At 45.6% G+C, this 144,179-nt stretch overlaps 3 protein-coding genes across 3 annotated transcripts; all 3 read right to left on the bottom strand.

Moving 5' to 3' along the window:
• Nucleotides 1-3,554: 3,554 nt before the first annotated feature.
• On the bottom strand, nucleotides 3,555-112,973 carry LOC141106850 (uncharacterized). Its single transcript, XM_073597779.1, has 18 exons — nucleotides 112,938-112,973; nucleotides 111,737-111,854; nucleotides 111,523-111,620; nucleotides 111,206-111,433; nucleotides 110,919-111,125; nucleotides 110,662-110,794; nucleotides 107,613-109,606; nucleotides 81,947-82,072; nucleotides 81,393-81,527; nucleotides 81,181-81,304; nucleotides 80,967-81,064; nucleotides 80,668-80,877; nucleotides 80,383-80,589; nucleotides 80,125-80,257; nucleotides 77,863-79,037; nucleotides 51,997-52,486; nucleotides 27,987-28,609; nucleotides 3,555-5,189 (listed from the first exon to the last, which is right to left on the bottom strand). The coding sequence occupies exons 1-18, from the start codon at nucleotides 112,971-112,973 to the stop codon at nucleotides 4,017-4,019; spliced, it is 7,308 nt and encodes a 2,435-aa protein (XP_073453880.1). The 3' UTR covers nucleotides 3,555-4,016.
• On the bottom strand, nucleotides 5,720-17,003 carry LOC141104907 (uncharacterized). The gene is made up of 6 exons (XM_073594711.1): nucleotides 16,899-17,003; nucleotides 7,469-7,658; nucleotides 7,255-7,352; nucleotides 6,968-7,174; nucleotides 6,651-6,878; nucleotides 5,720-6,527 (listed from the first exon to the last, which is right to left on the bottom strand). Exons 2-6 carry the CDS (start codon nucleotides 7,500-7,502, stop codon nucleotides 6,324-6,326), a joined length of 771 nt encoding a protein of 256 aa, XP_073450812.1. The 5' UTR covers nucleotides 7,503-7,658; nucleotides 16,899-17,003; the 3' UTR covers nucleotides 5,720-6,323.
• LOC141104915 (uncharacterized) lies at nucleotides 29,632-41,103 on the bottom strand. Its single transcript, XM_073594719.1, has 6 exons — nucleotides 41,022-41,103; nucleotides 31,497-31,686; nucleotides 31,283-31,380; nucleotides 30,996-31,202; nucleotides 30,679-30,906; nucleotides 29,632-30,555 (listed from the first exon to the last, which is right to left on the bottom strand). Exons 2-6 carry the CDS (start codon nucleotides 31,528-31,530, stop codon nucleotides 30,352-30,354), a joined length of 771 nt encoding a protein of 256 aa, XP_073450820.1. The 5' UTR covers nucleotides 31,531-31,686; nucleotides 41,022-41,103; the 3' UTR covers nucleotides 29,632-30,351.
• Nucleotides 112,974-144,179: the final 31,206 nt, after the last annotated feature.

Below are 144,179 nucleotides of genomic sequence, written 5' to 3' on the forward strand. Positions count from 1 at the left end.
ATTCCTTCAAAGTGTACAAAGGGAAGGACACCCAGCTGCAGCCCCCTAATTGCCCGGACTACTTGGGAACCAGCGGGAAAGTTGTTTGGGACCTCATATACCCCCTACTCGACAAAGGATACCACCTGTATGTAGACAACTTCTACACTTCTCTGCCCCTGTTCCACAACCTTCATCGGAAGAAGACACCAGCATGTGGCACCGTAAAAAAAAATCGGAAGGGCTTTCCTCAAAGTCTTGTTAATAAGAAGTTGAGAAAAGGAGAAACGGCAAGTCTGCGTAACAAAGAGATTCTGGCAGTGAATTGGAGGGACAGAAGGGATGTGTATATGTTGTCTTCCATCCACAATAACACCTATGTGGAAATCCCCAGAAGGAATGGCCCCATCCAGAAACCCACATGCATCCATCAATACAATTCGTTTATGGGGGGAGTCGACTTCAACAATCAAATGTTGGAACCATACCTTGCCACAAGAAGGACATACCATTGGTACAAAAAAGTATTGATTTATTTTTTTCAATTGGCCATATACAACTCCTATATCATTTACCGCAACTCCACCCAAAGTATTGATTTATTTTTTTCAATTGGCCATATACAACTCCTATATCATTTACTGCAACTCCACCCAAAGCCCCCAACCCTTCCTTGGCTACCAGGAGGAAATTTACACTGCCCTTATATTCCCAAACGGCCCACCAGAAAACATCCGATCAGATGTTGTTAGTCGACTCTCCGAACGCCACTTTCCAGATAAACTCCCTCCCAAACCAACAGGCCAAAGACGTCAAAAAAGATGTAAGGTGTGTACCAGAGCAGGAGTCAGAAGAGACACATCTTATTATTGTGCACAATGTCCTTCCCAACCAGGCCTCTGTATAGGTGAATGTTTCCGCCGTTACCATACTTCACTAAATTATTAGTGAAGTATGGTAAACGTAATCCTCAGTTCCTGCCTTCACACACCTTATGCCACTGCCTGCTCTGTAACTGACCCTGGCTTGTTATTTGACCATGCTTCTGCCTGCCGATTTTGTACATACCGCTGCCTGATCTGGAACTGACCCTGGACTGTTATTCGACCACGCTTCTGCCTGACGATTCTGTACATACCTTTGCCTGATATGGAACTGACCCTGGACTGTTATTCGACCATGCTTCTGCCTAACGATTCTGTGCATACCTCTGCCTGATATGGAACTGACCCTGGACTGTTATTCGACCATGCTTCTGCCTAACGATTCTGTACATACCTTTTCCTGATCTGGAACTGACCTTGGACTGTTTGACCAAGCCTCTTGCCTGCCTCTTGGACTGATCTTGTACCCTGCAACTGGACTAGTGGGATTCAACACAGGGGTCTCACATATGTGAGGGGCTCCAGAATAGATTTTCTGGATGAAGAAAACAATTTTCTTTGTTTTCTCATTCCTAGATTAGGGTCTGGAGACTCGGAGGCTTCAAAGAGATTTGGGTGGGAGAAGCCTCTACCCCTGTCCCCATTCTGTCCTGAACGAGGCCCTACTTCTGCCTGCTGCCTGTAGGACTTACTGCCGTCATGCCTCTGTTTGTCGCACTGACCACAGCACATGGACCTTGTTCCTGCCTACTACCAAGACCAATATTTTGGCACTGCTGACAATCTCTGCCTGCACTGACCCTGCACTGCACTGACCTATGGACAGTATCCATGCCTGCTGCCTGTACTGACTATGGACAGTATTTCTGCCTGCTGCCTGAAAAATTGTGTTCGCTGTTGCTGACCAAGTCCCTGCCTGCTGCCTGGATCAGTGCTATCCTCCTGTGGACAACTGTACTACTAAAACCACAGGTAATCTTTTGTTTCTCTTTGCTCAGCATAATGTATTTTGGGGTGTAATTCTTGGTATGTGCATGCTATGTGTCCCTGGAACACCTGATGGCGTTCCTTGCATGTTGGATCTCTGTATGTGGCCAGGCTGTGTAAAGGTCTCACACATGTGGTATTGCCATACTCAGAAGGAGTGGCAGAATGTATTTTGGGGTGTCATTTTTTGCTATTTAAATGCCATGTGTTGGAAATATCTTATAAACGGACAACTTTGTGTAAAAAAAAAATGCGTTTTAATTTTTTCCCACATTTTCCAAAAACTTCTGGAAAAAAATGAACCGTTCAAAAGACTCATTATGCCTCATAGATTATACGTTGGGGTGTTAGCTGTCCCAAATGGGGGTCATTTTGTGGGCGTTTCCGTTCTCCTGGTGCTCCAGGGCCTTCAAAAGTGTAATAGGTGGGTGAGAAATGAGATGTGTAATTTATGCTCGTAGATCGCCTGAAGGTGCTACTTCCCTGGCGGGCCTCTGTATGTGGTCAGGCTGTGTAAAAGTCTCACACATGTGGTATCAGTATACTCAGGAGGAATAGCAGAATGTATTTTGGGGTGTCATTTTTGCTATGTAAATGCTATGTGTTGGAAATATCTTATAAACGGACAACTTTGTGTAAAAAAAAAAAAATGCATTTTCATTTTTTTCCACATTTTCCAAAAACTTCTGGAAAAAAATGAACCGTTCAAAAGACTCATTATGCCTCATAGATTATACGTTGGAGTGTTAGATTTCCAAAATGGGGTCATTTCCATTGTCCTGGTGCTCTAGGGCCTTCAAAAGTGTAATAGGTAGTCAACAAGTTAGATGGGTAATTTATGCTCCTTGAACACCTGATGATGCTCCCTGCATGTTGGGCCTCTGTATGTGGCCAGTTAGCGAAAAAGTCCCACACATGTGGTATTGTAATACTCAGGAGGAGTAGCCGAATGTATTTTGGGGTGTCATTTGTGGTATGCACATTCCATGTGAGAGAAATAAGCTATTACAATGACAATTTTCTGAAAAAAATTTAAAAATAAAAAAGAAACCTTAATTTGCAAAGAATTGTGGGAAAAAATAACAACTTCAAATAACTCACCATACCTTTTACTAAATACCCTGGAATGTCTACTTTCCAAAAAGGGGTCATTTGGGGGGCATTTGTACTTTCCTGGCTTGTTAGGGTCTCAAGAAATGAGATAGGCCTCAGTACATCAGGTCTGATCAGATGTGATCATTTTTTTATGATTTGCACCATAGCTTGTAGACGCTATAAATTTTACACAGACCAAATAATATCCACTAATTTGGGTTATTTTTACCAAAGATATGTAGCAGTATAAATTGTGGCCAGCATTTATGAATAAAAATTGCTAATTTGCAAAATTTTATCACAGAAACGAAGAAAAAAGCATTTTTTTCAAAATTTTCGGTCTTTTTTCATTTATAGCGCAAAAATTAAAAAACCCAGAGGTGATCAAATACCACCAAATGAAAGCTCTATTTGTATGAAAAAAAGGACAAAAAAATCATTTGGGTACAGTGTTGCATGACTGAGTAATTGTCATTCAAAGTGTGAGAGCACTGAAAGCTGACAATTGGTCTGGGCAGGAGGGGGGTTTAGGTGCCCAGTAAGCAAGTAGTTAAAGGAATTGGACATTTTTAATGTTTCACTTTAAGCATTTAAAAAGAAAATCGCTGCTCCTGGCTGAATGTAAATTTTATTTGTGATAAAATATGATTTCCAGGGCAGTGCAAAATACAAAACAATTCTATACAGAACTTACACATTTCCTTTACACATTCATTCTACAAAGTGTTTAGAAACAGACCTGTAAATGTTTGTGAAATCTTCCACCACAAAATGTACTCAGCCAATGAGAGGTAATGACTCCATTTTTATTTTTCTCCCGCTATCAATGGCCAACACGGTACAACACTTCATCCATGTCTTTGGTGATCTCTGATCTCCTTATCAAGTGTTTCCTCCATGATGAAGATCAGCCATGGAGTATATCTGAGGTGTATATCAGGGTGTGCTTCTTCCCCACATGTCCATCAACATTCATATACAAGACATTTCCCACACTCACTAATACACCTCGAGGGTTGTGTGGGACCCCTGATGTACAGGAAGACAGGACTTCAGTGAGGAACAATTCCCTCACTCAGGACAGGAAAGTGGCTTCTCCCCCGTGTGTGATCTCTGATGTCTGGAAAGATGGGACTTCTGTGAAAAACATTTCCCACACTCAGGACAGGAATATGGCTTCTCCCCCATGTGAGATTTCTGATGATAGGAGAGACTGAACATAGCTGAAAAACATTTCCCGCACTCAGGACAAGAATACGGCTTCTCCCCCGTGTGCAATCTCTGATGTGTGGAAAGACTGGACTTCACCGAAAAACATTCCCCGCACTCAGGACAGGAATACGGCTTCTCCCCCGTGTGCACTCTCTGATGATTAGAAAGACGGGACTTCTGTGAAAAACATTTCCCGCACTCAGGACAGGAATACGGCTTCTCCCCCGTGTGCAATTTCTGATGATGGGAAAGATGGGACTTCTGTGAAAAACATTTCCTGCACTCAGGACAGGAATACGGCTTCTCCCCCGTGTGAGATCTCTGATGCTTGGAAAGACTGGACTTCACTGAAAAACATTTCCCGCACTCAGGACAGGAATATGGTTTTTCCCCCGTGTGCAATCTCTGATGCTTGGAAAGACTGGACTTCACTGAAAAACATTTCCCGCACTCAGGACAGGAATACGGCTTCTCCCCCGTGTGCAATCTGAGATGTCTGGTAAGACTGGACATCGCTGAAAAACATTTCCCGCACTCAGGACAGGAATAACGCTTCTCCTCCGTGTGCAATCTCTGATGATAGGAAAGACTGAACATCGCTGAAAAACATTTCCCGCACTCAGGACAGGAATACGGCTTCTCCCCCGTGTGCAATCTCATATGTGTGGTAAGACTGGACTTCCGTGAAAAACATTTCCCACACTCAGGACAGGGAAACCTTTTATTTGTTGGATTATCCCTCACAGTCTGAGGTTCCTCAGGATAAGAGGAATACGATGGTCCGGCACCGTCCCGCACAGTCTGAGGTTCCTCAGGATAAGAGGAATACGATGGTCCGGCACCGTCCCTCACAGTCTGAGGTTCCTCAGGATAAGAGGAATACGATGGTCCATCTACACTGTGTGGTGCCGGATGGACATTTGAGGTAGTCGGGTTTTCTCCTGGACTATACTGTGTGATGTCCTCATCTTCTACTTTACAGTCTGGAGACAAAGTGAGACAATCCTCTGAGGTTTTCCTCATCTCCCGTCCATCTACTAAAATAGAGATACAAAGATTATTACTAGACATGAGCAGATTGGTTCCCCTAAACCAGGACTCCGCCCACATCAGGCAGCTTTGTCTCTGAGGATCTTACAATTCCCCCCTCAAGGTAACTAGTAAATGGGTCCTCTGATCTCCTACCAGATAATTTCTTTATTCATGGACCTTAGTCAGAGAGTGAGGAAACAACGAGAACTGTCTTTTATAGGAGTGACAGTGATGAGGGGATTATAGGACGAGTGTCCCCTCCCCCTCTATCACTCATTGCCATCTTCCCAACACAAGAAGTCCTGCACTTCCTTATTTAGTCCATGATTTAGTCATGAATAACAGCGGGGCTGAGACCCACCAGAGGTCAGAGAGTGAGGATGGGGGGAGAACAACCAAGATGAAGACTGGACTGATCCTGAAGACCACCATCATTGGGTTATTGACTCCTCCCTCATTATCACTTTCTGTTTAAGGTTCCAAAGTTGGAGGATGTTATCACATTATTATCAACATGTAAAAGTCTGTGCTCCAATCAAATCATCAGATATAAAATGTCCAGCTGGTAGGAAATGGGTGTAACAAAAGAGAATACATATTATGTGTATATATAAGCAGTGGGTAGAGGGGAGAGAGCAGAAGTCAGGAGTATGTAATGTACAACATAGAGTATATAGTGCAGGGGTCAGGACTTATAATATTGGTGGCTTAATGTTTATTTGAGACAAGTTGCAGAGGTCCCACACCGCTGCCTCCCATCTCCTGAGACTGCACTCAGTGACTTGGGTCTGAGACTATACAGACATATCCCTCCACCCGGCACAGACAGCAAATAACAGAAAAGGTATTCCCGGGAGAATTACTCTGTCAGAGGTCTTGCTAGACCCAGGACTTGAGGCAGAAGACCCAGGATACATACTCCAGGTGCCTAGGCTGAGCAACACCTATGGAGAAAATCTAAATTTTACTGCCAGCTGAACCCCAGAATCTCCATAAATCCAGTCTAGATACATAAATTGTGTCTGCAGCACAGAGAAGGAAGATTATCCGAGAGAAATACAGGAATACAGGACGGGGAACACAGCTCAGGAAAGTGACCAGGGGATTACAGGCTGATATCACCCAGTCCCCGCCCTACTCTGGACCAATCAGTGAGCAGTATGGGTGGAGGAATGGATTTAGTGTTAATGACCCACCTATGCTGATCTCTGTAGGAGTGTCCTCCTCTATAAATGTCCCCGTTATTCCATCCTCCTCCATAGACTGCTGATCATCCCTCACATACCTCTCTTCTTCTTCTGATTTAACCTCAAATTCTATATCAATTGGATCTCCACTCTAAATCAAGAAAATGAGAGAAAATATCATCTATAAAATAGAAGATTTATTATTGTGACATCATATAAAAAAAACACACATCCTCTCCAGAAGTCCATGTTCTAGATGCTCCGATCCACCAACCTTGTAACAGTGAGGGATGCTGTGATCTTCCTGTGTGGAATCCCGGGAATACAGAGGACGGGGACATCTCTCTGGTGGGTTTCTGTAGCTGGATGACTCTTCCATGGTGTCCTGGTACAGATCCTTGTAAACTTTTAGAGACTCAGACTCCTCTATCACCCCAACCTCATAATCCTCCTCTTTTATCTCTTTTTTAACCTCGACTTTAGAATCTCTCAGATTTCCACTCTGAATATATAATAAAAATGACATCAATGGTAACAATGCAGATAATGTACAGATCCTAATGATACTATCAGTGATTGTTCCTCATCTACCTGATGATAGTGAGAGATGGTGTGATCTTCCTGTGTGGAATCCCGGGAATACAGAGGACGGGAACATCTCTCTGGTGGGTTCCTGATATTAGGTGGCTCCATCATATCCCTGTGTCCTTCTGAAAAGTTTTTCATCAATCCATACTCCTCATCCTCCTCTTTATACTCTTCTTTAACATTAATATTATCATCCCCAAGGTTTCCACTCTGAAAATATAAAAAAATATTCATTGCAACAAACATGCTTGTGTATAAATCATAACTACCAATAATTGTCAATCATCTACCTGATGATGGTGAGGGATGGTGTGATCTTCCTGTGTAGAATCCCAGGAATACAGAGGACGGGGACATCTCTCTGGTGGGTTCCCATTACTGGATCCATCTGTAGGAAACACACACACTGACTGAATACATTGTTTCTATGTGTTTATCAGATGATGGGGGATCTAGGTGGATCCTCCGTACTGCTCTCTCCTTTACAATAAAGTCTCCTCTTACCCGGTGATGTGAGGGGCGGCTGATTGTCCATCATGATGTCCTTCCGAGCTCCGCTCACCTCTCCTGTCAGCAGCTCGATGATCTCTCTGGTGACTTCTAGAATCTTCTTTTTATTTCTCTATTCTATCAGGGAGGGAGGTGGAGGCAATGTGATGGTCAGATGATCTCCAGACTTCACAGGAGGAAAACTCTAGATTTGAACACAAATAGTAAAATCAAATGACATTCCCAGAATCCTCCTCACCTCACTGGTCAGGTCTCTTTTTATTTAAACCCCACTTCATGCTGAGGTTTCTGATATTACATACAATGCAGGTTCAACAGCCCTACTTGGAAAGTGAGGAGGCCAGGGGTCGGCCCACATCCTAAGAGCATTAGAAAAAAAAAGTCGGATAGAGAGATATTAGGAGGAGGCGCTATGAGGTCAGTGTGATGTCATAGGATTCTCTGACGCTGATTGGAGGGGCATTGGGAGGAGGGAGCTGTGGGGGGTGCTCTGTGAGGTTTCTGTACACAGAATCATTTCTCCTGGGTGCGCCCCTCCTCTCCTAAACTGGAAGATGATTTTTGTCTTTGGGCTTTGTCAGGACACATCATATTCCTGTGATCTACGTGTACTCTGGAGATTTTACTGATCACATTTTAGGATGAATATCTGAGACTGGGATCATTATGGGAAAATAAATTACGGACATTTACTGAAAATTAAATTTTTCTTTTTTTCTTCTTATTTGCATCTCATAAAATAAATACATATTCCAATCCCTCCTAAATAAACCGCCCAACCCCCACCACTAATAAAATTACTATAATCCGCTTGTCAGGAGTGTGTTTTGCTCCTACTCCTAATTCCTGCATCCAGGTTTTGGCTGTGATGCATTCTTCTGTCTGTCTGTCCCACCTGTAAGGTAATTGATGTGGTCAGTCTCTGGGTGGAGACCCAACCTGATTTAAGCCAGCCAAGCCTGCAGTCTCATGCTTGTGATATTGCGTTTGTAACATGTGCTCCAAGCTCTCTGTTTGTCTGCCCTACTCTGGTGTTGGAATTCCCTCGTTGATGACCTTGGTTCAGATATCGACTACTTTCTGAACTCTGTTTGCCTTTTGACTGTGGATTTGACCCTGACTATTCTGAACCTTGCCTGCCTTGTACCTGGACTATCGTTGGAACCACTCTGTCTGTCTGCCAACCTGCAAATACCTGGTTGCTGTGCTCAGTTTGTTCCTGCTCAGGCGTGGTGGCCAGGCACTATAGCATTCTGTAAATCCTGGGGGGCAACTGAGTACAGGTAGGCCTGCTTGCCTTATGGAAAAGGGGGCTTCTATAGGTGAAGAACACAGAAGCCAGCTATAGTGTCTGACCACCTGCGTTAGGGGTAAGCGTGACATTGTTAGTATAGATGTAGAAAATGTACAATAGACGGATGAGATGAGAAGGTCACTGGTGGAAAAGGTGACACATCTCCAAAATGAAGGAAATGTTTAAGCCCTGTAAGTGGGGGGGGGGATGTTCTGACCCTGAAGGGGTTCATCTACTGTACATTTCCACAATATTAATGACTGGGGGGCACATGTCTGGGGTTCTTTCTATAAGTGAATTTTTGATTTAAGTGGGCGTCCTTTGGCTCTGCACAAAGAGATTGCAAAAAGCGAGAATATACAGCAAACTACTTTGATAAAACACCAAACAGGGGGCGCATGCTCAGCGCTGAGCGAGATGGACGCCTGACACAGTAGCTCCGCACACCGCGGGACATGATTGGCTCACAGAGGGCTATAAATGGCCTTACACCCGACACTTCTAACACCCCTCGAGGCACAAAGACACAGTGCATGCCGTTGTTGAAGAAAAAATCCCGGGGCCCGCTCAGAATTCTCTAACCCACTATCTCCTCTGCACCAGGGAACAATACAGCATGTCCCAAAATGGCGCCGTGGCCCGAGCACATTCTCCTGCTCCAGCGGCCCCCTCTGTGCCTTCTGTTCCTGGCTCACCTTCGGATCCTGGCAGTGAGTACACCTCTTCTCTATCTAAAGCTGACCTAGATGCTAGCCTAGAAAAGATGTATAATAGACTGGCAACAAAGTTCCAAACAGAAACGCACAAGACCTCCCATGCACTGTCACAGGAGATTGCAGCTCTGGGTACTAGAACTGACATGCTGGAAACTAAACACGATGAACTGGCCCTGGCTTATAATGAGCTCAGTCCAGAGCATGAAATGTTAACAACGTTAACAACAGCATTTGATCAAATCAGGTTGAAGATCTGGACAACAGGAATAGATGCAATAATCTGCAATTGCGAGGTATTCCAGAGTCGGTAACAGATTTGATTCACACTGTCATCAGGCTGTTCAAGTCTCTCCTTCCAAAATGTGAATCTGCGGCCTTTAGGTGTGGCAGGTTTCACAGGGCCCTCAGACCAAAACCTCCAGCAGACAAACTGCCGCGTGACATAATCCTTTGTATGAAGGATTTCCTGACGAAAGAAGACATTTTAAGGGCTGCTAGAAACACCCTACGCATCGCCCTTGATGATTACACTGTTCAGAACTATCCGGATATCTCACTAGCCACATTGGACAGACACAGGGGCATGAAGGAGGTCACTGTAACACTTTAAGCAGCCCGGATCCGATACATATTTCCCATTTAAATTGGTGGGTTCCTCATAATGGCTCCACTTATGCTGCCACCACAGTTCTGGAGGGTCAGGAGATCCTGGTGAAATTGGGCCACATGGAAGCTGAAGCGGTGCCCTGCCATCCCTTGACCCCCCCAGGCAATCTCAAATCTGGCACATGCCACCTACCAGACACGACAGAAGGAGAATTCGATATGATAACGCTTAACCGGGGACATAGCTAACTTCATCGCATCAATACAGCTATCTCTACGATCTGCCCCGTTGGATTCAGCGACGACGCACCCTCAGTCTCAAGGCACCCACTTTGTCAGGAGCCTGTCCCTTGGTGCTGCTGCATGACATCCCCACCCAGCAACTTTACCACTTTTTAAATCTTTTTTTTACAGCTAGGTTCCTCACACTGGTCCCCTCTTTTGGTTTGGGCACAAGATCAGTGGTGCTGCTGGGTTCGAGACTTGGTTGTCTCGGTTGTAACATTCTATTTTCAGGATACAAAAATGTTCCTGATCCTGTTCATTTTTTGTTCATTTTCTTTTTTTTTTTTGGACTCTTTTTTTTCTCAGGTTTGAATCCTCAACTGATTATAGTCATTCTTGTCCTGACAGGCGTTTTTGGAGTAGGTGAGGTCATAAGGCCTCTATCCGCTGTTTTAAATGTTCCTCTATGGTCTGCAATCTGTTACAAATGCAGTATTGGGGCTTTGTGGAGTTAGGTTCCATATTTGATAGTAGCCTACAAGCCTATTCTTCACTCATTCAGCTGAACGCCCCCCCTAATCTTAGTAATGGCGATTAATTGCATCTCGCATAACGTCAAAGGCTTCAACTCTCCCTATTAAGAGGAGTAAAGCCTTCTCCCACTATAAGCGACTTAATGCTAAAATTCTACTGATTCAAGAGACACACTTCTCGCAAAACTCCCATCCCAAGTTCTTTCATAGAACTTTCCCACAAGCTTTCTACACACTTCATTCATCGAAGAGTAGGGGTGCTGCCATATTTTTACACGCCTCCTTTCCTATGGATGTGCGTCAGATTTACAAAGATAAGGAAAGTCGCTATGTTATAATAAAGGGAGGATATTCATAACCGGGAGCTTACCATAGCTAGTGTTTATGCCCCCAACGAATCCTCTGCCTCCTTCTTCACATCCTTTTTTGATATTTTAGCAAAATATCAATCCCCCCCATATGATTATAGGGGGAGATTTTATCATGGTAGCGAACCCCACACTAGACAGGGTGCACGGCCTCCACTGGTTCCAGGGCTTTCCCTAAATCCATTTCCCGTAAACTCCTGGAATTCCAACTAGTGGACACATGGTGGGTACACACAACATAGGAGCAAAAGAATATACGTTCTACTCTCATCCGCACAACAGTTACGCAAGACTAGACTATATTCTCTCCACTCCTATTATCCTTGCTATCTCTCAGACAGCCTCCATTTATAACTGTGCATGGTCTGACCACCACATAACCTCCTTCACCACAGAATTTATTAAACTAGCCCCTACACCATTTATGCGGAGACTCAATGAGGCACTTCTTTCTGACTTGGCGGGTGAATCTGAGGTTTCTCAATCTATAGATACCTACTTTGCCCTAAACGCCCTCCCTGGGACCCCCATTTCTACAGTGTGGGTCGCTCATAAGGCAGTTGCTGCGGGGTAAACTTATCAGTTTAGCTACTGCCCACAATAAAACTAATAAGAAAAAAATAGTACAGCTCTCTGCGGAGCTGGACAGTTTATATAAAAATTCCGCAGCCCTGACTTTAGTCTACCAGACTGTCCATCGAGCAAAAAACGCCTTGAATTTGACTCGCTACTCTCAGCTAAAGTGGAGAAGGGCCCTGCGATGGTCCAAGGCAAGATGTCTATTGCACAGTAATGCCCTGTCTGAAAATGGTGACGTAAAACGCGTACGTCGGGACTATAAACGGGGCAGTAGCCAATAGCTTTCGTCTCTTAATTTATTCTGAGCATGGGTGGCACTTTGTGCATCGGATTTGTCTACATTTTGTTGTCGGAAAATTTTATAGCCTGCTCTCAAACTTTGTGTGTCGGAAATTCAGACGGAAAAAGTCCGATGGAGCCCACACACGATCGGAATTTCCAACAAAACAATCCGATCGCACTTTTTTCCTGTCGGAAAATCCGACCGTGTGTACAGGGCATTACACCGCCTCAACCATGTTCGCTAGGAAACTGAACCAGCCTTTCCACCCTCCGCACGTTTATAAATTGACTACCCCTTCGGGCATAATTACATCTCACCCTCAAGAAGTCTTAAAAATTTTTACTCAACATTACTTGGACCCCCCCAGTCTGGACCATCAGATGAGGTGTAAGAGTCCAGGGCTTACTAAGTATGCACCAATTGCGCGTTGCCACAAGAGGAAATCCGTTCCAACTGAGCATGCGCTAAAGACGCCTCAGCGCGCCAACCCGCACCTGCGCAGAAGACCTGATGAAAAACGGCAGGAATATGCCCAGGAAGCGGACAGGAAGTGACCTCAACCTGATGGAAAAAGGTGGGAAAATGCCCAGGAGGCGCCCAGGAAGTTACCTCAAACTTCCCTATATAAGCCCAGCCCAGACACTGTCAAATTGCTGGATTATCTTCAGTCCCCCCCTTGTTCCTGTGCTAGTGTGTGATCTGTCTGAACTTGTTGTGACCTGGAAACCTATTTGACTACTCTTGATTCCTGCTTGCCATTGACCTCGGATTTGTACCTTGACCATTCTACTTCTTTAATACACTCATATGCAGCCAATCACCTGTTTGTTAACTTCCCGCCTCCCTCCCTGCAACTCCTGCGTTACACGCTGTGCCTCCCTCCGATCTGTCTGTGTAAGATCAACCAGCAACTATGTAATACAATACGACCTCAGGAAGACGACAGATTTGTCGAAACGGCGCAGGGAGGAGCGGCGTGCTGACGTCACCACCACACCACGCTGAACCCGGAAGGAACAGGCAGCAGCTGAAGCCGGCCGGCGCTTATTTGATTCTAGAGGCGAATTTTAACTGCACACATTATACCATCTGCCGCGTACGGGCATCATTTGCTGAGGTTGTGGGGAGACCTGTATATTCCCTGTGCCGTTTATGACTGCCATAATAGCAGTCATTGGGATCTGGTAAGCGCATCTGATATTCCACCTTGGGTGTGAAGAGTCATAGAGGATTCCCCATCTGCATCTTCCCCTCCTTCTGCACTTTTGTGGCACTTTTCCATCACGGATCCCCCCCTTTTTTGTTGTTTTACGTATTCTGGACTTTATATTTATTTTTGGGATGTTTTCACTGAATATATTACCATATTCACTTTTGGCAATTAATCATTACTAATTTCCTGGTTATCAGTATATGAATTTGCTTTTACTAATGTGTTTATTCACTTTTGATTGTTTGTTTACTGCATATGAGTGTATTAATTTTGCTTCTATCTCCACGTATACTCACTTTAATATTTATTCATTCATTTAGTGGTTTGTTCAATCCTATCCTATTCACTTTTGAGTGATTTTGTTTCAGATTACATTTTAGCGCCGCATCTTTGTTTAACTTTTTATGATGAGATTTGGAGACTAGATCTTGGTGCAGGCTGCTTTCGTTGTCACAACATATTTGTTTGATCATAAACCCAGAGCGCAGCTTTTAACTTGGTTTTTCTATCATTCTACTTCTTTGCCCCTTTTGTACTCAGCTGCCAGATTGGAACTGACCCCGGCTTGGTTCTTGACCATTTTTCTTCTGATTAACCCTTTTATACTTCGTTGCCAAACTGGACTTGACCTTGGCTCGGATCTCGGACAAAGGCTTGCACAGTGCTCCACACCCCTGGCACCCGTGCCACTCGGTGTCCACCAAGTCTCTGTCTACATCTCCAGAGGCTTCAAGGACCCGAGGTGCAAGGGAGGCCTCCCCACTACTTCGGTCTCATCTCAGGTACATGGCACGCGTGACATGAGGCTTTGTTCTGGTTTAACTCTATCCCAATCCCGACTCTCACAATTAGACAAACTTAATTCACCTATTTCCCAATCAGAAGTGCTGAATGTCATCAAGGCACTAAAGACAGGTTCTTCCCCCGGGCCTGATGGTTTTTCTACCATATATTATAAAAAAATTTGCCTCCCAACTGTCTCCCAGGCTGGTTCGACTTTTTAACTTTGTCCTACAAGATAACAGCTTTCCGGAGGAAATGCTGTTAGCAAACATGTCGCTCATCCCTAAGCAGAATAAGGACCACACTCACCCCCAGAATTTTAGGCCCATATCGGTTATCAGTGACCTGAAAATTTTCAGTAGGATCTTAGCCGATAGACTCGCAGGAGTGATTTCCTCACTAATTTCCCCTTACCAGTCAGGGTTTATCCCCCACCACCTTATAACAGACAATATCCGCCTAGCCACAGATATTGTTCAGGATGCAAACCTTTTCTCCATGAAACTGTTCACGTTAAGTTTAGACATTCGTAAAGCTTTTGACAGTGTGTCTTGGAGCTATGCGTTTCTCCTACTAAAGCGCTATGGATTTCAGGGTGATTTCCTACAGGCTCTATATCAAAACCCCAGCAGGCGTGTCAAAATCCCCGGATGTAGCTCAGTTTTTCCGGCTTGGTAGGAGTGCCCACTGTCCCCACTCATTTTCGCTCTGGCTATTGAGCCCCTAGCCATTGCCATACTGCAGCGCCCAGATATTCCGGGCTACAACAAAGCTTCCTTTACTTATAAATTCTGCATGTATGCGGATGATGTGCTTTGTGTGTCAGAAAATCCGAAGGAAAATGTCCGATGGAGCCCACACACGGTCGGAATTTCCGACAACACGCTCCAATCAGACATTTTCATCCATCGGAAAATCCGACCGTGTGTACGGGGCATTAGGCAAACAGCGATTAAATTATTTTATGTTTGGGAAAGATCTACCCACAGACTTCCACATCTTGTTTCCGAGGATGTGCTCTTCCAGGTTTTTTTTTTGCACGTGTTCTGGGAATGTGAAGCTCTGCAACCTACTTGGAGGGCAACTATGGAGCTAATGGATAAGCTGGCGGGGAGGCACATGGCTCTGACACATACTCACTGTCTACTATTTGAAAAAATCCCTGATATCCCGAAACCCCCTAATGAAACTATTACACACTATTTGTATTGCGCTGCATTGGGCAATCGCCCTTAACTGGAAGTCGAACACAGTCCCATTCTCACAAGTTATCTCTCGAGTTGATCAAATAATGTAATCTGAAAAAAATATTTCACACACTGCATGACTCCATCCCTATGTATGACGCTAAATGGAACCCTTGGTTCACTTTTCATCTACAAGAATTACCTGAGTTATGGTTTTCTTTTTATTTCTGTTGTTTTTGACTTTTCTGGTTGCAGTCTTGTTTGACATACCATATATAGCTGATAAGAACATATAGCATTAAGATTGTCATGTTTAACCTTGAATACTTATCTATTTGGACGATCATTGTCTAACTCTGTAACCCAAATTATTTTTCAATAAGTAGTTTTATATCCCATGCCATTTTGTACTGCAAACTTCCTTTTCTCAATAAAAAAATGCTTAGTAATAAAAAAAAAAAAAAAAACACCAAACAGACTGCAGGTGACCTTGTTTCCCTATCTAGCTCTCCTTCCTCTCTATAACATGTGCTTTCTATCAATCCTTCTAATTTACTAACAGACATATCAGCCTGGATGTCACAACACTTCCTCAAACTCAATCTATCCAAAACCGAGCTCATAATATTTCCTCCCCCACGTGCGCCTTCCCCCTGACTTCTCTGTCAAGATCGATGGCACAACCATCAACATGTCCCCACAAGCCAGGGTGCTAGGTGCAATCCTGGACTCTAAACTCTCCTTTCAGCCCCACATCCAATCAATGTCCAATCAATGTCCAAAGCTTTCCGCGTCAACCTCCGCAACATCTCCAAATTACGTCCCTTCCTAACCAATGACCTCACAAAGCTACTGATTCAATCCCGGGTTATCTCTTGCCTTGACTACTGCAAGTCCCTCCTCACCAAATTGCCTTTATATAGGCTATCCCCCCTTCAGCCCATCATGAATTCTGTTGCCAGACTCATCCACCTTACCAACCATTCAATGTCTGCTGCTCCTCTCTGCCAATCTTCTGCTTACCCAAAAAATTAAATTCAAAATACTAACAACTTAGAAAGTCACCCAGAACTCGGCCCCCAACTATATGACTAACCTAGTCTCACAATACCAACCAAATCATTCTCTTCGATCCTCCCAAAACCTCCTGTTCTCTAGCTCCCTCATCACTTCCTCCTATGCTCATTTTCAGGACTTCTACCGAGCCTCTCCCATCCTTTGGAACTCCCTATCCCAATTTGTCTGACTATCTCCTACTCTGTCCACTTTAAGACGATCCCTGAAAACCCTTCTCCTATGAGAAGCCTATCCTGCCCCCACCTAACAACTGGACTTTTATTTTCTCCATCAGCCCATCTCCCACAGTTATTAACTTTTGTATCACTTGACCCTCCCTCTTAGATTGTAAGCTCTAAGGATCAGGGCCCTCTGATTCCTCCTGTATTATATTGTATTGTAACTGTACTGTTTGTCCTCATGTTGTGCAAACTGTGGGTGCGATATAAATCCTGTATAATAATAATAATATATGTGTATCATCATCTGCTGGAGATAAAAGACATCACAGTGACTATGGAGGAAGAGGACGGACATGATGGGGGGTTACTGGGTGTAAATAGAAAATAATATCTTATTACCTCTTCTGCTGCCAATTTCAGCAACGTCACCTCTACGTCGTATCACAAGGAGCTTTCTTCCTGTACCTGACATCATTTCCTGTCTTCCATAGAGACTTCCTGTCTGGGTAGAAGTGAGATCACCACCTTGTGGAGCTCAGAGGAACTTCAGCCCTGAGAAACGCCTCGTAGTGTGAACACGGCCTTGTGCTGTGTGTGTATGTACTGTATATCCTTATAGATGTGTAGTGCTCCCCCCACAGAGAGCGATGATATTAACCGGTTCTTTCCCATACAGTACAGAGGCCCCCCAGTCACACAAGCAACAGTCCATTCACTCCGACTCCAATAAACAGTCTCAGGGTTTGTTTTTTTGTAAAGTATTGCTTGTAGAATCTGTAAAAGGAGAGATATTGGGACAGAGGCATAATAGGGGGTCATAATTGTGACCTGGCCCCATGCTTCAGGGGGTCCGTGTGGCTTCCCTGTCATATTTGTCTACACTTGGATAGGAGGGGGGGGGGGTAGATTTGCACCTCATCCCTTTAAACCCGAACACATATTAACTACACAGGTTCTGTGGCTGGTTAAGGTGGTAATTAAACTCATTTGTTGCCTTATCTGCATTTAATTAGCCTCAGAACCTGGGTAATTCATATGAGTTCGGGTTTGAAGGGATGAGGTGGCAACCCTAAGGGGGGGCGGCATACACAGGAATCTTCACACGGCATACACAGGAACTCATATGAGTGTTTCGTTTGCACATTTTGTGATCACCATCATTCTGCTTTTTGTTTTTTTTTAGGTTTTGTTACTTCATATCTTGTGACATTCTGCTTCTATATTTATGACTCATAACATTGTCATTTATAGGATTTAAACCTTGTTTTATTTTTTCACTTGGTTTACTGGATCGCTTTTGTCATTTTCCCTGTTTTGAGGTTTAGGGACTTTGCTTTAGTTTTCTACTTACACTTTTCACCACTACTGATTGTTATTTTATTCAATTTTTTTTCTTTCATTTTTGGATTTACATATTCAGCACCGCACCCACCCCACGTTTTACACTGATTTGAATTTTGTATTTAGGACTTTCGGTGCTGGCAGCTTCATACATACACAATTTTTCACTTTTCATAATTATTTTATTTTCAAGTGCAGCGTTAACCATTCGATTTTTCCACTACCATTACACACTCCTGTCCCCTGCATTCTGTACATTACACACTCCTGTCCCCTACATTCTGTACATTACACACTCCTGTCCCCTGCATTCTGTGCATTACACACACCTGTCCCCTACATTCTGTACATTACACACTCCTGTCCCCTACATTCTGTACATTACACACTCCTGTCCCCTGCATTCTGTGCATTACACACTCCTATCCCCTGCCATTTGTGCATTACACACTCCTGTCCTCTACATTCTATGCATTACAACTCCTGTCCCCTGCATTCTGTGCATTACACACACCTGTCCCCTGCATTCTGTATATTACACATTCCTGTCCTCTACATTCTGTACATTACACACTCCTGTTCTCTACATTCTATGCATTACACACTCCTGTCCCCTGCATTCTGTGCATTACACACTCCTGTCCCCTGCATTATGTGCATTACACACTCCTGTCCTTTGCATTCTGTACATTACACACTCCTGTCCCCTGCATTCTGTACACTACACACTCCTGTCCCCTACATTCTGTACATTACTCACTCCTGTCCCCTGCATTCTGTACATTCCACACTCCTGTCCCCTGCATTCTGTACATTATACACTCCTGTCCCCAGCATTCGGTACATTACACACTCCTGTCCCCTTCATTCTGTGCATTACACACTCCTGTCCCCTGCATTCTGTGCATTACACACTCTTGTCCCCTGCATTTTGTACATTACACACTCCTTTCCCCTGCATTCTGTACATTACACACTCCTGTCCCCTGCGTTCTGTGCATTACACACTCCTGTCCCCTGCGTTCTGTACATTTCACACTCCTGTCCCCTGCATTCGGTACATTACACACTCCTGTCCCCTTCATTCTGTGCATTACACACTCCTGTCCCCTGCATTCTGTGCATTACACACTCCTGTCCCCTGCGTTCTGTACATTTCACACTCCTGTTCCCTGCATTTGGTACATTACACACTCCTGTCCCCTTCATTCTGTGCATTACACACTCCTGTCCCCTGCGTTCTGTACATTTCACACTCCTGTCCCCTGCATTCGGTACATTACACACTCCTGTCCCCTTCATTCTGTGCATTACACACTCCTGTCCCCTGCATTCTGTGCATTACACACTCTTGTCCCCTGCGTTCTGTACATTACACACTCCTGTCCCCTGAATTTGGTACATTACACACTCCTGTCCCCTTCATTCTGTGCATTACACACTCCTGTCCCCTGCATTCTGTGCATTACACACTCTTGTCCCCTGCGTTCTGTACATTTCACACTCCTGTCCCCTGAATTTGGTACATTACACACTCCTGTCCCCTTCATTCTGTGCATTACATACTCCTGTCCCCTGCATTCTGTGCATTACACACTCCTGTCCCCTGCGTTCTGTACATTACACACTCCTGTCCCCTGCATTCTGTACATTACACACTCCTGTCCCCTGCGTTCTGTACATTACACACTCCTGTCCCCTGCATTCTGTACATTACACACACCTGTCCCCTGCATTCTGTACATTACACACACCTGTCCCCTGCATTCTGTACTTTACACACTCTTGTCCCCTGCATTCTGTGCATTACACACTCCTATCCCCTGCCATCTGTGCATTACACACTCCTGTTCTCTACATTCTATGCATTACACACTCCTGTCCCCTGCATTCTGTACATTACACACTCCTGTCCCCTGCATTCTGTACACTACACACTCCTGTACCCTACATTCTGTACATTACTCACTCCTGTCCCCTGCATACTGTACATTACACACTCCTGTCCCCTGCATTCTGTACATTTCACACTCCTGTCCCCTGCATTCTGTTGATTACACACTCTTGTCCCCTGCATTCTGTACATTACACACTCCTGTCCCCTTCATTCTGTACATTACACACTCCTGTCCCCTTCATTCTGTACATTACACACTCCTGTCCCCTGCATTCTGTTGATTACACACTCCTGTCCTCTACATTCTGTACATTACACACTTCTGTCCCCTGCATTCTGTACATTACACACTCCTGTCCCCTGCATTCTGTACATTACACACTCCTGTCTGACACTAAATAGTGCAAGAGTATGGTGGAATATCCAAGACAGTGGCAGAAAACTAACACTGCACATCACCCTAAACACACCATCCCCACCGTGAAACATGGTGCTGGCAGCTTCATGTGGTGGGGATGCTTTTCTTCAGGAGGGACAGGGAAGCTGGTCAGAGTTGATGGGAAGATGGATGGAGCCAAATAGAGGGCAATCTTAGAAGAAAAATTTGACAGACCTAGCCGGGACAGAGGCTTTTGGAGAGGACTGAATGCAGGCCTCTTGCCTTTCGACTATGGGCCCTGGATTTTAAGGGAACAATACTCTTTGTGAGGTGTATGCCTGGGGACCCTGAACTAATGTTACTTTGGATTCAAGTCCATGTCCCCCCAAAACACAAAACTCTGGGAACCCCGTATGTGCCATATTATAAATAGTATTGTGGGGATATCTATTTATATCACGCCCAGCCGTATGCCAGAGAACTGAACAGTGGTGTAGGTTTGTGTTTGGAGTACGAGAAACCCATAAAAATCTCACCTTGACTTACATCTCCGAAAACCATATAAATACATGTTTATGGAATAAAGGATTCAACATTGGCAGCCTTTCTTATTTTCCTGTATAAATTGTATTAGTATTAAAAGTTGATATTATTATACATTTATTTCGAATGTTTTTGAAGAATACCTTCATTCTGGGCCTAACCTCCCACCTCATAAATGGTATCAGATGACTTTGACCTGAACACGTCCTTATACCACCATGTTGGCAATGTGCAGTGAGTCTCTTTAAACATGTTGTCTCATGCTGTTGTGTACCGTTTGTTGTGCTAGTTTGGGGTGGGGCTGTATTCCACTGTTCTATTGTGTTTGTCTGCCTTGGATCACAGGATGTGTATCTCTATGGAGGGAGGGGGGATTCCTCCAGCAGCCCCCTGCTGATAAGACTGTGTACTGATGAGAAGTTTAAACACACCTGACCTGTGTGTCCATTGTCATTGGACAGTTTAACCCGTCCTCTTTTCCAAGGGTGGGGGGGAAAGAGTCTCTGAGTTATTTTATCTGTTGTGTCCGTGTGTGAAAAAAATGAGTTGATTCCTGGTTGACCCTCAAGACAGAACATCTTGTCTCGTATTTGGGGGGGAGAGTTATTCATATGGGTTTCTTGTTCGGCTGATCGGAGTGTTCAGTAGCTGCCTTGGTGTTCAGGAAGGGAATGTCCTAAACGACTTTAACCCCTTATATACTCGGGGTGTCATTACAAAAACCTGTAAGAGTCTGCAAAAAACTTGAAACTGGGGCGGAGGTTCACCTTCCAGCAGGAAACGACCCGAAACATCCAGCCAGAGCTACAATGGAATGGTTTAGATCAAAGCATATTCATGTGTTAGAATGGCCCAATCACAGTCCAGACCTAAATCACATTGAGAATCTGTGACAAGACTTGAAAATTGCTGTTCACAGACGCTCTCCATTCAATCTGACAAATATTTTGCAAAGAAGAATGTGCAGAAATGTCCCTCTCTAGATGTGCAAAGCTGGTAGAGAAGTCCCCAAAAAGACTTGCAGCTGTAATTGCAGAGAAAGGGGGTTCTACAAAGTATTGACTCCGGGGGGCGCCATACAAATGTACCCCCCCCACACTTTTCACATATTTATTTGTATAATTTATCATTTTCCTTCCACTTCACAATTATGTGCCACTTTGTGTTGGTCTATCACATAAAATCCCAATAAAATACATTTACGTTTTTGGTTGTGACATTAAAAAATGTGGGAGATTTCAAGGGGTATGAATACTTTTTCAAGGAGCTGTAGCAGATCCTTAGAGAAGCCTGCGTGCTGTTTTTTTTTTGGATAGAAGTTGCATGGAAATGTAATTTGCAGCAATTTTAAACTTTTTTCCTTCATAAAGGTCGGCGTTGCTGCAGCACTTTCTGTACATGACAGAGATATCCCCCTTCACAGGAAGGATTAGGACCCCCCAGACATGTTATTTAACCGCTTCAGATCCGGGCCATTGCCAAATGACGGCAACAGCGTGGATCTGAAATACCGGGACTACGTCTATTGACGTCGTCCCCTTTCCGCTTTCCCAGCGCGCTCTCATGAGCCCGCCTCGGGGAAAATCTGTGTTGGCCGTGTCCCTTGGACACAGCCAATCACAGATCGCTGTACACGGCCAATCACGTAAGCGGCCGTTCACAACGCGATCGCCGCCTCCAATGAGAGATGATCTGAAATGTAAACAATTGAGATCATCTCTCATTGCCGGCTCTCTCTCCTTACACAGAGACAGCGTGTGAGGAGAGAGAGCTTCTGTGAGTAGTTTTATAAAGTCTAATAGCGAAGTGTGCCCAAAAAGTGCCCAACATTGCCCATAGTGACATCAATATAGTGCCATCTGTGCCCACCTGTGCACATCAGTGCCCACTTGTGCCATCAGTGCATCATCAGTGCCCGTCTGTGCCCATCAGTGCCCATCTGTGCCCATCTGCAATCAGTGCACATCTGTGCAATCAGTGCGCATCTGTGCCAACTCATCAGTGCCCATCTGTGCCACCTCATCAGTGCCCATCTGTACCAATCAGTGCCCATCTGTGTCGCTTCAGTGCACATCTGTGCCACCTTATCAGTGCCCATCTGTGCTGCCTTATCAGTGCCCATCTGTGCCGCCTCATCAGTGGCCATCTGTGCCACCTCACCAGTGCCACATCAGTGCATATCTGTGCCCACCTGTGCCGCCTCATTAGTGTAAATCTGTGCAATCAGTGCACATCTGTGCTGCTTCCTCAGTGCCCATCTGTGCTGCCTCAGTGCCCATCTGTGCCGCCTCATCAGTGCCCATCTTTGCGATCAGTGCCCATCTGTGCCGCCTCATCAGTGCCCATCTGTGCGATCAGTGCCCATCTGTGTCGTCTCATCAGTGCCCATCTGTGCGATCAGTGCCCATCTGTGCCGCCTCATCAGTGCCCATCTGTGCGATCAGTGCCCATCTGTGCCGCCTCATCAGTGCACATCTGTGCCATCAATCAGTGCCACCTCATCAGTGCAGGCTTAGCACACAGCTGTGCAATCTCATAACCACCAGCAGCCATGTCCAAAAAAAGCTTTTCCGCCGAGGAGGCATACCAAATTCTTTCCACGGCCGATGAGAGCAACGGGGAGCTCTCTTGTTCGGATTCCCTTTCCAATTCGGATTCTGACGTAAATTATGAGCCAGTCCTCAGTAGTGAAACACTTACAGACTCAGAGGAGGAAGAAACTCGGCCCGCCAAACGAAGGCGTTCTAGTGAGGAGGCAGTGGCATCCACCAACACAGCAGTACCTCGGCAAGAAAGGCCAAGTACCAGTGGGGTGTCACCCCAGCCCCAAAGGGTTAGGTCCCATGCCAGCCTTCCCTTTGCACTTCAGAACCCCTTGTGGCTTCCTCCTAATTCAGGAGAAGCTAGCGTTCCCCCTTTCACTGCCCAGCCAGGAGTCCAGGTGGATACAGAGAATTTCACCCCAATTAACTTTTTTAATTTAATTTTTACGGAGGACATGTTGGCGTCAATTGTGGCCCAGTGCAACCTGTATGCACAGCAATTTATTTTGCAAAATCCCACATCATATTATGCCAGTCCCTATGAGTGGAGAGACCTGACAGTGGAGGAGTTCAAGGTTTTTTTGGGCCTCACATTTAATATGGGGCTCACCAAAAAAAACGAATTCCGTTCCTATTGGTCAACCCACCCCCTCCACCACATGCCGCTCTTCTCCGCGGTAATGCCCAGAACCAGGTATCTGATGATAATGAGGTTCCTACATTTCAGCGACAATACCCAGTGCCCTCCCCGAACTGATCCAAATTATGACAGGCTTTACAAAATTCGGCCAATATTAAATTATTTTTCTGAAGTATTCCCCCAGCTGTTCACCCCGGACCAAAACATATGTGTGGATGAGTCCCTTGTTAAATTTAGCGGCAGGCTTAAAATTAAGCAATTTATCCCCAGCAAAAGGGCCCACTATGGGGTGAAGGTGTACAAACTATGTGACTGAGCCACAGGGTACACATATTCCTTCAAAGTGTACAAAGGGAAGGACACCCAGCTGCAGCCCCCTAATTGCCCGGACTACTTGGGAACCAGCGGGAAAGTTGTTTGGGACCTCATATACCCCCTACTCGACAAAGGATACCACCTGTATGTAGACAACTTCTACACTTCTCTGCCCCTGTTCCACAACCTTCATCGGAAGAAGACACCAGCATGTGGCACCGTAAAAAAAAATCGGAAGGGCTTTCCTCAAAGTCTTCTTAATAAGAAGTTGAGAAAAGGAGAAACGGCAAGTCTGCGTAACAAAGAGATTCTGGCAGTGAAGTGGAGGGACAGAAGGGATGTGTACATGTTGTCTTCCATCCACAATAACACCTATGTGGAAATCCCCAGAAGGAATGGCCCCATCCAGAAACCCAAATGCATCCATCAATACAATTCGTTTATGGGGGGAATCGACTTCAACAATCAAATGTTGGAACCATACCTTGCCACAAGAAGGACATACCATTGGTACAAAAAAGTATTGATTTATTTTTTTCAATCGGCCATATACAACTCCTATATCATTTACCGCAACTCCACCCAAAGCCCCCAACCCTTCCTTGGCTACCAGGAGGAAATTTACACTGCCCTTATATTCCCGAACGGCCCACCAGAAAACATCTGATCAGATGTTGTTAGTCAACTCTCCGAACGCCACTTTCCAGATAAACTCCCTCCCAAACCAACTGGCCAAAGACGTCAAAAAAGATGTAAGGTGTGTACCAGAGCAGGAGTCAGAAGAGACACATCTTATTATTGTGCACAATGTCCTTCCCAACCAGGCCTCTGTATAGGTGAATGTTTCCGCCGTTACCATACTTCACTAAATTATTAGTGAAGTATGGTAAACGTAATCCTCAGTTCCTGCCTTCACACACCTTATGCCACTGCCTGCTCTGTAACTGACCCTGGCTTGTTATTTGACCACGCTTCTGCCTGCCGATTTTGTACATACCGCTGCCTGATATGGAACTGACCCTGGACTGTTATTCGACCATGCTTCTGCCTAACGATTCTGTGCATACCTTTGCCTGATCTGGAGCTGACCTTGGACTGTTTGACCATGCCTCTTGCCTGCCTCTTGGACTGATCTTGTACCCTGCAACTGGACTAGTGGGATTCAACACAGGCGTCTCACATATGTGAGGGGCTCCAGAATAGATTTTCTGGATGAAGAAAACAATTTTCTTTGTTTTCTCATTCCTAGATTAGGGTCTGGGGACTCGGAGGCATCAAAGAGATTTGGGTGGGAGAAGCCTCTACCCCTGTCCCCATTCTTTCCTGAACGAGGCCCTACTTCTGCCTGCTGCCTGCAGGACTTACTGCCATCATGCCTCTGTTTGTTGCACTGACCACAGCACATGGACCTTGTTTCTGCCTAATACCAAGACCAATATTTTGGCATTGCTGACAATCTCTGCCTGCACTGACCCTGCACTGCACTGACCTATGGACAGTATCCATGCCTGCTGCCTGTACTGACTATGGACAGTATTTCTGCCTGCTGCCTGAAAAATTGTGTTCGCTGTTGCTGACCAAGTCCCTGCCTGCATCAGTGCTATCCTCCTGCGGACAACTGTACTACTAAAACCACAGGTAATCTTTTGTTTCTCTTTGCTCAGCATAATGTATTTTGGGGTGTAATTCTTGGTATGTGCATGCTATGTGTCCCTGGAACACCTGATGGCGTTCCTTGCATGTTGGATCTCTGTATGTGGCCAGGCTGTGTAAAGGTCTCACACATGTGGTATTGCCATACTCGGAAGGAGTGGCAGAATGTATTTTGGGGTGTCATTTTTTGCTATTTAAATGCCATGTGTTGGAAATATCTTATAAACGGACAACTTTGTGTAAAAAAAAAATGCGTTTTAATTTTTTTCCACATTTTCCAAAAACTTCTGGAAAAAAATGAACCGTTCAAAAGACTCATTATGCCTCATAGATTATACGTTGGGGTGTTAGCTGTCCCAAATGGGGGTCATTTTGTGGGCGTTTCCGTTCTCCTGGTGCTCCAGGGCCTTCAAAAGTGTAATAGGTGGGTGAGAAATGAGATGTGTAATTTATGCTCGTAGATCGCCTGAAGGTGCTACTTCCCTGGCGGGCCTCTGTATGTGGTCAGGCTGTGTAAAAGTCTCACACATGTGGTATCAGTATACTCAGGAGGAATAGCAGAATGTATTTTGGGGTGTTATTTTTGCTATGTAAATGCTATGTGTTGGAAATATCTTATAAACGGACAACTTTGTGTAAAAAAAAAAATGCATTTTCATTTTTTTCCACATTTTCCAAAAACTTCTGGAAAAAAATGAACCGTTCAAAAGACTCATTATGCCTCATAGATTATACGTTGGAGTGTTAGATTTCCAAAATTGGGTCATTTCCATTGTCCTGGTGCTCTAGGGCCTTCAAAAGTGTAATAGGTAGTCAACAAGTTAGATGGGTAATTTATGCTCCTTGAACACCTGATGATGCTCCCTGCATGTTGGGCCTCTGTATGTGGCCAGTTAGCGAAAAAGTCCCACACATGTGGTATTGTAATACTCAGGAGGAGTAGCCGAATGTATTTTGGGGTGTCATTTGTGGTATGCACATTCCATGTGAGAGAAATAAGCTATTACAATGACAATTTTCTGAAAAAAATTTAAAAATAAAAAAGAAACCTTAATTTGCAAAGAATTGTGGGAAAAAATAACAACTTCAAATAACTCACCATACCTTTTACTAAATACCCTGGAATGTCTACTTTCCAAAAAGGGGTCATTTGGGGGGCATTTGTACTTTCCTGGCTTGTTAGGGTCTCAAGAAATGAGATAGGCCTCAGTACATCAGGTCTGATCAGATGTGATCATTTTTTTATGATTTGCACCATAGCTTGTAGACGCTATAAATTTTACACAGACCAAATAATATCCACTAATTTGGGTTATTTTTACCAAAGATATGTAGCAGTATAAATTGTGGCCAGCATTTATGAATAAAAATTGCTAATTTGCAAAATTTTATCACAGAAACGAAGAAAAAAGCATTTTTTTCAAAATTTTCGGTCTTTTTTCATTTATAGCGCAAAAATTAAAAAACCCAGAGGTGATCAAATACCACCAAATGAAAGCTCTATTTGTATGAAAAAAAGGACAAAAAAATCATTTGGGTACAGTGTTGCATGACTGAGTAATTGTCATTCAAAGTGTGAGAGCACTGAAAGCTGACAATTGGTCTGGGCAGGAGGGGGGTTTAGGTGCCCAGTAAGCAAGTAGTTAAAGGAATTGGACATTTTTAATGTTTCACTTTAAGCATTTAAAAAGAAAATCGCTGCTCCTGGCTGAATGTAAATTTTATTTGTGATAAAATATGATTTCCAGGGCAGTGCAAAATACAAAACAATTCTATACAGAACTTACACATTTCCTTTACACATTCATTCTACAAAGTGTTTAGAAACAGACCTGTAAATGTTTGTGAAATCTTCCACCACAAAATGTACTCAGCCAATGAGAGGTAATGACTCCATTTTTATTTTTCTCCCGCTATCAATGGCCAACACGGTACAACACTTCATCCATGTCTTTGGTGATCTCTGATCTCCTTATCAAGTGTTTCCTCCATGATGAAGATCAGCCATGGAGTATATCTGAGGTGTATATCAGGGTGTGCTTCTTCCCCACATGTCCATCAACATTCATATACAAGACATTTCCCACACTCACTAATACACCTCGAGGGTTGTGTGGGACCCCTGATGTACAGGAAGACAGGACTTCAGTGAGGAACAATTCCCTCACTCAGGACAGGAAAGTGGCTTCTCCCCCGTGTGTGATCTCTGATGTCTGGAAAGATGGGACTTCTGTGAAAAACATTTCCCACACTCAGGACAGGAATATGGCTTCTCCCCCATGTGAGATTTCTGATGATAGGAGAGACTGAACATAGCTGAAAAACATTTCCCGCACTCAGGACAAGAATACGGCTTCTCCCCCGTGTGCAATCTCTGATGTGTGGAAAGACTGGACTTCACCGAAAAACATTCCCCGCACTCAGGACAGGAATACGGCTTCTCCCCCGTGTGCACTCTCTGATGATTAGAAAGACGGGACTTCTGTGAAAAACATTTCCCGCACTCAGGACAGGAATACGGCTTCTCCCCCGTGTGCAATTTCTGATGATGGGAAAGATGGGACTTCTGTGAAAAACATTTCCTGCACTCAGGACAGGAATACGGCTTCTCCCCCGTGTGAGATCTCTGATGCTTGGAAAGACTGGACTTCACTGAAAAACATTTCCCGCACTCAGGACAGGAATATGGTTTTTCCCCCGTGTGCAATCTCTGATGCTTGGAAAGACTGGACTTCACTGAAAAACATTTCCCGCACTCAGGACAGGAATACGGCTTCTCCCCCGTGTGCAATCTGAGATGTCTGGTAAGACTGGACATCGCTGAAAAACATTTCCCGCACTCAGGACAGGAATAACGCTTCTCCTCCGTGTGCAATCTCTGATGATAGGAAAGACTGAACATCGCTGAAAAACATTTCCCGCACTCAGGACAGGAATACGGCTTCTCCCCCGTGTGCAATCTCATATGTGTGGTAAGACTGGACTTCCGTGAAAAACATTTCCCACACTCAGGACAGGGAAACCTTTTATTTGTTGGATTATCCCTCACAGTCTGAGGTTCCTCAGGATAAGAGGAATACGATGGTCCGGCACCGTCCCGCACAGTCTGAGGTTCCTCAGGATAAGAGGAATACGATGGTCCGGCACCGTCCCTCACAGTCTGAGGTTCCTCAGGATAAGAGGAATACGATGGTCCATCTACACTGTGTGGTGCCGGATGGACATTTGAGGTAGTCGGGTTTTCTCCTGGACTATACTGTGTGATGTCCTCATCTTCTACTTTACAGTCTGGAGACAAAGTGAGACAATCCTCTGAGGTTTTCCTCATCTCCCGTCCATCTACTAAAATAGAGATACAAAGATTATTACTAGACATGAGCAGATTGGTTCCCCTAAACCAGGACTCCGCCCACATCAGGCAGCTTTGTCTCTGAGGATCTTACAATTCCCCCCTCAAGGTAACTAGTAAATGGGTCCTCTGATCTCCTACCAGATAATTTCTTTATTCATGGACCTTAGTCAGAGAGTGAGGAAACAACGAGAACTGTCTTTTATAGGAGTGACAGTGATGAGGGGATTATAGGACGAGTGTCCCCTCCCCCTCTATCACTCATTGCCATCTTCCCAACACAAGAAGTCCTGCACTTCCTTATTTAGTCCATGATTTAGTCATGAATAACAGCGGGGCTGAGACCCACCAGAGGTCAGAGAGTGAAGATGGGGGGAGAACAACCAAGATGAAGACTGGACTGATCCTGAAGACCACCATCATTGGGTTATTGACTCCTCCCTCATTATCACTTTCTGTTTAAGGTTCCAAAGTTGGAGGATGTTATCACATTATTATCAACATGTAAAAGTCTGTGCTCCAATCAAATCATCAGATATAAAATGTCCAGCTGGTAGGAAATGGGTGTAACAAAAGAGAATACATATTAGGTGTATATATAAGCAGTGGGTAGAGGGGAGAGAGCAGAAGTCAGGAGTATGTAATGTACAACATAGAGTATATAGTGCAGGGGTCAGGAGTATGCAACATGCAATATATAATCACTATATACGGTGTAATAGTCAGGGGGACTCATAATATTGGTGTTCAGTAATCAGTGGAAGCTGAACTGTTTACTGGAGACAAGTTGCAGAGGTCCCACACCGCTGCCTCCCATCTCCTGAGACTGCACTCAGTGACTTGGGTCTGAGACTATACAGACATATCCCTCCACCCGGCACAGACAGCAAATAACAGAAAAGGTATTCCCGGGAGAATTACTCTGTCAGAGGTCTTGCTAGACCCAGGACTTGAGGCAGAAGACCCAGGATACATACTCCAGGTGCCTAGGCTGAGCAACACCTATGGAGAAAATCTAAATTTTACTGCCAGCTGAACCCCAGAATCTCCATAAATCCAGTCTAGATACATAAATTGTGTCTGCAGCACAGAGAAGGAAGATTATCCGAGAGAAATACAGGAATACAGGACGGGGAACACAGCTCAGGAAAGTGACCAGGGGATTACAGGCTGATATCACCCAGTCCCCGCCCTACTCTGGACCAATCAGTGAGCAGTATGGGTGGAGGAATGGATTTAGTGTTAATGACCCACCTATGCTGATCTCTGTAGGAGTGTCCTCCTCTATAAATGTCCCCGTTATTCCATCCTCCTCCATAGACTGCTGATCATCCCTCACATACCTCTCTTCTTCTTCTGATTTAACCTCAAATTCTATATCAATTGGATCTCCACTCTAAATCAAGAAAATGAGAGAAAATATCATCTATAAAATAGAAGATTTATTATTGTGACATCATATAAAAAAAACACACATCCTCTCCAGAAGTCCATGTTCTAGATGCTCCGATCCACCAACCTTGTAACAGTGAGGGATGCTGTGATCTTCCTGTGTGGAATCCCGGGAATACAGAGGACGGGGACATCTCTCTGGTGGGTTTCTGTAGCTGGATGACTCTTCCATGGTGTCCTGGTACAGATCCTTGTAAACTTTTAGAGACTCAGACTCCTCTATCACCCCAACCTCATAATCCTCCTCTTTTATCTCTTTTTTAACCTCGACTTTAGAATCTCTCAGATTTCCACTCTGAATATATAATAAAAATGACATCAATGGTAACAATGCAGATAATGTACAGATCCTAATGATACTATCAGTGATTGTTCCTCATCTACCTGATGATGGTGAGAGATGGTGTGATCTTCCTGTGTGGAATCCCGGGAATACAGAGGACGGGAACATCTCTCTGGTGGGTTCCTGATATTAGGTGGCTCCATCATATCCCTGTGTCCTTCTGAAAAGTTTTTCATCAATCCATACTCCTCATCCTCCTCTTTATACTCTTCTTTAACATTAATATTATCATCCCCAAGGTTTCCACTCTGAAAATATAAAAAAATATTCATTGCAACAAACATGCTTGTGTATAAATCATAACTACCAATAATTGTCAATCATCTACCTGATGATGGTGAGGGATGGTGTGATCTTCCTGTGTAGAATCTCGGGAATACAGAGGACGGGGACATCTCTCTGGTGGGTTCCCATTACTGGATCCATCTGTAGGAAACACACACACTGACTGAATACATTGTTTCTATGTGTTTATCAGATGATGGGGGATCTAGGTGGATCCTCCGTACTGCTCTCTCCTTTACAATAAAGTCTCCTCTTACCCGGTGATGTGAGGGGCGGCTGATTGTCCATCATGATGTCCTTCCGAGCTCCGCTCACCTCTCCTGTCAGCAGCTCGATGATCTCTCTGGTGACTTCTAGAATCTTCTTTTTATTTCTCTATTCTATCAGGGAGGGAGGTGGAGGCAATGTGATGGTCAGATGATCTCCAGACTTCACAGGAGGAAAACTCTAGATTTGAACACAAATAGTAAAATCAAATGACATTCCCAGAATCCTCCTCACCTCACTGGTCAGGTCTCTTTTTATTTAAACCCCACTTCATGCTGAGGTTTCTGATATTACATACAATGCAGGTTCAACAGCCCTACTTGGAAAGTGAGGAGGCCAGGGGTCGGCCCACATCCTAAGAGCATTAGAAAAAAAAAGTCGGATAGAGAGATATTAGGAGGAGGCGCTATGAGGTCAGTGTGATGTCATAGGATTCTCTGACGCTGATTGGAGGGGCATTGGGAGGAGGGAGCTGTGGGGGGTGCTCTGTGAGGTTTCTGTACACAGAATCATTTCTCCTGGGTGCGCCCCTCCTCTCCTAAACTGGAAGATGATCTTTGTCTTTGGGCTTTGTCAGGACACATCATATTCCTGTGATCTACGTGTACTCTGGAGATTTTACTGATCACATTTTAGGATGAATATCTGAGACTGGGATCATTATGGGAAAATAAATTACGGACATTTACTGAAAATTAAATTTTTCTTTTTTTCTTCTTATTTGCATCTCATAAAATAAATACATATTCCAATCCCTCCTAAATAAACCGCCCAACCCCCACCACTAATAAAATTACTATAATCCGCTTGTCAGGAGTGTGTTTTGCTCCTACTCCTAATTCCTGCATCCAGGTTTTGGCTGTGATGCATTCTTCTGTCTGTCTGTCCCACCTGTAAGGTAATTGATGTGGTCAGTCTCTGGGTGGAGACCCAACCTGATTTAAGCCAGCCAAGCCTGCAGTCTCATGCTTGTGATATTGCGTTTGTAACATGTGCTCCAAGCTCTCTGTTTGTCTGCCCTACTCTGGTGTTGGAATTCCCTCGTTGATGACCTTGGTTCAGATATCGACTACTTTCTGAACTCTGTTTGCCTTTTGACTGTGGATTTGACCCTGACTATTCTGAACCTTGCCTGCCTTGTACCTGGACTATCGTTGGAACCACTCTGTCTGTCTGCCAACCTGCAAATACCTGGTTGCTGTGCTCAGTTTGTTCCTGCTCAGGCGTGGTGGCCAGGCACTATAGCATTCTGTAAATCCTGGGGGGCAACTGAGTACAGGTAGGCCTGCTTGCCTTATGGAAAAGGGGGCTTCTATAGGTGAAGAACACAGAAGCCAGCTATAGTGTCTGACCACCTGCGTTAGGGGTAAGCGTGACATTGTTAGTATAGATGTAGAAAATGTACAATAGACGGATGAGATGAGAAGGTCACTGGTGGAAAAGGTGACACATCTCCAAAATGAAGGAAATGTTTAAGCCCTGTAAGTGGGGGGGGGGATGTTCTGACCCTGAAGGGGTTCATCTACTGTACATTTCCACAATATTAATGACTGGGGGGCACATGTCTGGGGTTCTTTCTATAAGTGAATTTTTGATTTAAGTGGGCGTCCTTTGGCTCTGCACAAAGAGATTGCAAAAAGCGAGAATATACAGCAAACTACTTTGATAAAACACCAAACAGGGGGCGCATGCTCAGCGCTGAGCGAGATGGACGCCTGACACAGTAGCTCCGCACACCGCGGGACATGATTGGCTCACAGAGGGCTATAAATGGCCTTACACCCGACACTTCTAACACCCCTCGAGGCACAAAGACACAGTGCATGCCGTTGTTGAAGAAAAAATCCCGGGGCCCGCTCAGAATTCTCTAACCCACTATCTCCTCTGCACCAGGGAACAATACAGCATGTCCCAAAATGGCGCCGTGGCCCGAGCACATTCTCCTGCTCCAGCGGCCCCCTCTGTGCCTTCTGTTCCTGGCTCACCTTCGGATCCTGGCAGTGAGTACACCTCTTCTCTATCTAAAGCTGACCTAGATGCTAGCCTAGAAAAGATGTATAATAGACTGGCAACAAAGTTCCAAACAGAAACGCACAAGACCTCCCATGCACTGTCACAGGAGATTGCAGCTCTGGGTACTAGAACTGACATGCTGGAAACTAAACACGATGAACTGGCCCTGGCTTATAATGAGCTCAGTCCAGAGCATGAAATGTTAACAACGTTAACAACAGCATTTGATCAAATCAGGTTGAAGATCTGGACAACAGGAATAGATGCAATAATCTGCAATTGCGAGGTATTCCAGAGTCGGTAACAGATTTGATTCACACTGTCATCAGGCTGTTCAAGTCTCTCCTTCCAAAATGTGAATCTGCGGCCTTTAGGTGTGGCAGGTTTCACAGGGCCCTCAGACCAAAACCTCCAGCAGACAAACTGCCGCGTGACATAATCCTTTGTATGAAGGATTTCCTGACGAAAGAAGACATTTTAAGGGCTGCTAGAAACACCCTACGCATCGCCCTTGATGATTACACTGTTCAGAACTATCCGGATATCTCACTAGCCACATTGGACAGACACAGGGGCATGAAGGAGGTCACTGTAACACTTTAAGCAGCCCGGATCCGATACATATTTCCCATTTAAATTGGTGGGTTCCTCATAATGGCTCCACTTATGCTGCCACCACAGTTCTGGAGGGTCAGGAGATCCTGGTGAAATTGGGCCACATGGAAGCTGAAGCGGTGCCCTGCCATCCCTTGACCCCCCCAGGCAATCTCAAATCTGGCACATGCCACCTACCAGACACGACAGAAGGAGAATTCGATATGATAACGCTTAACCGGGGACATAGCTAACTTCATCGCATCAATACAGCTATCTCTACGATCTGCCCCGTTGGATTCAGCGACGACGCACCCTCAGTCTCAAGGCACCCACTTTGTCAGGAGCCTGTCCCTTGGTGCTGCTGCATGACATCCCCACCCAGCAACTTTACCACTTTTTAAATCTTTTTTTTACAGCTAGGTTCCTCACACTGGTCCCCTCTTTTGGTTTGGGCACAAGATCAGTGGTGCTGCTGGGTTCGAGACTTGGTTGTCTCGGTTGTAACATTCTATTTTCAGGATACAAAAATGTTCCTGATCCTGTTCATTTTTTGTTCATTTTCTTTTTTTTTTTTGGACTCTTTTTTTTCTCAGGTTTGAATCCTCAACTGATTATAGTCATTCTTGTCCTGACAGGCGTTTTTGGAGTAGGTGAGGTCATAAGGCCTCTATCCGCTGTTTTAAATGTTCCTCTATGGTCTGCAATCTGTTACAAATGCAGTATTGGGGCTTTGTGGAGTTAGGTTCCATATTTGATAGTAGCCTACAAGCCTATTCTTCACTCATTCAGCTGAACGCCCCCCCTAATCTTAGTAATGGCGATTAATTGCATCTCGCATAACGTCAAAGGCTTCAACTCTCCCTATTAAGAGGAGTAAAGCCTTCTCCCACTATAAGCGACTTAATGCTAAAATTCTACTGATTCAAGAGACACACTTCTCGCAAAACTCCCATCCCAAGTTCTTTCATAGAACTTTCCCACAAGCTTTCTACACACTTCATTCATCGAAGAGTAGGGGTGCTGCCATATTTTTACACGCCTCCTTTCCTATGGATGTGCGTCAGATTTACAAAGATAAGGAAAGTCGCTATGTTATAATAAAGGGAGGATATTCATAACCGGGAGCTTACCATAGCTAGTGTTTATGCCCCCAACGAATCCTCTGCCTCCTTCTTCACATCCTTTTTTGATATTTTAGCAAAATATCAATCCCCCCATATGATTATAGGGGGAGATTTTAACATGGTAGCGAACCCCACACTAGACAGGGTGCACGGCCTCCACTAGTTCCAGGGCTTTCCCTAAATCCATTTCCCGTAAACTTCTGGAATTTCAACTAGTGAACACATGGCGGGCACACACAACATAGGAGCAAAAGAATATACGTCTCATCTGCACAACAGTTACGCAAGACTAGACTATATTCTCTCCACTCCTATTATCCTTGCTATCTCTCAGACAGCCTCCATTCATAACTGTGCATGGTCTGACCACCACATAACCTCCTTCACCACAGAATTTATTAAGCTAGCCCCTACACCATTTATGTGGAGACTCAATGAGGCACTTCTTTCTGACTTGGCGGGTGAATCTGAGGTTTCTCAATCTATAGATACCTACTTTGCTCTAAACGCCCTCCCTGGGACCGCCATTTCTACAGTGTGGGTCGCTCATAAGGCAGTTGCTGCGGGGTAAACTTATCAGTTTAGCTACTGCCCACAATAAAACTAATAAGAAAAAATAGTACAGCTCTCTGCGGAGCTGGACAGTTTATATAAAAATTCCGCAGCCCTGACTTTAGTCTACCAGACTTTCCTCGAATTTGACTCGCTACTCTCGGCTAAAGTGGAGAAGGGCCCTGCGATGGTCCAAGGCAAGATGCCTATTGCACAGTAATGCCCTGTACACACGATCGGACATTGATCGGACATTCCGACAACAAAATCCATGGATTTTTTCAGACGGATGTTGGCCCAAACTTGTCTTGCATACACACAGTTACACAAAGTTGTCGGAAAATCTGATCGGTCTGAAAACGGTGACGTAAAACGCGTACGTCGGGACTATAAACGGGGCAGTAGCCAATAGCTTTCGTCTCTTAATTTATTCTGAGCATGGGTGGCACTTTGTGCATCGGATTTGTCTACATTTTGTTGTCGGAAAATTTTATAGCCTGCTCTCAAACTTTGTGTGTCGGAAATTCAGACGGAAAAAGTCCGATGGAGCCCACACACGATCGGAATTTCCAACAAAACAATCCGATCGCACTTTTTTCCTGTCGGAAAATCCGACCGTGTGTACAGGGCATTACACCGCCTCAACCATGTTCGCTAGGAAACTGAACCAGCCTTTCCACCCTCCGCACGTTTATAAATTGACTACCCCTTCGGGCATAATTACATCTCACCCTCAAGAAGTCTTAAAAATTTTTACTCAACATTACTTGGACCCCCCCAGTCTGGACCATCAGATGAGGTGTAAGAGTCCAGGGCTTACTAAGTATGCACCAATTGCGCGTTGCCACAAGAGGAAATCCGTTCCAACTGAGCATGCGCTAAAGACGCCTCAGCGCGCCAACCCGCACCTGCGCAGAAGACCTGATGAAAAACGGCAGGAATATGCCCAGGAAGCGGACAGGAAGTGACCTCAACCTGATGGAAAAAGGTGGGAAAATGCCCAGGAGGCGCCCAGGAAGTTACCTCAAACTTCCCTATATAAGCCCAGCCCAGACACTGTCAAATTGCTGGATTATCTTCAGTCCCCCCCTTGTTCCTGTGCTAGTGTGTGATCTGTCTGAACTTGTTGTGACCTGGAAACCTATTTGACTACTCTTGATTCCTGCTTGCCATTGACCTCGGATTTGTACCTTGACCATTCTACTTCTTTAATACACTCATATGCAGCCAATCACCTGTTTGTTAACTTCCCGCCTCCCTCCCTGCAACTCCTGCGTTACACGCTGTGCCTCCCTCCGATCTGTCTGTGTAAGATCAACCAGCAACTATGTAATACAATACGACCTCAGGAAGACGACAGATTTGTCGAAACGGCGCAGGGAGGAGCGGCGTGCTGACGTCACCACCACACCACGCTGAACCCGGAAGGAACAGGCAGCAGCTGAAGCCGGCCGGCGCTTATTTGATTCTAGAGGCGAATTTTAACTGCACACATTATACCATCTGCCGCGTACGGGCATCATTTGCTGAGGTTGTGGGGAGACCTGTATATTCCCTGTGCCGTTTATGACTGCCATAATAGCAGTCATTGGGATCTGGTAAGCGCATCTGATATTCCACCTTGGGTGTGAAGAGTCATAGAGGATTCCCCATCTGCATCTTCCCCTCCTTCTGCACTTTTGTGGCACTTTTCCATCACGGATCCCCCCCTTTTTTGTTGTTTTACGTATTCTGGACTTTATATTTATTTTTGGGATGTTTTCACTGAATATATTACCATATTCACTTTTGGCAATTAATCATTACTAATTTCCTGGTTATCAGTATATGAATTTGCTTTTACTAATGTGTTTATTCACTTTTGATTGTTTGTTTACTGCATATGAGTGTATTAATTTTGCTTCTATCTCCACGTATACTCACTTTAATATTTATTCATTCATTTAGTGGTTTGTTCAATCCTATCCTATTCACTTTTGAGTGATTTTGTTTCAGATTACATTTTAGCGCCGCATCTTTGTTTAACTTTTTATGATGAGATTTGGAGACTAGATCTTGGTGCAGGCTGCTTTCGTTGTCACAACATATTTGTTTGATCATAAACCCAGAGCGCAGCTTTTAACTTGGTTTTTCTATCATTCTACTTCTTTGCCCCTTTTGTACTCAGCTGCCAGATTGGAACTGACCCCGGCTTGGTTCTTGACCATTTTTCTTCTGATTAACCCTTTTATACTTCGTTGCCAAACTGGACTTGACCTTGGCTCGGATCTCGGACAAAGGCTTGCACAGTGCTCCACACCCCTGGCACCCGTGCCACTCGGTGTCCACCAAGTCTCTGTCTACATCTCCAGAGGCTTCAAGGACCCGAGGTGCAAGGGAGGCCTCCCCACTACTTCGGTCTCATCTCAGGTACATGGCACGCGTGACATGAGGCTTTGTTCTGGTTTAACTCTATCCCAATCCCGACTCTCACAATTAGACAAACTTAATTCACCTATTTCCCAATCAGAAGTGCTGAATGTCATCAAGGCACTAAAGACAGGTTCTTCCCCCGGGCCTGATGGTTTTTCTACCATATATTATAAAAAAATTTGCCTCCCAACTGTCTCCCAGGCTGGTTCGACTTTTTAACTTTGTCCTACAAGATAACAGCTTTCCGGAGGAAATGCTGTTAGCAAACATGTCGCTCATCCCTAAGCAGAATAAGGACCACACTCACCCCCAGAATTTTAGGCCCATATCGGTTATCAGTGACCTGAAAATTTTCAGTAGGATCTTAGCCGATAGACTCGCAGGAGTGATTTCCTCACTAATTTCCCCTTACCAGTCAGGGTTTATCCCCCACCACCTTATAACAGACAATATCCGCCTAGCCACAGATATTGTTCAGGATGCAAACCTTTTCTCCATGAAACTGTTCACGTTAAGTTTAGACATTCGTAAAGCTTTTGACAGTGTGTCTTGGAGCTATGCGTTTCTCCTACTAAAGCGCTATGGATTTCAGGGTGATTTCCTACAGGCTCTATATCAAAACCCCAGCAGGCGTGTCAAAATCCCCGGATGTAGCTCAGTTTTTCCGGCTTGGTAGGAGTGCCCACTGTCCCCACTCATTTTCGCTCTGGCTATTGAGCCCCTAGCCATTGCCATACTGCAGCGCCCAGATATTCCGGGCTACAACAAAGCTTCCTTTACTTATAAATTCTGCATGTATGCGGATGATGTGCTTTGTGTGTCAGAAAATCCGAAGGAAAATGTCCGATGGAGCCCACACACGGTCGGAATTTCCGACAACACGCTCCAATCAGACATTTTCATCCATCGGAAAATCCGACCGTGTGTACGGGGCATTAGGCAAACAGCGATTAAATTATTTTATGTTTGGGAAAGATCTACCCACAGACTTCCACATCTTGTTTCCGAGGATGTGCTCTTCCAGGTTTTTTTTTTTGCACATGTTCTGGGAATGTGAAGCTCTGCAACCTACTTGGAGGGTGACTCTGGAGCTAATGGATAAGCTGGCGGGGAGGCACATGGCTCTGACACATACTCACTGTCTACTATTTGAAAAAATCCCTGATATCCCGAAACCCCCTAATGAAACTATTACACACTATTTGTATTGCGCTGCATTGGGCAATCGCCCTTAACTGGAAGTCGAACACAGTCCCATTCTCGCAAGTTATCGCTCGAGTTGATCAAATAATGTAATCTGAAAAAAATATTTCACACACTGCATGACTCCATCCCTATCTACGACGCTAAATGGAACCCTTGGTTCACTTTTCATCTACAAGAATTACCTGAGTTATGGTTTTCTTTTTATTTCTGTTGTTTTTGACTTTCTGGATCCAGTCTTGTTTGACATACCATAATACCATATAGCTGATAAGATCATATAGCATTAAGATTGTCATGTTTACCCTGGAATACTTATCTATTTGGATGATCATTGTCTAACTCCGTAACCCAAATTATTTTTCAATAAGTAGTTTTATACCCCATGCCATTTTGTACTGCAAACTTCCTTTTCTCAATAAAAAAATGCTTAGTAATAAAAAAACAAAAAAAAAAAACAAACAGACTGCAGGTGACCTTGTTTCCCTATCTAGCTCTCCTTCCTCTCTATAACATGTGCCTTCTACCAATCCTTCTAATTTACTAACAGACATATCAGCCTGGATGTCACAACACTTCCTCAAACTCAATCTATCCAAAACCGAGCTCATAATATTTCCTCCCCCACGTGCCCCTTCCCCTGACTTCTCTGTCAAGATTGATGGCACAACCATCAACATGTCCCCACAAGCCAGGGTGCTAGGTGTAATCCTTGACTCTAAACTCTCCTTTCAGCCCCACATCCAATCACTGTCCAAAGCTTTCCGCCTCAACCTCCGTAACATCTCCAAATTACGTCCCTTCCTAACCAATGACCTCACAAAGCTACTGATTCAATCCCGGGTTATATCTTGCCTTGACTACTGCAAGTCCCTCCTTTACCGGATTGCCTTTATATGGGCTATCCCCCCTTCAGCCCATCATGAATGCTGTTGCCAGACTCATTCACCTTACCAACCATTCAATGTCTGCTGCTCCTCTCTGCCAATCTTCTGCTTACCCAACAAATTAGATTCAAAATACTAACAACTTATAAAGTCATCCAGAACTCGGCCCCCAACTATATAACTAACCTAGTCTCACAATACCAACCAAATCATTCTCTTCAATCCTCCCAAAACCTCCTGTTCTCTAGCTCCCTCATCACTTCCTCCTATGCTCATTTTCAGGACTTCTACAGAGCCTCTCCAATCCTTTGGAACTCCCTATCCCAATTTGCCTGACTATCTCCTACTCTGTCTACTTTAAGACGATCCCTGAAAACCCTTCTCCTATGAGAAGCCTATCCTGCCCCCACCTAACAACTGGACTTTTATTTTCTCCATCAGTCCATCTCCCACAGTTATTACCTTTTGTATCCTTTGACCCTCCCTCTTAGATTGTAAGCTCTAAGGAGCAGAGCCCTCTGATTCCTCCTGTATTATATTGTATTGTAACTGTACTGTTTGCCCTCACGTTGTGTAAACTGTGGGTACTATATAAATCCTTTATAATAATAATATATGTGTGTATCATCATCTGCTGGAGATAAAAGACGTCACAGTGACTATGGAGGAAGAGGACGGACATGACGGGGGGGTTACTGGGTGTAAATAGAAAATAAGATCTTATTACCTCCTCTACTGCCGATTTCAGCAACGTCACCTCTAAGTCGTATCACAAGGAGCTTCCTTCCTGTACCTGACATCACTTCCTGTCTTCCATAGAGACTTCCTGTCTGGGTAGAAGTGAGATCACCACCTTGTGGAGCTCAAAGGAACTTCAGCCCTGAGAAATGTCTGGTAGTGTGAACACGGCCCTGTGCTGTGTGTGTATGTACTGTATATCCTTATAGCTGTGTAGTGCTCCCCCCACAGAGAGCGGTGATATTAACCGGTTCTTTCCCACACAGTACAGAGGCCCCCCAGTCACACAAGCAACAGTCCATTCACTCCGACTCCAATAAACAGTCTCAGGGTTTGTCTTTTTGTAAAGTATTGCTTGTAGAATCTGTAAAAGGAGAGAGATTGGGACAGAGGCATAATAGGGGGTCACAATTGTGACCTGGCTTCTATATTTATGACTCATAACATTGTCATTTATAGGATTTAAACCTTGTTTTATTTTTTCACTTGGTTTACTGGATCGCTTTTGTAATTTTCCCTGTTTTGAGGTTTAGGGACTTTGCTTTAGTTTTCTACTTACACTTTTCACCACTACTGATTGTTATTTTATTCAATTTTTTTTCTTTCATTTTTGGATTTACATATTCAGCACCGCACCCACCCCACGTTTTACATTGATTTGAGTTTTGTATTTAGGACTTTCGGTGCTGGCAGCTTCATACATACACAATTTTTCACTTTTCATAATTATTTTATTTTCCACTACCATTACACACTCCTGTCCCCTGCATTCTGTGCATTACACACTCCTATCCCCTTCATTCTGTGCATTACACACTCCTGTCCCCTGCATTCTGTGCATTACACACTCCTGTCCCCTGCATTCTGTGCATTACACACTCCTGTTCCATGCATTATGTGCATTGCACACTCCTGTCCCCTGCATTCTGTACATTACACACTCCTGTTCCCTGCATTCTGTACATTACACGCTCCTGTCCCCTGCATTCTGAGCATTACACACTCCTGTCACCTGTATTCTGTACATTACACACTCCTGTCCCATGCATTCTGTACATTACACACTCCTGTCCCCTGCATTCTGAGCATTGCATACTCCTGTCCCCTGTATTCTGTACATTACACACTCCTGTCCCCTGCATTCTGAGCATTACACACTCCTGTCCCCTGCATTCTGTACATTACACACTCCTGTCCCCTGCATTCTGAGCATTACACACTCCTGTCCCCTGCATTCTGTGCATTACACACTCCTGTCCCATGCATTATGTGCATTGCACACTCCTGTCCCATGCATTCTGCACATTACACACTCCTGTCCCCTGCATTCTGTGCATTACACACTCCTGTCCCATGCATTATGTGCATTGTACGCTCCTGTCCCCTGCATTCTGTACATTACACACTCCTGTCCCCTGCATTCTGTACATTACACACTCCTGTCTCCTGCATTCTGTACATTACACACTCCTGTCCCCTGCATTCTGTACATTTCACACTCCTGTCCCCTGCATTCGGTACATTACACACTCCTGTCCCCTTCATTCTGTGCATTACACACTCCTGTCCCCTTCATTCTGTGCATTACATACTCCTGTCCCCTGCATTCTGTGCATTACACACTCTTGTCCCCTGCATTCTGTACATTACACACTCCTGTCCCCTGTATTCTGTACATTACACACTCCTGTCCCCTGCATTCTGAGCATTACACACTCCTGTCCCCTGCATTCTGTACATTACACACTCCTGTCCCCTGCATTCTGAGCATTACACACTCCTGTCCCCTGCATTCTGTGCATTACACACTCCTGTCCCCTGCATTATGTGCATTGCACACTCCTGTCCCATGCATTCTGTACATTACACACTCCTGTCCCCTGCATTCTGTGCATTACACACTCCTGTCCCATGCATTATGTGCATTGTACACTCCTGTCCCCTGCATTCTGTACATTACACACTCCTGTCCCCTGCATTCTGTACATTACACACTCCTGTCTCCTGCATTCTGTACATTACACACTCCTGTCCCCTGCATTCTGTACATTTCACACTCCTGTCCCCTGCATTCGGTACATTACACACTCCTGTCCCCTTCATTCTGTGCATTACACACTCCTGTCCCCTTCATTCTGTGCATTACATACTCCTGTCCCCTGCATTCTGTGCATTACACACTCTTGTCCCCTGCATTCTGTACATTACACACTCCTGTCCCCTGCGTTCTGTACATTACACACTCCTGTCCCCTGCATTCTGTACATTACACACTCCTGTCCCCTGCATTCTGTACATTACACACTCCTGCCCCCTGCATTCTGTACATTACACACTCCTGTCCCCTGCATTCTGTACATTACACACTCCTGTCCCCTGCATTCTGTACATTACACACTCCTGCCCCCTGCATTCTGTACACTACACACTCCTGTCCCCTGCATTCTGTACATTACACACTCCTGTCCCCTGCATTCTGTACATTACACACTCCTGTCCCCTGCATTCTGTGCATTACACACTCTTGTCCCCTGCATTCTGTACATTATACACTCCTGTCCCCTACATTCTGTACATTACACACTCCTGTCTGACACTAAATAGCTCAAGAGTATGGTGGAATATCCACGACAGTGGCAGAAAACTAACACTGCACATCACCCTAAACACACCATCCCCACCGTGAAACATGGTGGTGGCAGCATCATGTGGTGGGGATGCTTTTCTTCAGCAGGGACAGGGAAGCTGGTCAGAGTTGATGGGAAGATGGATGGAGCCAAATAGAGGGCAATCTTAGAAAAAAATGTGACAGAGGCTTTTGGAGAGGACTGAATGCAGACCTCTTGCCTTTCGACTATGGGACCTGGATTTTAAGGGAGCAATACTCTTTGTGAGGTGTATGCCTGGGTACCCTGAACTAATGTTACTTTGGATTCAAGTCCATGTCCCCCCAAAACACAAAACTCTGGGAACCCCATATGTGCCATATTATAAATAGTGTTGTGGGGATATCTATTTATATCACGCCCAGCCGTATGCCAGAGAACTGAACAGTGGTGTAGGTTTGTGTTTGGAGTACGAGAAACCCATAAAAACCCCACCTTGACTTACATCTCCGAAAACCATACAAATACATGTTTATGGAATAAAGGATTCAACATTGGCAGCCTTTCTTATTTTCCTGTATAAATTGTATTAGTATTAAAAGTTGATATTATTATACATTTATTTCGAATGTTTTTGAAGAATACCTTCATTCTGGGCCTAACCTCCCACCTCATAAATGGTATCAGATGACTTTGACCTGAACACGTCCTTATACCACCATGTTGGCCATGTGCAGTGAGCCTCTTTAAACATGTTGTCTCATGCTGTTGTGTACCGTTTGCTGTGCTAGTTTGGGGTTGGGCTGTATTCCACTGTTCTATTGTGTTTGTCTGCCTTGGATCACAGGATGTGTATCTCTATGGAGGGAGGGGGGATTCCTCCAGCAGCCCCCTGCTGATAAGGCTGTGTACTGATGAGAAGTTTAAACACACCTGACCTGTGTGTCCATTGTCATTGGACAGTTTAACCCGTCCTCTTTTCCAAGGGTGGGGGGGAAAGAGTCTCTGAGTTATTTTATCTGTTGTGTCCGTGTGTGAAAAAAATGAGTTGATTCCTGGTTGACCCTCAAGACAGAACATCTTGTCTCGTATTTGGGGGGAGAGTTATTCATATGGGTTTCTTGTTCGGCTGATCGGAGTGTTCAGTAGCTGCCTTGGTGTTCAGGAAGGGAATGTCCTAAACGACTTTAACCCCTTATATACTTGGGGTGTCATTACAAAAACCTGTAAGAGTCTGCAAAAAACTTGAAACTGGGGCGGAGGTTCACCTTCCAGCAGGAAACGACCCGAAACATCCAGCCAGAGCTACAATGGAATGGTTTAGATCAAAGCATATTCATGTGTTAGAATGGCCCAATCACAGTCCAGACCTAAATCACATTGAGAATCTGTGACAAGACTTGAAAATTGCTGTTCACAGACACTCTCCATTCAATCTGACAAATATTTTGCAAAGAAGAATGGGCAGAAATGTCCCTCTCTAGATGTGCAAAGCTGGTAGAGACGTCCCCAAAAAGACTTGCAGCTGTAATTGCAGAGAAAGGGGGTTCTACAAAGTATTGACTCCGGGGGGCGCCATACAAATGTCCCCCCCCCACACTTTTCACATATTTATTTGTATAATTTATCATTTTCCTTCCACTTCACAATTATGTGCCACTTTGTGTTGGTCTATCACATAAAATCCCAATAAAATACATTTACATTTTTGGTTGTGACATTAAAAAATGTGGGAGATTTCAAGGGGTATGAATACTTTTTCAAGGAGCTGTAGCAGATCATTAGAGAAGCCTGCATGCTGTTTTTTTTTTATAGAAGTCGGCATGGAAATGTAATTTGCAGCAATTTTAAACTTTTTTCCTTCATAAAGGTCGGCGTTGCTGCAGCACTTTCTGTACATCACAGAGATATCCCCCTTCACAGGAAGGGTTAGGACCCCCCAGACATGTTATTTAACCGCTTCAGATCCGGGCCATTGCCAAATGACGGCAACAGCGTGGATCTGAAATACCGGGATGACGTCTATTGACGTCGTCCCCTTTCCTCATTCTCAGCGCGCGAGAGCGCGCCTCGGGGAAAATCTGTGTTGGCCGTGTCCCTTGGACACAGCCAATCACAGATCGCTGTACACGGCCAATCACGTAAGCGGCCGTTCACAACGCGATCGCCGTCTCCAATGAGAGATGATCTGAAATGTAAACAATTGAGATCATCTCTCATTGCCGGCTCTCTCTCCTTACACAGAGACAGCGTGTGAGGAGAGAGAGCTTCTGTGAGTAGTTTTATAAAGTCTAATAGCGAAGTGTGCCCAAAAAGTGCCCAACATTGCCCATAGTGACATCAATATAGTGCCATCTGTGCCCACCTGTGCACATCAGTGCCCACTTGTGCCATCAGTGCATCATCAGTGCCCGTCTGTGCCCATCAGTGCCCATCTGTGCCCATCTGCAATCAGTGCACATCTGTGCAATCAGTGCGCATCTGTGCCAACTCATCAGTGCCCATCTGTGCCACCTCATCAGTGCCCATCTGTACCAATCAGTGCCCATCTGTGTCGCTTCAGTGCACATCTGTGCCACCTTATCAGTGCCCATCTGTGCTGCCTTATCAGTGCCCATCTGTGCCGCCTCATCAGTGGCCATCTGTGCCACCTCACCAGTGCCACATCAGTGCATATCTGTGCCCACCTGTGCCGCCTCATTAGTGTAAATCTGTGCAATCAGTGCACATCTGTGCTGCTTCCTCAGTGCCCATCTGTGCTGCCTCAGTGCCCATTTGTGCCGCCTCATCAGTGCCCATCTGTGCGATCAGTGCCCATCTGTGCCGCCTCATCAGTGCCCATCTGTGCTGCCTCAGTGCCCATTTGTGCCGCCTCATCAGTGCCCATCTGTGCGATCAGTGCCCATCTGTGCCGCCTCATCAGTGCCCATCTGTGCGATCAGTGCCCATCTGTGTCGCCTCATCAGTGCACATCTGTGCCATCAATCAGTGCCACCTCATCAGTGCAGGCTTAGCACACAGCTGTGCAATCTCATAACCACCAGCAGCCATGTCCAAAAAAAGCTTTTCCGCCGAGGAGGCATACCAAATTCTTTCCACGGCCGATGAGAGCAACGGGGAGCTCTCTTGTTCGGATTCCCTTTCCAATTCGGATTCTGACGTAAATTATGAGCCAGTCCTCAGTAGTGAAACACTTACAGACTCAGAGGAGGAAGAAACTCGGCCCGCCAAACGAAGGCGTTCTAGTGAGGAGGCAGTGGCATCCACCAACACAGCAGTACCTCGGCAAGAAAGGCCAAGTACCAGTGGGGTGTCACCCCAGCCCCAAAGGGTTAGGTCCCATGCCAGCCTTCCCTTTGCACTTCAGAACCCCTTGTGGCTTCCTCCTAATTCAGGAGAAGCTAGCGTTCCCCCTTTCACTGCCCAGCCAGGATTCCAGGTGGATACAGAGAATTTCACCCCAATTAACTTTTTTAATTTAATTTTTACGGAGGACATGTTGGCGTCAATTGTGGCCCAGTGCAACTTGTATGCACAGCAATTTATTTTGCAAAATCCCACATCATATTATGCCAGTCCCTATGAGTGGAGAGACCTGACAGTGGAGGAGTTCAAGGTTTTTTTGGGCCTCACATTTAATATGGGGCTCACCAAAAAAAACGAATTCCGTTCCTATTGGTCAACCCACCCCCTCCACCACATGCCGCTCTTCTCCGCGGTAATGCCCAGAACCAGGTATATGATGATTATGAGGTTCCTACATTTCAGCGACAATACCCAGTGCCCTCCCCGAACTGATCCAAATTATGACAGGCTTTACAAAATTCGGCCAATATTAAATTATTTTTCTGAAGTATTCCCCCAGCTGTTCACCCCGGACCAAAACATATGTGTGGATGAGTCCCTTGTTAGCGGCAGGCTTAAAATTAAGCAATTTATCCCCAGCAAAAGGGCCCACTATGGGGTGAAGGTGTACAAATTATGTGACTGAGCCACAGGGTACACATATTCCTTCATAGTGTACGAAGGGAAGGACACCCAGCTGCAGCCCCCTAATTGCCCGGACTACTTGGGAACCAGCGGGAAAGTTGTTTGGGACCTCATATACCCCCTACTCGACAAAGGATACCACCTGTATGTAGACAACTTCTACACTTCTCTGCCCCTGTTCCACAACCTTCATCGGAAGAAGACACCAGCATGTGGCACCGTAAAAAAAAATCGGAAGGGCTTTCCTCAAAGTCTTCTTAATAAGAAGTTGAGAAAAGGAGAAACGGCAAGTCTGCGTAACAAAGAGATTCTGGCAGTGAAGTGGAGGGACAGAAGGGATGTGTATATGTTGTCTTCCATCCACAATAACACCTATGTGGAAATCCCCAGAAGGAATGGCCCCATCCAGAAACCCACATGCATCCATCAATACAATTCGTTTATGGGGGGAGTCGACTTCAACAATCAAATGTTGGAACCATACCTTGCCACAAGAAGGACATACCATTGGTACAAAAAAGTATTGATTTATTTTTTTCAATTGGCCATATACAACTCCTATATCATTTACCGCAACTCCACCCAAAGTATTGATTTATTTTTTTCAATTGGCCATATACAACTCCTATATCATTTACTGCAACTCCACCCAAAGCCCCCAACCCTTCCTTGGCTACCAGGAGGAAATTTACACTGCCCTTATATTCCCAAACGGCCCACCAGAAAACATCCGATCAGATGTTGTTAGTCGACTCTCCGAACGCCACTTTCCAGATAAACTCCCTCCCAAACCAACAGGCCAAAGACGTCAAAAAAGATGTAAGGTGTGTACCAGAGCAGGAGTCAGAAGAGACACATCTTATTATTGTGCACAATGTCCTTCCCAACCAGGCCTCTGTATAGGTGAATGTTTCCGCCGTTACCATACTTCACTAAATTATTAGTGAAGTATGGTAAACGTAATCCTCAGTTCCTGCCTTCACACCCCTTATGCCACTGCCTGCTCTGTAACTGACCCTGGCTTGTTATTTGACCATGCTTCTGCCTGCCGATTTTGTACATACCGCTGCCTGATCTGGAACTGACCCTGGACTGTTATTCGACCACGCTTCTGCCTGACGATTCTGTACATACCTTTGCCTGATATGGAACTGACCCTGGACTGTTATTCGACCATGCTTCTGCCTAACGATTCTGTGCATACCTCTGCCTGATATGGAACTGACCCTGGACTGTTATTCGACCATGCTTCTGCCTAACGATTCTGTACATACCTTTTCCTGATCTGGAACTGACCTTGGACTGTTTGACCAAGCCTCTTGCCTGCCTCTTGGACTGATCTTGTACCCTGCAACTGGACTAGTGGGATTCAACACAGGGGTCTCACATATGTGAGGGGCTCCAGAATAGATTTTCTGGATGAAGAAAACAATTTTCTTTGTTTTCTCATTCCTAGATTAGGGTCTGGAGACTCGGAGGCTTCAAAGAGATTTGGGTGGGAGAAGCCTCTACCCCTGTCCCCATTCTGTCCTGAACGAGGCCCTACTTCTGCCTGCTGCCTGTAGGACTTACTGCCGTCATGCCTCTGTTTGTCGCACTGACCACAGCACATGGACCTTGTTCCTGCCTACTACCAAGACCAATATTTTGGCACTGCTGACAATCTCTGCCTGCACTGACCCTGCACTGCACTGACCTATGGACAGTATCCATGCCTGCTGCCTGTACTGACTATGGACAGTATTTCTGCCTGCTGCCTGAAAAATTGTGTTCGCTGTTGCTGACCAAGTCCCTGCCTGCTGCCTGGATCAGTGCTATCCTCCTGTGGACAACTGTACTACTAAAACCACAGGTAATCTTTTGTTTCTCTTTGCTCAGCATAATGTATTTTGGGGTGTAATTCTTGGTATGTGCATGCTATGTGTCCCTGGAACACCTGATGGCGTTCCTTGCATGTTGGATCTCTGTATGTGGCCAGGCTGTGTAAAGGTCTCACACATGTGGTATTGCCATACTCAGAAGGAGTGGCAGAATGTATTTTGGGGTGTCATTTTTTGCTATTTAAATGCCATGTGTTGGAAATATCTTATAAACGGACAACTTTGTGTAAAAAAAAAATGCGTTTTAATTTTTTCCCACATTTTCCAAAAACTTCTGGAAAAAAATGAACCGTTCAAAAGACTCATTATGCCTCATAGATTATACGTTGGGGTGTTAGCTGTCCCAAATGGGGGTCATTTTGTGGGCGTTTCCGTTCTCCTGGTGCTCCAGGGCCTTCAAAAGTGTAATAGGTGGGTGAGAAATGAGATGTGTAATTTATGCTCGTAGATCGCCTGAAGGTGCTACTTCCCTGGCGGGCCTCTGTATGTGGTCAGGCTGTGTAAAAGTCTCACACATGTGGTATCAGTATACTCAGGAGGAATAGCAGAATGTATTTTGGGGTGTCATTTTTGCTATGTAAATGCTATGTGTTGGAAATATCTTATAAACGGACAACTTTGTGTAAAAAAAAAAAAATGCATTTTCATTTTTTTCCACATTTTCCAAAAACTTCTGGAAAAAAATGAACCGTTCAAAAGACTCATTATGCCTCATAGATTATACGTTGGAGTGTTAGATTTCCAAAATGGGGTCATTTCCATTGTCCTGGTGCTCTAGGGCCTTCAAAAGTGTAATAGGTAGTCAACAAGTTAGATGGGTAATTTATGCTCCTTGAACACCTGATGATGCTCCCTGCATGTTGGGCCTCTGTATGTGGCCAGTTAGCGAAAAAGTCCCACACATGTGGTATTGTAATACTCAGGAGGAGTAGCAGAATGTATTTTGGGGTGTCATTTGTGGTATGCACATTCCATGTGAGAGAAATAAGCTATTACAATGACAATTTTCTGAAAAAAATTTAAAAATAAAAAAGAAACCTTAATTTGCAAAGAATTGTGGGAAAAAATGACAACTTCAAATAACTCACCATACCTTTTACTAAATACCCTGGAATGTCTACTTTCCAAAAAGGGGTCATTTGGGGGGCATTTGTACTTTCCTGGCTTGTTAGGGTCTCAAGAAATGAGATAGGCCTCAGTACATCAGGTGTGATCAGATGTGATCATTTTTTTATGATTTGCACCATAGCTTGCAGACGCTATAAATTTTACACAGACCACATAATATCCACTAATTTGGGTTATTTTTACCAAAGATATGTAGCAGTATAAATTGTGGCCAGCATTTATGAATAAAAATTGCTAATTTGCAAAATTTTATCACAGAAACGAAGAAAAAAGCATTTTTTTTCAAAATTTTCGGTCTTTTTTCATTTATAGCGCAAAAATTAAAAAACCCAGAGGTGATCAAATACCACCAAATGAAAGCTCTATTTGTATGAAAAAAAGGACAAAAAAATCATTTGGGTACAGTGTTGCATGACTGAGTAATTGTCATTCAAAGTGTGAGAGCACTGAAAGCTGAAAATTGGTCTGGGCGGGGAGGGGGGTTTAGGTGCCCAGTAAGCAAGTAGTTAAAGGAATTGGACATTTTTAATGTTTCACTTTAGGCATTTAAAAAGAAAATCGCTGCTCCTGGCTGAATGTAAATTTTATTTGTGATAAAATATGATTTCCAGGGCAGTGCAAAATACAATACAATTCTATACAGAACTTACACATTTCCTTTACACATTCATTCTACAAAGTTTTTAGAAACAGACCTGTAAGTGTTTGTGAAATCTTCCACCACAAAATGTACTCAGCCAATGAGAGGTAATGACTCCATTTTTATTTTAAAAGGCCTAGAGGACTGCCTTTTAAGTGGTGGGGTTAACGTGTTTCGTCCTGGAAGACGACTTGAGAAAACAGACCTCTTGCAAGAGTTTACACCACAAAATGTACTCAGCCAATGAGAGGTAATGACTCCATTTTTATTTTAAAAGGCCTAGAGGACTGCCTTTTAAGTGGTGGGGTTAACGTGTTTCGTCCTGGAAGACGACTTGAGAAAACAGACCTCTTGCAAGAGTTTACACCACAAAATGTACTCAGCCAATGAGAGGTAATGACTCCATTTTTATTTTTCTCCTTCTATCAATGGCCAACACGGTACAACACTTCATCCATGTCTTTGGTGATCTCTGATCTCCTTATCAACTGTTTCTTACATGATGAAGATCAGCCATGGAGTATATCTGAGGTGTATATCAGGGTGTGCTTCTTCCCCACATGTCCAGCAACATTCATATACAAGACATTTCCCGCACTCACTAATACACCTCGAGGGATGTGTGGGACCCCTGATGTACAGGAAGACAGGACTTCACTGAGGAGCTATTCCCTCACTCAGGACAGGAATATGGCTTATGCCCCATGTGAGATTTCTGATGATAGGAGAGACTGGACATAGCTGAAAAACATTTCCCGCACTCAGGACAAGAATACGGCTTCTCCCCCGTGTGCAATCTCTGATGTGTGGAAAGACTGGACTTCACCGAAAAACATTTCCCGCACTCAGGACAGGAATACGGCTTCTCCCCCGTGTGCAATCTCTGATGATGGGAAAGATCGGACTTCCGTGAAAAACATTTCCTGCACTCAGGACAGGAATACGGCTTCTCCCCCGTGTGCAATCTCTGATGATTAGAAAGACGGGACTTCTGTGAAAAACATTTCCCGCACTCAGAACAAGAATATGGTTTTTCCCCCGTGTGCAGTTTCTGATGCAGGGAAAGACTGGACTTCTGTGAAAAACCTTTCCCGCACTCAGGACAGGAATACGGCTTCTCACCCGTGTGCAATTTCTGATGAGAGGCCAGAGTGGACTTCCGTGAAAAACATTTCCCGCACTCAGGACAGGAATATGGTTTTTCCCCCGTGTGCAATCTCTGATGCTTGGAAAGACTGGACTTCACTGAAAAACATTTCCCGCACTCAGGACAGGAATACGGCTTCTCCCCCGTGTGCAATCTGAGATGTGTGGTAAGACTGGACATCGCTGAAAAACATTTCTCGCACTCAGGACAGGAATAACGCTTCTCCTCTGTGTGCAATCTCTGATGATAGGAAAGACTGAACATCGCTGAAAAACATTTCCCGCACTCAGGACAGGAATACGGCTTCTCCCCCGTGTGCAATCTCTGATGTGTGGTAAGACTGGACTTCTGTGAAAAACATTTCCCGCACTCAGGGCAGGAATACGGCTTTTTCCCCGTGTGCACTCTCTGATGATCGGAAAGATTGGACTTCTGTGAAAAACATTTCCCACACTCAGGACAGGGAAACCTTTTATTTGTTGGATTATCCCTCACAGTCTGAGGTTCCTCAGGATAAGAGGAATACGATGGTCCGGCACCGTCCCGCACAGTCTGAGGTTCCTCAGGATAAGAGGAATACGATGGTCCGGCACCGTCCCGCACAGTCTGAGGTTCCTCAGGATAAGAGGAATACGATGGTCCGGCACCGTCCCGCACAGTCTGAGGTTCCTCAGGATAAGAGGAATACAATGGTCCGGCACCGTCCCTCACAGTCTGAGGTTCCTCAGGATAAGAGGAATACGATGGTCCATCTACACTGTGTGGTGCCGGATGGACATTTGAGGTAGTCGGGTTTTCTCCTGGACTATATTGTGTGATGTCCTCATCTTCTACTTTACAGTCTGGAGACAAAGTGAGACAATCCTCTGAGGTTTTCCTCATCTCCCGTCCATCTACTAAAATAGAAATACAAAGATTATTACTAGACATGAGCAGATTGGTTCCCCTAAACCAGGACTCCACCCACATCAGGCAGATTTGTCTCTGAGGATCTTACAATTCCCCCCTCAAGGTAACTAGTAAATGGGTCCTCTGATCTCCTACCAGTTCATTTCTTTATTCATGGACCTTAGTCAGAGAGTGAGGAAACAACGAGAACTGTCTTTTATAGGAGTGACAGTGATGAGGAGATTATATGACGAGCGTCCCCTCCCCCTCTATCCCTCATTGCCATCTTCCCACAAGAGGTCCTGCACTACCTTATTTAGTCCATGATTTAGTCATGAATAACAGCGGGGCTGAGCCCCACCAGAGGTCAGAGAGTGAGGATGGGGGGAGAACAACCAAGATGAAGACTGGACTGATCCTGAAGACCACCATCATTGGGTTATTGACTCCTCCCTCATTATCACTTTCTGTTTAAGGTTCCAAAGTTGGAGGATGTTATCACATTATTATCAACATGTAAAAGTCTGTGCTCCAATCAAATCATCAGATATAAAATGTCCAGCTGGTAGGAAATGGGTGTAACAAAAGAGAATACATATTATGTGTATATATAAGCAGTGGGTAGAGGGGAGAGAGCAGAAGTCAGGAGTATGTAATGTACAACATAGAGTATATAGTGCAGGGGTCAGGAGTATGCAACATGCAATATATAATCACTATATACGGTGTAATAGTCAGGGGGACTCATAATATTGGTGTTCAGTAATCAGTGGAAGCTGAACTGTTTACTGGAGACAAGTTGCAGAGGTCCCACACCGCTGCCTCCCATCTCCTGAGACTGCACTCAGTGACTTGGTTCTGAGACTATACAGACATATCCCTCCACCCGGCACAGCCAGCAAATAACAGAAAAGGTATTCCCGGGAGAATTACTCTGTCAGAGGTCTTGCTAGACCCAGTACTTGAGGCAGAAGACCCAGGATACATACTCCAGGTGCCTAGGCTGAGCAACACCTATGGAGAAAATCTAACTTTTATTGCCAGCTGAACCCCAGAATCTCCATAAATCCAGTCTAGATACATAAATTGTGTCTGCAGCACAGAGAAGGAAGATTATCCGAGAGAAATACAGGAATACAGGACGGGGAACACAGCTCAGGAAAGTGACCAGGGGATTACAGGCTGATATCACCCAGTCCCCGCCCTACTCTGGACCAATCAGTGAGCAGTATGGGTGGAGGAATGGATTTAGTGTTAATGACCCACCTGTGCTGATCTCTGTAGGAGTGTCCTCCTCTATAAATGTCCCCGTTATTCCATCCTCCTCCATAGACTGCTGATCATCCCTCACATACCTCTCTTCTTCTTCTGATTTAACCTCAAATTCTATATCAATTGGATCTCCACTCTAAATCAAGAAAATGAGAGAAAATATCATCTATAAAATAGAAGATTTATTATTGTGACATCATATAAAAAAAACACACATCCTCTCCAGAAGTCCATGTTCTAGATGCTCCGATCCACCAACCTTGTAACAGTGAGGGATGCTGTGATCTTCCTGTGTGGAATCCCGGGAATACAGAGGACGGGGACATCTCTCTGGTGGGTTTCTGTAGCTGGATGACTCTTCCATGGTGTCCTGGTACAGATCCTTGTAAACTTTTAGAGACTCAGACTCCTCTATCACCCCAACCTCATAATCCTCCTCTTTTATCTCTTTTTTAACCTCGACTTTAGAATCTCTCAGATTTCCACTCTGAATATATAATAAAAATGACATCAATGGTAACAATGCAGATAATGTACAGATCCTAATGATACTATCAGTGATTGTTCCTCATCTACCTGATGATGGTGAGAGATGGTGTGATCTTCCTGTGTGGAATCCCGGGAATACAGAGGACGGGAACATCTCTCTGGTGGGTTCCTGATATTAGGTGGCTCCATCATATCCCTGTGTCCTTCTGAAAAGTTTTTCATCAATCCATACTCCTCATCCTCCTCTTTATACTCTTCTTTAACATTAATATTATCATCCCCAAGTTTTCCACTCTGAAAATATAAAAAAATATTCGTTGCAACAAACATGCTTGTGTATAAATCATAACTACCAATAATTGTCAATCATCTACCTGATGATGGTGAGGGATGATGTGATCTTCCTGTGTAGAATCCCAGGAATACAGAGGACGGGGACATCTCTCTGGTGGGTTCCCATTACTGGATCCATCTGTAGGAAACACACACACTGACTGAATACATTGTTTCTATGTGTTTATCAGATGATGGGGGATCTAGGTGGATCCTCCGTACTGCTCTCTCCTTTACAATAAAGTCTCCTCTTACCCGGTGATGTGAGGGGCGGCTGATTGTCCATCATGATGTCCTTCCGAGCTCCGCTCACCTTTCCTGTCAGCAGCTCGATGATCTCTCTGGTGACTTCTAGAATCTTCTTTTTATTTCTCTATTCTATCAGGGAGGGAGGTGGAGGCAATGTGATGGTCAGATGATCTCCAGACTTCACAGGAGGAAAACTCTAGATTTGAACACAAATAGTAAAATCAAATGACATTCCCAGAATCCTCCTCACCTCACTGGTCAGGTCTCTTTTTATTTAAACCCCACTTCATGCTGAGGTTTCTGATATTACATACAATGCAGGTTCAACAGCCCTACTTGGAAAGTGAGGAGGCCAGGGGTCGGCCCACATCCTAAGAGCATCAGAAAAAAAAAGTCGGATAGAGAGATATTAGGAGGAGGCGCTGTGAGGTCAGTGTGATGTCATAGGATTCTCTGACGCTGATTGGAGGGGCATTGGGAGGAGGGAGCTGTGGGGGGTGCTCTGTGAGGTTTCTGTACACAGAATCATTTCTCCTGGGTGCGCCCCTCCTCTCCTAAACTGGAAGATGATTTTTGTCTTTGGGCTTTGTCAGGACACATCATATTCCTGTGATCTACGTGTACTCTGGAGATTTTACTGATCACATTTTAGGATGAATATCTGAGACTGGGATCATTATGGGAAAATAAATTACGGACATTTACTGAAAATTAAATTTTTCTTTTTTTCTTCTTATTTGCATCTCATAAAATAAATACATATTCCAATCCCTCCTAAATAAACCGCCCAACCCCCACCACTAATAAAATTACTATAATCCGCTTGTCAGGAGTGTGTTTTGCTCCTACTCCTAATTCCTGCATCCAGGTTTTGGCTGTGATGCATTCTTTCTGTCTGTCTACCTGTAAGGTAATTGATGTGGTCAGTCTCTGGGTGGAGACCCAACCTGATTTAAGCCAGCCAAGCCTGCAGTCTCATGCTTGTGATATTGCGTTTGTAACATGTGCTCCAAGCTCTCTGTTTGTCTGCCCTACTCTGGTGTTGGAATTCCCTCGTTGATGACCTTGGTTCAGATATCGACTACTTTCTGAACTCTGTTTGCCTTTTGACTGTGGATTTGACCCTGACTATTCTGAACCTAGCCTGCCTTGTACCTGGACTATCGTTGGAACCACTCTGTCTGTCTGCCAACCTGCAAATACCTGGTTGCTGTGCTCAGTTTGTTCCTGCTCAGGCGTGGTGGCCAGGCACTATAGCATTCTGTAAATCCTGGGGGGCAACTGAGTACAGGTAGGCCTGCTTGCCTTATGGAAAAGGGGGCTTCTATAGGTGAAGAACACAGAAGCCAGCTATAGTGTCTGACCACCTGCGTTAGGGGTAAGCGTGACATTGTTAGTATAGATGTAGAAAATGTACAATAGACGGATGAGATGAGAAGGTCACTGGTGGAAAAGGTGACACATCTCCAAAATGAAGGAAATGTTTAAGCCCTGTAAGTGGGGGGGGGATGTTCTGACCCTGAAGGGGTTCATCTACTGTACATTTCCACAATATTAATGACTGGGGGGCACATGTCTGGGGTTCTTTCTATAAGTGAATTTTTGATTTAAGTGGGCGTTCTTTGGCTCTGCACAAAGAGATTGCAAAAAGTGAGAATATACAGCAAACTACTTTGATAAAACACCAAACAGGGGGCGCATGCTCAGCGCTGAGCGAGATGGACGCCTGACACAGTAGCTCCGCACACCGCGGGACATGATTGGCTCACAGAGGGCTATAAATGGCCTTACACCCGACACTTCTAACACCCCTCGAGGCACAAAGACACAGTGCATGCCGTTGTTGAAGAAAAAATCCCGGGGCCCGCTCAGAATTCTCTAACCCACTATCTCCTCTGCACCAGGTAACAATACAGCATGTCCCAAAATGGCGCCGTGGCCCGAGCACATTCTCCTGCTCCAGCGGCCCCCTCTGTGCCTTCTGTTCCTGGCTCACCTTCGGATCCTGGCAGTGAGTACACCTCTTCTCTATCTAAAGCTGACCTAGATGCTAGCCTAGAAAAGATGTATAATAGACTGGCAACAAAGTTCCAAACAGAAACGCACAAGACCTCCCATGCACTGTCACAGAAGATTGCAGCTCTGGGTACTAGAACTGACATGCTGGAAACTAAACACGATGAACTGGCCCTGGCTTATAATGAGCTCAGTCGGGAGCATGAAACGTTAACAACAGCATTTAATCAAATTCAGTATCAGGTTGAAGATCTGGACAACAGGAATAGACGCAATATTCTGCAATTGCGGGGTATTCCAGAGTCGGTCACGGATTTGATTCTCACTGTCATCAGGCTGTTCAAATCTCTTCTTCCAGAATGTGAATCTGCGGCCTTTAGGTGTGACAGGCTTCACAGGGCCCTCAGACCAAAACCTCCAGCAGACAAACCGCCGCATGACATAATCCTTTGTATGAAGGATTTCCTGATGAAAGAAGACATCTTAAGGGCTGCTAGAAACACCCTACGCATCACCCTTGATGATTACACTGTTCAGATCTATCCGGATATCTCACCAGCCACATTGAACAGATGCAGGGGCATGAAGGAGGTCACTGTAACACTTCAAGCAGCCTGGATCCGATACTAATGGGGTTTGCCATTTAAGTTGGTGGGTTCCTCATAATGGCTGCACTTATGCTGCCACCACAGTTCTGGAGGGTCAGGAGATCCTGGTGAAATTGGGCCTCATGGAAGCCGAAGCGGTGCGCCGCCCTCCCTTGACCCCCCCAGGCCATCTCAAGTCTGGCACACGCCACCTACCAGATGCGACAGAAGGAGAATTCAATATGATAACGCTTAACCGGGGACATAGCTAACAACATCGCATCAATACAGCTTCCCCAGCATCCCCACCCAGCATTGTTACCACTTTTTAAATTTTTTTTTACAGCTAGGTTCCTCACACTGATCCCCTCTTTTGGTTTGGGCACAAGATCAGTGGTGCTGCTGAGTTCGAGACTTGGTTGTCTCGGTTTTAACATTCTATTTTCAGGATGCAAAAATGTTCCTAATCCTGTTAATTTTCTTTTTTTTTTTTGGACTCTTTTTTTTCTCTGGTTTGAATCCTCAGCTGATTTTAGTCATTCTTGTCCTGATAGGCGTTTTTGGAGTAGGTGAGGTCATAAGGCCTCTATCTGCTGTTTTAAATGTTCCTGTATGGTCCGCATTCTGTTACAAGCCCCCAGTATTGGGGCTTTGTGGGGTTAGGTTCCATATTTGATAGTAGCCTACAAGCCTATGCTTCACTCATTCAGCTGAACACCCTCCCTAATAATCTTAGTTATGGCGATTATTTGCATCTCGCATAATGTCAAAGGCTTCAACTCTCCCCATTAAGAGGAGTAAAGCCTTCTCCCACTATAAGCGACTTAAAGCTAAAATTCTACTGATTCAAGAGACACACTTCTCTCAAAACTCCCATCCCAAATTCTTTCATAGAACTTTACCACAAGCTTTCTACACACTTCATTCATCGAAGAGTAGGGGTGCTGCCATATTCTTACACGCCTCCTTTCCTATGGACGTGCGTCAGATTTACAAAGATAAGTCGCTATGTTATAATCAAGGGAGGTTATACATAACCGGGAACTTACCATAGCTAGGGTTTACGCCCCCAACAAATCCTCTGCCTCCTTCTTCACATCCTTTTTTGATATTTTAGCAAAATATCAATCCCCCCATTTGATTATAGGGGGAGATTTTAACATGGTAGCGAACCCCACACTAGACAGGGTGCACGGCCTCCACTAGTTCCAGGGCTTTCCCTAAATCCATTTCCCGTAAACTCCTGGAATTCCAACTAGTGAACACATGGTGGGCACACACAACATAGGAGCAAAAGAATATACGTTCTACTCTCATCCGCACAACATTTACGCAAGACTAGACTATATTCTCTCCACTCATATTATCCTTGCTATCTCTCAGACAGCCTCCATTCATAACTGTGCATGGTCTGACCACCACATAACCTTCTTCACCACAGAATTTATTAAGCTAGCCCCTACACCATTTACGTGGAGACTCAATGAGGCACTTCTTTCTGACTTGGCGGGTGAATCGGAGGTTTCCCAATCTATAGATACCTACTTTGCTCTAAATGCCCTCCCTGGGACCCCCATTTCTACAGTGTGGGTCGCTCATAAGGCAGTTGCTGCGGGGTAAACTTGTCAGTTTAGCTACTGCCCGCAATAAAACGAATAAGAAAAAAATAGTACAGCTCTCTGCGGAGCTGGACAGTTTATATAAAAATTCAGCAGCCCTAACTTTAGAGTCTACCAGACTGTCCATCGAGCAAAAAACGCCTCGAATTGGACTCGCTACTCTCGGCTAAAATGGAGAAGGACCCTGCGATGGTCCAAGGCAAGATTTCTATTGCACAGTAACACAGCCTCAACCATGTTTGCTAGGAAACTGAACCAGTCTTTCCGCCCTCCGCACGTTTATAAATTGACCACCCCTTCGGTCATGATTACATCTCACCCTCAAGAAGTCTTAAAAATTTTTACTCAACATTACTTGGGCCTCCCCAGTCTGGACCATCCGATGAGGTGTAAGAGTCCAGGGCTTACTAAGCATGCACCAATGGCACATTGCCACAAGAGGAAATCCGTTCCAACTGAGCATGCGCCAAAGACGCCTCAGTGCGCCAACCCGCACCTGCGCAGAAGACCTGATGGAAAAAGGCAGGAAAATGCCCATGAGGTGCACAGGAAGTGACCTCAACCTGATGGAAAAAGGCAGAAAAATGCCCAGGAGGCGCACAGGAAGTGACCTCAACCTGATGGAAAAAGGCGGGAAAATGCCCAGGAGGCGCACAGGAAGTGACCTCAAACTTTCCTATATAAGCCCAGCCCAGTCACTGCCAAATTGCTGGATTATCTTCAGTCCCCCCTTGTTCCTGTGCTAGTGTGTGATCTGTCTGAACTTGTTGTGACCTGGAAACCTATTTGACTAATCTTGACTCCTGCTTGCCATTGACCTCGGATTTGTACCTTGACCATTCTATTTCTTTGCCCCTTTTGTACACAGCTGCCAGATTGGAACTGACCCCGGCTTGGATCTCGACCATTCTTCTTCTGATTAACCCTTTTATACTTCGTTGCCAAACTGGACTTGACCTGGGCTTGGATCTCGGACAAAGGCTCGCACAGTGCTCCACACCCCTGGCACCCCTGCCACTCGGTGTCCACCAAATCTCTGTCTTCATCTCTAGAGGCTTCAAGGACCCGAGGTGCAAGGGAGGCCTCCCCACTATTTTGGTCTCATCTCACGTACGTGGCACGCGTGACATGAGGCTTTGTCCTGGTCTAACGCTATCCCGATCCCCATTCTCACTACCTCACAATTAGACAAACTTAATTCACCTATTTCCCAATCAGAAGTGCTGAATGTCATCAAGGCACTAAAGACAGGTTCTTCCCCCGGCCCTGATGGTTTTTCCACCATATATTATAAAAAATTTGCCTCCCAACTCGCTCCCAGGCTGGTTCGGCTTTTTAACTTTGTCCTACAAGGTAACAGCTTTCCAGAGGAAATGCTGTTAGCAAACATAATGTGTATGTCCATGGACATGAATAGAACCATATAGTGACACTTAAAAATGATAGTGATAATAATAAACCCAATTCAAACACAAAAGAATATAAACTATGCATAGGCTTAGGAAGGTACAGTATATGCAACCAATACAACCTTATATTAGTGTGCAAAGTATAAAATCAATACAACCAGGCATGCTACACTGAAAACAAAATCTAATACAGAATATATATATATATATATATATATATATATATATATATATATATTTATATATTACCAAAAGTGCTTGGTGCCACACAATATATGTGAACAAACAGTCCTCAATGGAACAAAAAAATGTGGAAAATCAATCAGAAAAAGGTGCTAAAGTGTTCAATGATGTTAATTTCCAGCGTGCTCATAAATTTTCTTTGTGATGAAAACCATGCTTTGGTGCAATCCAGTGCCCCCCAGGAATTATGCTCACCTCGGGGCGTGCGACTCAGCTGCTAACTAAGTCAAAATGCGCCTTTGAACCCCCCCAGGGCTCAATATATGTCACCAGATATCAGATTCCAATACGATCAGGTTCCAATGCGATATATAAAATTAAGAAAAACACTCAATGGTGTGATATTGTTTTAAAATATTTAATCAATAAAAAACTCTCCCCAAATGGGGTACTCACAAGGTGCGTCAGTGCACCACTCTATACACAGCGTGCAATCAATGAATCAGTGCAGGAGTATGGTGTGCGTCCCATCTGTGACAAATCCACAAACTCTCGTTCCGTCCTGGCCCCCCCTACGCGTGTTCGACATAGGGATCACGTGTCTTCATCCCCCCCAACACTGAGGCATGTCCCTTCATATAAATCACACTCCCATATTACCTCCCTCACCCTTCTGCTTCTCTTAACCTCTGGAGATTAAACCCCAAACCCTGGGCCTCCATTGTTTAACTGTGCCCAACGCTCCCATCACCCCATGTCTTCTGGCAACAGCTGCAATCCACACAATTTAGTTTCTATCCATCTTCTTCCCAAAACCGGCCCCCTCTTCTCTTGCACCCTTTGGAACACCTGCTCTGTCTGTAACAAACTCACTTCTGTCCATGACCTCTTTATCACTAACTACTTGCTGTTACTGACACCTGGCTTTATGAATCCAACACTGCTTCTCCTGCTTCATTCTCCCTTGATGGGCTTCTCTGGACTCACTCCCCCAGACCCAGTGGATGTAAGGGAGGTGGAGTGGGAATCCTCTTAGCCCCACATAGCATCTTTCAAATACTTCAACCACCTCCCTCTCTTCATTTGAGGCACATTGTATTTGTCTATTTTCTCCCGTTTCTTTTAGAAGTGCTGTGTTATTGGCCTCCTGGACCGGTATCAACCTTAATTGATGGCCTCTCTGCCTGGCTGTACTACTTTCTCTCTTCTGAAATCCCCACAATCATTCTCGGTGACTTCAACACCCCTGTTAATAAAAACACTGCTACTTGTAAACTTCTCAGTCTTATCTCCTCTTTTGAACAGAATCAATACACCATGAATACATGCTTCTACTCATTCTGATGGCAACACCCTCGACCTTTTAGGCCCCTTTCACATGAGGCGGACTCCCCTTCCACGGAGTCCGCCTTGGTCCGCCGGCTCAGCGGGAGATCTACGCTGAGCCGGCGGATGACAGGTCCCTCTCTTCTCACTGAGCAGGGAGGGGCTTGTCTAGAGCCGCTGCTGCCTATGGGGAGATCAGATGAAAACGGACAGCATGTCCGTTTTCATCAGATCTCACCCGATCCGCCAGCGACGGATCCGAACGTAGAGGCATCCGTCTGCTTTTAGCGGATCGGACCGGGTCGGATGTCAGCGGACATGTCTCCGCTGATATCCGTCGCTCCATAGGCTACCATGGAGCGCCCGTTCAGGTCTGCCGTCAAAACTGACAGGCGGACCTGAACGGTCCGATCGTGTGAAAGGGGCCTGATTCTTCTACCTATGCACTCTATGCAACCTCTCCAACAATCCTTTTCCTCTCTCTGATGACCACCTTATTAGTTTCACTCTCTCTCAGTCTTCCACCTCCTCGCCACCTAATCCACCTTAACCCTTCTCTACTCTGCTACTGACCATCACTATGACATCATCTCATCCCTGTCCTGCCCCAACCTAACCACTTCTGTCTACAATAGATCCCTCTACTCCACCCTGGATACACTGGCCCCCCTCACTACACACAGAATCAGGCCCCCAACTTCTACAACCTTGGCAAACAGATAACACCAGAATTCTCAAAATCATAGCTGCACTCTTGAGCACCTGTGGCGTAAGACTAATTTTTAGAAGGACTTTATTAAAATATACATCTGCCCTCCAAAAATACAATTCCTGTCTCCTTGCTGTCAAGCAGACCAATTTTATTACTCTCATTACCAACTTATCATCCTGTCCCCGTCAACTCTTCTCTACCTTCAACTCTACTTCGTCCTCCACTGCCTCTATCCACTAACTCATCTACTGCCCAGGAGATCGCCAATCACTTCAAAAATAAGATTGATACAATTTGTGATGAGACCTCCGCTGTACAGATACCTCCCCTACTTAACACCCCATGTCCACAGGTACAATCAACACTTTTCTTATTCAACCCTGCTACTATAGACAAGGTTACTAAACTTAAAGCTAACGCCCACCCAACCACCTGCCCCCTAGACCCAGTTCCCTCGCAAATACTGCGGTCACCCTCTGGCTCTATCCTACACTCTCTAACTCACATTTGTATCTTCCCTAACTCTCCAAACCATGCACTAGTCACTTCCAAACTTAAAAAACCTTCCCTGGACCCCACCAATCTTAACAACCTTCATCCTATCTCCTTGTTTTCCTTTTCATCCAAACTTCCTGAACACTAATTCCCTGTACACACGGTCGGACTTTCCGATGGAATATGTGCGATCGGAGCTTGTTTTCGGAAATTCCGACCGTGTGTGGGCTCCATCTGACTTTTTCCATCGGAATTTCCGACACACAAAGTTTGAGGGCAGGCTATAAAATTTTCCGACAACAAAATTCGATCCTTTAAATTCCGATCGTGTGTAGACAAATCCGACGGACAAAGTGTAATACAAAGAATAATTTAAGAGATGAAAGCTATTGGCTATTGCCCCGTTTATAGTCCCGATGTACGTGGTTTACGTCACCGCGTTCGGAACGATCGGATTTTCCGACAACTTTGTGCGCCCGTGTGTATGCAAGACAAGTTTGAGCCAACATCCGTCGGAAAAAATACATGGATTTATTTGTCGGAATGTCCGATCGCGTGTATGGGCATTAGTCTACAACCAACTGAGCGACCATCTCACTGAAAATAACCTCCTTGATCTCCTTCAATCTGGATTTCGCACTCAACAGTCCATCGAAACTGCTAACCTTAAACCCATGAATCATCTGCTAACGTATACTAAATTCAATGGACACTATTCTGTAATCCTACTCCTGGACCTCTTTGCTGCCTTTGACACAGTGTACCACCCCATTCTCCTCAAAAAAACTCCTCTCCTTTGGTCTCTGTGACTGTAGTCTTTGCTGGTTTTCATACTACCTATCCCATTGCACCTTCAGTGTCACAACTCTCCTCCTCCTTTCTCCTTCGGGGTCCTCCAAGGTTCTGTTCTTGGACCTCTCCTATTCCTGATCTACAGCTCCTCCCTAGGTCAGCTGATAGCTCGTATGACTTTCAATACCATTTCTACGCTGACGACACCCAAATCTATGTCTCTATCCCTCAGTTCACTCCATGAGTCTCCTCACGCATCACTAATTTACTAACAGACATATCAGCCTGCATGTCACACCACTTCCTCAAACTCAATCTATCCAAAACCGAGCTCATAATATTTCCTCAACCACGTGCCCCTTCCCCTGACTTCTCTGTCAAGATCGATGGCACAACCATCAACCCATCCCCACATGCCAGGGCACTAGGTGCAATCCTTGACTCTGAACTCTCCTTTCAGGCCCACATCCAATCACTGTCCAAAGCTTTCCGCCTCAACCTCCGCAACATCTCCAAATTACGTCCCTTCCTAACCAATGACCTCACAAAGCTACTGATTCAATCCCGGGTTATATCTTGCCTTGACTACTGCAAGTCCCTCCTCACCGGATTGCCTTTATATAGGCTATCCCCCCTTCAGTCAATCATGAATGCTGTTGCCAGACTCATTCACCTTATCAACCATTCAATGTCTGCTGCTCCTCTTTGCCAATCCCTCCGCTGGCTTCCGCTTACCCAACAAATAAAATTCAAAATACTAACAACTTATAAAGTCATCCAGAACTCGACCCCCAACTATATAACTAACCTAGTCTCACAATACCAACCAAATCATTCTCTTCGATCCTCCCAAAACCTCCTGTTCTCTATCTCCCTCATCACTTCCTCCTATGTTCATCTTCAGGACTTCTACCGAGCCTCTCCCATCCTTTGGAACTCCCTATCCCAATTTGCCTGACTATCTCCTACTCTGTCCACTTTAAGACGATCCCTGAAAACCCTTCTCCTATGAGAAGCCTATCCTGCCCCCACCTAACAACTGGACTTTTATTTTCTCCATCAGCTCATCCCCCATAGTTATTACCTTTTGTATCCTTTGACCCTCCCTCTTAGATTGTAAGCTCTAAGGATCAGGGCCCTCTGATTCCTCCTGTATTATATTGTATTGTAACTGTACTGTCTGCCCTCATGTTGTGCAATTTGTGGGTGCGATATAAATCCTGTATAATAATAATATATGTGTGTATCATCATCTGCTGGAGATAAAATAAGTCACAGTGACTATGGAGGAAGAGGACGGACATGACGGGGAGGTTACTGGGTGTAAATAGAAAATAAGATCTTATTACCTCCTCTGCTGCAACTTCCAGCAATGTCTCCTCTCTATTTCCTCCCGACTCACCTCTCACCCGAAACTTCCTGTCTGTAGCTGACATCACTTCCTGTCTTCCATAGAGACTTCCTGTCTTTGTAGAAGTGAGATCACCATCTTGTGGAGCTCAGAGGAACTTCAGCCCAGAGAAACGCCTCGTAGTTTGAACACGTCCTTGTGCTGTGTGTGTATGTACTGTATATCCTTATAGATGTGTAGTGCTCCCCCCGCAGAGAGCGGTGATATTAACTGATTCTTTCCCACACAGTATAGAGGCCCCCCAGTCACCCCGGTAACAGTCCAGGGTTGTCTTTTTGTAATGTATTGTTTGTAGAATCTGTAAAAGGAGAGGGATTGGGACAGAGGCATAATAGAGGGTCACAATTGTGATCTGGCCCCATGCTTCAGGGGGCCCATATGGCTCCCCTGTCATATTTGTCTACACTTGGATTGAAGGAGGGGGGGCGGCATACACAAGAACCGATCACCTCCATCTCACTCCTGCAGCCGTTGGAAGCCGGCTTCCCCTTCATGCCATCCCGCCGCCTTTCAGCGGGGGCTGCAGGAGGGAGATGGAGGTGATCGGTTCCTCCTATCCAGCCTGGTGCTAGGTGTTTATTGCAGTCGTGATCCACGATGTGACAAAAGACAAGCAGTCATCAATCAGCCTTCCAGACCCGTCCCCAGCTCCCGGCTCACATTTCTTGCCTGCAGGCTGATCCTGGTAAAGTAAGAGAATTGCTTCCCTCCCCAAAGCCACTCCCGCCTGGCAGCCTACAAATGCCACAGTGTATTCCACTGTCTGGAGAAACAGACAGTGCCCAGCACCTGAGCGAGTATAGTGTGGGGCTACATGTCTTCTAGTCACACTGTCCCCCATCACACTGCCCAGGTACCCTTCTTAGATGTGATGGCTGCATTTTTTTTTTTTTAGACTTTCTTTCATTTTCATCTGGTGATCCAGCCAGTAAGTCTGTTATTTTTTTCAACAGAAAAAGCTCTCCAGCAGATGTAGCAGGTAGGGGATAGGACAAACCATCTCCCTCTGACAGGGGTGTTTACAATGATCAGCTTTAATTTTTTTATGTAAAGCCTTCATCCCAAAAGGAAACATCTGTTACTGTAACTGATTATATAGTGTGAGGTGGAGTTTGGATTCACTATCACACTGCCCACATCACACTGGCCCTGCATTACACACTCCTGTCCTCTGCATTCTGTACATTACACACTCCTGTCCCCTGCATTCTGTACATTACACACTCCTGTCCCCTGCATTCTGTGCATTACACACTCCTGTCCCCTGCATTCTGTACATTACACACTCCTGTCCTCTGTATTCTGTGCATTACACACTCCTGTCCCCTACATTCTGTGCATTACACACTCCTGTCCCCTTCATTCTGTACATTACACACTCCTTTCCTCTGTATTCTGTGCATTACACACTCCTGTCCCCTGCATTCTGTACATTACACACTCCTGTCCTCTGTATTCTGTACATTACATACTCCTGTCCTCTGTATTCTGTGCATTACACACTCCTGTCCCCTGCATTCTGTACATTACACACTCCTGTCCCCTGCATTCTGTACATTACATACTCCTGTCCTCTACATTCTGTACTTTACACACTCCTGTCCCCTGCATTCTGTACTTTACACACTCCTGTCCTCTGCATTCTGTACATTACAGACTCCTGTCCCCTGCATTCTGTGCATTACACACTCCTGTCCCCTGCATTCTGTACATTACACACTCCTGTCCTCTGCATTCTGTACATTACACACTCCTGTCCTCTGCATTCTGTACATTACATACTCCTGTCCTCTACATTCTGTACTTTACACACTCCTGTCCCCTGCATTCTGTACTTTACACACTCCTGTCCCCTGCATTCTGTACATTACACACTCCTGTCCTCTGCATTCTGTACATTACAGACTCCTGTCCCCTGTATTCTTTATATTACACATTCCTTTCCTCTGCATTCTGTACTTTACACACTCCTGTGCCCTGCATTCTGTACATTACATACTCCTGTCCCCTGCATTCTGTGCATTACATACTCCTGTCCCCTGCATTCTGTGCATTACACACTCCTGTCCCCTGCATTCTGTGCATTACACACTCCTGTCCCCTGCATTCTGTACATTACACACTCCTGTCCTCTACATTCTGTACTTTACACACTCCTGTCCCCTGCATTCTGTACTTTACACACTCCTGTCCTCTGCATTCTGTACATTACAGACTCCTGTCCCCTGTATTCTTTATATTACACATTCCTTTCCTCTGCATTCTGTACTTTACACACTCCTGTCCCCTGTATTCTTTATATTACACACTCCTTTCCTCTGCATTCTGTACATTACACACTCCTATCTCCTGCATTCTGTACATTACACACTCCTGTCCCCTGCATTCTGTGCATTACACACTGTGTTACGTTTGTTACAATATGATTTTTTTTTATTAATCAGACTTGATACATGGGACATAACATTGCACAATAGTGGTTGGTCATAGAGATAGTGTCAGTTTTTGGCTTGAGTAGATTTCTCAAACAAATGCTGTTTCATACAATGGGGGTAGATATCATTGTTGTATTCAATTGAGTGTTCAATTAACAGGCTATTGACTCTATAGCTACAGTAAACAAGTAAGACATTACTTGTTTGGGATTCTTTCATCTTGCAAACTGAAAGAATGGCTGTTAAATTACTGTCTTGGTTTGAGTAGACAATGGTACGTAGATACCATTTTTGTACGTAGATACAGTTTTCAACAGTCCATTGTTTCTACAGCTACAGTAAACAGGCTTGTTTTCTGTTGTTTGATAACTATGGCAAACAGTCTGGCACATAAAAGGGGGATTCAGGCATAAGCTAGAGACACATACACACACACACCATCATGCTGTAACATCTGACGCCACTCATGATAGAAGAACAGTGCCTGATGCTCCAGAAGAATCGTTGCCAATGGAGATCACGAACATACAGTAACAGAAGATAAGTAACCTTTAAGTGTATTTGTACTGTTATAGACCATAGGCTGTTCAGCTTGCTAGGCATTTTGCTTGTTATAGATATCTGTCAGTCTTGTATTGTATTCCTAATATTGTAATAGTTTTGTATGTACAGCATCTTTGTTTAGTAAAAGCACAATTTACACACTGCAGAAATCTCAGCTTCCTTGCTTATACCACAGAGGAACCTTGCTAGATAGACACAAACAAAACATTTGGGGGCTCGTGCCGCGGTCTGTGCTATAACTCAACTGAAGCAGACGTGTTTTTCTGTAGTGTGTTGTGTAGCTTGTGCTAGATAAAATGCTGCGTAAGCTGTTTAGGAAAAGCAAGGCTGCAGAGGGTTCTGGTGGCCAGAAGGAAGTGTGCAGCTTACCTATCTGGGCCAGAGACAATGAGTGGGAGCCTCTTGCTAAAGAATTTGTGAAGTATGCTTCTCCCTTGAAGCTGACTTGGGGTGATAAAGTCTCAGATCATTTTGTAGATTTTAGCCTTAAGGGGTTGGATTTAAGTAAAGCAGAGAAGAGGACAGTGTCCACAATGGGTTGGCACTTCCTTAATGCTAGTTACACTGAATCACAGAGAAGGGAGAAGGCAGAGGCAGAAGTTAAGGTATTAAAAGACCAGCTAGCAGTTGCTTCAGAGTGTATGCGTTCAACTGCTAGTCGGGCTGATGATTTGCAAGAGCGGTGTGAAGCCCTCGTGACCAAATCAATTAATGCCTTAAGGAAAAGGAAGGGCTGTAAACCTGTTAGTAAAGCCAGGGTACGTGCCATTGTCACATCCCAAAATTGTGATTGTGAGGATGTGCTCTCCTCAAATGATAGTGAGGATGGGGAGATAGAGTTTGATATTTCGCATGATGATCTGCTAGTGCGAAAGAAAAAGTATGCCAGACCTCTCCTTACTAAGCATAGGAAAAGGCAACATGATAGAGAGGATATGGCAGATGGGGAGGTGCATTATCGCAACCCCAGAGATGTTGAATTTGAAGAAGTATGGGAGTTTACACAAACTGAACTCCATGAGCTGGCAAAACAATACAAACAAAGGTCTGGGGAACCCCTAGTGAGGTGGCTCTTACGCTTATGGGATGAAGGGGCAGACAGTGTTGTTTTGTCAGGTAAGGAAGCAGTGATTACGAGAGTGTTAACCCATGATCCACAATTGCGTCAGGCAATGCGAAAAGCCCGAGAGTTTAGCGTGAATCTTTCACTGTTAGACCTCGTGAGAGATGGAATAGTCTGATTATATGCTAGTCCTACTGACCTGGAAAATACCTACTCATGGAGAGCAATAGGAGAGGATATTTCCAGGTTACGTGAGATGGGTTGTATAACCGGATTAAATACGTTTCCAGAATGGATGGGTCCAGATATGGAACCCCTTACGTCTGCTCTGCACTCTAAGCTGATGAAGTCTGCGCCATTTAATCTCAGGGCTTCATTATTGTCCTTGTTGGGAGGCCTGGGATTAAACAGCAAGATTCATGAAGCCACAACCCTTTTAAGCCAGTTGGGGGGAGCTAGAGGAAACTAAAACAAAACCTGTCGGGGCAGTAGATAAGGTCAAGGCCAGACAGGATCAATACAAGCAGAAAAAAACTGAGAAGAAAGGGAATGGGGTAGAGAAGACAGGAGGTAAAGAGAAAACCAGGCTAGTTATTTCTAGGAAACAAATGTGGATGGACCTATTAAAGGCAGGAGTACCTAAAGATGAGATAGATGGGATTTCTACTGCAGAAATGCTGAAGAGGTGGAACCATCACAAAGGAGAATTGATTTATGTAGAAGGTTTGGGAGGGCAAACCACACCAGCAGTTAGAATACGGGTGAAATTGGCTATTGGCAAGGAATCAGGATTTATGACAAATGTTTTGGTATCAGAGTTACCCGAAAATATTCTTGGGATGGATGTACTTCAAGGTCAGTCAATTCAGACTGAAAGAGGTACATTCACATTTGGGTATCCTGATAAAGCGTATCTGGTTAGGGTGGTGAAGGCTGTGGTCAGAGGTCATGCGAAATGGACCCCTGTCTACATTCCTCCACCAGAGAAGCCAGTCTGTCTCAAGCAGTCATAGGTGTGCGCACAGGATGTGCCGGGTGTGCCCAGGCACACCCTAATCCCCCCATGCGCATTAGCGTTATCGTTCTGTGTAGCATCAGGAACATGGGAAAGATCTCCCTCTTACCGGCTCTGCCATAAGAGAAGTGTTTATCCTTTTCTATTTCACCGTGCCAGCAGGGAGGTCAATGTGCCTGAGTCATATATATGTAGATTTATACACATGCATGTGTGTTTGCGCTTAAGGGTGCACACCCTAATGCATTAGGCTGCGCACACCTATGCAAGCAGTACAGACTTCCTGGAGGCCACAAAGAAATTGGGGAGACTATTCAAGAACTGTTGAGAGTAGTGATCCTTAGACCTGCTGTAAGTCCTTTCTCGTCTCCGGTGTTCTCAGTAAAGCAACCTGATGGGACATATAGAATGACTGTGGATTACAGAGGTCTAAACAAAGTGGCACCTCCATTGAAGTCAGCTGTACCAGATATGATCTCAAAGTTGAGAAAATTGCTAAAAATGCAGGAGAATATCATGCTGTGATAGACCTGGCTAATGCTTTCTTTTCAATTTTGATACACTCAGAGTGTCAAGACCAGTTTGCTATAGTGTGGGACGGCCGCCAGTACACTTTCACCGTGCTTCCTGAAGACTATGTTCATTCTCCAATGATTTGTCATGGACTGATTGCCCGAGATTTAAGTACCCTGAGTTTGAAAGTCGCTGTGTTCCACTACATTGATGACATCATGATCTCTGGAACAAAAGAAGATGTAACTGAAGCACTGCACCTGCTGATAGAGCACATGGAGTACAGAGGGTGGGCTATCAACAGAGACAAAGTCCAAGGACCTGCCACAGAAGTGAAATTCTTGGGAATGATGTGGACTGGGCCGCAGAGCAAAATTCCAGAGACAGTTGTGCAAACTATCCAGGCTCTGTCGCCCCCTACCACCAAAGAGGAGGCACAGAAGTTCATTGGAGTTGTGGGGTTCTGGAGATCATTCATCCCACATCTTGGACTGATTCTGAGGCCTATATATAATGTCACCAGAAAAAAGACTGAGTTCTCATGGGGTTCAGAGCAGCGGACTACATTCCTGGCTGCTAAAGAAGCTATTTTGCAGCATCAGGGATTAGGACCCGTGAGACAAGGAGTACCATTTCAGCTGGATGTAGTGGAGCAGAATGGTACCATATCTTGGAGTCTGTGGCAGCCAAATGAAAAGAAAGGACTGAGAGCAATACCCATTTGATTTTGGTCCAAACAACTGACAGGGGCACAGAAGAGATACACGCCCCTAGAGAAGTACCTGTTTGGGGCCTACACAGCACTTCAACATGTAGAGACCATTACAGGAATGGACACAGTCACCATCCATACTGCATTGCCAATAGCAGGATGGGTGAGAGATAATGGACTGACCACTAGGGCAGCTGTAGCCCAGAACCAGACACTGATGAAATGGAAGTGGTACCTTCAAGAAAGAGGGGGTATTGCAGCTGGGGATGTTAGAGACATTTCAAAACAGCTGGCTGGGCTTGTTACTTTTACCAGCACCCGGCCAGAAGAAGAAATTCCTGTGCTGCAGTCTTCCCCCATTCAAGAGGCTCCACCCTTTGAGTCTCTGTCAGAAGACATGAAGGAGTCAGCGTGGTTCACTGATGGTTCAGCCATAGTCACCTCGTCTGGACGTAAATGGACAGCAGCAGCCTACAACCCAAGTACAGACACAGTCCTGCAGGAGACTGGAATTGGAGGATCCAGTCAGTATGCAGAGTTGAAAGCGGTGGTGATGACTCTTCAGGAGGATCCTTCTTCCCATATCACTATCTACACTGACAGCTGGGCGGTTTTTAAATGACTGACAACTTGGATGCCCACGTGGAAGTCCAATGAATGGATGATTCATGGAAAGGTGGTATGGGGAGGCAAGGAAGTCTGGGACTACATCTGGAAGGAGGCTCACTCCCGCACCATAAAAGTGGGGCATGTTGATGCACATGTCCCCCTAGTCCCAGACTTTGAGAACTATAACAGAGTTGCAGATGAAATCGCCAAAGTGAAGACAGTTGTGCCAATTGATCCTGTCTTGATGAACTTGGCCAACTGGGCCCACAAGCAATCTGGACGTTTGGGGCAGAAAGCAACAAAGGAATGGGCACAGCAGAGAGGATTGCCTATATCCATGGACATGATAAAGACACTGTACAGTGTGTGGAGAAGTGCGACAATGGCCATTGCAAAAGTACTCCACCAGGTCGATTAAGAGGGGTGAGAGGCCTGCAGAGATTTGGCAGATTGACTTCATCGGTCCCCTGCCAGAGGGAAACAATGGACTGAGATATTGTTGCACTGCAGTGGATACCTATTCAGGACTTATGCTTGTTCATCCTTGCAAATGTGCAGATCAAGCCGCAACGCTTCAACTGCTCCAGAAACTTGTTGTTGCTTATGGTTGTCCCAAACAAGTGCAAAGTGATAACTGCTCACACTTCACCGGATCAACAGTACAGCAGTGGGCCAAAGATTCTGAAGTGTACTGGTTGTGCCACATCCCATACCATCCACAGGCAGCTGGTTTGATTGAAAGATACAACGGGCTATTGAAGGGCCAGATACGGAAACTTACACCCACACATACACTAAGGGGGTGGGATCGGGTCCTCACACAGGCAGTCATGTTGTTAAATTCTAGGCCAATAGCCAAAAGCACACCATATGAGAGGATGGTAGGGGCTGGGGCACAGATTCCACAGCTGGAGTGCAGAGTTCAATATTTATGTAAGGTTCCTGAAAGAACAGGGCTTAACAGATACCATGTTACTGCTTCCCATGACATAGAAACCAAGAGTGACGTATCTGAAGCTGAAGCCTATCTAGGAATGAGAGGGAATCTGGCAGGAAGGTTTGAAGTTACATTTGCATTGACAGATGAGTTTCAAGACAGTGGCTGGGACTCTGACTGGTTAGTGGATACTTCCCAGCAAGAGTGGAAAGTGAGGCTACATAACAGCAAACCTTCCAAAATAAACAACAGTGATCTTCTGGGAAATATCAGTATATTTCCTCTCCTCCCTATTGATGTTCTTTGGGAGGGTCAAAGTGGGTACAGGCAGGGGGCAAAGTGTTAGTCAGACATCCAGGCAAGAAGCCATTTAGAGGAGAGATTTTAGCTGAAGGGCCTGGATCTACTGTTTATGTATTATTAGAAGGAACAGATAATCTGCTTTGTTTTCCACTCCACAGGCTGTCTCCGATTTGATCCATAGGAAGACCAGAGAAAAGTGGTTACATGATGGAAAGGATGACGGAAGATCGCAAGAGCTGTGGAGAGCAAGGCCTTTGATGTATTACAAGCCTGGACTTGTTTCTAAAGAACTTTAGAATGGACTTTCTAATGAACTTTTTAGTTAAAGACTGAAACACCTTCTCAGTAACAGAAATGGGAGGTGTTGCATTCAAGGAAATGAATGTTTAGAATGAGTTTAGTAATGAAGAGATTTTGTGTGTAGTCTGAGAAAAAAAAAATCTAGGGCGGAATGTATTGCATTTGTTAAAAATATGATTTTTTTTATATATTTAACAGACATAAGATAAATGGGACAATATTACAATAGTGAGTTGGTCAGATTACTGTCAGTTTTTTGGCTTGAGTAGATTTCTCAAACAAATGCTGTTTTATACAATGGGGTAGATATCATTGTTGTATTTAATTGACAGTTCAATTAACAGGCTATTGTCTTTATAGCTACAGTACACAAGAAAGAGATTTACTCATTTTTGGGTTTTTTTAGCTCTCAAACTGAAAGAATGAGTGTTAGATTACTGTCAGGTCTTGACCTGATTAGACAATGGTTACTAGATGCAGTTTTCAACAGTCCATTGTTTCTACAGCTACAGTAAACAGGCATGTTTTCTGTTGTTTGGTAATTATGGTAAACAGCCTGACACATAAAAGGGGTGAGTAGGCACACACACACACCATCATGCTTTGAAGATCAGAAGCCACCACTCATGATACAAGAACACTGCCTGATGCTCCAGGAGATTTGCTGCCAATGGAGAGCACGAACATACAGTAACAGAAGATAAGTAACCTTTAAGTGTATTTGTACTATTATAGACCATAGGCTGTTTAGTTTGCTAGGCTATTGATATCTGTCAGTCTTGTATTGTATTCCTAATATTGTAATAGTTTTGTATGTACAGCATCTTTGTATAGTAAAAGCACAATTTACACACTGCAGAAATCTCAGCTTCCTTGCTTATACCACAGAGTAACCTTGCTAGATAGACGCAAGCAAAACACACACTCCTCTCCCCTGCATTCTGTGCATTACACACTCCTGTCCCCTGCATTCTGTACATTACACACTCCTGTCCTCTGCATTCTGTACATTACACACTCCTGTACCCTGCATTCTGTGCATTACACACTCCTGTCCCTGGCATTCTGTGCATTACACACTCCTGTCCCCAGCATTCTGTACATTACACACTCCTGTCCCCTTTATTCTGTACATTACACACTCCTGTCCCCTGCATTCTGTGCATTATACACTCCTGTCCCCAGCATTCTGTGCATTACACACTCCTGTCCCCTGCATTCTGTACATTACACACTCCTGTCCCCTACATTCTGTACATTACACACTGTCCCCCACATTTTGTGCATTACACACTCCTGTCCCCCACATTTTGTGCATTACACACTCCTGTCCCCAGCATTCTGTGCATTACACACTCCTGTCCCCTGCATTCTGTACATTACACACTCCTGTCCCCTGCATTCTGTGCATTACACACTCCTGTCCCCTTCATTCTGTGCATTACACACTCCTGTCCCTTGCATTCTGTGCATTACACACTCCTGTCCCCAGCATTCTGTGCATTACACACTCCTGTCCCCTGCACTCTGTACATTACACACTCCTGTCCCCTGCATTCTGTGCATTACACACTCCTGTCCCCTGCACTCTGTACATTACACACTCCTGTCCCCTTCATTCTGTGCATTACACACTCCTGTCCCTTGCATTCTGTGCATTACACACTCCTGTCCTCTGCATTCTGTGCATTACACACACCTGTCTGACACTTAATAGCGCAAGAGTATAGTGGAATATCCACGACAGTGGCAGAAAACTAACACTGCACATCACCCTGAACACACCACCCCCACCGTGAAACATGGTGGTGGCAGGATCATGTGATGCTTTTCTTCAGCAGGGACAGGGAAGCTGGTCAGAGTTGATAGGAAGATGGATGGAGCCAAATACAGGGCAATCTTAGAAGAAAACCTGTTAGAGTCTGCAAAAGACTTGAGACTGGGGCGGAGGTTCACCTTCCAGCAGGACAACGACCCGAAACATCCAGCCAGAGCTACAATGGAATAGTTTAGATCAAAGCATATTCATGTGTTAGAATGGCCCAGTCACAGTCCAGACCTGAATCCAGTTGAGAATCTGTGGCAAGATTTGAAAATTGCTGTTCACGGACGCTCTCCATCCAATTTGACAGAGCTTGAGATATTTTGCAAACAAGAATGGGCAAAAATGTCCCTCTCTAGATGTGCAAAGCTGTTAGAGACATCCCCAAAAAGACTTGCAGCTGTAATTGCAGAGAAAGGGGGTTCTACAAAGTATTGACTCAGGGGGGCGCCATACAAATGCCCCCCCGACACTTTTCACATATTTATTTGTGTCATTTATCATTTTCCTTCCACTTCACAATTCTGTGCCACTTTGTGTTGGTCTATCACATAAAATCCCAATAAAATACATTTACATTTTTGGTTGTAACATGACAAAATGTGGGAAATGTCAAGGGGTATGAATGCTTTTTCAAGGCGTTGTAGCAGATCATTAGAGAAGCCTGTGTGCTGTTTTTTTTTTTTTTTGGATAGAAGTCGGCATGGAAATGTCATTTGCAGCAATTTTAAACTTCTTTCCTTCATAAAGGTCGGCGCTGCTGCGGCACTTTCTGTACATCACAGAGATATCCCCCTTCACAGGAAGGATTAGGACCCCCCAGACATGTTATTTAAAGGAATTGGACATTTTTAATGTTTCACTTTAAGCATTTAAAAAGAAAATCGCTGCTCCTGGCTGAATGTAAATTTTATTTGTGATAGAATATGATTTCCAGGGCAGTGCAAAATACAATACAATTCTATACAGAACTTACACATTTCCTTTACACATTCATTCTACAAAGTTTTTAGAAACAGACCTGTAAGTGTTTGTGAAATCTTCCACCACAAAATCTACTCAGCCAATGAGAGGTAATGACTCCATTTTTATTTTTCTCCTGCTATCAATGGCCAACACGGTACAACACTTCATCCATGTCTTTGGTGATCTCTGATCTCCTTATCAACTGTTTCTTACATGATGAAGATCAGCCATGGAGTATATCTGAGGTGTATATCAGGGTGTGCTTCTTCCCCACTTGTCCAGCAACATTCATATACAAGACATTTCCCGCACTCACTAATACACCTCGAGGGTTGTGTGGGACCCCTGATGTACAGGAAGACAGGACTTCAGTGAGGAACAATTCCCTCACTCAGGACAGGAATATGGCTTCTCCCCATGTGAGATCTCTGATGTCTGGAAAGATTGGACTTCACCGAAAAACATTTCCCGCACTCAGGACAGGAATACGGCTTCTCCCCTGTGTGCAATTTCCGATGACCGGAAAGATGGGACTTCTGTGAAAAACATTTCCCGCACTCAGGACAGGAATACGGCTTTTCCCCCGTATGCAATCTCTGATGATAGGCCAGAGTGGACTTCTGTGAAAAACATTTCCCGCACTCAGGACAGGAATATGGTTTTTCCCCTGTGTGCAATTTCTGATGATTGGAAAGATGGGACTTCTCTGAAAAACATTTCCCGCACTCAGGACAGGAATATGGCTTCTCCCCCGTGTGAGATCTCTGATGTCTGGAAAGATTGGACTTCCTGGAAAAACATTTCCCACACTCAGGACAGAAATACGGCTTCTCCCCCGTGTGCAATCTCTGATGTGTGGAAAGACTGGACTTCACCGAAAAACATTTCCCGCACTCAGAACACGAATACGGCTTTTCCCCCGTGTGCAATTTCTGATGATTGGAAAGATGGGACTTCTGTAAAAAACATTTCCCGCATTTAGAACAGGAATATGGCTTCTCCCCTGTGTGCAATCTCTGATGTGTGGAAAGACTGGACTTCACCGAAAAACATTTCCCGCACTCAGAACAGGAATACGGCTTTTCCCCCGTGTGCAATTTCTGATGATTGGAAAGATGGGACTTCTGTAAAAAACATTTCCCGCATTTAGAACAGGAATATGGCTTCTCCCCCATGTGCAATCTCTGATGATGGGAAAGATCGGACTTCCGTGAAAAACATTTCCCGCACTCAGGACAGGAATACGGCTTTTTCCCCATGTGGGTCCTTTTATGTATTTTAAGATTGGATTTATAATAGAAACACTTCCCGCACTCAGTACAGGGAAACCTCTTATCTGTTGGTTTAACCCTCACAGTGTGAGGTTCCTCAGGATAAGAGGAATGTGATGGTCCGGCACTGTCCCTCACAGTCTGAGGTTCCTCAGGATAAGAGGAATACGATGGTCCATCTACACTGTGTGGTGCCGGATGGACATTTGAGGTAGTCGGGTTTTCTCCTGGACTATACTGTGTGATGTCCTCATCTTCTACTTTACAGTCTGGAGACAAAGTGAGACAATCCTCTGAGGTTTTCCTCATCTCCCGTCCATCTACTAAAATAGAAATACAAAGATTATTACTAGACATGAGCAGATTGGTTCCCCTAAATCAGGACTCCGCCCACATCAGGCAGCTTTGTCTCTGAGGATCTTACAATTCCCCCCTCAAGGTAAATAGTAAATGGGTCCTCTGATCTCCTACCAGTTCATTTCTTTATTCATGGACCTTAGTCAGAGAGTGACAGTGATGAGGGGATTATAGGACGAGTGTCCCCACCCGCTCTATCACTCATTGCCATCTTCCCAACACAAGAAGTCCTGCACTTCCTTATTTAGTCCATGATTTAGTCATGAATAACAGCGGGGCTGAGTCCCACCAGAGGTCAGAGAGTGAGGATGGGGGGAGAACAACCAAGATGAAGACTGGACTGATCCTGAAGATCACCATCATTGGGTTATTGATTCCTCCCTCATTATCACTTTCTGCTTAAGGCTCCAAAGTTGGAGGATGTTATCACATTATTATCAACACGTAAAAGTCTGTGCTCCAATCAAATCATCAGATATAAAATGTCCAGCTGGTAGGAAATGGGTGTAACAAAAGAGAATACATATTATGTGTATATATAGCAGTGGGTAGAGGGGAGAGAGCAGAAGTCAGGAGTATGTAACATGCAATATATAATTACTGTATATAAAAGGTAAGGATCAGGACTTATAATATTGGTATTCAATAATCAGTGGTGACTTAAATGTTTACTGGAAACAAGTTGCAGAGGTCCCACACCGCTGCCTCCCATCTCCTGAGACTGCACTCAGTGGCTTGGGTCTGAGACTATACAGACATATCCCTCCACCCGGCACAGCCAGCAAGTAAGGGAGCAAGTATTTATGGGAGAATTACTCTGCCAGAGATCTTGCTACACCTGGGACATGAGGCAGAAGACTCAAGGTACATACCCCAGGTCCCTAGGCTGAGCAACACCTATGGTGAAAATCAACATTTTATTGCCAGCTAAACCCCAGAATCTCCGGTAGGAAAGTGACCAGGGGATTACAGGCTGATATCACCCAGTCCCCGCCCTACTCTGGACCAGTGAGCAGTATGGGTGGAGGAATGGATTTAGTGTTAATGACCCACCTGTGCTGATCTCTGTAGGAGTGTCCTCCTCTATAAATGTCCCCGTTATTCCATCCTCCTCCATAGACTGCTGATCATCCCCCACATGCTTCTCTTCTTCAACCTCAAATTCTAAATCAATTGGATCTCCACTCTAAATCAAGAAAAAATGAGAGAAAATATCATCTACAAAGTAGAAGATTTTCTATTGTGACATTATATATTAAAAAATATCATCCTCTACACAAGTTCATGTTCTAGATTCTCCATCCCACCAACCTTGTAATAGTGAGGGATGGTGTGACCTTCCTGTGTGGAATCCCGGGAATACAGAGGACGGGGACATCTCTCTGGTGGGTTCCTGGTATTAGGTGGCTCCATCATATCCTTGTGTCCTTCTGAAAAGTCCTCCATCACTCCATACTCCTCATCCTCCTCTTTATACTCTTCTTTAACATCAATATTATCATCCCCGAGGTTTCCACTCTGAAAATAATAAAAAATGAATTGCAACAAACATGCTTATGTATAAATCATAACTACCAATAATTGTCAATCATCTACCTGATGATGGTGAGGGATGGTGTGACCTTCCTGTGTGGAATCCCGGGAATACAGAGGACGGGGACATCTCTCTGGTGGGTTTCTGTAGCTGGATGACTCTTCCATGGTGTCCTGGTCCAGAAACTCTGATTCCTCCATCACTCCATCCTCATCATCCTCCTCTTTTATCTCTTCTTTAACTTCAACTTTAGAATCTCTCAGGTTTCCACTCTGAATATATAATAAAAACGACATCAATTGTAACAATACAGATAATGTACAGATCCTAATGATACTATCAGTGATTGTTCCTCATCTACCTGATGATGGTGAGGGATGGTGTGACCTTCCTGTGTGGAATCCCGGGAATACAGAGGACGGGGACATCTCTCTGGTGGGTTCCAATTACTGGATCCATCTGTAGGAAACACACACACTGACTGAATACATTGTTTCTATGTGTTTATCAGATGATGGGGGATCTAGGTGGACCCTCCGTACTGCTCTCTCCTTTACAATAAAGTCTCCTCTTACCCGGTGATGTGAGGGGCGGCTGATTGTCCATCATGACGTCCTTGTAGAGATCCTTGTGTCCTTCTAAATACTCCCACTCCTCCATGGAGAAATAGACAGTGACATCCTGACACCTTATAGGAACCTGACACACACAATGATACAGTCACCATCCAGACACATCCCTTGTCTGTTACTGGATAATGTCCCAGAATTCCCAGAATCCTCCTCACCTCTCCTGTCAGCAGCTCCATCATCTTCTTGGTGACTTCTAGAATCTTCTCCATGTTGTGTCTCTCAGGTTTTAGGGAGTCACATGGAGGCACTGTGATGGTCATATGATCACCTGACTTCACAAGAGGAAATCTCTGTATTGGAGAACCAATAGGAATATCATGTTAGAGTCCCAGAATCCTCCTTATCTCTCCGGTCAGGTCTGTGTTTTATTAATAGAGATAAGAGTGATGTCATGTGACCTCCCAGAATCCTCCTCACCTCTCCGGTCAGGTCTGTGTTTTATTAATAGAGATAAGAGTGATGTCATGTGACCTCCCAGAATCCTCCTCACCTCTCCGGTCAGGTCTGTGTTTTATTAATAAAGATAAGAGTGATGTCATGTGACCTCCCAGAATCCTCCTCACCTCTCCGGTCAGGTCTGTGTTTTATTAATAAAGATAAGAGTGATGTCATGTGACCTCCCAGAATCCTCCTCTCCTCTCCGGTCAGGTCTGTGTTTTATTAATAAAGATAAGAGTCATGTCATGTGACCTCCCAGAATCCTCCTCACCTCTCCGGTCAGCAGGTAGATGATCTCCAGGGTGAGGTTTAGTATCTCCTCAGTCATGTGACTCCGGTCCTCCTCCATCCTCATTGGTGCCGTCATTTGATCTATACAGGTCTCCTTGTAGACGGATAACTTTGGGAAATGAAAGTAAGAATTATTTGGATGGTATTGGTCACACAATAATAGGATGTGGATGTGAGGGGGTGGATCTATTGTGTTCTCCCGAAAGAGATTGGGGGGAGGAAGCCAGAAGAACACAGTGTTTATTGCGACTACGAATGTTGGGTCATCATGATGTCCAGGAAGGGGAACTTTCTGACATTTGGCTGGAGTTACCAACAAATCTATATAATTGGCAGAAATCCGGCTGCAAGGCTCCAATCTCCAGCAGCCTGCTGACTGGAGTTATGTCCCTGTCACTCTCTGCAGTAAGAGAAGGGATTGGATTGGATAACATTAGGATGCTCTTCTTTATTGCACTTGGCATATAAGTTTTATTGGATGGTAAGAAGGTTAAGGTTGCCTTCATTTCCTGGCAGGAGGTCTGAGAAAGTAAGTGCAGGTGGGAGGACCATAATAGACCAAGTTGTCCCCCTCCCTACCTTATAGTCTCCCTGAGCCATATAGCTTCCTCTTCCCTCAGAGCCCTCCTGCCCACCTACCCTATAAAGGGCCCAGAGCCATTCAACTCCACTACCCCCTCAGGGCCCCCAAAACCCTCTAACCTCAGTACCCCCTCAGCTACTCTACTTCCCTCAGAGCCCTCAGTTTCTTCCTCCCTCTGACACCAATGATGGAACATATTCTTCAAGGCAGGCTGGGGAATGTTTTCTTCCTCCTGACCAGCAATGTAAGGGGCTCTATGCTCCATACTCCTGACCCCGGCATTCCATCATTGTGTTGGCTGCATAGTGTAATGATAGCCCTTTGTAGATCATGCATGGTCAGTGTCTTGTCTATTTTTTGTCAGTGCTGTTTGTTAAGAGGAACATATTACTAGAATTTATCTCCAAAATGAAGCGAATGTTCCGGCCCCGATGTAAATAGAAAATAAGATCTTATTACCTCATCTGCTCCACTTCCAGTGATGTCTCCTCTCTACTTCCTCCCAACTCACCTCTCACCTGGAACTTCCTATTTATACCTGACATCACTTCCTGTTTGTACCTGACATAATTTCCTGTCTTCCATAGAGACTTCCTGTCCCGGTAGAAGTGAGATCACCACCTTGTGGAGCTGAGAGGAACTGCGGTCCCGAGCAATGTCTCGTAGTGTGATCACGGCCTTGTGCTGTGTGTGTATGTACTATATATCCTTATAGATGGGGTTGTCTCCACTCCCACCAAGCGCGGTAAAAGGGACCACTACACTGATCACTGATATAAGGGGTCTTCTCCCATTGGTCACCAATGTAAGGAACCACTTTGAAGGGATTCACTTTGGGCAACCACTACACTGACCATTGATAAAAGGGAGTCTTTCTTATATTGGTCACCAGTGTAATGGACCACTACCCTGACCACTAGGGATGAGCTTCGAGTTCGAGTCAAACTCATGTTCGACTCAAACATGGGCTGTTCGCAAGCTCGCCGAACAGCGAACAATTTGGGGTGTTCGCGGCAAATTCGAATGTCGCGGAACACCCTTTAAAAGTCTATGGGAGAAATCAAAAGTGCTAATTTTAAAGGCTTATATGCAAGTTATTGTCATAAAAAGTGTTTGAGGACCTGGGTCCTGCCCCAGGGGACATGGATCAATGCAAAAAAAAGTTTTAAAAACGTCCATTTTTTTCGGGAGCAGTGATTTTAATAATGCTTAAAGTGAAACAATAAAAGTGTAATATCCCTTTAAATTTCGTACCTGGGGGGTGTCTATAATATGCCTGTAAAGGGGCGCATGTTTCCCGTGTTTAGAACAGTCTGACAGCAAAATGACATTTCAAAGGAAAAAAAGTCATTTAAAACTACTCGCGGCTATTAATGAATTGCCGGTCCGACAATACACAAAAAGTTCATTGATAAAAACGGCATGGGAATTCCCCATAGGGGAACCCCGAACCAAAATTAAAAAAAAAAATGATGTGGGGGGTCCCCCTAAATTCCATACCAGGCCCTTCAGGTCTGGTATGGATATTAAGGGGAACCCCGCGCCAAAAAAAAAAAAAAAAAACGGTGTGGGGTCCCCCCAAAAATCCATACCAGACCCTTATCCGAGCATGCAACCTGGCAGGCCGCAGAAAAAGAGGGGGGACGAGAGAGCGCCCCCCCCTGAACCATACCAGGCCACATGCCCTCAACATTGGGAGGGTGCTTTGGGGTAGCCCCCCAAAACACCTTGTCCCCATGCTGATGAGGACAAGGGCCTCATCCCCACAACCCTGGCCGGTGGTTGTGGGGGTCTGCGGGCGGGGGGGCTTATCGGAATCTGGAAGCCCCCTTTAACAAGGGGACCCCCACTAAAAAAACTGTCAAAAATGTTAAAAATGACAAGAGACAGTTTTTGACAATTCCTTTATTAAAATGCTTCTTCTTTCTTCTATCTTCCTTCATCTTCTGGTTCTTCTGGTTCTTCCTCCGGTGTTCTCGTCCAGCATCTCCTCTGTGGCATCTTCCTCCCTTCTTCTCCTCGGGCCGCTCCGCATCCATGGCATGGAGGGAGGCTCACGCTCTTCTCTTCATCTTCTTCTCTTCATCTTCTTATTTTCATCTTCTTGTCTTCATCTTCTTTTCGGGCCGCTCCGCATCCATGCATGGAGGGAGGCTCCCTCTGTGTGACGCTTCTCCTTTTCTGACGGTTCTTATATAACGGGGGGCGGGCCACCCAGTGACCCCACCCCCTCTGACGCATGGGGACATGACCGGACTTCTGTGTGGCATTCCCCGTGAGGCCACAGGGAAGTCCCGTCAAGTCACCGTGCGTCAGAGGGGGGCGGGGTCACTGGGTGGCCCCACCTCCCTGTTATTTATGAACCGTCAGAAGAGCAGAAGCGTCACACAGCAGGAGCCTCCCACCATGCCAACATGGATGTGGAGCGGCCCGAAAAGAAGATGAAGACAAGAAGATGAAGAGAAGAAGATGAAGAGAAGAGCGGGAGCCTCCCTCCATGCCATGGGTGCGGAGCGGCCCGAGGAGAAGAAGGGAAGAAGACGCCGCGGAGGAGATGCTGGACGAGAACACCAGAGGAAGAACCAGAAGTACCAGAAGAACCAGAAGATGAAGGAAGATAGAAGAAAGAATTGTCAAAAACTGTCTCTTGTCATTTTTAACATTTTTGACAGTTTTTTAGTGAAATGGTAGGGGTAATTTTGTACCCCCTTACCATTTCACACAGGGGGGAGGACCGGGATCTGGGGGTCCCCTGTGGGGAATTCCCATGCCGTTTTTATCAATGAACTTCTATGTGTATTGTCTAAACACAGGAAACATGCGCCCCTTTACAGGCATACTATAGAAATCCCACAGGTACAAAATTTAAAGCGGGGTTCCACCCAAATTTTGAACATTATCTTTATGCATTCTCTTCCTTGCCTAGATGCTGACATGCTGTGTAAAAAAATTTAAATCGCCGTAATTACCTTTTTTTTTCTAATCTTCTTAGCACTTCCTGGTTTTCCTCCCATGGGAGTAGGCGTGTTTCTAGCCTCTCCCAGACCTCCCACAGTCCCCTGGGAGCTAGTCTCAGGCTTCCCAGCATGCATTGTGCAACAGCATCATCACAACATCTCGGTGAATGCTGGGAGCACAGCATTCACCGCATCCAGGAAATACATGCTTGTGGGCTTCAAATGCCCACAATGAAGATGGAAACCGCCTTCAGTGAATTTTATAAGTTATTCTTTACAACGAAATCGGACACAGGCGGACTTATTACACAGAACATGTGAGTAGATAATCATGAGAAGAAAAGTTTGTGAATGAACTCCAAAAAAAAAAAAACGATAGATAGGTGGACCCCCGCTTTAAAGGGATATTACACTTTTAATGTTTGACTTTAAGCATTATTAAAATCACTGCTCCCGAAAAAACTACCGTTTTTAGAAACTTTTTTTTGCATTGATCCATGTCCCCTGGGGCAGGACCCGGGTCCCCAAACACTTTTTATGACAATAACTTGCATATAAGCCTTTAAAATTAGCACTTTTGATTATTCATGTTCGTGTCCCATAGACTTTAACGGTGTTCGCGTGTTCAAACAAATTTTTTTGCCTGTTCGCATGTTCTGGTGCGAACCGAACAGGGGGGTGTTCGGCTCATCCCTACTGACCACTAGTAATGGGCTCCAGGTTTTGTCTTAACCGAGGTTCAGACTGAATTTTGCTTGTTTGAAGATTTAGAGAATGGCTGAACTAAATGGGTATTTAGTTTAATTGAACCTATTACTTTTGCATGCTCACCACCCTTACCTGGCCAGCCAGGCATGCTGGGATTAGGGTTTTGGCATGAATTTCCAGGGGATAAATCTAAATAAACAAAATAACACTCCCGCTTTTGGTGTATAATGAGATAATGAGTAAATGAAATATGGTAAATCAACTATTTAAACCAGTCTTTCCAGCCCAGGGATGCTGCACACCTAAAGGTCCGGATAAACAACATAAAATAATTGTATATAAAAAGAATTGAGATCTCCACTTCCCTTTGAGAACGTCTATGGGAACAAAATGCGTAGGGGCAGAGCTTTGGCGCAGATATCCTCACGCATGCGTGCCAGGATGGGCGGCATGCTGTATTGTAGTTGCGATTGAATACATGCAATTTTTGACTACATGGAGATTTAATAAACAAGCAGTTTTATGGATTCTCTTCTTATTTGTGGTAACACTGGACTTCCTATGAGAATGTGACCTTGCTTTGTATCACCCTATTGACAGCAACTAAAGTGTTACTAGACCCACAACAGTAAAATCAGTCTGTATATGAAGTATAGCTTGCTTGTTATACTCTGCATTGTGTAAAAAGGCTGTTTGATTCTGTCTTCTCTGATCCTCCCCTTCTTCTACTGTCCCCAATCCATCTCCAGATAAGACAGAGCCTTGGAGACACACTGCACATGCTCAGTTTGGTATATATTACTAGAGAGTTGTTATTTTTTCTTGGGATGGTGCATTTGGTCAGCACAGGGCCAATCAGCACTGTCCAGGCAGAGGGTCAAGGATCCTGTAGCCTCATAGGACAGTCAGAGGAGAATAAAAACTCCTCCTACAAGCTTTAACCAGACACCAATAGAAGTCACAAGACTGCTATATACTGCTGATGGGAAAAGGTATTTAGCCGTTTAAATTTACTAAAATAATTGCACTTCCATGTTCTGTGGGAAACTGCAGGCTCCTAGGGAGACCAGATATAGTGAAAACAGAGTCCTGGGGAGAGCAGATATAGTGACTACAGAGCCATGGGGACAGCAGTTAAAGTGACTACAGAGTCCTGGGGAGTGCAGATATAGTGAATGCAGGCTCCTGGGGAGAGCAGATATAGTGACTGCAGAGTCCTGGGGAGAGCAGATATAGTGAGTGCAGGATCCTGGGGAGAGCAGATATAGTGACTGCAGGCTCCTGGGGAGATCAGATATAGTGACTGCAGGCTCCTGGGGAGAGCAGATATAGTGACTGCTAGGGATGAGCCGAACACCCCCCGGTTCGGTTCGCACCAGAACCCGCGAACGGACCGAAAGTTCGCACGAACGTTAGAACCCCATTGACGTCTATGGGACTCGAACGTTCGAAATCAAAAGTGCTCATTTTAAAGGCTAATTTGCATGGTATTGTCCTAAAAAGGGTTTGGGGACCCGGGTCCTACCCCAGGGGACATGTATCAATGCAAAAAAAACTTTTAAAAACGGCCGTTTTTTCGGGAGCAGTGATTTTAATGATGCTTAAAGTAAAAAAAAAAAAGTGAAATATTCCTTTAAATATCGTACCTGGGGGGTGTCTATAGTATGCCTGTAAAGTGACGCGTGTTTCCCATGTTTAGAACAGTCCCTGCACCAAATGTCATTTTTAAAGGAAAAAATCTCATTTAAAACTGCTTGCGGGTTTAATGTCATGTCGGGTCATGGCAATATGGATGAAAATCAGTGAGACAAACGGCATGGGTACCCCCCAGTCCATTACCAGGCCCTTTGGGTCTTGTATGGATATTAAGGGGAACCCTGCACCCAAATTAAAATAAGGAAAGGTGTGGGGCCACCAGACCCTATATACTCTGAACAGCAGTATACAGGCGGTGCAAACAAGACAGGGACTGTAGGTTTGTTGTTAAGTAGAATCTGTTTGTAATTTTGAACATTTTTAACGTGTTTAGCTCCAGCCAAAAAATCTTTTCTAAGCTTTTTGGAAAACATAGGGAAGGGTTATCACCCCTGTGACATTTGTTTTGCTGTCTTTCCTCCTCTTCAGAAGATTTCACCTCACTTTTTTGTCCCAATGAAAAATGTTTTTTGAAAATTTGGGTTTTTTTGTGGAACAAGGATTGGAAAGCATCAGTGGAAAGGAGAAATTGTTTTCCCATATTAACTCTTACAGGAGAGAATTTCCCTTCCTAGGGGTAGATTTCATCTCACTTCCTGTTGTCTCCTTCCGTTTGCAAGTAGGAGTCGTTTGTAAGTTAGATGTTTGAAAGTAGGGTCCTGCCCTATATACTCAGCAGAAATTTGGGCCTTAGGTGTTGCTGTGGCCACAACACTGTAAGCCCTCACAGGGCCCTGCTGTGAAATATTAGATCAAGAATTGTAATTACATGCCCCTGTTGAACAGGAGCTGAAAAATTAGGCCTTAGGCACTGGTGCTGGTGCCACAACACTGCAACCCCTCACAGACACTCTAGTTGGAACGCAGGAACGAGCCCTGCTGCAAATTATTGCTTCAAAAATTGTAATTACACGCCCCTGTTAGACAGGGGCAGAAAAATTGGGCCTTAGGCACTGGTGCTGGTGCCACAACACTGCAACCCCTCACAGACACTCTAGTTGGAACGCAGGAACGAGCCCTGCTGCAAAGTATTGCATCAAAAATTGTAATTACACGCCCCTGTTAGACAGGGGCAGAAAAATTGGGCCCTAGGCACTGGTGCTGGTGCCACAACACTGCAACCCCTCACAGACACTCTAGTTGGAATGCAGGAACGAGCCCTGCTGCAAAGTATTACATCAAAAATTGTAATTACACGCCCCTGTTAAACAGGGGCTGAAAAATTGTGCCTTAGGCACTGGTGGTGGCGCCCAGAACCAAAAATGTTCTTACAAGCTATCAGCGTGATGATTGAGGAGGAAGAGGATAATTACTCAGGGATAGTCACTCAGCATCAGCATAGGCAGTCTTTGAAGGGATCTGAGATTTCAAAAAAAATTATTCGGTTACATCAGCATCAGGTGCTTGGTAGCTGGTGGTGATCCAAGACTCATTCATTTTTATGAAGGTCAGCCGATCGACCGAGTCGGTGGACAGACGCACCCTGTGATCGGTTACCACGCCTCCAGCAGCACTGAATGTGCGTTCCGAAAGAACGCTGGATGCAGGACAGGCCAGTAGCTCAATTGCATACTGTGCAAGCTCTGGCCAGTGATCCATCCTCAAGACCCAGTAACCCAGAGGATTTTCGGTGGGAAAGGTGTCCAAGTCTGATCTTGCCCCTAGGTATTCCTGCACCATGTAAAACAGACGCTGGCGATGGTTGCTGGAACCGATCATACCTTGGGGCTGCGGACCAAAAAATTGTCTGAACGCATCGGTCAGACGGCCACCTTCTCCACCGCTCCTTCTTTGACTGACCGAAGCCTCAGCAACACGTTGTCCAGAAACAGGAGTTTGTAACCTCCCAGTCTCTGGGAACGCGTTGCACAGACCTTTCTGCAAGGCCTCCCGAAGATGTTTCATCCTCTGCTCCCTCTGCGATGGCAAGATAAGGTCCACAACCTTACCCTTGTAACGTGGATCAAGGAGGGTTGCCAGCCAGTATTGGTCCTTCTCCTTGATACCACGAATACGAGGATCCTTACGCAGGCTTTGCAGGATCAGGGAGGCCATGCAGCGTAGGTTTGCTGAGGCATTCGGTCCGGAGTCCTCTGGGTCACTAAGAACGACATGGTCCGCAGCCACCTCCTCCCAGCCACGTACAAGTCCATGTGTTTCTTGGGACTGATCCCTTAAAGACTGCTGCTGATGCTGAGTGCCAGGCTCCACCTCCATACTGACACAATCTTCCTCCTCCTCCTCTTCCTCCTCGTCCTCTTCCTGTGTGATCGGCGGGCACGCAGGAACACTGTCTGGATAAAGGGGGCCTTGAGAGCTAAGGAAGTCCTCCTCTTCCTGCCTCTGTTCTGCCTCAAGTGCCCTGTCCATTATTCCACGCAGCGTGTGCTCCAACAGGTGGACAAGGGGGACAGTGTCACTGATGCATGCACTGTCACTGCTCACCATCCTCGTGGCCTCCTTGAATGGTGACAGGACAGTGCATGCATCCCTGATCATGGCCCACTGGCGTGGGGAAAAAAAACCAAGCTCCCCTGACCCTGTCCTGGTGCCATAGTCGCACAGGTACTCATTGATGGCCCTCTGCTGCGTGTGCAGCCGCTGCAGCATGGCCAACGTTGAGTTCCACCTGGTGGGCATGTCACAGATTAGGCGGTTCTTGGGCAGGTTAAACTCCTTTTGGAGGTCCGTCAGCCGAGCACTGGCATTATATGACCGGCGGAAATGCACACAGACTTTCCTGGCCTGCCTCAGGACATCCTGTAAGCCCGGGTACCTGCCCAAGAACCGCTGCACCACCAAGTTAAGGACGTGAGCCAAACAGGGCACATGGGTCATTTGTCCCTGTCGGAGGGCAGAGAGGAGGTTGGTGCCATTGTCGCAAACCACCATTCCTGCCTTAAGTTGGCGTGGCGTCAACCACCTCTGAACCTGCCCCTGCAGAGCTGACAGAACCTCTGCCCCAGTGTGGCTCCTGTCCCCCAAGCACACCAGCTCAAGCACCGCATGGCATCTTTTGGCCTGCGTACTTGCGTAGCCCCTTGAACGCCTACGGAGCACCGCTGGTTCCGAGGAAGAGGCCATGGAGGAAGAAGAAGAGGAGGGGGTGGAGGAGAGAGGTGTGTCACAATCAGCATTTTGGAGGCGTGGTGGCGGAACAACCTCCAACACTACTGCACCTTGTCCTGCATCCTTCCCAGCTGCCAGCAGAGTCACCCAATGCGCCGTGAAACTTAGGTAACGTCCCTGTCCATGCCTGCTGGACCATGAGTCAGCGGTAATATGCACCTTACCGCTGACCGCCCTGTCCAGCGAGGCATGGACATTGCCTTCCACATGCCGGTAGAGAGCCGGAATCGCCTTCCGTGAGAAAAAGTGGCGTTTGGGTACCTGCCACTGAGGAACCGCACATTCCACAAACTCACGGAAGGGGGCAGAGTCTACCAACTGAAAAGGCAGCAGTTGAAGTGCTAGCAATTTTGCCAAGCTAGCATTCAACCGCTGGGCATGTGGATGGCTGGGAGCAAACTTCTTTCGGCGGTGCAGCAGCTGGGGCAGGGAAATTTGCCTGGTACAATCTGACGTCGGTGTACCAAAAGCAGATTGCCCACAAGTACTTGGCTGTGACACACCTAATTCTACACCTTCATTCCTCTCACTGCAGGTCTCAGAGAGGACTGAAGGTCTAGTGGGGTTGGAAATCTCAGCTGATGAGGAGCAAGGAGAGATCCTCTTTGTTCTTTGGTGTGGGTCTTTTAGATACGCTTGCCAACGAACTGCATGGCAGGTCAACATATGTCTGGTCAAGCATGTGGTACCCAAGCGGGAGATATTTTGGCCACGCGAGATACGCTTGAGACATATGTTGCAAATAGCAGCGGTGCGATCTGATGCACTCGTCTCAAAAAAGGCCCACACCAAAGAACTTTTTGAATAACGCGCAGAGACTGCAGCGCCCTGCACATGTGGAGCTTTGGGGTGTGATGCAGTCAATGTGCTGCCCTTAGGCTGGCCCCTGGAGGGCATCCTGCCTCGTTGGTGATGTGCTGCCGCCTCCTCCTCCTCCTCCTCCTCCTCCTCCTCCTCTCTCCTATCAGGCACCCACGTTGAGTCAGTGACCTCATCATCCCCTCCCTCCTCATCACTGGAGCAAACCTGGCAGTATGCTGCAGCAGGGGGAGCATGACTGCCAGATTGCTGTCCTTCTTGGGCACCCCCTCTGTCCGCGCTCATGTTACTGCCTTCATCGAGCTCAGTATCGTCATCAGAGCCTTCCAAACGCTGGGCATCCTCCTGGAGCATGTACCCAACACTGTGGTCAAACAGTTCGAGGGAATCCTCATGAGGACATGGTGGAGCTAGGGAAGGAGTCACTGATGACATTGAGCTGAGGGAAGAGGCCGCTGCTTTGCCAGACAAAGCACCCTGGGCATGGGTGAGAGAGGATGAGGAGGATGAGGACGGCTTGGTCATCCACTCGACCAAGTCTTCCGCATGTTGCGGCTCAACATGGCCAGCTGCCGAAAAAAAGGCCAAGCGTGTCCCATGGCCACGTGCTGATGAGGATGCACCGTCTCCACGACCAGCACTAGACACAGAGCCTGCTTGCCCTCTCTTATTGGCTTGTGACTGTCTGCCTCTCCTTCTTGGCCTTCCAGACATACTAATGGCCTGTAGCTGCACTAAGCTGGGATAGAACACCTGTAATTTTCTTCAAGTAGCTTTATATACTGTAACCAGACAAGCCTGCCTGTCAGTAGGAAGATAACAGGAACGGATCTAGCTGAACACTGTGAGCAGGACGCACTGTACTAAATGTAAATAGTCTAGCTGCCTGACCGTGGTACTAATAGGATCAAATAGAACACCTGTAATTTTCTTCAGGTAGCTTTATATACTGTAACCAGACAAGCCTGCCTGTCAGTAGGAAGATAACAGGAACGGATCTAGCTGTACACTGTGAGCAGGACGCACTGTACTAAATGTAAATAGTCTAGCTGCCTGACCGTGGTACTAATAGGATCAAATAGAACACCTGTAATTTTCTTCAGGTAGCTTTATATACTGTAACCAGACAAGCCTGCCTGTCAGTAGGAAGATAACAGGAACGGATCTAGCTGAACACTGTGAGCAGGACGCACTGTACTAAATGTAAATAGTCTAGCTGCCTGACCGTGGTACTAATAGGATCAAATAGAACACCTGTAATTTTCTTCAGGTAGCTTTATATACTGTAACCAGACAAGCCTGCCTGTCAGTAGGAAGATAACAGGAACGGATCTAGCTGAACACTGTGAGCAGGACGCACTGTACTAAATGTAAATAGTCTAGCTGCCTGACCGTGGTACTAATAGGATCAAATAGAACACCTGTAATTTTCTTCAGGTAGCTTTATATACTGTAACCAGACAAGCCTGCCGGTCAGTAGGAATTTAACAGGAACGGATCTAGCTGAACACTGTGAGCAGGACGCACTGCACTAAATGTAAATAGCAGGAACGGATCTAGCTGAACACTGTGAGCAGGACGCACTGCACTAAATGTAAATAGCAGGAACGGATCTAGCTGAACACTGTGAGCAGGACGCACTGCACTAAATGTAAATAGCAGGAACGGATCTAGCTGAACACTGTGAGCAGGACGCACTGCACTAAATGTAAATAGCAGGAACGGATCTAGCTGAACACTGTGAGCAGGACGCACTGCACTAAATGTAAATTGCAGGAACGGATCTAGCTGAACACTGTGAGCAGGACGCACTGCACTAAATGTAAATAGTCTAGAAGATAACAGGAACGGATCTAGCTGAACACTGTGAGCAGGACGCACTGCACTAAATGTAAATAGCAGGAACGGATCTAGCTGAACACTGTGAGCAGGACGCACTGCACTAAATGTAAATAGCAGGAACGGATCTAGCTGAACACTGTGAGCAGGACGCACTGCACTAAATGTAAATTGCAGGAACGGATCTAGCTGAACACTGTGAGCAGGACGCACTGCACTAAATGTAAATAGTCTAGAAGATAACAGGAACGGATCTAGCTGAACACTGTGAGCAGGACGCACTGCACTAAATGTAAATAGCAGGAACGGATCTAGCTGAACACTGTGAGCAGGACGCACTGCATTAAATGTAAATAGTCTAGATAGAAGATAACAGGAACGGATCTAGCTAAACTGAATACAGTGTATATATATATATGCAACACCTGGGATGCATATATATACACAATACACTGTAAGTGCAGCTAACTGACTGACTGTTCTGCCTAATCTATCTAACTCAAATCAAATGACACTGTCTCTCTCTCTCTCTATCTCTCAGCACACCGGAACACACACTACACAGGGCCGCCGTGCAGGCGGCCTTATATAGTGTGGGGTGTGTACTAAATCCCCTGAGCCATAATTGGCCAAAGCCACCCTGGCTTTGGCCAATTACAGCTCTCTCTACTGACGGCGCTGTGATTGGCCAAGCATGCGGGTCATAGTGCATGCTTGGCCAATCATCAGCCAGCAATGCACTGCGATGCCGCAGTGAATTATGGGCCGTGACGCGCCACACGAATTTAGCGCGAACGGCCCATAACGTTCGCAATTCGGCGAACGATCGAACAGCCGATGTTCGAGTCGAACATGGGTTCGACTCGAACACGAAGCTCATCCCTAGTGACTGCAGGCTCCTGGAGAGACCAGATATAGTGACTGCAGAGTCCTGGGGAGAGCAGATATACTGAAAACAGAGTCCTGGTGAGAACAGATATAGTGAAAGCAGAGTCCTGGGTAGAGCAGATATAGTGACTACAGAGCCATGGGGTCAGCAGATAAAGTGACTACAGAGTCCTGGAGAGAGCAGATATAGTGAGTGCAGGCTCCTGGAGAGACCAGATAAAGTGACTGCAGGCTCCTGGAGAGACCAAATATAGTGCCTGCAGAGTCCTGGGGAGAGCAGATATAGTGAGTGCAGGCTCCTGGGGAGAGCAGATATAGTGACTGCAGGCTCCTGGGGTGACCAGATATAGTGACTGCAGGCTCCTGGAGAGACCAGATATAGTGACTGCAGAGTCCTGGGGAGAGCAGATATAGTGACTGCAGGCTCTTGAGGAGACCAGATATATGACTGCAGGCTCTTGGGGAGACCAGATATAGTGACTGCAGGCTCCTGGGGTGACCAGATATAGTGACTGCAGGCTCCTGGGGAGACCAGATATAGTGAATGCAGAGTCCTGGGGAGAGCAGATATAGTGAGTGCAGGCTCTTGGGGAGACCAGATATAGTGACTGCAGGCTCCTGGGGAGACCAGATATAGTGAATGCAGGCTCCTGGGGAGAGCAGATATAGTGACTGCAGGCTCCTGGGGTGACCAGATATAGTGACTGCAGGCTCCTGGAGAGACCAGATATAGTGACTGCAGAGTCCTGGTGAGAACAGATATAGTGAAAGCAGAGTCCTGGGGAGAGCAGATATAGTGACTACAGAGCCATGGGGACAGCAGATAAAGTGACTACAGAGTCCTGGGGAGTGCAGATATAGTGAATGCAGAGTCCTGGGGAGAGCAGATATAGTGACTGCAGAGTCCTGGGGAGAGCAGATATAGTGAGTGCAGGCTCCTGGAGAGACCGGATATAGTGACTGCAGAGTCCTGGGGAGAGCAGATATAGTGAGTGCAGGCTCCTGGGGAGAGCAGATATAGTGACTGCAGGCTCCTGGGGTGACCAGATATAGTGACTGCAGGCTCCTGGAGAGACCAGATATAGTGACTGCAGAGTCCTGGGGAGAGCAGATATAGTGACTGCAGGCTCTTGAGGAGACCAGATATATGACTGCAGGCTCTTGGGGAGACCAGATATAGTGACTGCAGGCTCCTGGGGTGACCAGATATAGTGACTGCAGGCTCCTGGGGAGACCAGATATAGTGAATGCAGGCTCCTGGAGAGACCAGATATAGTGACTGCAGGCTCCTGGGGATAGCAGATATAGTGACTGCAGGCTCCTGGGGAGAGCAGATATATGACTGCAGGCTCCTGGGGTGACCAGATATAGTGACTGCAGAGTCCTGGGGAGATCAGATATAGTGAATGCAGGGTCCTGGGGAGAGCAGATCTAGTGACTGCAGGGTCCTGGGGAGGGCAGATATAGTGAATGCAGGCACCTGGGGAGACCAGATATAGTGACTGCAGGCTCCTGGGGAGGGCAGATATAGTGACTGCAGAGTCCTGGGGATGACAGATATAGTGAAAACAGTCCTGGGGAGAGAAGATATAGTGAATGCAGAGTCCTGGGGTGAGCAGATATAGTGACTACAGAGTCCTGGGGAGACCAGATATAGTGACTGCAGGCTCCTGGGGAGACCAGATATAGTGACTGCAGAGTCCTGGGGAGAGAAGATATAGTGAGTGCAGGCTCCTGGGGAGACCAGATATAGTGACTGCAGGCTCCCGGGGAGCCTAGATATAGTGACTGCAGAGTCCTGGGAAGAGAAGATATAGTGACTGTAGGCTCCTGGGGAGAGCAGATATATGACTGCAGGCTCCTCGGGAGCCTAGATATAGTGACTGCAGAGTCCTGGGAAGAGCAGATATAGTGACTGCAGAGTCCTGGGGAGGGCAGATATAGTGACTGCAAGCTCCTGGGGAGACCAGATATAGTGACTGCAGGCTCCTGGGGAGAGCAAATATAGTGACTGCAGGCTCCCATGGAGACTAGATATAGTGACTGCAGGCTCCTGGGGAGAGCAGATATATGACTGCAGGCTCCTGGGTAGAACAGATATAGTGACTGCAGAGTCATGGGGAGATCAGATATAGTGAATGCAGGGTCCTGGGGAGAGCAGATCTAGTGACTGCAGGGTCCTGGGGAGGGCAGATATAGTGAATGCAGGCACTTGGGGAGACCAGATATAGTGACTGCAGGCTCCTGGGGAGGGCAGATATAGTGACTGCAGGCTCCTGGGGAAAGCAGATATAGTGAATGCAGGCTCCTGGGAAGACCAGATATAGTGATTACAGGCTCCCGGGGAGACCAGATATAGTGACGGTAGGCTCCTGGGGAGAGCAGATACATGACTGCAGGCTCCTGGGGAGCCTAGATATAGTGACTGCAAAGTCCTGGGAAGAGCAGATATAGTGACTGCAGGCTCCTGGGGAGACCAAATCTAGTGTCTGCAGGCTCCTGGGGAGAGCAGATATAGTGAATGCAGGCTATTGGGGAGACCAGATATAGTGACTGCAGGCTCCTGAGGAGAGCAGATCTAGTGAATGCAGGCTCCTGGGGAGACCAGATATAGTGACTACAGGCTCCTGGGTCGACCAGATATATGACTGCAAGCTCCTGTGAAGACTAGATATAGTGACTGCAGAGTCTTGGGAAGAGCAGATATAGTGACTGCAGGCTCCTGGGGAGAGCAGATATAGTGAATGCAGGCTCCTGGGGAGACCAGATATAGTGAATGTATGCTCCTGGGGAGACCACATATAGTGACTGCAGGCTCCTGTAGAGACCAGATATAGTGACTGCAGGCTCCTGGGGAGACTAGATATAGTGAATGCAGAGTCCAGATCTAGTGATTGCAGACTCCTGGGGAGAGCAGATATAGTGACTACAGAGTCCCTGGGAGAGCAGATATAGTGACTGCAGGCTCCTGGGGAGACCAGATATAGTGACTGCAGAGTCCTGGGGAGAGCAGATATAGTGAGTGCAGGCTGCTGGGGAGAACAGATTTAGTAACTGCAGGCTCCTGGGGAGGGCAGATATAGTAAAAACAGTCCTGGGGAGAGAAGATATAGTGAATGCAGAGTCCTGGGGTGAGCAGATATAGTGACTACAGAGTCCTGGGGAGAGCAGATATAGTGACTGCAGGCTCCTGGGGAGACCAGATATAGTGACTGCCGAGTCCTGGGGAGAGCAGATATAGTGAGTGCAGGCTCTTGGGGAGAACAGATATAGTAACTGCAGGCTCCTGGGGAGAGCAGATATAGTGAATGCAGGCTCCTGGGGAGACCAGATATAGTGACTGCAGGCTCCTGGGGAGGGCAGATATAGTGAAAACAGTCCTGGGGAGAGCAGATATAGTGACTACAGAGTCCTGGAAAGAGCAGATATAGTGACTGCAGAGTCCTGGGGAGGGCAGATATAGTAAATACAGTCCTGGGGAGAGAAGATATAGTGAATGCAGGCTCCTGGGGAGAGCAGACATAGTGAATGAAGAGTCCTGGGGTGAGCAGATATAGTGACTGCAGGCTCCTGGGGAGACCAGATATAGTGACTGCAGAGTCCTGGGGAGAGCAGATATAGTGAGTGCAGGCTCTTGGGGAGAACAGATATAGTAACTGCAGGCTCCTGGGGAGAGCAGATATAGTGAATGCAGGCTCCTGGGGAGAACAGATATAGTGACTGTAGGCTCCTGGGGAGAACAGATATAGTGACTGTAGGCTCCTGGGGAGGGCAGATATAGTGAATGCAGGCTCCTGGGGAGAGCAGATATAGTGAATGCAGAGTCATGAGGAGAGCAGATATAGTGAAAACAGTCCTGGGGAGAGAAGATATAGTGAATGCAGAGTCCTGGGGTGAGCAGATATAGTGACTGCAGGCTCCTGGGGAGACCAGATATAGTGACTGCAGGCTCCTGGGGAGAGCAAATATAGTGACTGCAGGCTCCCGTGGAGACTAGATATAGTGACTGCAGGCTCCTGGGGAGAGCAGATATATGACTGCAGGCTCCTGGGGAGAACAGATCTAGTGACTGCAGGGTCCTGGGGAGGGCAGATATAGTGAATGCAGGCACCTGGGGAGACCAGATATAGTGACTGCAGGCTCCTGGGGAGGGCAGATATAGTGACTGCAGGCTCCTGGGGAAAGCAGATATAGTGAATGCAGGCTCCTGGGAAGACCAGATATAGTGATTACAGGCTCCTGGGGAGACCAGATATAGTGACTGTAGGCTCCTGGGGAGAGCAGATACATGACTGCAGGCTCCTGGGGAGCCTAGATATAGTGACTGCAGAGTCCTGGGAAAAGCAGATATAGTGACTGCAGGCTCCTGGGGAGACCAAATCTAGTGTCTGCAGGATCCTGGGGAGAGCAGATATAGTGAATGCAGGATATTGGGGAGACCAAATATAGTGACTGCAGGCTCCTGAGGAGAGCAGATCTAGTGAATGCAGGCTCCTGGGGAGACCAGATATAGTGACTACAGGCTCCTGGATAGACCAGATATATGACTGCAAGCTCCTGGGAAGACTAGATATAGTGACTGCAGAGTCTTGGGAAGAGCAGATATAGTGACTGCAGGCTCCTGGGGAGAGCAGATATAGTGAATGCAGGCTCCTGGGGAGACCAGATATAGTGAATGTATGCTCCTGGGGAGACCAGATATAGTGACTGCAGGCTCCTGGAGAGACCAGATATAGTGACTGCAGGCTCCTGGGGAGACTAGATATAGTGAATGCAGAGTCCAGATCTAGTGATTGCAGACTCCTGGGGAGAGCAGATATAGTGACTGCAGACTCCTGGGGAGACCAGATATAGTAAATGCAGAGTCCTGGGTTTAGTAACACTTTAACCATTGCATTGCCAAGAGTGGAGTTGTGTATGCCGTGGCTTGATCTGTGCTGAACTTATTTTTAAGAATGTTAGACCTCTTCAGTTTTGGGGGGTTCTCGATCCGGTAAGCGGATAGAGTTGGTGTTTGGATGTGCTACAGCAACTTACATTTATAAACAAAGAAATGGTAGAGTTTAAAGAGTCTGCAAATGACATTTTATTGTCGGCTCCTTAAAAGAAAAAAAAAATCAGCACACGGGCCCCTCCAAAATACATACAGTGCATTGAAAAAGTATTCATACCCCTTGAAATTTTCCACATTTTGTCATGTTACTACCAAAAACATAAATGTATTTTATTTTGAAACATAATTGTGAAGTGGAAAGAAAAATGATAAATGGTACAAATAAATATGTGAAAAGTGTGGGGTACATTTGTATTCAACCTCCTTTACTCTGATAACCCTAACTAAAATGTAGTGGAACCAATTGCCTTCGGAAGTCATCTAATTAGTAAATAGAGTCCACATGTATGTCATTTAATCTCAGTATAAATACGGCTGTTCTGTGAAGCCCTCAGAGGTTTGTTAGAGAACCTTAGTGAACAAACAGCATTATTATTATTATTATCAGGGATAAAGTTGTGGAGAAGTATAAAGCAGGGTTAAGTTATAAAAAAATTCTCCCAAGCTTTGAACATCTCATGGAGCTCTGTTCAATCCATCATTGGAAAATGGAAAGAGTATGGCACAACTGCAAACCTACCAAGACATGGCCATCCACCTAAACTGACCGGCCGGGCAAGGAGAGCATTCATCAGAGAAGAGACAAGAGGTCCATGGTAACTCTGGAGGAGCTGCAGAGATCCACAGCTCAGGTGGGAGAATCTGTCCACAGGACAACTATTAGTCGTGCTCTCCACAAATCTGCCCTTTATGGAAGAGTGACAAGAAGAAAGACATTGGTGAAAGAAATCCATAAGAAGTCCCGTTTGCAGTTTGTGAGAAGCCATGTGGGGGACACAACAAATATGTGGAAGAAGGTTCTCTGGTCAGATGAGACCAAAACTTAACTTTTTGGCTTAAAAGCAAAACGCTATGTGTGGTGGAAAACTAACACTGCAAATCACCCTGAACACACCATCCACACCATGAATCATGGTGGTGGCACCATCATGTGGTGGGGATGCTTTTCTTCAGCAGGGACAAGTAAGCTGGTCAGAGTTGATGGGAAGATGGATGGAGCCAAATACAGGGCAATCTTAGAAGAATCCCTGTTATGCCGTGTACACACGGTCGGACTTTTCAGCTACAAAAGTCCGACAGCCCGTCCGACAGACTTTCGACTGACTTTTGGCAGACTTTCAACAGACTTTCAACAGACTTTCTAACGAACGGACTTGCCTACACACGATCACACCAAAGTCCGACAGATTCGTACGTGATGACGTACACCGGACTAAAATAAGGAAGTTGATAGCCAGTAGCCAATAGCTGCCCTAGTGTTGTCCGTTGGAGTAGCATACAGACGAGCGGATTTCTGGGTCCGGCGGAGTTATGACGTAAAGATTTGAAGCATGTTCCACATCTAAAGTCCGTCAGATTTGCGACTGGAATAGTCCGCTGAAGGTCCGGTGAAGCCCACACACGATCGGATTGTCCGCCGGATTTGGTCCGTCGGCGTCCGTCGGAGAAGTCCGGTCGAACAGTCTGACCGTGTGTACGCAGCATTAGAGTCTGCAAAAGACTTAAGACTGGGGTGGAGGTTCACCTTCCAGCAGGGCAACCACTCTAAACAGAGCTACAATGGAATGGTTTAGATCAAAGCATATTCATGTGTTAGAATGGCCCAGTCAAAGTCCAGACCTAAATCCAATTGAGAATCTGTGGCAAGTGTGACAGGAGTCACTTTGGGTGGGGGGTTTGTGGAACTCAGCTTACCTTGGAGATCTCTGGAGACTCCGTGTCCAGCTCCCCTGGCCCCTCCTATGTGTGAATCACCCTGTGTCCATTAGGGGCCCGGGGTGACGGAGAACCCCACTATGATCTATGCTATTTAGACACACTGTACAGCCACACTGGAATGTTGTATATATGTATATATTGTGTGTTGTCTCATGCTGTTTTGGACTCTTTACTGGAATCGTTTGGGGTGTGGCTGTATTCCAACGTTCTATTGTGTCTGTCTGCCTTGGATATTATGGGATGTGTATGTAGATTAGCTGTGATATTGGTGGGGGCGAATTCCTCCAACAGCTCTCCCTGCTGATAAGACTGTTTAGTGATGAGAAGTTTGAATACACATGACCTGTGTGTCTATTGTGATTGGACAGTTTACCCCTCCCTGAATCCAAGGGTGGTGGGGAGTGCCTCTGAGTTAGATATCTGCTGTAACATGTGCTTGAATAAAGGGAATTTGATGTTTTTCACCCTACACTGAGTTACGGCTGGTGACTGGGTGAGCTAAAGGGTCTTGGATAGTGCTGGTTCTGGACAAAGGAAGCATTTACGGTAGACATAGACTTGTTTAGGACAAGGGTTCGTCTCAACTGGTTGGCAGCAGCGGGATCATGCTTCCTGGCTGTGAACACGTCCAAACCTAAACCTGGATCCAAGATCAGGATAGCAGACTTCAGTCACCCCAGCGGAGATATGGATCTGGCATCAGAGTTTCCGAGGCTACTGCGGATAGTCCTTTCAGCATACACCAGGTCTGTGTCTGCGGATGAATACCTGCAGGTCCAGCAGCAGATTCGGGTAGGACTCGGATTAGAGCCCTCCAGGTTGCTGGTATGCAATCGGGCAAGTGCTTTCCAACCCCAGAGCAACAGGCCAGTGAACAACGGGAGTTACGGATGCAATTCCTGGGAGAGCGGCCCCAGGAGCAATGGGTGACTGAGTTGGACAGGCTGGTCAAGCAAGAGATAGAGCTGGACAATTGGTATCGGGCTCTGCAATGGCACGCAGAGGAGGAATATTTAGAGGAGACAACAGAATGCTCTCCGGAGGGATATGACTTTGGTGGCCCTGGATTGCTGTGGGAAAGCCTTTCAGATAGTTTTGTGTTTGGCAATGAAGGTGAACCTACCCTTAAAGACCAGCGAGAATACAGAGAGGCTATGCTCAGTCTTGCAGGGGTCTCAGAGCTTAAACCTGATCTAGACTATTTGCTAAGAAAAGGAACAGTATCTGGAAAGGCCATACAGAAAACTGCTAGAACACATTCAGCAGCATGCCAGAGAATCGGCAGTGGAAACTCAGGAGATTGCCATCTCCAAAGCTGAATCGCAGACAACTAGACAGAGGGTCCAAGACCTCTGCCCCACACCTGCGGCAGTTCCGGAGGCCCAGGGTGAGAAGGAGATGGTCACTTTCCAGCAGCAGATGGCACCCCAGAATGATGCCACCAACCCAGCAGGGGAGCTGGCATCAAGGCCAGACATCACTGAGCTCTGCCCAACACCAATAACCTCTTCTTCGTTCTACGGACAGAAGATGGTGAATCGCTATCCCCAGACACCAGTTAAGGAGATTGGGGATTTGATACACTGTTCTGCTGAAGAAGAACAACCTGGTGAGCCTTCAGCAGAAGATTGTATTGGCACCAAACTTCACCGAGCTCTGCCCAGCACCAACAGCCGCACCTGTGGAGTTACCAGAGACTTCCCCAGCTAAAGCGCTGGCCACCGGACAGAGGGTCCAAGACCTCTGCCCCACACCTGCAGCAGTGCCAGGGGCCCATGGTGAGAAGGCGACGGTCACTCCCCAACAGTTAGCCGGAGTGGATGATGTGGAGTCCCTCTGGTCTGCTGGCCTCTGCCTAGCACCTACAGTGGCTTCGGCCTTCTTGTCCTCAACTAACAGAAGAGGGAGTTCCTGTGAAAGTGGAGGGGGCTTCGGTCTCCACTGACACAACTCCAGAAAATGGTGCTGTCACGGGCATGGCCAGAGCGGAGGCTGTTGGAGAGGACTGTGTGCAAGCCTGTTGCCCACCGATTATGGGCCCTAGCATTTGAGGTGAATGAGAAATCCAGTCTGAACTGTATTAATCGGACTCAGTCATGTATATATTGTATGGGGACTCCTTACTGTATATTTGTGTCCCTGAAGAGACTGGAGCTGTTTACTAACTTCGGAGTCAACCCGTCTGGGGTCTCCTCCTGTGTTAGTCTCCTGCCGAAAGGGGAGAAATGTCACGGGCATGGCCAGAGCGGAGGCTGTTGGAGAGGACTGTGTGCAAGCCTGTTGCCCACCGATTATGGGCCCTAGCATTTGAGGTGAATGAGAAATCCAGTCTGAACTGTATTAATCGGACTCAGTCATGTATATATTGTATGGGGACTCCTTACAGCTTTCCCGCTGCTTGCCACCAACAGTTAGCCGGAGCAGAGGATGCGGAGTCCCCAGCAGAAGTGCTGGCAACAGGGCAGAGTGCTACCAACCTCTGCCCAGCACCGGCAACAACTACAGAGTTCCAGGGAGGCGGGGCAGTCGGCCTCCCTCTCCAACAGTTAGCCGGAACAGATGGTGTGGGGTTTCCAGCAGAAGGGCTGGCAACAGGGCCGAGGACTGCTGGACTCTGCCCTCAACTAACAGAGGATGGATTTCCTGTGAAGGTGGATGGAACTTCAGTCTCCACCTGTATACCCCAGGGATGCTGGGCAGTGGGCCCAGATCCCCAACAGCATGACAGAGTGAGCCCAGTCACCCTGTCTTCTCTCCAGCGGCAGATATGTTCTCTGAGAGAGGCAGAGGATGGCTGGGTGAGTAATGCACTGTTTGGGATAATTTGTTTGGGGTACTGTGTGGGTACAGGCAGTAGAGGACTGGAGCTGTTTACTAACTTCGGAGTCAACCCGTCTGGGGTCTCCTCCTGTGTTAGTCTCCTGCCGAAAGGGGAGAAATGTCACGGGCATGGCCAGAGCGGAGGCTGTTGGAGAGGACTGTGTGCAAGCCTGTTGCCCACCGATTATGGGCCCTAGCATTTGAGGTGAATGAGAAATCCAGTCTGAACTGTATTAATCGGACTCAGTCATGTATATATTGTATGGGGACTCCTTACTGTATATTTGTGTCCCTGAAGAGGGAGGGGGGATTCCTCCAGCAGCCCCCTGCTGATAAGACTGATTCATTCTGCTGGGACACATCCTGTGAGGAGATGCTGGTGTTATCAACATGTGTTTATGTTAATTGAGAGAGCTGATCACATTAGCCACCAGCCCTGGCTAATAGACGAATGGTCTAGGCTGAGGAGGGGGGAGATTGTTGTTTGTATTGTTAATTGTATTAATGTGTGAAGCTCGGTGCCCACAAGACTGTCATCTGGTCTGGGTACATTTTGTAGTAAATTAGGTCATGTTAATTAGGTTAGCTTTGAGTCATTCCTGCTGTATAAAGGTCTGTGAGATCTCAAAATAAAGGCAGTTCTGATGTACTCCAAGACTGGTGTTGTCTAGTTCTTGGGGTTCCTATAGCCAGATCCATTGGACTTGTGTTCCAGAACTTAGGAAGCGGTATATGACGGAAGCACTCAAGCGGAGTGTGGGACGTTCCGTGACAGGTGCGGCACTGAGACAAGAGGATGTCAGCCATGTTTTGCAAGCACAGGGCGGTTTCACCTACCAAAAGTGGATGGGACTTCAGTCTCCACTTGTATACCCCAGGGAGGCTGGGCAGTCGGCCCAGGAGGATGTCAGCCATGCTTTGCAAGCACGAGGGGATTTTCACCTACCAAAAGTGGATGGGACTTCAGTCTCCACTTGTATACCCCAGGGATGCTGGACAGTTGGCCCAGATCCCCAACAGCATGATGGAGTGAGTCCAGTCACCCTGTCTTCTCTCCAGCGGCTGAAAGGACTCCAGGGAGAAGGGCCAGTCCATGCCTCACGCCAGCGGCGGGCATGTTCTCTGAGAAGGGCAGAGGATGGCTGGGTGAGTAATGCTATGTTTGGGACAATTTATTTGGGATACTGTGTGGATAGCGGCATTGGGGGACTGGAACTACTAACTTCCGAGTCAACCCGTCTGGGGTCTCCTCCTGTGTTAGTCTCCTGCCAAAAGGGGAGATGTGTGACAGGAATGGCCCAGTCAAAGTCCAGACCTAAATCCAATTGAGAATCTGTGGCAAGTGTGACAGGAGTCACTTTGGGTGGGGGGTTTGTGGAAGTCTGCTTACCTTGGAGAGCTCTGGAGACTCTGTGTCCAGCTCCCCTGGCCCCTCTTATGTGTAAATCACCCTGTGTCCATTATGGGCACAGGGTCTCTGAGAACCCCACTATGATCTGTGCTATTTAGACACACTGTACAGCCACACTGGAATGTTGTATCTATATTGTGTGTTGTCTAATGCTGTTGTGGTCTCTTTGCTGTGATCGTTTGGGGTCTGGTTGTATTCCAACGTTCTATTGTGTCTGTCTGCCTTGGGTATTATGGGATGTGTATGTAGATTAGCTCTGCGATTGGTGGGGGCGAATTCCTCCAAAAGCTTTCCCTGCTGATAAGACTGTTTACTGATGAGAAGTGTGAATACACCTGACCTGTGTATCTATTGTGATTGGTCAGTTTACCCCGCCCTCAATCCAAGGGTGGGGGGGAGTGTCTCTGAGTTGTATATCTGTGGTAACATGTGCTTGAATAAAGGAGTTTGATGTTGTTGTTCACCTTACACTAAGTTACGACTGGTGACTGGGTGGGCTAAAGGGTCTTGGATAGTGCTGGTTCTGGACAAAGGAAGCATTTACAGTGGACATAGTCCTGTTGAGGACAAGGGTTCGTCACAACAAGACTTGAAAATTGCTGTTCACAGACGCTCTCCATCCAATCTGAAAGAGTTTGAGATATTTTGCAAAGAAGAATGGAGAGAAATGTCCCTCTCTAGATGTGCAAAGCTGGTAGAGACATCCCCAAAAAGACTTGCAGCTGTAATTGCAGAGAAAGGGGGTTCTACAAAGTATTGACTCCGGGGGGCGCCATACAAATCCCCCCCACACTTTTCACATATTTATTTGTATCATTTATTATTTTCCTTCCACTTCACAATTACGTGACACTTTGTGTTGGTCTATCACAAAATCCCAATAAAATACATTTACGTTTTTTGTTCTAACATGACAAAATGTGGTGAATTTCAAGGGGTATGAATACTTTTTCAAGGCGCTGTAGCAGATCATTAGAGAAGCCTGCATGCTGTTTTTTTTTTTTTTTTGGGATAGAAGTTGGCATGGAAATGTCATTTGCAGCAATTTTAAACTTTTTTCCTTCATAAAGGTCGGTGCTGCTGCAGCACTTTCTGTACATGACAGAGATATCCCCCTTCACAGGAAGGATTAGGACCCCCCAGACATGTTATTTAAAGGAATTGGACATTTTTAATGTTTCTCTTTAAGCATTTAAAAGAAAATCGCTGCTCCTGGCTGAATGTAAATTTTATTTATGATAGAAAATGATTTCCAGGGCAGTGCAAAATACAATACAATTCTATACAGAACTTACACATTTCCTTTACACATTCATTCTACAAAGTTTTTAGAAACAGACCTGTAAGTGTTTGTGAAATCTTCCACCACAAAATGTACTCAGCCAATGAGAGGTAATGACTCCATTTTTATTTTAAAAGGCCTAGAGGACTGCCTTTTAAGTGGTGGGGTTAACGTGTTTCGTCCTGGAAGATGACTTGAGAAAACAGACCTCTTGCAAGAGTTTACACCACAAAATGTACTCAGCCAATGAGAGGTAATGACTCCATTTTTATTCTAAAAGGTGTAGAGGGCCATTTTTTAAGTGGTGGGGTTAACGTGTTTCGTCCTGGAAGACGACTTGAGAAAACAGACCTCTTGCAAGAGTTTACACCACAAAATGTACTCAGCCAATGAGAGGTAAGAACTCCATTTTTATTTTTCTCCTGCTATCAATGGCCAACACGGTACAACACTTCATCCATGTCTTTGGTGATCTCTGATCTCCTTATCAACTGTTTCTTACATGATGAAGATCAGCCATGGAGTATATCTGAGGTGTATATCAGGGTGTGTTTCTTCCGCACATGTCCAGCAACATACATATACAAGACATTTCCCGCACTCACTAATATACCTCGAGGGTTGTGTGGAAACCCTGATGTACAGGAAGACAGGACTTCAGTGAGGAACAATTCCCTCACTCAGGACAGGGATACGGCTTCTCCCCCCGTGTGAAATCTCTGATGTCTGGAAAGATTGGACTTCTCTGTAAAACATTTCCCGCACTCAGGACAGGAATACGGCTTCTCCCCCGTGTGAGATCTCTGATGTTTGGAAAGATTGCACTTCTCTGTAAAACATTTCCCGCACTCAGGACAGGAATACGGCTTCTCCCCTGTGTGAGATCTCTGATGACAGGAGAGACTGGACATCGCTGAAAAACATTTACCGCACTCAGGACAGGAATATGGCTTCTCCCCCGTGTGAGATTTCAGGTGAAAGGAGAGACTGGACATCGCTGAAAAACATTTCCCGCACTCAGGACAGGAATACGGCTTCTCACCTGTGTGCAATCTCTGATGTGTGGAAAGACTGGACTTCACCGAAAAACATTTCCCACACTCAGGACAGGGATACGGCTTTTCCCCCGTGTGACATTTCTTATGATAGGAAAGATGGGACTTCTGTAAAAAACATTTCCCGCACTCAGGACAGGAATAAGGCTTTTCCCCCGTGTGAGATCTCTGATGACGGAAAAGATCAGACTTCTTTAAAAAACATTTTCTGCACTCAGGACAGGAATACGGCTTCTCCCCCGTGTGAGATCTCTGATGATTGGAAAGATCTCTCTTACGTGAAAAACATTTCCCGCACTCAGGACAAGAATATGGTTTTTCCCCCGTGTGCAGTTTCTGATGATGGGAAAGATTGGACTTCATTGAAAAACATTTCCCGCACTCAGGACAGGAATACGGCTTCTCACCCGTGTGCAATTTCTGATGACAGGCCAGAGTGGACTTCTTTGAAAAACATTTCCCGCACTCAGGACAGGAATATGGTTTTTCCCCCGTGTGCAATTTCTGATGCTGGGAAAGATTGGACTTTACTGAAAAACATTTTCCGCACTCAGGACAGGAATACGACTTCTCCCCCGTGTGCAATCCCTGATGATAGGAAAGACTGGACATCGCTGAAAAACATTTCCCGCACTCAGGACAGGAATACGGCTTCTCCCCCGTGTGCAATCTCTTATGTGTGGTAAGACTGGACTTCTGTGAAAAACATTTCCCGCACTCAGGACAGGAATATGGCTTTTTCCCCGTGTGCAATGTCTGATGATCAGAAAGATTAGACTTCCGTGAAAAACATTTCCCGCACTCAGGACAGGGAAACCTCTTATCTGTTGGATTATCCCTCACAGTCTGAGGTTCCTCAGGATAAGAGGAATACGATGGTCCGGCACCGTCCCGCACAGTCTGAGGTTCCTCAGGATAAGAGGAATACGATGGTCCGGCACCGTCCCGCACAGTCTGAGGTTCCTCAGGATAAGAGGAATACGATGGTCCGGCACCGTCCCGCACAGTCTGAGGTTCCTCAGGATAAGAGGAATACGATGGTCCATCTACACTGTGTGGTGCCGGATGGACATTTGAGATAATTGGGTTCTCTCCTGGACTATTCCCCATATGAGATCTCTGATGTCTGTAAAAATTGGACTTATCTGAAAAACATTTACCGCACTTAGGACAGGAATACGGCTTCTCCCCCGTGTGAAACCTCTGATGTTTGACCAGACCTGATTTTTGTACAAAACATTTCCCGCACTCAGGACAGGAATACGGCTTCTCTCCTGTGTGAGTTCTTTTATGCACATTAAGATTGGATTTAAAACTGAAACACTTCCCACACTCAGTACAGGGAAACCTCTTATCTGTTGGAAGGACTGCACTTTCCCTCACAGTCTGAGGTTCCTCAGGATAAGAGGAATACGATAGTCCGGCACCGTCCCTCACAGTCTGAGGTTCCTCAGGATAAGAGGAATACGATGGTCCATCTACACTGTGTGGTGCCGGATGGACATTTGAGGTAGTCGGGTTTTCTCCTGGACTATACTGTGTGATGTCCTCATCTTCCACTTTACAGTCTGGAGACAAAGTGAGACAATCCTCTGAGGTTTTCCTCATCTCCCGTCCATCTACTAAAATAGAAATACAAAGATTATTACTAGACATGAGCAGATTGGTTCCCCTAAACCAGGACTCCGCCCACATCAGGCAGCTTTGTCTCTGAGGATCTTACAATTCCCCCCTCAAGGTAACTAGTAAATGGGTCCTCTGATCTCCTACCAGTTCATTTCTTTATTCATGGACCTTAGTCAGAGAGTGAGGAAACAACGAGAACTGTCTTTTATAGGAGTGACAGTGATGAGGGGATTATAGGACGAGTGTCCCCTCCCCCTCTATCACTCATTGCCATCTTCCCAACACAAGAAGTCCTGCACTCCCTTAATCGGTGCTCCAATCAAATTATCAGATATAAAATGTCCAGCTGGTAGGAAATGGGTGTAACAAAAGAGAATACATATTATGTGTATATATAGCAGTGGGTAGAGGGGAGAGAGCAGAAGTCGGGAGTATGTAATGTACAACATAGAGTATATAGTGCAGGGGTCAGGAGTATGCAACATGCAATATATATATTTACTATATACGGTGTAATAGTCAGGGGGACTCATAATATTGGTGTTCAGTAATCAGTGGAAGCTGAACTGTTTACTGGAGACAAGTTGCAGAGGTCCCACACCGCTGCCTCCCATCTCCTGAGACTGCACTCAGTGACTTGGGTCTGAGACTATACAGACATATCCCTCCACCCGGCACAGCCAGCGAATAACAGAACAAGTAACCCCGGGAGAATTACTCTGTCAGAGGTCTTGCTAGACCCTGGACATGAGGCAGAAGACCCAAGGTACATACTCCAGGCGCCTAGGCTGAGCAAAACCTATGGTGAAAATCTAAATTTTACTGCCAGCTGAACCCCAGAATCTCCATTAATCCAGTCTAGATACATAAATTGTGTCTGCAGAACAGAGAAGGAAGATTATCCGAGAGAAATACAGGAATACAGGACGGGGAACACAGCTCAGGAAAGTGACCAGGGGATTACAGGCTGATATCACCCAGTCCCCACCCTACTCTGGACCAATCAGTGAGCAGTATGGGTGGAGGAATGTATTTAGTGTTAATGACCCACCTGTGCTGATCTCTGCAGGAGTGTCCTCCTCTATAAATGTCCCCGTTATTCCATCCTCCTCCATAGACTGCTGATCATCCCTCACATATGTCTCCTCTTTAACCTCAAATTCTAAATCAATTGGATCTCCACTCTAAATCAAGAAAACGAGAGAAAATATCATCTATAAAGTAGAAGATTTATTATTGTGACATCATATAAAAAAAAAAACACATGCTCTTCAGAAGTCCATGTTCTAGATGCTCCGATCCACCAACCTTGTAACAGTGAGGGATAGTGAGACCTTCCTGTGTGGAATAAAGGGAATACAGAGGACGGGGACATCTCTCTGGTGGGTTCCTGGTATTAGGTGGCTCCATCATATCCTTGTGTCCTTCTGAAAAGTCCTCCATAACTCCATACTCCTCATCCTCCTCTTTATACTCTTCTTTAACATCAATATTATCATTCCCGAGGTTTCCACTCTGAAAATATAATAAAACATTTATTTCAACAAACATGCTTGTGTATAAATCATAACTACCAATAATTATCAATCATCTACCTGATGATGGTGAGGGATGGTGTGATCTTCCTGTGTGAAATCCCGGGAATACAGAGGATGGAGACATCTCTCTGGTGGGTTTCTGTAGCTGAGTGACTCTTCCATGGTGTCCTGGTACAGATTTTTGTAAACTTTTAGATACTCTGACTCTACCATCACCCCATCCTCATCATCCTCCTCTTTTATCTCTTCTTTAACCTCAACTTTAGGATCTCTCAGGCTTCCACTCTGAATATATAATAAAAATGACATCAATTGTAACAATGCAGATAATGTACAGATCCTAATGATACTATCAGTGATTGTTCTCCATCTACCTGATGAAGGTCAAGGATGGTGTGATCTTCCTGTGTAGAATCCCGGGAATACAGAGGACGGGGACATCTCTCTGGTGGGTTCCCATTACTGGATCCATCTGTAGGAAACACACACACTGACTGAATACATTGTTTCTATGTGTTTATCAGATGATGGGGGATCTAGGTGGACCCTCCGTACTGCTCTCTCCTTTACAATAAAGTCTCCTCTTACCCGGTGATGTGAGGGGCGGCTGATTGTCCATCATGATGTCCTTCCGAGCACCGCTCACCTCTCCTGTCAGCAGCTCGATGATCTCTCTGGTGGCTTTTAGAATCTTCTTTTTATTTCTCTATTCTATCAGGGAGGGAGGAGTAGGCAATGTGATGGTCATATGATCTCCAGACTTCACAGGAGGAAAACTCTAGATTTGAACACAAATAGTAAAATCAAATGACATTCCCAGAATCCTCCTCACCTCACTGGTCAGGTCTCTCTTTATTTAAACCCCACTTCATGCTGAGGTTTCTGATATTACATACAGTGCAGGTCCAACAGCCCTACTTAGAAAGTGAGGAGGCCAGGGGTCGGTCCACATCATAGGAGCATCAGAAAAAAGAGTCGGATAGAGGGATATTAGGAGGAGGCGCTGTGAGGTCAGTGTGATGTCATAGGATTCTCTGACTCTGATTGGAGGGACATTGGGAGGAGAAGCTGTGGGGGGTGCTGTGTGAGGTTTCTGTACACAGAATAATTTCTCCCGGGTGCGTCCCTCCTCTCCTAAACTGAAAGATGAATGTTGTCTTTGGGCTTTGCCAGGACACATCATATTCCTGTGATCTCCGTGTTCTCTGGAGACTTTACTGATCACATTTTAGGATGAATATCTGAGACTGGAATCATTATGGGAAAAAAAATCCTGGACATTCACTGGAAATTAAATTTTTCCCTTTTTCTTCTTATTTGAATCTTATAAAATAAAGACATACATATTCCAATCCCTCCTAAATAAACCGCCCACCCCCCACCACTAATAAAAGTACTATAATCCGTTTGTCAGGAGTGTGTTTTGCTCCTACTCCTAATTCCTGTATCCTGGTTTTGGCTGTGATGCATTCTTTTTTTCTGTCTGTCCACCTGAAAGGTGATTGATGTGGTCAGTCTCTGGGTGGAGACCCAACCATATTTAAGGCAGCCAAGCCTGTAGTCTCGTGCTTGTGATATTGCGTTTGTAACATGTGCTCCAAGCTCTCTGTTTCTCTGCCCTGCTCGGATGTTGGAATTCCCTCGTTGATGACCTCGGTTCGGATATCGACTACTTTCTGAACTCTGTCTGCCTTTTGACTACAGATTTGACCCTGACTATTGTGAACCTAGCCTGCCTTGTACTTGGACTGTCGTTGAACCACTCTGCCTGTCTGCCAACTGCAAGTACCTGGTTGCTGTGCTCAGTTTGTTCCTGCTCAGGCATGGTGGCCAGGCACTATAGCATTGTGTATAAGTCCTGGGGGCAACTGAGTACTGGTAGGCCTGCTTGCCTTATGGAAAAGGGGGCTGCTCTAGGTGAAGAACACAGAAGCCAGCTATAGTGTCTGACCACCTGTGTTAGGAGTAAGCGTGACATTGTTAGTATAGATGTAGAAAATGTACAATAGGCGGATGAGGTGAGAAGGTCATTGGTGGAAAAGGTGACATCTCCAAAATGAAGGAAATGTTTAAGCCCTGTAAGTGGGGGGGTGTTCTGACCCTGAAGGGGTTCATCTGCTGTACATTTCCACAATATATATGGCTGGGGTGCACATGTCTGGGGTTCTTTCTGTAAGTGAATTTTTTATTTAAGTGGGTGTCCTTTGGCTCTGCACAAAGAGATTGCACAATGCGAGAATATACAGCAAACTACTTTGAAAAAACACCAAACAGGGGGCGCATGCGCAGCGCTGAGCGAGATGGACGTCTGACACGGAAGCTCCGCACACGATCGGCTCACAGAGGGCTATAACCGGCCTTACACCCAACACATCTAACACCTCTCGAGGCACAAAGACACAGTAAAAATCCCGGGGGCCCTGCTCAGAAGTCTCTAACCCACTATCTCCTCCGCACCAGGGAACAATACAGCATGTCCCAAAATGGCGCCGCGGCCCAAACACATTCTTCTGCTCCGGTGGCCCCCTCTGTGCCTTCTGTTCCTGGCTCACCTTCAGATCCTGGCAGTGAGTACACCTCTTCTCTATCTAAAGCTGACCTAGATGCTAGCCTAGAAAAGATGTATAATAGACTGGCAACAAAGTTCCAAAGAGAACCGCACAAGACCTCCCATGCAATGTCACAGGAGATTGCAGCTCTGGGTACTAGAACTGACATGCTGGAAACTAAACACGATGAACTGGCCCTGGCTTATAATGAGCTCAGTCGGGAGCATGAAACATTAACAACAGCATTTAATCAAATTCAGTATCAGGTTGAAGATCTGGAAAACAGGAATAGACGCAATAATCTGCGATTGCGAGGTATTCCAGAGTCGGTCACGGATTTGATTCTCACTGTCATCAGGCTGTTCAAGTCTCTCCTTCCAGAATGTGAATCTGCGGCCTTTACGTGTGGCAGGCTTCACAGGGCCCTCAGACCAAAACCTCCAGCAGACAAACCGCCGCGTGACATAATCCTTTGTATGAAGGATTTCCTGACGAAAGAAGACATCTTAAGGGCTGCTAGAAACACTCCACGGATCACCCTCGATGATTACATTGTTCAGAACTATCCGGATATCTCACCAGCCACATTGGACAGATGCAGGGGCATGAAGGAGGTCACTGCAGCACTTCAAGCAGCCCGGATCTGATTCAGATGGGGTTTCCCATTTAAATTGGTGGGTTCCTCGTAATCGCTCCAGTTATGCTGCCACCACAGTTCTGGAGGATCAGGAGATCCTGGTGAAATTGGGCCTCATGCAAGCTGAAGCGGTGCCGCCCTCCCTTGACCCCCCAGGCCATCTCAAATCTGGCACACGCCACCTACCAGACGCGACAGAAGGAGAATTCGTTATGAGAACGCTTAACCGGGGACATAGCTAACAACATCGCATCAATACAGCTATCTCTACGATCAGCCCCGTTGGATTCGATGACGACGCACCCTCAGTCTCAAGGCAGCCACTTTGTCAGGAGCCTGTCCCTTGGTGCTGCTGCATGACATCCCCCCCCAGCAACGTTACCACTTTTTACATTTTTTTTTTTACAGCTAGGTTCCTCACACTGGTCCCCTCTTTTGGTTTGGGCACAAGATCAGTGGTACTGCTGGGTTCGAGACTTGGTTGTCTCGGTTGTAACATTCTATTTTCAGGATGCAAAAATGTTCCTGATCCTGTTCATTTTTTGTTCATTTTCTTTTTTTTTGGACTCTCTTTTTTTCTCAGGTTTGAATCCTCAACCAATTTTAGTCATTCTTGTCCTGATAGGCGTTTTTGGAGTAGGTGAGGTCATAAGCAGTGGCGGTGCGTCCATAAGGGCGCACGGGCGCTGCCCCCTCTCTCCTGCCACCCCCCTCTAGCACCAATAGATCAATTGCATAAATCTATCTATGGCCGCCACTGCCACCCCCTATTCAGGCGCCCGGCCACTGTTCGGACGCTGGGCGCCTGAATTACAGCAGCAGGGGGTGGTTTTGAAGCACCTGATTAGAGCCATAGGCTGTAATAGGCGTCAAAAAAGGTGATCTGCGAGTGCCATGGCACAGTGGCAGCAATTGATGGCACAGTGGCTGTGTTTGATGGCACAGGGGCGGCAATTGATGGGCCCAGTGGCTGCAATTGATGGCACAGTGGCTGCGAATGATGGTACAGTGAGGCTGCAATTGATGGGGTTTTTTCTGAATTTTTGTTTACGCCCGCCAAAAAATTTTGAGCATCAGCCGCCACTGGTCTTAAGGCCTCGGTCTGCTGTTTTAAATGTTCCTGTATGGTCTGCAATCTCTTACAAATACAATGTGGCAGCACCCACTACAGTATTGGGGCTTTGTGGGGTTAGGTTCCACATTTGATAGTAGCCTACAAGCCTATTCTTCACTCATTCAACTGATCGCCCTCCCTAATCTTAGTAATGGTGATTAATTGCATCTCGCATAACGTCAAAGGCTTCAACTCTCCCTATTAAAAGGAGTAAAGCCTTCTCCCACTATAAGCGACTTAAGGCTAAAATTCTACTGATTCCAGAGACTCACTTCTCGCAAAACTCCCATCCCAAGTTCTTTCATAGAACTTTCCCACAAGCTTTCTACACACTTCATTCATCGAAGAGTAGGGGTGCTGTCATATTTTTACACGCATCCTTTCCTATGGATGTGCGTCAGATTTACAAAGATAAGGAGAGTCGCTATGTTATAATCAAGGGAGGATATACATAACCGGGAGCTTACCATAGCTAGTGTTTACGCCCCCAACGAATCCTCTGCCTCCTTCTTCACATCCTTTTTTGATATTTTAGCAAAATATCAATCCCCCCATATGATTATAGGGGGAGATTTTAACATGGTAGCGAACCCCACACTAGACAGGGTGCACGGCCTCCACTAGTTCCAGGGCTTTCCCTAAATCCATTTCCCGTAAACTTCTGGAATTTCAACTAGTGGACACATGGCGGGTACACACAACATAGGAGCAAAAGAATATACGTTCTAATCTCATCCGCACAACAGTTACGCAAGACTAGACTATATTCTCTCCACTCCTATTATCCTTGCTATCTCCCAGACAGCCTCCATTCATAACTGTGCATGGTCTGACCACCACATAACCTCCTTCACCACAGAATTTATTAAGCTAGCCCCTACACCATTTACGTGGAGACTCAATGAGGCACTTCTTTCTGACTTGGCGGGTGAATCGGAGGTTTCTCAATCTATAGATACCTACTTTGCTCTAAATGCCCTCCCTGGGACCCCCATTTCTACAGTGTGGGTCGCTCATAAGGCAGTTGCTGCGGGGTAAACTTATCAGTTTAGCTACTGCCCGTAATAAAACGAATAAGAAAAAAATAGTACAGCTCTCGGTGGAGCTGGACAGTTTATATAAAAATTCCACAGCCCTGACTTTAGAGTCTACCAGACTGTCCATCGAGCAAAAAACGCCTCGAATTGGACTCACTACTCTCGGCTAAAGTGGAGAAGGGCCCTGCGATGGTCCAAGGCAAGATTTCTATTGCACAGTAACAACGCCTCAACCATGTTCGCTAGGAAACTGAACCAGTCTTGCTGCATGTTTATAAATTGACTACCCCTTCGGGCATGATTACATCTCACCCTCAAGAAGTCTTAAAAATTTTTACCCAACATTACTTGGGCCTCCCCAGTCTGGACCATCCGAGGAGGTGTAACAGTCCAGGGCTTACTACGTATGCACCAATGGCACGTTGCCACAAGAGGATATCCGTTCCAACTGAGCATGCTCCAAAGACGCCTCAGTGCGCCAACCCGCACCTGCGCAGAAGACCTGATGAAAAATGGCAGGAAAATGCCCAGGAGGAGCACAGGAAGTGACCTCAACCTGATGGAAAAAGGCAGGAAAATGCCCAGGAGGTGCACAGGAAGTGACCTCAACCTGATAGAAAAAGGCGGGAAAATGCCCAGGAGGCGCACAGGAAGTGACCTCAAACTTCCCTATATAAGCCCAGCCCAGACACTGCCAAATTGCTGGATTATCTTCAGTCCCCCCTTGTTCCTGTGCTAGTGTGTGATCTGTCTGAACTTGTTGTGACCTGGAAACCTATTTGACTACTCTTGATTCCTGCTTGCCATTGACCTCGGATTTGTACCTTGACCATTCTACTTCTTTGCCCCTTTTGTACTCAGCTGCCAGATTGGAACCGACCCCGGCTTGGATCTCGACCGTTCTTCTTCTGATTAACCCTTTTATACTTCGTTGCCAAGCTGGACTTGACCTGGGCTCGGATCTCGGACTAAGGCTTGCACAGTGCTCCGCACCCCTGGCACCCCTGCCACTCGGTGTCCACCAAAGTCTCTGTCTCCATCTCCAGAGGCTTCAAGGACCCGAGGTGCAAGGGAGGCCTCCCCACTATTTCGGTCTCATCTCAGGTACGTGGCATGCGTGACATGAGGCTTTGTCCTGGTCTAACGCTATCCCGATCACCATTCTCACCACCTCACAAATAGACAAACTTAATTCACCTATTTCCCAATCAGAAGTGCTGAATGTCATCAAGGCACTAAAGACAGGTTCTTCCCCCGGCCCTGATGGTTTTTCCACCATATATTATAAAAAATTTGCCTCCCAACTCGCTCCCAGGCTGGTTCGGCTTTTTAACTTTGTCCTACAAGGTAACAGCTTTCCGGAGGAAATGCTGTTAGCAAACATAATGTGTATGTCCATGGACATGAATAGAACCATATAGTGACACTTAAAAATGATAGTGATAATAATAAACCCAATTCAAACACAAAAGAATATAAACTATACATAGGCTTAGGAAGGTACAGTATATGCAACCAATACAACCTTATATTAGCGTGCAAAGTATAAAATCAATACAACCAGGCATGCTACAGTGAAAACAAAATCTAATACAGAATATATATATATATATATATATATATATATATATATATATATTTATATATTACCAAAAGTGCTTGGTGCCACACAATATATGTGAACAAACAGTCCTCAATGGAACAAAAAAATGTGGAAAATCAAGCAGAAAAAGGTGCTAAAGTGTTCAATGATGTTAATTTCCAGCGTGCTCATAAATTTTCTTTGTGATGAAAACCATGCTTTGGTGCAATCCAGTGCCCCCCAGGAATTATGCTCACCTCGGGGCGTACGACTCAGCTGCTAACTAAGTCAAAATGCGCCTTTGAACCCCCCCAGGGCTCAATATATGTCACCAGATATCAGATTCCAATACGATCAGGTTCCAATGCGATATATAAAATTAAGAAAAACACTCAATGGTGTGATATTGTTTTAAAATATTTAATCAATAAAAAACTCTCCCCAAATGGGGTACTCACAAGGTGCGTCAGTGCACCACTCTATACACAGCGTGCAATCAATGAATCAGTGCAGGAGTATGGTGTGCGTCCCATCTGTGACAAATCCACAAACTCTCGTTCCGTCCTGGCCCCCCCCCACGCGTGTTCGACACAGGGATCACGTGTCTTCATCCCCCCCAACACTGAGGCATGTCCCTTCATATAAATCACACTCCCACATTACCTCCCTCACCCTTCTGCTTCTCTTAACCACTTCAGCCCCGGAAGGATTTACCCCCTTCCTGACCAGAGCACTTTTTACAATTCGGCACTGCGTCGCTTTAACTGCTAATTGCGCGGTCATGCAATGCTCTACCCAAACGAAATTTGCGTCCTTTTCTTCCCACAAATAGAGCTTTCTTTTGATGGTATTTGATCACCTCTGCCGTTTTTATTTTTTGCGCTATAAACGGAAAAAGACTGAAAATTTTGAAAAAAAATGATATTTTCTACTTTTTGTTATAAAAAAAATCCAATAAACTAAATTTTAGTCATACATTTAGGCCAAAATGTATTCGGCCACATGTCTTTGGTAAAAAAAATGTCAATAAGCGTATATTTATTGGTTTGCGCAAAAGTTATAGCGTCTACAAACTAGGGTACATTTTCTGGAATTTACACAGCTTTTAGTTTATGACTGCCTATGTCATTTCTTGAGGTGCTAAAATGGCAGGGCAGTACAAACCCCCCCCCAAATGACCCCATTTTGGAAAGTAGACACCCCAAGGAAATTGCTGAGAGGCATGTTGAGCCCATTGAATATTTATTTTTTTTGTCCCAAGTGATTGAATAATGACAAAAAAAAAAAAAAAAAAAATAATTTACAAAAAGTTGTCACTAAATGATATATTGCTCACATAGGCCATGGGCATATGTGGAATTGCACCCCAAAATACATTCAGCTGCTTCTCCTGAGTACGGGGATACCACATGTGTGGCACTTTTTGGGAGCCTAGCCGCGTACGGGGCCCCGAAAACCCAGCACCACCTTCAGGATTTCTAAGGGCATACATTTTTGATTTCACTCCTCACTACCTATCACAGTTTTGAAGGCCATAAAATGCCAAGATGGCACAACCCCCCCCCAAATGACCCCATTTTGGAAAGTAGACACCCCAAGCTATTTGCTGAGAGGCATGGTGAGTATTTTGCAGCTCTCATTTGTTTTTGAAAATGAAGAAAGACCAGAAAAAAAAATTTTTTTTTTTCTTTTTTCAATTTTCAAAACCTTGTGACAAAAAGTGAGGTCTGCAAAATACTCACTATACCTCTCAGCAAATAGCTTGGGGTGTCTACTTTCCAAAATTGGGTCATTTGGGGGGGTTTTGTGCCACCTGGGCTTTCCATGGCCTCCGAAACTGTGATAGGCAGTAAAGAGTGAAATCAAAAATTTACGGCCTTAGAAAGCCTGAAGGCGGTTCTTGGTTTTCGGGGTCCCGTACGCGGCTAGGCTCCCAAAAAGTCCCACACATGTGGTATCCCCGTACTCAGGAGAAGCAACAGAATTTATTTTGGGGTGTAATTTCACAAATCCCCATGGCATGTTTGAGCAATATAACATTTAGTGACAACTTTGTGCAAAAAAAAAAAAAAAAAAAAAATTTGTCTCTTTCCCGCAACTTGTGTCACAATATAAAATATTCCATGGACTCGACATGCCTCTCAGCAAATAGCTTGGGGTGTCTACTTTCCAAAATGGGGTCATTTGGGGGGGTTTGAACTGTCCTGGCATTTTATGCACAACATTTAGAAGCTTATGTCACACATCACCCACTCTTCTAACCACTTGAAGACAAAGCCCTTTCTGACACTTTTTGATTACATGAAAAAATTATTTTTTTTTGCAAAAAAATTACTTTGAACCCCCAAACATTATATATTATTTTAAAGCAAATGCCCTACAGATTAAAATGGTGGGTGTTTCATTTTTTTTTTTCACACAGTAATTGCGCAGCGATTTTTCAAACGCATTTTTTGTGGAAAAAACACACTTTTTTTAAATTTTAATGCACTAAAACACACTATATTGCCCAAATGTTTGATGAAATAAAAAAGATGATCTTAGGCCGAGTACATGGATACCAAACATGACATGCTTTACAATTGCGCACAAACGTGCAGTGGCAACAAAATTAATACATTTTTAAAAGCCTTTAAAAGCCTTTACAGGTTACCACTTTAGATTTACAGAGGAGGTCTACTGCTAAAATTACTGCCCTCGATCTGACCTTCGCGGTGATACCTCACATGCATGGTGCAATTGCTGTTTACATTTGACGCCAGACCGACGCTTGCGTTCGCCTTAGCGCGAGAGCAGGGGGGACAGGGGTGCTTTTTTTTTTTTTTTTTTTTTTTTCTTTATTATTTTTTTGCTTTTTTATCTTATTTTTAAACTGTTCCTTTCATATTTTTTTTTAAATCATTTTTATTGTTATCTCAGGGAATGTAAATATCCCCTATGATAGCAATAGGTAGTGACAGGTACTCTTTTTTGAAAAAATTGGGGTCTATTAGACCCTAGATTTCTCCTCTGCCCTCAAAGCATCTGACCACACCAAGATCGGCGTGATAAAATGCTTTCCCAATTTCCCAATGGCGCTGTTTACATCCGGCGAAATCTAAGTCCTAAAATGCTCGTAGCTTCCGGTTTCTTAGGCCATAGAGATGTTTGGAGCCACTCTGGTCTCTGATCAGCTCTATGGTCAGCTGGCTGAATCACCGGCTGCATTCTCAGGTTCCCTGTTGAGACAGGAGAGCCAGAGAAAAACACGGAAGACGGTGGGGGGGGGGGGGCATTCCCTCCCACTGCTTGTAAAAGCAGTCTAGAGGCTAATTAGCCACTAGGATTGCTTTTACATGAAAGCCGACCGCTGGCTGAAAAGAATGATACCAAGATGATACCTAAACCTGCAGGCATCATTCTGGTATAACCACTCAAAGTCGTGAATGGCGTACCTGAAGACAAAAAAATGGTTAACAATAAAGCACAGTAAACGGTAAAGTATAAAAAATTGCATACCTGAAAAGCAAACATGATAAAACATAATAACAATAAAACATTGCAGAATAGAATACAGTAAAAAAGAGCAGAACACCAGAGAGAGAATAGAGAGAGAGAGAACAATAAAACGACAACTATTTTTTTTTATTTTTGTTTGTGTGTTTTTTTTTTTTTTACACTTTTTTTTTGTAACTGTAACTTTTATAACTGTAACCGGTTCCAGGTTCGGGTCTCTCAAAATGTGATGGCATCTTGGGAGACCCTGTGAAATGGCGCCTAGTCTGTGCAATGCTGTACCCTATGCTAATACTCAACTAGTGAATGGTAGCGTTCAAAACATTCACCAATGCAAAGACCAGGATTGTCAGGACAGGAGGGACAATAATAACGGGTGTCACGTCTATATACGCGCTTGCTGCAGACACATCTTTTTTGGGGGGGTTCGTTGGGTAGGGGTACTCGGGAGGACATATAAATGCCTCTCATGCAGCCGACTGCATTTGGTTGGGGATGTGAATGGGGGAAATACGGGCGCTGCAGAAGTGGTGGGTTCCCAATTAGGATTGGCGAATGCAGCAGGAAGGGCACTATGGGCACGACGGGCCTGTGTTTGTCTTTTTGGTGGCAGCGGGACACTACTTGTGCTTGCCACCTCACCAGCTTGAACTGCACTTATGGGACTCGCCACGTCACCAAGTGTTACTGCAGTGCTGGTATGACTACGACCGGGGTGTACTAGGCCGCTGGCGCTTGCCAGTTCACCAAAACGCTACAAAAAAAAGTGACAGTGATCGATCGATACTGCACTTGGGTGGGCTGGGCCGGGCGGAGGGGCAAAACACAGGTGCTAGCAGGTATCTGGGCTTATCCCACTAACACTGCGTTTTTGGGAACCCTAAACTGCTGGGGACGCTAGTATAGATCTGATCGGATCAGATATTGATCCGATCAGATACTATACCACTAAGGGAGGTGTACGGTGCGTGCGTGGGTGTTAGTGGTACTGGCGCTAATCTGACGCTGCTTGGGGCTGGTGCTTGCCAGTTCACCAAAATGCTACCAAAAAAACTGTTAGCGATCGCAGGGATCAGGCCTGACTCTGCGAACGCTGCAGTTATGCGTTTAGTGTTTTGTAAGTGACAGTGATCGATCGATACTGCACTTGGGTGGGCTGGGCGGAGGGGCAAAACGCAGGTGCTAGCAGGTATCTGGGCTGATCCCGCTAACACTGCGTTTTTGGGAACCCTAAACTGCTGGGGACGCTAGTATAGATCTGATCGGATCAGATATTGATGTGTTCAGATACTATACCACTAAGGGAGGTGTACGGTGCGTGTACGGTGCGTGCGTGGGTGTTCGCGGTACTGGCGCTAATCTGACGCTGCCTGGGGTGACGCATATCACCGCCGGGCGATCAGGGGGCTAAACCTTTATTCGGTAATAAACGGCGGGTGCCCTGACACTAAAAAAAATAAACGAACTAACCAGCGTCACCCGTAACAGTTATACGGTGATCAGTGGTGAAAGGGTTAACTAGGGGGCAATCAAGGGGTTAAAACATTTATTAGGTAGTATATGGGGGTCCCTGTCGCTATAAAACGCTGACAGCGAACCTAAATATTTACGTTCCTAACTAGCGTCACCAGCGACACTAATACAGCGATCAGAAAAATGATCGCTTAGCGACACTGGTGACAGGGGGTGATCAAGGGGTTAAAACTTTATTAGGGGGGGTTAGGGGGGTACCCTAGACCTACAGGGGGCTAATACTAACTGTCCTACCACTGCTAACTGTCACAAACTGACACTATGCAGTAATCAGGAAAAAAACAAAACAAAACAAAAAAACCTGCTTGGTGTCAGTTTGTGACAGGGGGGGGGGGTGATTGGGGGGGGATCGGGGGGCGATCGGGGGTGTTTAGTGTGCCTGGCATGTTCTACTGTGTGTGTGTGTGTGTTGGTGCACTTACATGTCTTCTCTCCTCGGTGCTGGAACGGAAACTGGCCAGCCGAGGAGAGATGACATCACATCCTCTGCCTCTGTGTACTATACAGAGGCAGGGGATGTTTCTCATTGGCTGGGAGCGATCGCGAGGGGGGGGCCACGATCGGATGGTCTCCCCCTCGTCTCTCAACTCTCCCAGCCAAACGCCGACCGCCGATGGCACCGGGGGGGGGTCCGATCGGACCCCCCGCCCGCGGGAAGGCAATCACGTACCAGGTACGTGATTTTGCCTGCCCGTGCCGCTCTGCTCACGTATATATGCGTGAGGCGGTCGGCAAGTGGTTAACCTCTGGAGATTAAACCCCAAACCCTGGGCCTCCATTGTTTAACTGTGCTCAATGCTCCCATCACCCCATGTCTTCTGGCAACAGCTGCAATCCACACAATTTAGTTTCTATCCATCTTCTTCCCAAAACCAGCCTCCTCTTCTCTTGCACCCTTTGGAATGCCTGCTCTGTCTGTAATAAACTCACTTCTGTCCATGACCTCTTTATCACTAACTACTTGCTGTTACTGAAACCTGGCTTTATGAATCCAACACTGCTTCTCCTGCTTCATTCTCCCATGATGGGCTTCTCTGGACTCACTCTCCCAGACCCAGTGGATGTAAGGGAGGTAGAGTAGGAATCCTTCTAGCCCCACATAGCATCTTTCAAAAGCTTCACCCACCTCCCTCTCTTCATTTGAGGCACATTGTATTTGTCTATTTTCTCCAGTTTCTTTTAGAAGTGCTGTGTTATTGGCCTCCTGGACCGGTATCAACCTTAATTGATGGCCTCTCTGCCTGGCTGTCCTACTTTCTCTCTTCTGAAATCCCCACAATCATTCTCAGTGCCTTCAACACCCCTGTTAATAAAAACACTGCTACTTGTAAACTTCTCAGTCTTATCTCCTCTTTTGAACAGAATCAATACACCATGGATACATGCTTCTACTCATTCTGATGGCAACACCCTCGACCTTTTAGGCCCCTTTCACACGAGGCGGACTCCGCTTCCACGGAGTCCGCCTTGGTCCGCCAGCTCAGCGGGAGATCTCTCCGTTGATCTCCGCTGAGCCGGCGGATGACAGGTCCCTCTCTGCTCACTGAGCAGGGAGGGGCTTGTCAAGAGCCGCTTCTGCCTATGGATAGATCGGACGAAAACGGATGAAAACAGCATGTCCGTTTTCATCAGATCTCATCCGATCCAATCGCGACGGATCGGAACGTAGAGGCATCCGTCTGTTTTTAGCGGATCGGATGTCAGCGGATCGGAGCGCCTGTTCAGGTCCGCCGTCAAAACTGACAGGGGACCCGAACGGTCTGATCGTGTGAAAGGGGCCTTATTCTTCTACCTATGCACTCTATGCAACCTCTCCAACAATCGTTTTCCTCTCTCTGATGACCACCTTATTAGTTTCACTCTCTCTGTCTTCCACCTCCTCATCACCTAATCCATCTTAACACTTCTCTACTCTGCTACTGACCATCACTATGACATCATCTCATCCCTGTCCTGCCCCAACCTAACCACTTCTGTCTACAATAGTTCCCTGTACTCCACCCTGGACACACTGGCCCCCCTCACTACACACAGAATCAGGCCCCCAACTTCTACAACCCTGGCAAACAGATAACACCAGAATTCTCAAAATCATAGCTGCACTCTTGAGCACCTGTGGCGTAAGGCTAATTCTTAGAAGGACTTCAATCAATATACATCTGCCCTCCAAAAATACAATTCCTGTCTCCTTGCTGTCAAGCAGACCAATTTTATCACTCTCATTACCAACTTATCATCCTGTCCCCATCAACTCTTCTCTACCTTCAACTCTACTTCGTCCTCCACTACCTCCATCCACTAACTCATCCACTGCCCAGGAGATCGCCAATCACTTCAAAAATAAGATTGATACAATTTGTGATGAGACCTCCGCTGTACAGATACCTCCCCTACTTAACACCCCATGTCCACAGGTACAATCAACACTTTTCTTATTCAAACCTGCTACTATAGACGAGGTTGCTAAACTTTTTGCAAACGCTCACCTAACCACCTGCCCCCTAGACCCAGTTCCCTCGCAAATACTGCGGTCACCCTCTGGCTCTATCCTACTCTCTCTAACTCACATTTATATATTCCCTAACTCTTCAAACCATGCACTAGTCACTTCCAAACTTAAAAAACCTTCCCTGGACCCCACCAATCTTAACTACCTTCATTCTATCTCCTTGTTTTCCTTTTCATCCAAACTTCCTGAACACTAATTCCCTGTACACACGGTCGGACTTTCCGACGGAATATGTGCGATCGGAGCTTGTTTTCGGAAATTCCGACTGTGTGTGGGCTCCATTGGACTTTTTCCATCGGAATTTCTGACACACAAAGTTTGAGAGCAGGCTATAAAATTTTCCGACAACAAAATCCGATCCTTTTAATTCCGATCGTGTGTAGACAAATCCGACGGACAAAGTGCCACACATGCTCAGAATAATTTAAGAGACGAAAGCTATTGGCTATTGCCCCGTTTATAGTCCCGATGTACGTGGTTTACGTCACCGCGTTCGGAACGATTGGATTTTCCGACAACTTTGTGCGCCCGTGTGTATGCAAGACAAGTTTGAGCCAACATCCGTCGGAAAAAATACATGGATTTATTTGTCGGAATGTCCGATCGTGTGTATGGGCATTAGTCTACAACCAACTGAGCGACCATCTCACTGAAAATAACCTCCTTGATCTCCTTCAATCTGGATTTCGCACTCAACAGTCCACCGAAACTGCTAACCTTAAACTCATGAATCATCTGCTAATGTATACTAAATTCAATGGACACTATTCTGTAATCCTACTCATGGACCTCTTTGCTGCCTTTGACACAGTGTAACACCCCATTCTCCTCAAAAAAACTCCTCTCCTTTGGTCTCTGTGACTGTAATCTTTGCTGGTTTTCATACTACCTATCCCACTGCACCTTCAGTGTCACAACTTTACTTCCTCTTCTCCTCCTCCTTTCTCCTTCAGGGTCCTCCAAGGTTCTCTTCTTGGACCTCTCCTATTCCTGATCTACACGTCCTCCCTGGGTCAGCTGATAGCTCGTATGACTTTCAATATCATTTCTACGCTGACGACACCCAAATCTATGTCTCTACCCCTCAGTTCACTCCATGAGTCTCCTCACGCATCACTAATTTACTAACAGAGATATCAGCCTGAATGTCACACCACTTCCTCAAACTCAATCTATCCAAAACCTGAGCTCATAATATTTCCTCCCCCATGTTCCCCTTCCCCTGACTACTCTGTCAAGATCGATGGCACAACCATCAACATGTCCCCACAAGCCAGGGTGCTAGGTGCAATCCTTGACTCTGAGCTCTCCTTTCAGGCCCACATCCAATCACTGTCCAAAGCTTTCTGCCTCAACCTCCGCAACATCTCCAAATTACGTCCCTTCCTAACCAATGACCTCACAAAGCTACCAATTCAATCCCTGGTTATCTCTTGCCTTGACTACTGCAAGTCCCTCCTCACCGGATTGCCTTTATATAGGCTATTCCCCCTTCAGCCCATTATGAATGCCGTTGCCAGACTCATCCACCTTACCAACCATTCAATGTCTGCTGCTCCTCTCTGCCAATCCCTCCGCTGGCTTCTGCTTACCCAACAAATTAAATTCAAAATACTAACAACTTATAAAGTCATCCAGAACTCGGCTCCCAGCTATATAACTAACCTAGTCTCACAATACCAACCTAATCATTCTCTTCGATCCTCCCAAAACCTCCTGTTCTCTATCTCCCTCATCACTTCCTCCTATGCTCATCTTCAGGACTTCTACCGAGCCTCTCCCATCCTTTGGAACTCCCTATCCCAATTTCCCTGACTATCTCCTACTCTGTCCACTTTAAGACGATCCCTGAAAACCCTTCTCCTATGAGAAGCTTATCCTGCCCCCACCTAACAACTGGAATTTTATTTTCTCCATCAGCCCATCCCCCATAGTTATTACCTTTTGTATCCTTTGACCCTCCCTCTTAGATTGTAAGCTCTAAGGATCAGGGCCCCCTGATTCCTCCTGTATTATATTGTATTGTAACTGTACTGTTTGCCCTCATGTTGTGCAAACTGTGGGTGCGATATAAATCCTGTATAATAATAATATATGTGTGTATCATCATCTGCTGGAGATAAAAAACGTCACAGTGACTATGGAGGAAGAGGACGGACATGACGGGGGGGTTACTGGGTGTAAATAGAAAATAAGATCTTATTACCTCCTCTGCTGCAACTTCCAGCAATGTCTCCTCTCTACTTCCTCCCGACTCACCTCTCACCCGGAACTTCCTGTCTGTAGCTGACATCACTTCCTGTCTTCCATAGAGACTTCCTGTCTAGATAGAAGTGAGATCACCATCTTGTGGAGATCAGAGGAACTTCAGCCCAGAGAAACGCCTTGTAGTGTGAACACGTCCTTGTGCTGTGTGTGTATGTACTGTATATCCTTATAGATGTGTAGTGCTCCCCCCGGAGAGCGGTAATATTAACTGGTTCTTTCCCACACAGTATAAAGGCCCCCGAGTCACCCCGGTAACAGTCCATTCACTCCGGCTCCAATTAACAGTCTCAGGGTTTGTTTTTTTGTAATATATTGTTTGTAGAATCTGTAAAAGGAGAGGGATTGGGACAGAGGCATAATAGGGGGTCACAATTGTGATCTGGCCCCATGCTTCAGGGGGCCCATACGGCTCCCCTGTCATATTTGTCTACAATTGGATTGGAGGAGGGGGGGCGGCATACACAAGAACCGATCACCTCCATCTCACTCCTGCAGCCGTTGGAAGCCGGCTTCCCCTTCACTCCATCCCGCTGCCTTTCAGCGGGGGCTGCAGGAGGGAGATGGAGGTGATCGGTTTCTCCTATCCAGCCTGGTGTTAGGTGTTTATGGCAGTCGTGATTCACGATGTGACAAAAGACAAGCAGTCATCAATCAGCCTTCCAGACCCGTCCCCAACTCCTGATCCTGGTAAAGTAAGAGAACTGTTTGCCTCCACAAAGCCGCTCCCGCCTGGCAGCCTACAAATGCCACAGTGTATTCCTGAGTCCGGAGGAACAGACAGTGCCCAGCACCTGAGCGAGTATAGTGTGGGACTACATGTCTTCCAGTCACACTGTCCCCCATCACAACGCCCAGGTACCCTTCTTAGATGTGATGGCTGCATTTTTGTTTAGACTTTCTTTCATTTTCATCTGGTGATCCAGCCAGTAGGTCTGTTATTTTGTTCAGCAGAAAAAGCTCTCTAGCAGATGTAGCAGGCAGGGGATAGGACAAACCATCTCCCTCTGACAGGGGTGTTTACAATGATCAGCTTTAATTTTTTTATGTAAAGCCTTCATCCCAAAAGGAAACATCTATTACTGTAACTGATTATATAGTGTGAGGTGGAGTTTGGATTCACTATCACACTGCCCACATTACACTGGCCCTGCATTACACACTCCTGTCCCCTGCATTCTGTACATTACACACTCCTGTCCCCTGAATTCTGTACATTACACACTCCTGTCCCCTGCATTCTGTACATTACACACTCCTGTCCCCTAAATTCTGTACATTACACACACCTGTCCTCTGCATTCTGTACATTACACACTCCTGTCCCCTGCATTCTGTACATTTCACACTCCTGTCCCCTTCATTCTGTACATTACACACTCCTGTCCCCTAAATTCTGTACATTACACACACCTGTCCCCTGCATTCTGCGCATTACACACTCCTGTCCCCTGCATTCTGTACATTTCACACTCCTGTCCCCTTCATTCTGTACATTACACACTCCTGTCCCCTAAATTCTGTACATTACACACACCTGTCCCCTGCATTTTGCGCATTACACACTCTTGTCCCCTGCATGCTGTAAATTACACACTCTTGTCCCCTGCATTCTATACATTACACACTCCTGTCCCCTGCATTCTGTGCATTACACACTCCTTTCCCCTGCCATCTGTGCATTACACACTCCTGTTCTCTACATTCTATGCATTACACACTCCTGTCCCCTGTATTCTGAGCATTACACACTCCTATCCCCTGCATTCTGTACATTACACACTCCTGTCCCCTGCATTCTGTACATTACACACTCCTGTCCCCTGCATTCTGTGCATTACACACTCCTGTCCCCTGCATTCTGTACATTACACACTCCTGTCCCCTGCATTCTGAGCATTACACACTCCTGTCCCCTGCATTCTGTACATTACACACTCCTGTTCCCTACATTCTGTACATTACACACTCCTGTCCCCTGCATACTGTACATTACACATTCCTGCCCCCTGCATTCTGTACATTACACACTCCTGTCCCCTGCATTCTGTGCATTACACACTCCTGTCCCCTGCATTCTGTACATTACATACTCCTGTCCCCTGCATACTGTACATTACACATTCCTGTACCCTGCATTCTGTGCATTACACACTCTTGTCCCCTGCATTCTGGGCATTACATACTCCTGTCCCCTGCATTCTGTACATTTCACACTCCTGTCCCCTTCATTCTGTACATTACACACTCCTGTCCCCTGCATTCTGTACATTTCACACTCCTGTCCCCTGCATTCTGTACATTTCACACTCCTGTCCCCTTCATTCTGTACATTACACACTCCTGTCCTCTGCATTCTGTACTTTACACACTCCTGTCACCTGCATTCTGTGCATTACACACTCCTGTCCCCTGCATTCTGTACATTACACACTCCTGCCCCCTGCATTCTTTGCATTACACACTCCTGTCCCCTGCATTCTGTACATTACACATTCCTGTACCCTGCATTCTGTGCATTACACACTCCTGTCCCCTGCATTCTTTACATTACACACTCCTGTCCCCTGCATTCTGCGCATTACACACTCCTGTCCTCTGCATTCTGTACATTACACACTCTTGTCCCCTGCATTCTGTACATTTCACACTCCTGTCCCCTTCATTTTGTACATTACACACTCCTGTCCCCTAAATTCTGTACATTACACACTCCTGTCCCCTGCATTCTGAGCATTACACACTCCTGTCCCCTGCATTCTGTACATTACACACTCCTGTTCCCTACATTCTGTACATTACACACTCCTGTCCCCTGCATACTGTACATTACACACTCCTGTCCCCTGCATTCTGTACATTACACACTCCTGTCCCCTGCATTCTGTGCATTATACACTCCTGTCCCCTGCATTCTGTACATTACACACTCCTGTCCCCTGCAATCTGAGCATTACACATTCCTGTACCCTGCATTCTGTGCATTACACACTCCTGTCCCCTGCATTCTGTACATTACACACTCCTGTCCCCTGCATTCTGCGCATTACACACTCCTGTCCTCTGCATTCTGTACATTACACACTCTTGTCCCCTGCATTCTGTACATTTCACACTCCTGTCCCCTTCATTCTGTACATTACACACTCCTGTCCCCTAAATTCTGTACATTACACACTCCTGTCCCCTAAATTCTGTACATTACACACTCCTGTCCCCTGCATTCTGTACATTTCACACTCCTGTCCCCTTCATTCTGTACATTACACACTCCTGTCCCCTAAATTCTGTACATTACACACACCTGTCCCCTGCATTCTGCGCATTACACACTCCTGTCCTCTGCATTCTGTACATTACACACTCCTGTCCCCTGCATTCTGTACATTTCACACTCCTGTCCCCTTCATTCTGTACATTACACACTCCTGTCCCCTAAATTCTGTACATTACACACACCTGTCCCCTGCATTCTGCGCATTACACACTCTTGTCCCCTGCATTCTGTGCATTACACACTCCTGTCCCCTGCATTCTGTAAATTACACACTCTTGTCCCCTGCATTCTATACATTACACACTCCTGTCCCCTGCATTCTGTGCATTACACACTCCTTTCCCCTGCCATCTGTGCATTACACACTCCTGTTCTCTACATTCTATGCATTACACACTCCTGTCCCCTGTATTCTGAGCATTACACACTCCTGTCCCCTGCATTCTGTACATTACAAACTCCTGTCCCCTGCATTCTGTGCATTACACACTCCTGTCCCCTGCATTCTGTACATTACAAACTCCTGTCCCCTGCATTCTGTGCATTACACACTCCTGTCCCCTGCATTCTGTACATTACACACTCCTGTCCCCTGCATTCTGTGCATTACACACTCCTGTCCCCTGCATTCTGTACATTACACACTCCTGTTCCCTACATTCTGTACATTACACACTCCTGTCCCCTGCATACTGTACATTACACATTCCTGCCCCCTGCATTCTGTACATTACACACTCCTGTCCCCTGCATTCTGTGCATTACACACTCCTGTCCCCTGCATTCTGTACATTACATACTCCTGTCCCCTGCATACTGTACATTACACATTCCTGTACCCTGCATTCTGTGCATTACACACTCTTGTCCCCTGCATTCTGTGCATTACATACTCCTGTCCCCTGCATTCTGTACATTTCACACTCCTGTCCCCTTTATTCTGTACATTACACACTCCTGTCCCCTGCATTCTGTACATTTCACACTCCTGTCCCCTGCATTCTGTACATTTCACACTCCTGTCCCCTTCATTCTGTACATTACACACTCCTGTCCTCTGCATTCTGTACTTTACACACTCCTGTCACCTGCATTCTGTGCATTACACACTCCTGTCCCCTGCATTCTGTGCATTACACACTCCTGCCCCCTGCATTCTTTGCATTACACACTCCTGTCCCCTGCATTCTGTACATTACACATTCCTGTACCCTGCATTCTGTACATTACACATTCCTGTCCCCTGCATTCTGTACATTACACACTCCTGTCCCCTGCATTCTGTGCATTATACACTCCTGTCCCCTGCATTCTGTACATTACACACTCCTGTCCCCTGCAATCTGAGCATTACACATTCCTGTACCCTGCATTCTGTGCATTACACACTCCTGTTCCCTGCATTCTGTACATTACACACTCCTGTCCCCTGCATTCTGCGCATTACACACTCCTGTCCTCTGCATTCTGTACATTACACACTCTTGTCCCCTGCATTCTGTACATTTCACACTCCTGTCCCCTTCATTCTGTACATTACACACTCCTGTCCCCTAAATTCTGTACATTACACACTCCTGTCCCCTAAATTCTGTACATTACACACTCCTGTCCCCTGCATTCTGTACATTTCACACTCCTGTCCCCTTCATTCTGTACATTACACACTCCTGTCCCCTAAATTCTGTACATTACAAACTCCTATCCCATGCATTCTGCGCATTACACACTCCTGTCCTCTGCATTCTGTACATTACACACTCTTGTCCCCTGCATTCTGTGCATTACACACTCCTGTCCCCTGCATTCTGTACATTACACACTCTTGTCCCCTGCATTCTAAACATTACACACTCCTGTCCCCTGCATTCTGTACATTACACACTCCTGTCCCCTGCATTCTGTGCATTACACACTCCTATCACCTGCCATCTGTGCATTACACACTCCTGTTCTCTACATTCTATGCATTACACACTCCTGTCCCCTGTATTCTGAGCATTACACACTCCTGTCCCCTGCATTCTGTAAATTTCACACTCCTGTCCCCTGCATTCTGTACATTACACACTCCTGTCCCCTGCATTCTGTACATTACACACTCCTGTCCCCAGCATTCTGAGCATTACACACTCCTGTCCCCTGCATTCTGTACACTACACACTCCTGTTCCCTACATTCTGTAAATTACACACTCCTGTCCCCTGCATTCTGTGCATTACACACTCTTGTCCCCTGCATTCTGTACATTACACACTCCTGTCCCTTGCATTCTGTACATTACACACTCCTGTCCCCTGCATACACACTCCTATCCCCTGCATTCTGTACATTACACACTCCTGTCCCCTGCATTCTGTACATTACACACTCCTGTCCCCTGCATACACACTCCTATCCCCTGCATTCTGTACATTGCACACTCCAGTCTGACACTAAATAGCGCAAGAGTATGGTGGAATATCCACGACAGTGGCAGAAAACTAACACTGCACATCACCCTAAACACACCATCCCCACCATGAAACATGGAGGTGGCAGCATCATGTGGTGGGGATGCTTTTCTTCAGCATGGACAGCGAAGCTGGTCAGAGTTGATGGGAAGATGGATGGAGCCAAATAGAGGCCAATCTTAGAAGAAAAATGTGACAGACCTAGCTGGGACAGAGGCTTTTGGAGAGGACTGAATGCAAGCCTCTTGCCTTTTGAGTATGGGCCCTGGATTTTAAGGGAGCAATACTCTTTTTGAGGTGTATGCCTGGGGACCCTGAACTAATGTTACTTTGGATTCAAGTCCATGTCCCCCCAAAACACAAAACTCTGGGAACCCCGTATGTGCCATATTATAAATAGTATTGTGGGGATATCTATTTATATCACGCCCAGCCGTATGCCAGAGAACTGAACAGTGGTGTAGGTTTGTGTTTGGAGTACGAAAAACCCATAAAAACCCCACCTTGACTTACATCTCCGAAAACCATATAAATACATGTTTATGGAATAAAGGATTCAACATTGGCAGCCTTTCTTATTTTCCTGTATAAATTGTATTAGTATTAAAAGTTGATATTATTATACATTTATTTTGAATGTTTTTGAAGAATACCTTCATTCTGGGCCTAACCTCCCACCTCATAAATGGTATCAGATGACTTTGACCTGAACACGTCCTTATACCACCATGTTGGCCATGTGCAGTGAGTCTCTTTAACCACTTCAATATCGGGCACTTAGACACCTTCCTGCCCAGACCAATTTGCAGCTTTCAGTGCTGTCGCAGTTTGAATGACAATTGCGCGGTCATACAACACTGTACCCAAACTAAATTTTTAACATTTTGTTCCCACAAATAGAGCTTTCTTTTGGTGGTATTTGATCACCTCTGTGGTTTTTATTTTTTGCTAAACAAATAAAAAAAGACCGAAAATTTTGAAAAAAATAAAAGTTTTGCTTTTGTTTCTGTTAAAAAAGTTTGTAAATAAGTAAGTTTTCTCTTTCACTGATGGGCACTGATAAAGCGGCACTGACAGGCACTGATACGGTGGCACCGATGAGGTGGCACCAATGAGCGGGCACTGACAATGGGTACTGATATGCGGCACTAATGGGCATTGATAGGCGGCACTGATGGGCACTTATGGGTGGCACTGATAGGCGACACTGATGGGCACTGATAGGGTGGCACTGCTGGGCACTGCTAGGCGGCACTGCTGGGCACTGATACGTGGCACTGCTGGGCACTGATACGTGGCACTGAGACGCGGCACTGATATGAGGCACTGATGAGCATCCCTGGTGGCACTGGCAGCGGTAGGCATTGGAGTGGGCACTTATTCGCAGCTGCCTGGGCACATAGTGGCATTTCCCTGGGGGGTCTAGGGGAATACCTGGTGGTCCAGTGTGGATGGCTTCCATGGTGGTCCTGGGCGGCTTCCCTGGTGGTCCTGGGTAGGATCCGAGGGGGGGCTGTGCTGATAAACAATCAGCACAGACCTCCCCCTGTCAGGAGAGCAGCCGATCGGCTCTCCTCTACTCGCGTCTGTTATGCCCCGTACACACGGTCGGACTTTGTTCGGACATTCCGACAACAAAATCCTAGGATTTTTTCCGACGGATGTTGGCTCAAACTTGTCTTGCATACACACGGTCACACAAAGTTGTCGGAAAATCCGATTGTTCTGAACGCGGTGACGTAAAACACGTACGTCGGGACTATAAACGGGGCAGTGGCCAATAGCTTTCATCTCTTTATTTATTCTGAGCATGCGTGGCACTTTGTCCGTTGGAATTGTGTACACACGATCGGAATTTCCGACAACGGATTTTGTTGTCGGAAAATTTTATATCCTGCTCTCCAACTTTGTGTGTCGGAAAATCCGATGGAAAATGTGTGATGGAGCCTACACAGGGTCGGAATTTCCGACAACAAGGTCCTATCACACATTTTCCATCGGAAAATCCGACCGTGTGTACGGGGCATTAGACGCGAGTAGAGGAGAGCTGATCACCGTCTCTTTCTATTTACATCGTGATCAGCCGTGTTAGGACATGGCTGATCACGTGGTAAAGAGTCTCCGTCAGAGACTCTTTACCTAGATCGGTGTTGCAGGGTGTCAGACTGACACCCCGCAATAACGATCGCCAAAGAAGAATGGGCAGAAATGTCCCTCTCTAGATGTGCAAAGCTGGTGGAGACATCCCCAAAAAGACTTGTAGAGAAAGGGGGTTCTACAAAGTATTGACTCCGGGGGGCACCATACAAATGCCCCCCCCCCCCCCCACTTTTCACATATTTATTTGTATCATTTATCATTTTCCTTCCACTTCACAATTATGTGCCACTGTGTTGGTCTATCACATAAAATCCCAATAAAATACATTTACGTTTTTGGTTGTGACATTAAAAAATGTGGGAGATTTCAAGGGATATGAATACTTTTTCAAGGCACTGTAGCAGATCGTTAGAGAAGCCTGCATGCTGTTTTTTTTTTTTTTTCTTTGGATAGAAGTTGGCATGGAAATGTCATTTGCAGCAATTTTAAACTTTTTTCCTTCATAAAGGTCGGTGCTGCTGCAGCACTTTCTGTACATCACAGAGATATCCCCCTTCACAGGAAGGATTAGGACCCCCCAGACATGTTATTTAAAGGAATTGGACATTTTTAATGTTTCACTTTAAGCATTTAAAAGAAAATCGCTGCTCCTGGCTGAATGTAAAATTTATTTGTGATAGAAAATGATTTCCAGGGCAGTGCAAAATACAAAACAATTCTATACAGAACTTACACATTTCCTTTACACATTCATTCTACAAAGTTTTTAGAAACAGACCTGTAAGTGTTTGTGAAATCTTCCACCACAAAATCTACTTAGCCAATGAGAGGTAATGACTCCATTTTTATTCTAAAAGGTGTAGAGGGCCGTTTTTTAAGTGGTGGGGTTAACGTGTTTCGTCCAGGAAGACGACTTGAGAAAACAGACCTCTTGCAAGAGTTTACACCACAAAATGTACTCAGCCAATGAGAGGTAATGACTACATTTTTATTTTAAAAGGCCTAGAGGACTGACTTTTAAGTGGTAGGGTTAACGTGTTTCGTCCTGGAAGACGACTTGAAAAAACAGACCTCTTGCAGAATTTACACCACAAAATGTACTCAGCCAATGAGAGGTAATGACTCCATTTTTATTTTTCTCCTGCTATCAATGGCCAACACTGTACAACACTTCATCCATGTCTTTGGTGATCTCTGATCTTCTTATCAACTGTTTCTTACATGATGAAGATCAGCCATGGAGTATATCTGAGGTGTATATCAGGATGTGCTTCTTCCACACATGTCCAGCAACATTCATATACAAGACATTTCCCACACTCACTAATACACCTCGAGGGTTGTGTGGGACCCCTGATGTACAGGAAGATAGGACTTCAGTGAGGAACATTTCCCTCACTCAGGACAGGAATATGGCTTCTCCCCCGTGTGCAATCTCTGATGTGTGGAAAGACTGGACTTCACCGCAAAACATTTCCCGCACTCAGGACAGGAATACGGCTTCTCCCCCGTGTGCAATCTCTGATGTGTGGAAAGACTGGACTTCACCGCAAAACATTTCCCGCACTCAGGACAGGAATACGGCTTCTCCCCCGTGTGAGATCTCTGATGACGGGAAAGAACGTACTTCCGTGAAAAACATTTCCCGCACTCAGGACAGGAATACGGCGTCTCCCCCGTGTGCAATCCCTGATGATTGTAAAGATGGGACTTCTGTGAAAAACATTTCCCGCACTCAGAACAAGAATATGGTTTTTCCCCCGTGTGCAGTTTCTGATGCTTGGAAAGACTGGACTTCACTGAAAAACATTTCCCGCACTCAGGACAGGAATACAGCTTCTCCCCCGTGTGCAATCTCTGATGATAGGAAAGACTGGACATCGCTGAAAAACATTTCCCGCACTCAGGACAGGAATAACGCTTTTCCTCCGTGTGCAATCTCTTATGTGTGGTAAGACTGGACTTCTGTGAAAAACATTTCCCGCACTCAGGGCAGGAATACGGCTTTTTCCCCGTGTGCAATGTCTGATGATCGGAAAGCCTGGACTTCTGTGAAAAACATTCCCCACACTCAGGACAGGAATACGGCTTCTCCCCCCTGTGGGTTCTTTTATGTATATTAAGTCCAGATTCATAATAGAAACGCTTCCCGCACTCAGTACAGGGAAAAATCGTATCTGTTGGATTATCCCTCACAGTCTGAGGTTCCTCAGGATAAGAGGAATACGATGGTCCGGCACCGTCCCTCACAGTCTGAGGTTCCTCAGGATAAGAGGAATGCGATGGTCCGGCACCGTCCCTCACAGTCTGAGGTTCCTCAGGATAAGAGGAATACGATGGTCCAACCACAATATAGGGAACCGCAAAATACAAGATGGTGGTGTTTTCTGAATGCTGTGTGATGTCCTCATCTTCTACTTTACAGTCTGGAGACAAAGTGAGACAATCTTCTGAGGTTTTCCTCATCTCCCGTCCATCTACTAAAATAGAAATACAAAGATTATTACTAGACATGAGCTGATTGGTTCCCCTAAACCAGGACTCCGCCCACATCAGGCAGCTTTGTCTCTGAGGATCTTACAATTCCCCCCTCAAGGTAACTAGTAAATGGGTCCTCTGATCTCCTACCAGTTCATTTCTTTATTCATGGACCTTAGTCAGAGAGTGAGGAAACAACGAGAACTGTCTTTTATAGGAGTGACAGTGATGAGGGGATTATAGGACGAGTGTCCCCACCCCCTCTATCACTCATTGCCATCTTCCCAACACAAGAAGTCCTGCACTTCCTTATTTAGTCCATGATTTAGTCATGAATAACAGCGGGGCTGAGCCCCACCAGAGGTCAGAGAGTGAGGATGGGGGGAGAACAACCAAGATGAAGACTGGACTGATCCTGAAGACCACCATCATTGGGTTATTGACTCCTCCCTCATTATTACTTTCTGTTTAAGGTTCAAAAGTTTGAGGATGTTATCACATTATTATCAACATGTAAAAGTCTGTGCTCCAATCAAATCATCAGATATAAAATGTCCAGCTGGTAGGAAATGGGTGTAACAGAAGAGAATACATATTATGTGTATATATAGCAGTGGGTGGAGGGGAGAGAGGAGAAGTCAGGAGTATGTAATGTACAACATAGAGTATATAGTGCAGGGGTCAGGAGTATGCAACATGCAATATATAATTACTATATACGGTGTAATAGTCAGGGGGACTCATAATATTGGTGTTCAGTAATCAGTGGAAGCTGAACTGTTTACTGGAGACAAGTTGCAGAGGTCCCACACCGCTGCCTCCCATCTCCTGAGACTGCACTCAGTGACTTGGGTCTGAGACTATACAGACATATCCCTCCACCCGGCACAGACAGCAAATAACAGAAAAGGTATTCCCGGGAGAATTACTCTGTCAGAGGTCTTGCTAGACCCAGGACTTGAGGCAGAAGACCCAAGGTACATACTCCAGGTGTCTAGGCTGAGCAACACCTATGGTGAAAATCTAAATTTTGCTGCCAGCTGAACCCCAGAATCTCCATAAATCCAGTCTAGATACATAAATTGTGTCTGCAGCACAGAGAAGGAAGATTATCCGAGAGAAATACAGGAATACAGGATGGGGAACACAGCTCAGGAAAGTGACCAGGGGATTACAGGCTGATATTACCCAGTCCCTGCCCTACTCTGGACCAATCAGTGAGCAGTATGGGTGGAGGAATGTATTTAGTGTTAATGACCCACCTGTGCTGATCTCTGTAGGAGTGTCCTCCTCTATAAATGTCCCCGTTATTCCATCCTCCTCCATAGACTGCTGATCATCCCTCACATACCTCTCTTCTTCTTCTGATTTAACCTCAAATTCTATATCAATTGGATCTCCACTCTAAACCAAGAAAATGAGAGAAAATATCATCTATAAAGTAGAAGATTTATTATTGTGACATCATATAAAAAAAAAAACACATCCTCTTCAGAAGTCCATGTTCTAGATGCTCCGATCCACCAACCTTGTAACAGTGAGAGATGGTGTGATCTTCCTGTGTGGAATCCCGGGAATACAGAGGACGGGGACATCTCTCTGGTGGGTTTCTGTAGCTGGATGACTCCACCATGGTGTCCTGGTACAGATCCTTGTAGACTTTTAGAGACTCTGACTCCTCTATCACCCCATCCTCCTCTTTTATCTCTTTTTTAACCTCAACTTTAGAATCTCTCAGGTTTCCACTCTGAATATATAATAAAAATTACATCAATTGTAACAATACAGATAATGTACAGATCCTAATGATACCATCAGTGATTGTTCCTCATCTACCTGATGATGGTGAGGGATGGTGTGATCTTCCTGTGTGGAATCCCAGGAATACAGAGGACGGGGACATCTCTCTGGTGGGTTCCTGGTATTAGGTGGCTCCATCATATCCTTGTGTCCTTCTGAAAACTCCTCCATCACACCATACTCCTCATCCTCCTCTTTATACTCTTCTTTAACATCAATATTATCATCCCCGAGGTTTCCACTCTGAATATATAATAAAACATTCATTGTAACAAACATGTTGTGTATAAATCATAACTACCAAGAATTGTCAATCATCTACCTGATGATGGTGAGGGATGGTGTGATCTTCCTGTGTGGAATCCCGGGAATACAGGGGACGGGGACATCTCTCTGGTGGGTTCCCATTATTGGATCCATCTGTAGGAAACACACACACTGACTGAATACATTGTTTCTATGTGTTTATCAGATGATGGGGGATCTAGGTGGACCCTCCATACTGCTCTCTCCTTTAGAGTAAAGTCTCCTCTTACCCGGTGATGTGAAGGGTGACTGATTCTCCATCGTGATGTCCTTCCCAGAACTATTCACCTCTCCTGTCAGCAGCTCGATGATCTCTCTGGTGACTTCTAGAATCTTCTTTTTATTTCTCTATTCTATCAGGGAGGGAGGTGGAGGCAATGTGATGGTCAGATGATCTCCAGACTTCACAGGAGGAAAACTCTAGATTTGAACACAAATAGTAAAATCAAATGACATTCCCAGAATCCTCCTCACCTCACTGGTCAGGTCTCTTTTTATTTAAACCCCACTTCATGCTGAGGTATCTGATATTACATACAATGCAGGTCCAACAGCCCTACTTTGAAAGTGAGGAGGCCAGGGGTCGGCCCACATCCTAAGAGCATCAGAAAAAAGAGTCGGATAGAGGGATATTAGGAGGAGGTGCTGTGAGGTCAGTGTGATGTCATAGGATTCTCTGACTCTGATTGGAGGGACATTGGGAGGAGGAGCTGTGGGGGGTGCTGTGTGAGGTTTCTGTACACAGAATAATTTCTCCCGGGTGCGTCCCTCCTCTCCTAAAATGAAAGATGATCGTTGTCTTTAGGCTTTGCCAGGACACATCATATTCCTGTGATCTCCGTGTACTCCGGAGACTTTACTGATCACATTTTAGGATGAATATCTGAGACTGGGATCATTATGGGAAAAAAAATTCTGGACATTTACTGCAAACTAAATTTTTCCTTTTTTTTTCTTATTTGAATCTTTTAAAATAAAGACATACATATTCCAATCCCTCCTAAATAAACCGTCCATCCCCGCCACTAATAAAAGTACTATAATCCATTTGTCAGGAGTGTGTTGCGCTCCTACTCCTAATTCCTGTTTTCTGGTTTTGGCTGTGATGCATTCTTTCTGTCTGTCCACCTGGAGACCCAACCTGATTTAAGCCAGCCAAGCCTGCAGTCTCATGCTTGTGATATTGCGTTTGTAACATGTGCTCCAAGCTCTCTGTTTGTCTGCCCTGCTCTGCTGTTGGAATTCCCTCGTTGATGACCTCGGTTCGGATATCGACTACTTTCTGAACTCTGTCTGCCTTTTGACTATGGATTTGACCCTGACTATTCTGAACCTTGCCTGCCTTGTACCCGGACTGTCGTTGGAACCACTCTGCCTGTCTGCCAACCTGCAAGTACCTGGTTGCTGTGCTCATTTAGTTCCTGCTCAGGCATGGTGGCCAGGCACTATAGCATTCTGTATAAGTCCTGGGGGCAACTGAGTACCGGTAGGCCTGCTTGCCTTATGGAAAAGGGGGCTTCTATAGGTGAAGAACATAGAAGCCAGCTATAGTGTCTGACCACCTGCATTAGGGGTAAGCGTGACATTGTTAGTATAGATGTAGAAAATGTACAATAGACGGATGAGATGAGAAGGTCATTGGTGGAAAAGGTGACATCTCCAAAATGAAGGAAATGTTTAAGCCCTGTAAGTGGGGAAATGTTCTGACCCTGAAGGGGTTCATCTACTGTACATTTCCACAATATATATGGCTGGGGTGCACATGTCTGGGGTTCTTTCTATAAGTGAATTTTTAATTTAAGTGGGCGCACTTTGGCTCTGCAGAAATAGATTGCAGTGAGAAGTAAGAATATACAGCAAACTACTTTGAAAAATCATCAAACAGGGGGCGCATGCACGGCGCTTAGCGAGATGGACGCCTGACACGGAAGCTCCGCACACCGCGGGACACAATAGGCTCACAGAGGGCTATAAACGGCCTTACACCCGACACTTCTAACACCCCTCGAAGACAAAGACAGAGTGCATGTTCTTTTTACTTTTATTATTAAACAAGTGTGATTTAACTGGACTTCTGTCTCGGCCTGATTTCATGGTTTCTGACACTGGGAGGCCAACTGGCAGAATATGCGTAAACGCACCAAATCTCTTACTATTAGGGAAACAGCGATTTAATTATTTACCCGCTGGTACTATACTCCTTTGCGTTTGAGAAAGATCTACCCACAGACTTCCTCATCTTGTTTCCGAGGATGTGCTCTTCCAGGTTTTTTTTTGCACATGTTCTGGGAATGTGAAGCTCTGCAACCTACTTGGAGGGCGACTCTGGAGCTAATGGATAAGCTGGCGGGGAGGCACACGGCTCTGACATATACTCACTGTCTACTATTTGAAAAAATCCCTGATATCACGAAACCCCCTAATGAAACTATTACACACTATTTGTATTGCGCTGCATTGGGCAATCGCCCTTAACTGGAAGTCGAACACAGTCCCATTCTCGCAAGTTATCTCTCGAGTTGATCAAATAATGTTATATGTCACACTGCATGACTCCATTCCTATCTACGACGCGAAATGGAACCCTTGGTTCACTTTTCATCTACAAGAATGACCTGAGTTATTGTTTTCTTTTTATTTCTGTTGTTTTTGACTTTCTGGTTGCAGTCTTGTTTGACATACCATATAGCTGATAAGAACATATAGCATTAAGATTGTCATGTTTAACCTCGAATACTTATCTATTTGGACGATCATTGTCTAACTCTGTAACCCAAATGATTTTTCGATAAGTAGTTTTATATCCCATGCCATTTTGTACTGCAAACTTCTTTTTCCCAATAAAAAAACGCTAAGTAATAAAAAAAAAAGAAAACCAACAGACTGCAGGTGACCTTGTTTCCCTATATAGCTCTCCTTCCTCACTATAACATGTGCTTTCTACCAATCCTTCTGACAGTTGTGCCCTCTCTCATTAATCTCTCTTTCCCTCACCCCCCTTCTCCACCCCATGAATCCAACACTGCTTCTCCTGCTTCCCTCTCCCATGATGGCCTTCTCTGGACTCACTCTCCCAGACCCAGTGGATGGAAGTGAGGTGGAGTGGGAATCCTTCTAGCCCCACATAGCATCTTTCAAATACTTCACCCACCTCCCTCTTCTTATTTGAGGCACATTGTATTTATTCTTCTCCAGTTTCTTTCTTTTATAAGTGCTGTGTTATTAGCCTCCTAGACCAGTATCAACCTTTCTTGATGGCCTCTCTGCCTGGCTGTCCTACTTTTTCTCTTCTGAAATCCCCACAATCATCCCTGGTGACTTTAACACCCCTGTTGAATAAAAACACAACTGCTATTTGTAAACTTCTCAGTCTTATCTCCTCTTTTGAACAGAAGCAATACACCATGGATACACAATGGATACACGCTTCTACTCATTATGATGGCAACACTCTCGACCTTGTATTCTCCTACCTATGCACTCCATTCAACCTCTCCAACAATCCTTCTCCTCTCTCTGATGACCACCTTATTAGTTTTACTCTCTCTCAGTCTTCCACCTCCTCTCCACCTAACCCACCTTAACCCTTCTCTACTCTGCTACTGACCATCACTATGACATCATCTCATCCCTGTCCTGCCTCAACCTAACCATTTCTGTCTACAATAGATCCCTGTACTCTGCCCTGGACACACTGGCCCCCCTCACTACACACAGAATCAGGCCTCAACTTCTACAACCTTGGCAAACAGATGACACCAGAAGTCTCAAAATTATAACTGCGCTATACAAATACAATTCCTGTCTCTCACTGTCAAGCAGACCAATTTTATAACTCTCATTACCAACTTTTCATCCTGTCCCCATCAACTCTTCTCTACCTTCACTGCTACTTT

This window comes from Aquarana catesbeiana, linkage group LG08 (assembly GCF_042186555.1).
Source record: "Aquarana catesbeiana isolate 2022-GZ linkage group LG08, ASM4218655v1, whole genome shotgun sequence".
In the NCBI taxonomy this organism is placed as follows: Eukaryota; Metazoa; Chordata; class Amphibia; order Anura; family Ranidae; genus Aquarana; species Aquarana catesbeiana.

Bases quoted from the DNA above. Each gene is read 5' to 3' on its own strand.
- LOC141104907 (XM_073594711.1), bottom strand. From the start codon at position 7,502: ATGATGGACAATCAGCCGCCCCTCACATCACCGG. The intron at 7,175-7,254 runs GTAGATGATTGA...TTATATTTTCAG, and splicing joins CCATCCCTCACCATCATCAG to AGTGGAAACCTTGGGGATGA. The intron at 6,528-6,650 runs GTTGGTGGATCG...TTCTTGATTTAG, and splicing joins GCATCCCTCACTGTTACAAG to AGTGGAGATCCAATTGATAT.
- LOC141104915 (XM_073594719.1), bottom strand. From the start codon at position 31,530: ATGATGGACAATCAGCCGCCCCTCACATCACCGG. The intron at 31,381-31,496 runs GTAAGAGGAGAC...TGTTTCCTACAG, and splicing joins GCCGCCCCTCACATCACCGG to ATGGATCCAGTAATGGGAAC. The intron at 30,907-30,995 runs GTAGATGAGGAA...TTATATATTCAG, and splicing joins CCATCTCTCACCATCATCAG to AGTGGAAATCTGAGAGATTC.
- LOC141106850 (XM_073597779.1), bottom strand. From the start codon at position 112,973: ATGCCTGAGCAGGAACAAACTGAGCACAGCAACCAG. The intron at 111,855-112,937 runs GTACTTGCAGTT...CTGATAGAATAG, and splicing joins AAACTGAGCACAGCAACCAG to AGAAATAAAAAGAAGATTCT. The intron at 80,878-80,966 runs GTAGATGAGGAA...TTATATATTCAG, and splicing joins CCATCCCTCACCATCATCAG to AGTGGAAACCTGAGAGATTC.